Source organism: Saccostrea cucullata, unplaced genomic scaffold (genome assembly GCF_032062105.1).
Source record: "Saccostrea cucullata isolate Sc308-1 unplaced genomic scaffold, CSIRO_AGI_Scuc_v1 ctg95, whole genome shotgun sequence".
Lineage (NCBI taxonomy): Eukaryota > Metazoa > Mollusca > Bivalvia > Ostreida > Ostreidae > Saccostrea > Saccostrea cuccullata.
This window is the reverse complement of record NW_026928013.1, coordinates 94,830-239,008: the sequence shown is the minus strand read 5'-3', so window position 1 is coordinate 239,008 and position 144,179 is coordinate 94,830. Positions and strand designations below refer to the sequence as shown.

General features: G+C 33.8%; 3 protein-coding genes across 7 annotated transcripts in view; 2 read left to right on the top strand and 1 right to left on the bottom strand.

Annotated features, from left to right (window-relative positions):
• LOC134276169 (regulator of G-protein signaling loco-like) overlaps positions 1–7,580 on the bottom strand; it is a 22,935-nt gene extending 15,355 nt beyond the window's left edge. Inside the window, exon 1 of one of the 4 annotated variants that reach the window (XM_062758445.1) lies at positions 7,444–7,580. In XM_062758445.1, the coding sequence (XP_062614429.1) occupies positions 7,444–7,449 (6 nt within the window). In that variant the 5' untranslated portion in view covers positions 7,450–7,580. Of the gene's footprint in view, positions 1–311; positions 458–1,019; positions 1,045–1,767; positions 1,919–7,443 lie in introns of those variants that run through there. The other 3 variants (XM_062758444.1, XM_062758446.1, XM_062758442.1) reach the window with 3 other exon arrangements.
• Positions 7,581–54,037: 46,457 nt separating this feature from the next.
• Positions 54,038–61,223, top strand: LOC134276168 (serine O-succinyltransferase-like). 2 transcript variants are annotated; one of them, XM_062758440.1, is made up of 12 exons: positions 54,038–54,410; positions 55,158–55,371; positions 55,719–55,831; positions 56,711–56,744; positions 57,126–57,212; positions 57,339–57,418; positions 57,574–57,723; positions 57,995–58,178; positions 58,426–58,579; positions 58,825–58,916; positions 59,875–59,990; positions 60,370–61,223. In XM_062758440.1, the coding sequence occupies exons 1-11, from the start codon at positions 54,133–54,135 to the stop codon at positions 59,959–59,961; spliced, it is 1,473 nt and encodes a 490-aa protein (XP_062614424.1). In that variant the 5' UTR covers positions 54,038–54,132; the 3' UTR covers positions 59,962–59,990; positions 60,370–61,223. The 2 variants fall into 2 exon arrangements, with proteins under 2 accessions (XP_062614424.1, XP_062614425.1); XM_062758441.1 differs by lacking the exon at positions 59,875–59,990.
• Positions 61,224–69,046: 7,823 nt separating this feature from the next.
• On the top strand, positions 69,047–136,766 carry LOC134276167 (centrosome-associated protein 350-like). The gene is made up of 41 exons (XM_062758438.1): positions 69,047–69,088; positions 71,359–71,469; positions 79,104–79,147; positions 86,952–87,089; positions 89,668–89,746; positions 91,452–92,042; positions 102,710–102,772; positions 108,902–109,105; positions 109,363–109,497; positions 109,802–109,891; positions 110,363–110,452; positions 111,389–111,559; positions 111,825–111,920; positions 115,050–115,378; positions 115,829–115,959; positions 117,125–117,486; positions 120,173–120,289; positions 120,688–120,860; positions 123,067–123,147; positions 124,184–124,364; positions 124,564–124,825; positions 125,151–125,261; positions 125,488–125,620; positions 125,730–125,954; positions 126,210–126,428; positions 127,194–127,285; positions 127,416–127,690; positions 127,895–128,022; positions 128,288–128,455; positions 128,598–128,705; positions 128,797–128,865; positions 128,974–129,019; positions 129,162–129,270; positions 129,495–129,715; positions 129,897–130,170; positions 130,443–130,690; positions 130,979–131,157; positions 131,434–131,638; positions 131,757–133,414; positions 133,704–133,818; positions 133,902–136,766. Exons 1-41 carry the CDS (start codon positions 69,082–69,084, stop codon positions 134,546–134,548), a joined length of 8,685 nt encoding a protein of 2,894 aa, XP_062614422.1. The 5' UTR covers positions 69,047–69,081; the 3' UTR covers positions 134,549–136,766.
• The last annotated feature ends 7,413 nt before the right edge of the window (positions 136,767–144,179 follow it).

Here is a 144,179-nt window from a genome sequence, read left to right as displayed (position 1 = left end):
GTTCAACCTTTCTAACAGAGATAAATTATACTTTATACAACCCTGTAAATGCTCTGTCTTTATCATTTACTTAAAAACCTATATGATATATCACTGAATATTAAAATTGATAAATCATACATGAGAACAATCTATTAATTCATGTAAAATACATAATTTCTTCTCCCTTTCACTGAATTAAATTCTACAAATTTAATCATGCCTGTACGAGTATAAACATTGTTTATTGATGTATTATTTACCTTTTCTTCAAATCAACAACATTAATTTTATTTTCTGTACTCTGTAACCTTAAACCACTAATAGCTTACCATTGCTCGAGGACAAAGAAATTTGATTCTAAAATATCTGGAACACCTCTTCACCATTCTAACTGTATGTAGTACGTACTTCAAATTGAAATCAATAATGATAACAAAAAAAATCATGATCATATATACTGAATATTTCTTCCGTTTTAGCATCCGTCATTCTTCAAACAATGGTTACAATTTTTTAGCCTTTCCAATCAAAATTATAATTTTACCGACTACAATTCTAGAAAACCTAGTTTTATACAAAGCAACACTTGGAAACAATACGAGTTCACTTCCTCTGCAAAATACAAATCATTGACATTTTCCTGGGAATCGTTACACTTAATTCAGTTCAAGTGCAGGTTTGGCTATTTCTAAAACTGAGTCATTCAATTAATGGATCATATTCCACATATCAAGGACATGCCATGTTTATTGCTTGATATCAAACAAAGCAAAACCACAAACCATAATTACAAGAATGTGCAAAGTGGTAAAATTGTCATATTTTCAGCAAGAATTATAAATATATATAGTCACTCTACCATGAATTATTGTAAATGGCCTCAATATTTTAAAGTAGCTTCATTTTTTCATTGATAAGAAATGAAAATAGATGCTAATTTGATAAAGTAGTTGAACTTGGGAAGAAGAATTATTAAATGCTCTAAAATAAAAATCAAATTTCAGCAGACTTTTCTGAATAAGTTCTCATCCACTCACCATTAAACATTAGCTGAGCTTCTCTTATCTGGCTAATCTTCGTAGTAATGGGGGTAAAACCAGTTCTGAGAGGTTAATAAGTATATGTAGTAAAAATTCCTCTTGACCAAAACAACATAAGGTCTGACTAACATATGCCCATTCTCCATTAACAGTTGTTTACACTTATCACCAGAAGTCATTCGTCTGGATAAAACATGTTACAAATACAGTAACTCCAAAAAATCAGGGTTGTTGCCCAACTGCTTTGTTTGTTTGCTTCTTGAGTGAGTGGCTTTTCTCTCTTTGCTGATTATAGACATTATCATTAATATATGATTTATCTCTGAAGTATTTTTGGCTCCACTTGTAAAGTTGTGGTATAGTCTCAGGATAAGTGTGATAATAAAAGTATTATGAAAGTTTCCACAGTAATTCAACTATCCAAAACAAAAAATTCTGACGTAACTATAATAATGAAAGATTTTGAATTGGCATTGCTGGAGGTATATAGTGATAATATTGCTCAAGATGTAAGCCACAATGCTAATAACAAGTCAATCTCCTGAACTTTTCAGTACATTTCAATAATGACTGAAAGAATGTTTAATAATCTGCTAATATCTCTAATTCACTTCACACCTTATAGGTTATCATAAATGCCATCTCTAATCTATGTAAAATCAGATAGTATATATCTTTCCAGAATTTGACCCTTTCCATCACTCAAGAAGGATTTAATAAAATCTAGGGATATGCAAAGACCTACCTGCATAAGATACCATAAAAGTCACTTTATCATGAAAATCCTGAACAAAACCAAAACACAATAAGCATAATGAAAATCTGTCTATACATCTTTGAGAAGAAATCTGGAGTCAGGAATTACTTTTCGTAAATCTACGCCATCTCTCCAAGACTTTTACCACTAACTACGAAGATATGCAGATGAAATTAAGCCACTATTCTGTACTCTGTTCTGTCATCTGCCACAATAAATAGCTCAGAACACGTACATCAGGCAGTCAGATCTGCAGTGGTTAGGTGAAATACCTTTTCTGATTCTCAGGCTTTTGTCCAAGTTTCCCCCCACTCCATACTGTAAAGTCTACCCTGTTACTATAATATCTACTGACAATCGGATTGTACAATCAGCAGATTTTTTCCTCTTTTTTTTCAATTTTCCGAGTAAGTACAAATTACACATAAATTACACACAAACCCATAACTTCAAAATACAAACATAAAGTAAGAAATCCTAAATTAACACTTTGACAGGAAATTATATTCCATCTAAGACTTTCCATTTTTACCCTGATCTATTATTTTATACAAACAATTATACATGGGAATGATTACTGGCTCGGCAATGCTAGGTATTTTTGCCGTGCAGACAAAGCGGGAATTTGGCATAGTGTTAGAGTAAAGGTTGGTGTATTCTAGAATAATACGCTTTTTATTCCTCCATCCTGAGGAACAGAGGAGAAAAATCTCACCATATCTGCTTATTTATATACTTGTGTAAAATGGCAATATTCTCTCCAGCTACCCTAAATAGTTTCCTCCTATATCAAAATTCAAAATCAAAACAGCACCTAAATTAAAATTTAAATCAGAACAGTGTGTCTATACATTTACCACAGACAAAAAAAAATTTTTAAAAATCAGAAAAACTAAATACAATTCAATCCATCAATGATTATGAAACTCAGTCTTCACCATTGCAATTTTGGGTCACAATGCCATGATAAAAAGCTGTAGCAATTTTAATTATATTTTGTGAAAGGTTTAAAGATTGAATAAAAGTGTACATTTGTTCTTTTTCATACAAATTTTAATTCCTTTTCTTCTAGATTTGGTCAAATATACAAAATATTATAACCCCAAATACAGGCAAATACATAAAACATTAAAATTATTGAACTTTTTCCTAGCTTCCCTTTATGATCTACATCTCTCATGAAAAACAACCTACTTCAGTCACTCTCCAGAGACAAATTTATGCAACAAACTCTACAGTTTCTCAGTTATATATATATGGTTATCATACCTTAACTACTGGCTCAATAAATGTACCATTCTGCATGAGCATAATTCCTAGCTACAGCAAAACTCGTTTAGTACGAACACAGATATTGTGAATTCAAGGATATAGCGAAGTTATTTTGGATCTCCAGCTATATAAATTTAACACAAATTCCTTAGGCCATTGTAAATAAACTGCTAGATTCTCATTCGAATTTTTTTAAAAATCGAGGCGGGCGGGTGGCTTTTATTTTATATTTTTTATTTTTTCAATTTTGCAGATTTTTTATTGACCTGATCAATCGGTGTAATTTTATCTACAATACCCGAATAAAAGTCATAGTAAGGGTTCAATTATCTCTTACTTCACATCATCACCAATCTTTTTCAACCAATGACCCTTGTTTAAAATATATACACATGTATTACAGCAATTACCATCTTTTCAGCTGTCAAAATCATGTTGACTTTCGCTATATAAATAGAATGGTAGAACACGAAGAAAAACAGAAATAAAAAAAAATCGAGGCAGAGTTATATGGATATAACATAATATAACAAATTACGGATATAACAAAATAATTTCATAGGTCCCAGTGACTTCGTTATAACCGAGTTTTACTGTATATATCATTGAAAATACACTTTTAGTTACAGCAAGTATCTCACAGTAAATTCAGCTAAATAAAAGACAAACTCATGTGTTGATCACAATTATATAGCTTCATACAGACTTTTGTTCTATTGAGCACAGAATTTAGCTAAGAATTCTAAAAATATAAACCCCAATAAACTTACAGACTATATCAAGCATTAGTTTCAGATTACATCATGCTGACCTGAGTACTTAGAAACTTTACAATATTGAGCGTAAATTAGCTACAAAAATTAAAATGAGAACATCCAACTTCGCTACAGTCTATATCATATTGAGCAAACTTAGTTTAAAATACTGTATTGTTCAGCACATGCAACTTAATACCTAAAGACCAAAATATCTTATACAACTTTAATAGCTACATCCCATAGCATATTGCGAGCCAGCATAGCTACAGACTGCAATAGATTATAAAGCAAATTATTTTTTTTTCGGTTATATAAACTACAGTCTACTGTCACTGATTCATATTTCACATACTTCAGTTATAGGCTGTTTTTATTTTATTTACATCTTTTGAATTGTTATATTGGACAATCTCAATTTTTTTCAATAAAAGCAAACATTTTCTCAAGGACTTGTCTGAAAATGATACTGAGTAATTAGGCATTCAATATTGCCATTAACCCACTACAACCTAAGTGAATTTCAGCCCCTTCAAAGCATAATTTTTAATCATTTACAACATCAGGCAAGATACGAAAACATCGAATAAAAATTTAACATTATTTTATTTTTTTCTATGTTTAAACTGCAAACACTGAATACTGAAAAAAGCAGTGTATCGCGATTCCCCACAATGCCTCATTCTAAAACAGCTCGATACCTCAAACCACTCAATAGGGATACAAGTGCTAATTAGCTGCTTAAATATGTACATCAATATTTTCCCCAAATTAGATCTGTATATTGTTCCTAGGAACAAGTAGTGCTTGTGTTTGCGATATGACACTCTATCGACTACGATATACAAACACCTATCCTCCACTCACCAGCACAATAATTGATGGAGGGGACAAGAAATCAATGTATTGGATACTTTATAGGTCATTTATTATGTATAGCAAATCATGTTATAGGTCTTGTGAAATCCCCAAGTATTGTCATGATTTTTTTTATTTTCCGATCATTATTATATACTTAGTGATAAAACCTATATAGTTTAGAGAAGAATAACTGCAATATTACTGAGAAAAGAGATTAAATAGATATACATGTACTTCATTTGATTAATTGATTAGTTTTATTGATGAAATAATGAGAAAGATTTATTAACCATGTAGATTAATTTGCAGCATACATCTTTAAAGTATCATTTATGCTGACTACGTTATTGTCATAGACACATCAATAAAATTCCTTAATCATTGGCACTAGAAAATCTAAATCTATAAAAAGAATTCACACAAAGAGATTGTTTTTTCTTCCTTCTTCTATTCATGGTACATGTAATATAGACCTTCATTATTGCCTTTGATGTAGAAGTCTGAGGGAAATTATGAGCGAAATTTCCTTTCCTGTCTTGATACTTTAACTTAATGACTGCATGCTTGTATTTTATATCATCTCAGATTCCCTTAATTTGAAAGATATTAACTTAAAGCTCAAGGAAAAAAACAATAAGAAGGGTAGATGCAGACGATTATGAAAGATCAATTTTATAAAACATAGCTCAACAAATCTTATAAGAAAGCAATGTTTGTCACAGTCTCTGATTTTTTTTTTGGGGGGGGGGGGGATTTGTTTTTGATTTTTTTTTTCCCATAATGCTCTTTATCTTATTTCTTACACTAACACATTTTTTAAATAAACACACATCAAAAGATTCTAATGTGCACTTAAGCCTTATATAAAATGCAAATGGATGATTTTTTTTTGGGGGGGGGGGGTTAACAAAGTTTTTAAAAAATGCAAATTGACAAGAAATTGTTTTAAAAATGAGAGATACAGTTCACTACATAATAATATGATGGAATAACTATTTTTTAAAATAATGTAATAAGCAAAACTTAAGATACTTACACAGTAAATATTTTATTTGGAGAATTTACTCCTTGAAAATTTGCTGTCAAAAGAGAAACTCTTTCAAGGGGCATAACTCTCTTTGAAAAATATTGTTTCTTCATACCAAGTTATAATTTCTTTTATTGTAGATGATTCCTGTTCTGTCAAATGTTTTGAAGAGCCATATGCTTCATAATTAATACACAACTAATTATCCGGTAAAACAAAACTAGGTATACCTCTAATTTACATTTGTGACAGTCTCTGTGAGATCTTAACAATGCGACATGTGATATATGATATACGTATACAAAAGCACTCATTTTAGTTCATCCCTCCCCACTTCTCTACTGGCTATCAACATCCATCAAAAGCTCCTCATATAAAACCAAATATTGTCTGGTGAAACCCAGAGGGAACATCATCTAGGAAGATCTAAAAGCCTAGGGGGTCCTCAGGGACTTCGGCAATGTCATTCAGAAATGGTGGCTCCATTCCATTATTGTCAAAAACTCAATAACTCTATTACCAACTTCCAAATATGATGACAAAGAATTGATAAGGCATTGATAATGTTCTCATGAGGCTTCCTAATTAAATCTGGGTGCTAAATACAGCGTACTATCTCAGTAAACCTGTGCTCCTTTTACCTCAGTCAATAACAATTATGGTTGTTAAACGATTAATTTTTTATTTTCCATAGTAATTGTTGCTCCTGAATGTCTCTCTAATTTAAGAATGGATAATTCACCAAGTTATTAATAAGTCATTTTCCAAAGGAAAATAAAATTTCAACAACATAAAAATACTGTAAACTCGGCTACTTGATCGTCAGGTGTGTATCATACCATTTTTAAAACATTTGAGAAGTCTACATTTGTATACTGTAGCAACAGCACTTCAGAGCAAGTAGAAAAGTGAAAGTTAATTGGTACAGGTAAAATTGTTTTTTAAAAAATTAGACCTTAAAAACATACCTTAAATTCTTCATTTCTAAATAAATACACTTTGCAAATATATAATTATGAACATGCATATTATTAAGTAAAATAACATGCTTGTGCATTTAAAAAATATTATTTAAGAAATTTTGAAATTATTTTACATTACAAACCATCATGCTTAATGATCCTGCATCAAAAACAGAGGCCATGAATGTAAAGTACTAAGTCACACAGTATTACCATATAGCAATTACACCAATCACAAATATAGAGGCATAGAATTTCTTACAATCATGTACCCGATAAATATACAATTTCTTACTGCCAATTCTACTCTCAATATGATATATATTCTACTTTTTTTTTTACATTTACTTCTACATTTAGGATTTCAGACTGTCAGGAGTTCAGTTTCCTCTTGTCATTCATATATGTATCAATTTCTTTTTTCACTTCTAAATTAAAATTCTCACCTTTTTTTTTTTTTGAGAAGCTAAGTTTTAATACCATCAATATTTAGAACTGCATTTTTCCCTTTTCACTATTTCCAGCAGAAAGAGCAATATGTGAAAGGGTTTTTTTTTGCAACTTATTCATAAATGAAATTCTTCAGTTACCGGTACATGTGCACATGTGCATACACAGGCATTGAAAATTGCTTTTAAATTTATATGCCATGCACTTTCTTTATTTCAACAATTGAAATCTTAAAATTTAGATTTAACATTTCATTTCCATGCAGTGATTATTTGAATTTAAAATAAATATTTAAAACATCAAAGAAAAAAATCCTCTTCTTGTGTTAATTTCTTACCCTCATTGTAATATCAATTTTATCCACAATGGCAGAAAAAGAAATCCTTCTTTGTGTTTGACAACAAAATCTCTGTTGTTATGTTTCCTTTATACACATGCCATGTGCCCCTCTCTTTCTCACTTCATTCACAAAACTTGCAGTCCTGGGGCTAACTTCATTCAAATAAACCTAATGAAACAGATCCTGATTGGCTGACAGTCTCCCCTAGCATTGATTATTTCCCTTTTCAATAATGGCTTAATTATGAACCTGTAAAAGTCACCCAGGAGTAGTGACTGGTGCACGAGAGAGCCGGAATTAATATTGATGTAACATCAGGGGTTTTTACACAGTGACTGTCCACAATTATTGGGTACTCTCTTTGCAGACTCAGATAATGAGGTACTGTTGATACAACAGTAGCACTAGATGCCTTAAAAGATAGATTCAATACTTCAGACAGCTTACTCACTTTTACAAGTCTTTCTTGCTACTCAATCCCCGTTTTTTTTTCCCTGGTGCACTTTAATGTAGCCTCTTTCTTTCTATAACAATGTATTTGTACTTTATGCCATAATATCTTTATATATATATACATCTACATTGATGAAGCAGCTGAACTTTTTCTTTTTACCAAAGTTTTAAAATATCTTTAAATTATTGTATCAATAATTAAAAAGTAGTGGGTATACATGCACTTCCAGTTTTTAAAAGTAATAAATTTTAAATTTAATGTACTAGCTATTACAGTCTTCCTATAAAGCTGTATTAATAATTTTAACAACTGTTTTCCTGTTTTTAAAAAAAATCACCATTCTTTTCGACATCAATAGAGAGAGCTATTCACCTTAAAGTTTAACTTTATGAATTAATCTAAAATTACTTATGTAACACCAAGAGTGAGAAAAATCTTTAGTACATTTTAAATCATACTACAATTAATATAGAATCTGTTCAGCTATAGTTTAGTCCAACCTTTAAAGAGCAAAAAATAGAACTGGACCTTTGACAGTGCTGTACATGTGGCATTTAGATTCATTTGATGTTGAAATTTCTTTGAGCAGGGAGCTTGGAAAGAGACCCTAATAACCCCCCCCTCCCCTCCACATTGAGTCCATTGCAAGGGAAAATCAGAAGTTTGGGGGGGGGGGTTAAAAATTAAGCTAAGGGATTTTAGAAATTTATCAGCCATCTTAGACCTATGTTATTTCAGTTTGTAATGAAGTTTAATTATTTTACTGGCTCTATTATTTTCTTCCAATGATTTTTATATAAGAAATCTGAAAAATCCAAAAGTCAAATTATGGAGTGCAATTTTCTTGCTTCAAAAATTCATGTATCAAAGTTTATAGTGAATGAAAATCTTATAAAAAAATGTTGTTTGGATCTTTTGAATATCTTGTGCTCCCTTTTCCCCCTTCCTTTTTTAAAAACAAATGCGTGCTAAGACCAAACAAGACTATATGCCTAGCTACATTGTATGTCACCGATTATAATATTATATAACAGTGAAAATGAATTTAAAAAATGATTTTTCCGAGAAATCCAGTAATATGAGCGTCATACGTGAACATTATCCACATTATCCCCACCTTACAGGTGATTATCATGTCTCATTTATAAAAATAGAACGACAAAATATCCCCTCCTGAATGAAGAATCCCTCATCAGCAATTCTACTCTCACACCTCTTTCTAAAGAGAGAGAACGATACTTGTACTAATGATGTAATTTGTATATGAAAATCCCTCAAAAACAAGTAACAGCAACATTATTATTATTTTACAAACAGAAGGGTTTTAATTATCTCATTGCTTCTATTTCACATTAAGAGAGAAGGACACTACAAATTGAGAGAGGGAGACGAAATGAGATGTAAAAAAGTGTTTTACTACTGAGATAATTATCCGCTGGTGTTGATGAATTGGATTTCGGGGCTCATATTTTCTGTATCATTAATTTATCACTGTATGATCTTTATAGAAGGTTTGAATGTTAACTCCTTTGAATAGGAAACCAATTTTCCATCAATAACGGTAGACAGATGCAAATCAGTGGACGGCAATCAGTAAATTAGATTCCCCATGATCCCAGTGTCTGCCCCAGCTACCAGAGCCCTGGGTGGCAAATAAATTCCATTGCTAATCTATTGCAGCCATAGATCACCAGGGAAATTTGTTTGACTTGCCTCCTTCTAAAACAACCAAAATAACAAGAATGAAAATTAGCACCTGGATATCTCTTGGAAAAAACTGACATGTGCTTAAGTGAGGACTTAACTAGCCACGTTCCCCTTTGTTCTAAGTTTGTTCTTCTTCCATAGGCATATACAGGAATGTCTAAAGCTACAGAAAGACAGCTCCGTATGGTTAAATGTCAATACATTATATATATTTCTTGAAAATATTTATTTTATTTATACTTAAAATAAGTTGTCAAAGTCCTATAAATGGAAACTAGGGGCCTGGTACTGTTTAGCTCACCTGAGAGTCCCTTAGCTATATTTACAATACAGGGAACCCTTCCTTCTAGATCTAGTGTTCAGGTGAGTCGTGACATTGAATGACAATTTTTTTTCTGTGCAATATAGGCTTAATTTCCAAATCTTTATCACTGATTTATCTCAACATTCTCTAAGATCTGCTGAATTCATAATTCACAATTGATTAATCAAGGTATAGTGTCTATAGACTTCAATTTATCAGATTTTACAAAAAAAGAGAAAAATTTAAATTCAGTTAGAAATACATAATAATGAATGAAATGACATTTACATATATTAACACTGTCCAAAATTCCCCATCCTATTGATTTTTGTTGGAATCTACCCATTGATGATAAAGTTTATGTCCCCAATATATGTATATATTGTTTCCATGGTTCCATTTATTTTACCATTCCCTGGCCATCAACAATGCACTGTAATTATACCCACTGTTGGACCAAGAGTACAGGAAACAATGGCTGACAACAGAATTAGGCTAAAACCACAGGGACCAGACACCTATTATGATAAAGCTAATTACTTTATAGAAACACGGGAGTCATGGTATATTGTAGTCACAATGGACTTCTGTTCCTGAAACTATATACAATTATTAGAAAAAGTCACCCTTTTACATCTGCCGAATAAATGGATTGTCAGCAACTATGAATATTAATTTAAGGTACAAGTAAAATTGGGGGCTTCGTATACAGTTGAAGTACACCACTCAGGGACTTAGCAAGATTCCAGTTCCCCATACTGCAAGACCAGGACCATTTCCCAAGATGAATAGCCCTGGGAGGGGGGGGGGCAAGAATCATTTGAATTTCTTTGCCCAGTGGGATTTGGGTTGAGCATCATGCTCAACAAAAAACATCAGCCTATATGGTCCAGCATCCCTCCAACTCTTTTAACCAAATGAGCAATATATCAAGTGTATGTTTGTCAGGGATCAATGCATGCTTAAACAAAAAATGCAAATTAGCAAACATGAAAATGTAACAGTACAATGTAATCTTCCTGCGACAATTTTATGGAGCATCCAAGAAAAAGAACCTAAGTTATGACAGGTACGTACTATCTGGTTGTGGGGAATTCTGGGTTTTCAGTAAGAGATCCATATGATTGTGATTCTTCCCCACATATCAAATTATAAAAGGGTTAGAAAAGGAGGAACCTTGTTTTAATAATTCATTTGCCAAATAACTCATTCTTCAATACTGGTGAATTTTTAAGATATTTTCTTTCCTCATTATTTTCCAATAAACAATGTGTAAGCAGATAGATTGATATTGATATGATTTGATACTTGTGTAAGGATATAGTATAAATAGTTTTATGAATGTGAGTTGAGGAATAAAAAAAAATATTGGTCATTGTTGTATTGCATTTAGGGGATTTCAATCACAGAAAATGTGACATAATTTTTGAATAGGCATAAAGGTACAGTTTTATTTAAAAATAAAATCATTTGGCATGATATATGTGTTCATTGTCTTGCAGCATATAAATGAATTAATATATTTATTTTGTCAAACATGCTAAAATTATCCTAATTATTTTTTTCTGAACTTAAAAATATATGGTTTATGTTCGTAACACATTGTGTCCATATGCATTGAAGTTTTTGACACCTCTCTACAAACATTAAATAATTTGTCAAGTTCAATTTCTGTGTTTAATTAATGAGTATGTGTGATATATTATTTTTAACAATATGCTTCACGAACATATTTCAGTTACGTTCTTTTTGTGATTTTAAAATGATCTCTGATTGTAAAATGTTTGGTGTCTTGACCGTTACGAACATAATAGCTTTCAGTAATTGCTAAAATAACAGCCAATGAATCATAAGTTTGGCTCAGGAAGTCCGTAGCAGTGGTATAATTATAAATTGAAAACGAAAGTAGAAAGGTGGCGCAGCTGTCTGCTAGAAAACATGACGATGCTCATTGTGTCCATGTGGAAAAAAGAAGTTACGTACATAATAGATTCGGTAAGTATATTCATATTGTATCAATTTGAGTGAATGTTTAACACATAAATACAGTCATTGTATCTTTATACCATGTAGCTATTAATCAGAAACTAAAATATGTCGCTTATGACCATACAAAATGCATAAATTTGTCCGAGTCGAGTACTTTCTGTTTAACATTTGACTTTTGATTCGCGTCTTTTGTTACGAACATAAGTGTTTTTACATTATTTGTATAATCTATTAATGATAAGTTACATTGTACTATATTTTATTCTATATTTGTTAGTTTTGTTCTGTTCTTATCAAAGGATGAATACTTACTGAATATATTTTTTTAATATAACCATATCGTTTACGCAATTACGTTCGTAAAGAAGACACGCAAACTTGAAGTAGTGACATAATTTGTGTTTTAATTGCATTGTTTCTGGTTTTATCAGGGATATATAATAAATATAATTAAACAGTATTTGTACTGATTACATCATGGTGTAATTTGTTTTATATATTTTTTTCTTTCAGATTTACAAGAAATGACTGAATTATGTTTGTAACAATGACACAAAGATCCACAAGACCCAAACAGAAGACCTAAAATATTTAGCAATCCATCTGACAATTTACTTGTCTGCATTAATTCTAGATCTCTGAAAGCTAGTCTATTATTAAGCTTTGAAATGAAATATTAAAAGTATTAAAGACAAGTGTTTGATTATTTTTTTGTTCCTTTTTAAAGCCTGATTCGGAGTTAGGTGTCCATGTTACTTACATAATTTCTCCTTTTCTGAAACTAGAAATAAAAATTGTGACTTTTTAAATAAATTCCATTTAATATAACATTAAACATGATTTCATTAGACCTTATTGATTACATTATTTTCATATTTTAACAACTTGTTAAATTCTAGTATTATGTTACTTGTTTAGTGCTTATGTAAGTAACGGTGTCCATTGGTAATCTTATCTTGGATATATTTTCTATTATAATGGAATAAGTTTGAATTAAGTCATGCAATAAAACATGCAAACTAGTGTTTATATACTTCAAAAAGGATTCACCAGAAAAGAATAGCTTATTGATTTAAAAAACAGTCAATGTGGACACCAAGTTACGTACATAAAATTTCAGACATGCCTGTACATCTGGACATCTAACTCCTCTTTAAGACTTCAGATTATCTTCCCATCAATTTTTTTTCAGAAGCAGGAAGGGTACTGACTCAATTAATATACATAAATTATGAAATTGATTATTTTTAAAAAATAGCCCTTTCGTCACACATCTGAATTCAGTTCTGAAGAATGAGTTAAATATCAAGGCATTGCAGATTTTAAGAATTCAGTCTGGACAAGGGAGATTAATTTTTTTGGAATTGTCACACAATTATACCCCTTATACACCTTTCTCGTAAATTCTATTTACAATGGCTATAAACATTTCATCTTCTCTGTACAAAAGAATTCCATCTCCCATCTCCCCATCATAGTTATCTGTTGCTATTTACCTTGCTACAAAAAAGTTATTATTCGTGTGGCACATGACCAGAAAAAACCGCAACAGGTATTGTTTTCAGTAACCTCAGCCATGACATTTACTGCCAGAGAGACTTTAGATCATCAATAAGCAACAATAACCGTGTGCCATCCATGACTTCCTGCACGACAACCAAACATGCACACACACAAAAAAAAATCAGAAGTAAGAATTTTTACTGAAATAAAATTATCTTCAGTATGTTATTTTAAATCCCATTTTAAAAAGATTATAAATATGGATATATGAGACTTGTATATGAGACACATATCTATTACTTTAACTTAAATGCAAATTTTGATTTTTTGAAACGTAAATTGTTATATCAATACCAGTAACTTTAATTCATAATATATTGAAATTAAAACGCTTAGGTACTGCAAGGAATGAAGATATATTCTCCGAAAATGTCAGAATTCATTATATGCATTTTCCTTTAAACTATGTTTTACTGTATTGCTCTTTTTTTCTGCATTGCAAATTGCTCTATACTGAAGGCCCTTAAATCCTTTGATCTTTCCTATTTTTAATACCTAAGAGAAATAGATCTACTTCTCATTGATCAGAAATCACACCATCTCCTCCTTAATAGGATTAACTTGGATTAGATTCTCAATAAAAAGAACTCAATTTTCTAAAGAGAATTCCCAGCTGTTAAACCTGAGAAGTGATGAAGACAAGTAAATCTGATATCAAAGTAAAATTTATGAAGAAACTTCTTATTCTGTCAGGAAGTTAAAAACGCACTGTAAATCACTTTTTGTTATGCACTTATTATGTAATGTATTGTGCTCACAAAAATTTCATTTTCACAAAGATGAAACTGGACTTTACATAAGAATTAAGAGTTGGTTACCGTGATTTGTTCTTACAGCACTCTTAAGGTTCATTAACCAAATAAGAGAGATATCTCTTAGAGAATGCATGGATGAGATTCAAACTATCCCCCCCCAAAAAAAACGGTCACTTTAAAAGGCAGAACTTTCTGTCAAAATTTGTACCACTATAGTATGCTGATATTGTTTGCAATTCAAATACACATGTACTTCTCAGATTTCTTTTGACATGTCATGAAAAGCAAATTTCTTTTATTCGGTAACAAGAGGGTTGAAGAACCTGAAAGTAAGTGGGTTCAATCCCTTCCATCTGATAAATTGAACAAAAGAGGTCAAAAATTACAGAGCTCATCTCTTCAATGTTATCTTTAAGTGAGGCAAAGTCATGCCCAAACAATGGTTCTGGTAGTGTGCATCCCTCGAAGCAACTTTTCTGTAATTTTGGTTTAATAATGTTTATAAGGTTACTTGGGAATAAACTTTTTCTAAAAACTATAAAACCTAAAATATTTACTAATCCAGCAAATGCAACTAAAAACCAGTAAATCTGAGAGTATTCATAGTTATACACTGAAAAGAATCTGTTCCATATTACATAGGCTTCACCAGGCTCTGGAGCCATACAACTTAGATGAGTTCACTTTTGGGCTCAGTCTCACTTTTCTACTGTAAAAAGTTAATCATTTTGGTAAAAGTGAGACTGAGATCAAAGGTTAGCTCATTCAAGTTTTATGTCCCTGGAGCAAACAAGCAAATTTAGAGACCCCCCCCTTTTCAGTTTTTGGTGTCTTAGTGGTTTTAAGATGCAAGTATGTTTTGCATACTGTAATAGTCAAACCTAAAGGACAAGGCCATGGGGCAAAAAAACATGGTATATTTAAAAAAGATCCTGTCAGAGGTACAATATAATATCTGTGAAATATGAAAGCCCTATCATTTTTCATTTAAAATTTAGGTCTAAGATTAAATTTTAGAGACAGACTAAGAGTTGAATGAGATTTAATGTCCTATCACTTTTGCTAATGCAGGAAACCAAAATAAAGCAAAATCAAAACAGATGTTTTCTTTTAAAATAGATTAAAATTAGATTGAACTCACATGAAAAATGAGCCATTAGGTGCATTTTCACATTTCAAAGCTATCTGTAAATCTCTGAGTGCAGTTAAATCTTTGCCCTTTTACATGTTCAAATTTATAATGGGTTAAGATTATATAACACCCTATTGTCACATGGCAACTTTTTATTTCATCAAGAATGAGATCCTTGAAGGTTGAACAAGTCTTCAATCTTTACAATTTCCAATAACCTCACCTTATTCAATAGACTGGAGAAGTCTGCATAACTTTCTAAACATTTCTTTTCATTGACAAGTATGAGCATCTCTTATTTCTTCATTTAGAATTTATGGGCAAGGCAATAATTTCAGGGCAATGTCTTCTACTGTCCCTAATTGCATTACAATAAGTGAAAAACATAATTCATTTGCAAAACAAAACAAATATATAAATTTCTACTTTTGTAAGAAAATAAAATTATTTTATTCTTCCTTCTTTGGAACCTTCTACAGAAAAAAGTTATTGTTGACTCAGTGTGATAAATCACTTTGAATCAATTTGTATGTATTTTACAGAAAAGAACTGTATCATCCTTAACTCTAGTCATTCAATCTTCCCTGGTAAGTCATCTTTATTCCACAGCAGACTTTGTTACAATCTTACTTCATTAACCCCTGTATCTGTCCAATCTATGCAACAACTGTCAACTATCACCATCTTTGTTTGCTGAAAACCGACAGATTTTTGCATCATCTCCTTCTGAAAGTCATGACTTTCTACCTGGTGCATTAATCATCTATAAATCCTCAAACAAAGCCAAAATACTGCACCTTAAGAAAATGTTGAATCATTTAAGGACTAACTACGGTGGGGTAGGGGGAGGACTTTTTCGTCCTATGTTGAAAATTTACAGGTTAAATTAGTCAGGGGTAAATTTTATGGGCTCGTGACAACAATAAATACTAAATGTTTTAAACTTCCTTGAAGGGAGTAAAACCCATAAATTTCATCAAAACTGAACTCCTGCAGAAGGATATGATTCTATAGTAATCTAAATTGATAGTAATCTAAATTGACCATGTTAGAAATGATGTATGCCTTTCTTTTTTTCTAAGCATATTAGACTGTCCCCTTTCAGTTGATGGACCTTATCACCCCCATCCCCACCCCAAACCCCACCCTTTTTCTTCTTATTTTTAATTTTTTATAAAATTTTTGTTATATACATATTTCTTTTTCAAAATGTGATAAGTGTCTCCTTGACAAAATATGTTGGTGTACACTTTTAACACACTATGAAAAATTTCTCCAAAGTGCCTTAAGTTTGTCCCAAATTTAACGCATTTTGAAAAAATTTTCAAAGTGCATTGGTTTTGTTCCAATTTTAACACATTTTGACCAAATTTTTCAAAGTGTGTAATTTTCTCAAAGTGTGCTGCTGTAACAATGTGCAATACTTTGATATTTTATAAATTTTCATTTGTCGGCAGCATTTCTAGAAGGGGAAATAATTAAAGAGTGCAAATTTTAATTAAATCCCCAAATCTATATTTTTTTTAAATGTCAAAATTATTCAACTTCACAATTAAACCTATAATACATGTACTCAAATATGCAAGGAATTGTGAAAAACACAAATTTCTGGGAACATGCATGTAACACATAATTTCCTTGAAGATGCATGTGTAAATTTCTTCTGTTTCTTTTTCTAAATATTCTATAGTCCTTTAGGAAACCAGTCATGCACACACCCTCAAGATGGAAAAGTTTGAGCGATGAACTAGATAGACTTTTTCAAAAGTACATGTACCATATCAGTCATTCATCAATCCTTCTCTTATTGGGTGATAAAAATCTCTCTTCACATTTTACCTGGGGTAATTCTATGAGTTATATAAATGTTATTTGCCACCAGTCAGGGCCTACCAGAACCTGAAAATATTCCAAGGTTCCATGTGTCAGACAATACAATAAAAATCATTAACAACGGAGACATGTACTTTACTTTTTTTTTCAATTTTCTTAAAGAAAAAACCCTTATACATAACCTTGAAAACCATAATTAATGATTTTTCTCTGTTAGTCCAATAAAATATGAATCATTGTATCTTGGAAACTTATCGCAAATCTCGCTCGAAAGCATTACACTGCGGCCGAAATAGCATTGCCTTGAGTGTTGACACTATTGGATTTGACAATTGAACAATATTTGAATCACAGGTTTCATTCTATAAAACAAGCGATTTAATTGGTTGATTAGGACCCGCCCACTCTCGTGCAGTATCCTTTGCCTATTTAAGCATCCAACGGCCTTGTGATTGTCGAAAAATGATGGTGACTTTTTGAACAAAATACACAAACAAACAAACTACAAAATCACTTTTTAGCATGTGATATATTCCTTTCACAGACAATACATGTTTATAGCGTTCGATGACACACCTATTTTCATTTTATTGTACATGTAATTCTGCCGATTTTCTATTCACCGCATTTTCTATTTTCGGTGTTGCACAGCGTACTTACGTAGAAAGCATACCCAGCTAATACCGGAGCACCTGATGAAAAAATATATTTATTCATATGTGGTAAAACATCGGATTTACTCAAACTTTACTGTTTTGTTATGACTGTCAAAAATACCGTGTTTCAAATGTGACTGTGTGACTATGCTACTGCTATTTTAACGGTCGTCATGGCAATATCAAAACATGTGAACAGAAAAAAGTCGAAATCTTTGTGGGTTTTTTTTTTTTTCATGCAGTGCACTTTTTACTGTAATGGCGAATATTATCCATATGTTCACTATGAAATAATTAATATCACTGATTGTACACATTTTCCAAATTTAAATACATTTAATTTTATTGATGTACTGAAGAAAAAACAAGAAAACGGCCCCGTTTTTCAATCGTAAAAATATGTCCCAGGTGATGTGTATCATTTTAAGTCAATTTCTGCCAGTCCTGGATCGGATTTTATTAAGTTGAAGATCATTATACAGGTTACCCACCCACAATAATTTAATAAGGTATTACAAAGGTCCACTATATACTTCGCTCAGTAAGTAGAGGCCTACCACTTGTTTACAGCTGTTTCCATGAGAAAGTTGGGCGGGCCTATAGAAAAGCACCAATCAGACTCTTTGTTGGATATTGCAATTGTATTTCAGTCAGATTCAACAGTGTCGTCACTCAACGCATCGGTATATCGGTCCAAGTGTATACTTTGAAGCAAGATTTGCGATAAGAAGACAAAATTCTAAATGCTTTATACAAAAGATACTTTGAGGCTTATCACAACTACACCTTTGATATTGTCATAACCAATAATAATAGACATGGGCTTTGATCAAATGTTTCAAAAGACTGCGCTTTGGATGACACAAATACATGTACTAAACTTTTTGCCTGTTTCCTTCCCTAAGTAACCTTAGGTTAGGGTCAATACACCCTAAACAATGTACCCTTGGTTACCACTCACTTAGAGATTTATTCTAAACATTTTCTTTACAGTATAAGTCGCTATAAGGTGCCATGTTTTTGTGAGAAGGGTTTGTCTGCTTTTCCTAATTTCATTTAGGCTCAGTAACAATTTAAAGTAGCTGAAAATCTCAATTTTTCAAAATTGTTCGGTTGTTACCATGGCAACTGAGACACATAGCAACAAAAATTTATTTGATATATGTTTCTGGTGTCAAGTACTAAGAATGGGTGAAGTTTCATCAAAATCAGTGATCATGCGTGGCAACAAAGTTGTATAATTCATGGCTCTTTAACCGACAAGAGCACTGAGAAGAAGATTTTCAATGAAATAATGCATTTTCCCTACATAATTTATATAGCCCCATCCTAGCACTAGAACCCCTGACCCTGGGGCCATAAAATTTACAATTTTGGAAGAGGCAGTCTTATCCAACATAACTATGTACTTGGTAAGTTTGTTTAATACCCAGAAGCAGAGAAGAATTTCAAAGAAATAATGCATTTTCACTATATAATCTATTTAGCCCCACCCTAGCACTAGAACCCCTGACCCAGGGGCCATGAATTTCACAATTTTGGTAGAGGACTCAATGCTCATTACAATCATGCCAACATTTTGAAAGCTTGATGTCCAGAAGTAAAGAAGAAGATTTTTAAAGATTACATTAGTGGTTTTGGCCCCATCCCTCAGGCCCCAGGGGGGCAGGGACCATGAAATTCAGAATTTTTGTTTCCTTTAATCCATAGATGCTTTAGGCCAAAATTGATTGAAATTGGTTGAAAGGTTGCAGAGAAGAAGCCGAAAATGTTCAAATGTTAACGCACTACGCAGTATGGTGGACGAAATCATTTCATTGAAATTGTTAGTTTACAAACAACTTGTGATAGTGTCACATCACATGAAAATGGACATGAATAGTAAAAGGTCAACTGAGGAATTCAGGTGACATAAAAATAAAGCTAACAGACAGACAAACAGATTGATGGATAGTTTTAAAATCTTCATGCAAAAGCCTATCTGGATGATAACCAACAGAACTAACGAGTTTGATCACAGAGGTACGTGTATATATATATAAATGCACTCAGTAATTTTTATCAATTGCGGATAATAAATTTTCACAGCGACATCACAGTATGATGAAATATGAAATTACGCAGTACTTTTTAAAAGGAACTAGACGTTGGGGGTCTAAATCACCACAGGAAGATTAACAACTAAATTAGCTTAATAACTAAATTCAGATGACTGTGTCCTTTACTAACCTTAACTTTAAAAAACTTCCCTATCCAGCCTAAGTTATCAAATTGCTTGTGTTCATTGGTACTGTCAAAGAAGATTTGACTTATACCTGAACCCTATGGTTTCTAATGGAGGTCTGCGGTTATAATAATAACTAATTGCTATATCTCAGCATGGAAGCTTTTGTGCTACTTGAGATTGAATCAAATGGAATAGAGATGAGTTTTTTTCTACCGAGTGCACATTAAGGTAATTCACTAAATAACTCAGGAACCAATCAGGACTACTTCCATTATAGGTTAAAACAATGGAAGTGTAAAGAGAATTAAAACTGAATAATCCACACTTCAAGAATTCTAATGCATGTACCTGCTACTTCATAAACACCTTGTAATTCATGATACACTCATTTAAAGTCAACACCGTGAACTTAAATTCTGTATTTTGAGCAAGGAACCGTACATGGATATATCAAAGGGATTTTTACCCTTATAATTAAAACACAAGGAAATCTTTATGTTTTTTCTTGGTCTGATAAGTTTGAGATTAAGGGGAAAAAGGACCTTTAGGTAAAACTAGAAATATGTCCATAGGACATGAATGCCCCGCCGAGGATATATTAGTAAAGCAACATGAAAATTTGTATGTGAATAAAATTTGATCAATTTGGTTCAGGTAGGGCTTATAGTTAGTAGGGAATAAAAATGTAGGTCAGATCCAGCATCCGAAGCAAGTCTGGTAGTGTCCATCCCTAGATGCATCATCCATGAAAGTTTGGTTCAGGCAGGGTTTATAGTTACTTGGGAATGAAAATATAGGTTAGATCCAGCATCCGAAGCAAGTCTGGTAGTGTCCATCCCTAGATGCATCATCCATGCATGTTTGGTTCAGTTAGGGCTTATAGTTACTTGGGAATGAAAATATAGGTCAGATCCAGCATCCGAAGCAAGTCTGGTAGTGTCCATCCCTAACTGCATCATCGATGCAAGTTTGGTTCAGGAAGGGCTTACGGTTACTTTGGAATGAAAATATAGGTCAGATCCAGCATCCAAAGCAAGTCTGGTAGAGTCCATCCTTAGATCCATCATCCATGCAAGTTTGGTTCAGGTAGGACTTATAGTTACTTGGGAATGAAAATATGGGTCAGATCCAGCATCTGAAGCAAGTCTGGTATAAGTGTCCACCCCTAGATGCATCATCCATGAAAGTTTGGTTCAGGTAGGACTTATAGTTACTAGGGAATGAAAATGTAGGTCAGATCCAGCATCCGAAGCAAGTCTGGTAGTGTCCATCCCTAGATGCATCATGCGTGCAAGTTTGGTTTGGGTAGGGCTTATAGTTCCTTGGAAATGGACCTGCTCCAAAAACTTTAACCTGGTCACTCATCTGGAAAATGTAGGTAAGATCCAGCATCTGAAGCAAGTCTGGTAGTGTCCATCCTTAGATGCATCATCCATGCAAGTTTGGTCCAAGTAGGGCTTATAGTTCCTTAGGAATGAACCTGCTCCAAAAACTTTAACCTGGTCACTCATCAGGAAAATGTAGGTCAGATCCAGTATCTGAAGCAAGTCTTGTAGTGTTCATCCCTAGATGCATCATCCGTGCAAGTTTGTATCAACATGTGAAGTTTGATAACACCATCTTGAATGGTATGTTTAAAACTGAGCTAAACACTAATCTAAGAAAAGTCAGGTCAAGGTCAAAGGAAAGGTCAAGGTCAAAAAATGTTGATGCAGTTGCATAGCTCTCATCAATATCTATCAGCATATGAAGTTTGATAAAAATATCTTGCCAATGAATAGTTTCTTTGAAACTTAGCTTTGAACAGAGCTAAATGCAGAGTGTGACGGAAGGACAGACAGAAGGACGGAAGGACAGCTTGCAGAAGGATGGAAGATGGACATGACAAACACTATATGCCCCGGCCATATTCATGGCGGGGCATAAAAATAACCTGCCGTTCAAATTTTTCATATTTTGTATATCTCTAATTTAGTATGTCTCACATACCTTAAAGCAGATATATCAGTAGGTTTCTAGACTTATTTTTGAGATATTGAGTGACAAATACTATACCCCACAGTGTCTAAGTGGAGATTTGATTTCAATGTTTCTGGGCCCATTACATGGCCAATAATGGATTTTTTTTCAGCATAGATAAAAATGTGTCAGCAAACATGTGTCTTTTAAAATATTCAGGAGTATGAATAAGGTAAAAAAAATTCGAAAAAGTAAGATTCTTTTGTCACATTGCATCTGGAGACTGAAAATTGTGTATTTTTTAAGACAACTTAAATAGCAAAAAAATAACTTTCAAAAAATCCTATCATTTAATATTTGAAAATTTATATTTAACTGCAAGATTGTCATGTAATTAATTAACTGTAAAATTATTGACTGGTGAAGCTGAGCTCTATAATTGCACAGGGCATAGTTAAACAAGATATGAGCATGAGAAAAACGTATAATGTTTACATTTCTCGAGTACGGGAAAACCCAACTATGACGTCACACATTTGCGAAATAAGTGAAATAAGACATACCTACAAAATATTTCCGTCAACAACCATGTTCCCTAATTCACAAAATACCCCATCATGTACTAATCATGACCCGTTTTTATGATATTACAAGAGGCCCATGGGCCACATCGCTCACCTGAGCACTGTGGCTAGGAATAAGTAGAAATTGGTTTATTATTGAAAAGTTTAACTCCAAAAGTAGTCCCATCACCAATCATGGCTTTATTATTCTTGAGAAGATGACTTTTACAGAATTTTCCTATATATAATCTATGTAAAACTTTGATTGGCCATTGTGGCTCCGCCCTACCCTCAGGGGTCATGATTTGAACAAACTTGAATCTACACTACCTGAGGATGCTTCCATATAAATATGATCAATCATGGCTTTGTTATTCTTGAGAAGATTTTTTAAGAATTTTCCTATATATTTCTACGTAAAACTTTGGTCGGCCATTGTGGCCCCGCCCTACCCCCGGGGGTCATGATTTGAACAAACTTGAATCTACACTACCTGGGGATGCTTCCATATAAATATGATCAATTATGGCTTTGTTATTCTTGAGAAGAAGATTTTTACAGAATTTTCCTATATATTTCTATGTAAAACTTTGGTCGGCCATTGTGGCCCCGCCCTACCCCCGGGGGTCATGATTTGAACAAACTTGAATCTACACTACCTGAGGATGCTTCCATATAAATATGATCAATTATGGCTTTGTAATTTTTGAGAAGATGATTTTTAAAGAAGTTTCCTATATATTTCTATGTAAAACTTTGGTCAGCCATTGTGGCCCCGCCCTACCCCCTGGGGTCATGATTTGAACAAATTTGAATCTACTCTACCTGAGGATGTTTCCCTATAAGTTTCATCTTTCCTGTCACAGTGGTTCTTGAGAAGAAGATTTTAAAAACATACCACCAAATTTTCATTAATTCCCAACTACTCCCCTTGAATGAGGGTGTAGCCTTCATTTGAACAAACTTGAATCCCCTTCACCCAAGGATGCTTTGTGGAAAGTTTGGTTGAAATTGGCCCAGCGGTTCTTGAGAAGAAGTCGAAAATGTGAAAAGTTTACGGACAGACAGACAGACAGACGGACGCCGGACAAAATGTGATCAGAAAAGCTCACTTGAGCCTTCGGCTCAGGTGGGCTAATAATACTGTAGACATACTTTTTTCCGCGTGGGATTAATTTCCGCTATGTACGCGGACATAATTTTTCTGCGGAAATTTGTCACAGCATACTAAAGATTCATAAAGGACATATAATGACAATCCAAGATATCAGCGTTAAGTCATACTTGCGGATTGAATAGAAATTTCGTTTCCGCGGAATTATGACCCCGTGGAATTAAGTACTTCTACAGTATACGTTTTTTACTGTGTATAATCTTTCTGTATACTAAGAGATCTACTATGACATCAATGACTTGTCGGACGCGCAGTGTAGGAAAACAGAAGAGTGGATTAATCTATTCCGTAATTTGAAAATATTTGCAAGAAAGTTTGAATCTATTTAGATATTTTTGTACAAGATGGTGAACTAAAACAAACAGTCAAAAAATTATAAAAGTACTGTGGTTTCAATCTTATTTTGTACATATTTTATCAGAGATTATGACATAATTTAACCGAGTCATGTGACCATATATCCTTCGTCCCCTTAAATGAGGTTTGACTATATATTAATATGAATGCTTTTCTGTTACACACATTGTTTTACATCCTTTTTAAGATATTTTGGAACAATTACTCATTCCCAAGGAGATTTTAGACAATATCAGAGTTGAACAAGATTCAGATAATTCAAGTATATTTTACTCTGTCAGACCCAGTTTTATCACACATTCTTTAATTTTTCCCATTTCCTTATATGACATATTACTTTTTATTTATTTCGACATTTACCGTATAGCGGGTTATTTTAGCGGGGTACTAATTTTGGCATTTTCATACAAGCCCGCTAAAGTTTTAATCGCTAAAATATTGCATAATCTTCTTAGTGTTCACCTGAAAAGAGTTGAAGCCCTAGCTGTATGCACTAAAATAAATTATGCCAAAATTATAGGTATGTCTTTGAGCCGGCAAAACGCCAAATTTTCCACCCGTCAAGAAAACCGGCAATACGGTATTATGGCCTTATAGGCTTATCAACTGAAATGGCAGATACACCCGAACACTGGATCTGTCCTTCCCAATAAATGGCATGATTTGGCTTCCATACAAACACAAGAATGGAGGGGGACAGAAAGACAGATGGTGCTGATTGAGGCACACACTATAGGGTCAAAGCACCTGAGTTTGAGATTGTCAGAGCCATAGTAAGTTGATGAGAGCTCCTTTTCTCTTAATTTCAAACCACACTTCAGATGGATATACTCTTTTATTTAATATGACCTTAGCAACTGACACCTGCAAGCCATTTCTTAAAAAGTGTGGGGCCATAAAAATAAGTGCATGAGCTCATTTTTTATCTTTCCTGACTATATAATAATATACAATTATTTAATGCCTGAGCAGTCAATAGACCAGAATATTTTTCCAGAGGAGCAGGGAACAGATCAGTGTGTTCTATTGCCCAAGGCCAACTCATAGAACAGCTCAGTATGTTCTATTGCCCAAGGGCAACTCATACTCATTGACCTCGGGCAATAGAACACACTGAGCTGTTCCCTGCACCTCGGGAAAAATATTCTGGTCTATTGACTGCTCAGGCATTAAATAATTGTATACTGTAAGCGTTGGACTGAGATCAGAAGTGAGCTTCTTTAAGTTTTATGGCCCTGGACAAACAGAGAAAGGTCACACATAGATCTCTACTGGCTAGAGAGTTACAATTAAACCTTGTGAATCGAACTTCCTCTGGAGAATCCATCCATAAAAACCGACCAGAAAACAAAACAAATGACGCTGGCCTCTCATCAATCTTACTCACTCCTACAGATCAATGGAGACCGATTTACCAACTATTTATTTACTTTCCCAGATAATTCACTTTTCTTCAAAAGTAAGAGGTAAATGCCCCATCATTGCAGTGCCAAAATCAATACAGAGTACAGAAGGTGTAAATGGCAGCCGGCTTATTCCAATGATCACCTTTCTTATGTAAGAATCTACCAAATGATGATTGCCTTTGTGTAATACTTCAGGTGTCTGTTTAACATCTGGCTGATGAGCAGCATTTAATAACAATCATCATATACATGCAGGCATGATTATAATAATTATAAGGCTATAGATTTAAACTATATCTGTCAGTCGTTCTCATTGCTTACCAGGATTTCAGTATGCAAACTGAGACTTTTTTTTATTTTACCTATTAAATTAGTCTTATATTGAATACAGAAGATAATAAACTTTTGTTCACCTAACACCTCCATTAAATTTAATTACCCTACAAACAGACTTACAAAACAACCCACAGGAATGCTAACAACTATATCATGAACAATTCTCAAACTGTACCAGTTTTAAGATAGGGGGCATTAAACTTTGAATCAGCATGAATTATTATCTGAAACTTTCAATTTCGTCTATTAGAGGGGGTATTCTTTCTTGATCTCCTTCTTTCTCTCTTTGCTTTAATTGTTTGCAATTTTTTGAGTCACTTACCTAATAAATATCATGTGATTTCAATTTTTGTAATTTTGAATTCACCTTAAACTTTAGTGAAAATAAGACAATCACAGAGATGATGAACTGTCCAACTTTTTTTTCTGAAATATAGTTTAATTATTTTAATTTCTGACCTCTGAATATTATATTTCAATGATCAAATTGGATTAACTACTAACATCATTGTACTACATAATGATCTTGCTTTCAATCTTTTCATTGAGTTAAACATAAAAATAGAAAATGAGGCCAATGTCATTCAAAAGGTCATGGTAAGATAATTCTAATATTTGAAAGTAAAACTTTTTTCAGGTACCTTTTTTATAAGTAGTTTGATAAAAAAAAATACTCTGCCAATTTCCTTCAAGCTTTAAAAACAAATTACCTGGTAGGATGGACAGAATGATGGAATGAAAGATGAAACAATAAGTATTAAAGCTTAATATTCATACTGCCCTGGTCATACAGATTAAAGGGCAAAAAGTACTGAAAGATTTACGTAATGATCTAATCATCTTTAAATTTTTTATATATACATTTGTAAATTAATTGTATAATGCCTCTTATGATCTTCAATTGACCATGTATTTTTACTATAAGAAAGATGTTGCTGCATTTAAACCATGCTGGCAATATATTATAAAAGCTATAGCTCTTGAACAAGCAAAACATTAACTGTCTGAACTCCATGACCCAGTGGCTGCTAAGTTTTTTGTTAATCAGTTGTTTGTTTATCTTGGGGAGATGAAGCGCCACGCGAAAGTCTCCGCTGTCATTAGTTGTGGTTAACCTCACGGATCATCACCGAATGTAAACAAACAGCTTTACCCACTTGGTCATTTGTATGCATGGAAGACTAATGAAATCCCTGACAGACAAACAGAATAGATGAGAACAAATCTACTTAAGTGACACTATACCCCAAGTTTACTGCGGAAAGAAAATTTGTGCAAACTCATACTGATGTTAATATATTGGTTTTTCTCTGTTATGAAATTCTAGAGTAGACACTTTTTAACTGCTTCATTTCTCCAATCTTATTTTTTTACTGCTGGCATTATCAGGATAGAACCAGACAGAGTACATAAAAATATCTTTAATATACTTTCTCTTTTACGGATTGACTGTATTCACACTTAGTATTAATAAGAAAGAAGAAAAATCTACACCCCTGATTTTAGAAAAAGGGAAAATGATTTCTTAATTTTCAAATTCCAACATTGAATTGTATATATTTCAAAATGACAAATAAAAAAGTAAAAACAAAACACTACCAGTACTAACAGTAAAACCTGAAGAATCTAGCATACAAGTTCTCTAGACTAGTTCTCAATCATAATGGTGTTTGATTTGATTTAGAGTTTCAGGAAGAACCCCAATAAGACTTTAGGAATATAGTGCAATATTGTACTTAAACTACGTGCAAAAGAAGCAAGGTCCTTTTGGTTTACATCGTTTATTGCTTTGAAGAATAGTGAGTACAGTGTATTGACATAGGGAACGGACCTTCATTAAAACATCTTTGCCGCACTTTTACAAGTGGCTTGTTAATATATTTGTGTAAAATCAAGAAGTAATAAATTGCTCCAAAAAAATATTGTTATGAACTAGCTCACATCAAAATTTATGAACTCGTGAATGTTTTGTGATGGTCTTAATTTATTTGTATTGCAACTTCTTGAATGATTTTTCCATTAAGTCCACAAGCTGTACTTTGGAAGGAAACATTGTTTTATTTACAGCTCTAGCTGTTTTCCTTTAACATTGCAGTTACAATTACGGAAGGTCTCTGACTAGATCTTATATAGGAGTCTAACAAGACTGCTTGAAGTATCAGGTAGTGGGAGACCTTGAATATCATGCAGATCTTTATAATGAATTACAGTCCACACTGTTTACAGAGAACATTATTATCTTAGAACCTATTATATAATTGTACTTTGGCTCTATGAACTTTTTCTTGATTTATTGCATATGGTAGAGCAGTGGAACTGTACCCCACCACAATATATAAGAATGTATTACTTATTACAATAACACCCCAAGAGAATTTTTTTTTGGGGGGGGGGGGGGGAGGGGGGTCCATCATCCACAAGTTTTGTGACCCAAGACAGAAGTTCAGGTCAATTCAGTTTAATTTGTGATTTAATGGAATAAAAATGTAATAAAACATTCCCTTTAAATTTCACTTGCATGGGTGTGTGAATAGGCTTAGATGCATGAGCACTGTCCTTTTTCATGACATAATTACATATCAAAGAATGTCTCAATCATGAGATTAAAAAATAAAAAAAAAATTTAAACTGCTCTATGTTATGCTGGTTGGGTATATAGATACATATACTTGTCAATCTACATGAACCATATCCAAATTTGCATAAATACTCAATCACTAAGTACCCTACATGTATTGGAACAAAGTTTCTGTAGCATACTTGTGTTCTATTATGTACAGAAAAGCATAAAAAATTTTAAGTCATTTGCTGCAAAAGACATAAAAAGGAAGAAAGCAATTCATGGTTTGAAGGTTCTGGCTTCAGTGTTAAAGACATGGGATGCAAACATGTTTTGACTATGGATAGCTATGGCATTCTAAAATGAGGCCATAGTGACCTAATTTTGGGCTGCTGCTACACATTATCCACTGTTTGCATCATCCTATAGTTGCATCAAATCATCAACTGACAACATTTAATAGTCATAAGCCTTACATTGTGCAAGAAATGAACCAGACTCAGTTTGACAGTAATATAGCTATAAATCCAAAAATAGGAGCACAGTGACCTACTTTTCGATTTCTACGTCTTCCTCTGAGTTTGATGGCATGGTGCCTTTTGGTGCACAAGATATGATTATCATTTAGACATGATTGAGTAGGATTATAACCATAAAGTTTCAAGAATTTTGTACAGTTTTCTTGCTCAATAACTCAATAACTCTCAACAATTCCTGTTTTGGTTTCATTCATGAAATGTGATTTAAGTAAAAAGTTGGTCATTTTGTACTACAACTAACTGATCTCGGACCTTATCGGTCAAAATAGTTTATTTCTGTTAATTTGTACATTCAGGAAAGAGTTCATTTTTTGGTATTTAATTAAGGAGTGGTTATAATTATCAAGTTTGAATTCCAATCATGACCAAAACTGACAAGAACTGGTTGAAAACTATGATAAACAAAGTCAAAGTGTGGGCAAAGTGTGAATGACATCTAATGAAAAGTATTGGAAATTAGTTTAATTAAAACATCATTTTAGATCAAGTTTTCCATTTTCAGACATAGAAATTGCTGGGGAATGTTAGCAGTTTTTGACCTCAACTCTCCAATACAAAAAAACAATACAGAGTAACGTGAAAGTTCTCAAGTATATATACCCTAGTAAAAAAAATTAAAGACATTTATCCCATGTTTACCCTTTTATCCTTTGGATATCACTCACTGAATATATTTTTTTGGATATCCCACAGTTGTGACATCACAATACATTTTGCGTATCCAACCATAAATCACGGGAAATCCTATCTATATATATTTCATTAAATTCTGACATAGTGTAACAGAATATCATAAATTAGATAGCATTTCAACTTATGATTTATACAATATCAATCAAATATATTGAAAAATTTTCATGAACTTGAAATTGCACTGATTTGATATCAAACATAATGGAAATCTTCATCTTAAGAAGTTAGAGATAGTATTACCGTACTCAGATAAGGTGGTTGTATAATGTCTGTTATAGATATCTTGACCTTGTGTCTGAATAATTTATAGAAATATAATTTTCTTCATAGGAAATGCACAGCAATCCCAATATGAACCGACATCAGAGTCACGAAATGTCAGACCATAAAACTGGGACTATGCCATTGTGATATACAGCATCTATGTAAAAATTTACTGACACCATCTTTAATAATTCAAAGGCTAAAGGTATCTAATTAGTGGAAGTCCTTTCTTTGTTTCTCATTCCTTTATCCATAAAATAATCCCCTTAACTCTCAATGTTAATCTCTATATATTTACATTTCCAATGTCTTTGTCCGAGATAAAATTACAAATAGTTAATGTACTTTATTTCTCCATCAATGTATTGGTTCATCGATAGGCACAGTTAAAAAAAAAATTATGTGCAGGGCGGGACACATGTCAAAGCGATAGAGACAGAAGCGGGGCTTGTAGTACATGGATTAGCGTCCAGTCAAGAGGATGTAAATATAAGGAATACTATTGTTTGCAGCTAACTGTAAAGTTTCACATTACTTCACGATCTTTTTCGTCAGGTGCATCCAGCGTAAACAATTCACGTGATTGGTCGACTCAAATTATCAACATTGACACGGAAATAGTCTGTTGCACGAGCAACTAATCAGGGATAAGAAGAAAGTTCCAGTTGTAAAGCTTGCAGTTAGGAGGCGTGTACAATTTACCTTGAGAGTAGCTGTCAACTAGATCGTGACGCAACGTGAAACTTTACAGTTGACTGCAAACAATAGTAATTGTCAGATTTTTTGATTTCATGACGATGATCAATCGATTGGCTTGCGTGATAATTTTATGCATAAACGCCTTTGGCAAATAATGCAAATTATCACACAAGCCAATCAATTGATCACATCATGAAATAAAACTGATAAGCCATCCAACTATAACTGATCACCCAAGCATCTATTACTAAAAGGTCAGCCAACTATACCTTAAAGTCCAACGCTACATTTCCCAGCCAACTATAACCGATAGCCCAGCCAACTATAACTGATAGTCCAGCCAAAATTTACTCACAGTCCAGTTCATGATTATCCACAGTCCATCAATGATTAATGACATCCAAGCAATTGTTTACTGACAATTCAGCCAAAGTTATAGTCTAACTTATGTTTACTGACATTACTGGCAATATTTACTGATAGTTTAGCAAATGTTTACTGATAGTTTAGCCAATATTTACTGATGGTTTAGCCAATGTTAACAGATGGTTTAGCCCATGTTAACTGATAGATTAGCCAATGTTAAAAGGTATTAAAGCCAATATTTACTGATATTTAAGTCAATATTTAATAGTGAAGTTAAGCCAATGCTTACCAATAGTTTGGACAATCTTTACTGATTGTTTAGCCACTGATAACTAGCTACTGTTTACAGACAGAACAGGCAAAAATTAATATTGATTTAATTAAGTCAATGATTATGAGAGTCCAGCAAATGTGTACAACAATCCATTCAATGTTTAACTACAGTCCAGCTATGTTTGAGATATCTGTATTTGACTGTAAAACCATGTTTTGAGAACTGTGATATAGTCAAAGACAAAATGGAAGGAATAAATGGTTTCCTAAGTCCTTGAGTACTCATGAGAAGAGATTTTGCCACGAGGGATTCTCCATCCTTTAATATTGAACTCATTCTATTAATGACAATATGACTCTGATCTTAAACATTTTTTTCAACCAAAGATTTTGAAAACAGAAACTTTGGTCCTTGAGACTTAACAATAAAAGACTTAGCACAAAATAATATTCTTGGATTCCTGCAATTCAAGACTCAGTTGAATTTATTAAACCCATAGTTGTAAATACTTTGCATCATGGAGTTTTGATAGGTTATTATTCTATTTCTAGGGTCTTCAGATCTTGAGTATTTCTATATTTGGGAATACCTTGACTTAGAAAATGAAATTGACTTTGTCAATACATATTCTTGTAACTTCAAGGTATACAGAATACTTTCACAATGTTAATTTTCAATCTGATTAAAAAAGACTTGTTTTTCAATCATCATTATAATTTTAATTACTGCAACATTTGACAAGAAATATTCATTTTATATGCACAATTTTAACCAGCAAATCGCTGGCCTTTGTACATCTTAGAAAAAAATTATTTAATTTTATAATTTTTCTTCACATCAAAAAGAAATTAATGATGCTCAAAGAAACAATTGTAGAATTGTATTGTCAATTGAAATAAAATATAGACTTACCACAAAAAGGCACACTGTTGATGTAGTCGGGTGTAGGTATTCACCACAACATAACAAAGCTCATCTTACACTGTACACAATCTTCTGAATCTGCTGACATCACCAAAAATTAAAAAAAAAAACACAGATACAGCTTTAGTACATGTATTCATTAGTTAATTAAATAATCATGAAATATTATATGTATTTGAAATAGACTTTTTCGTCAGACTTTAAATTGTATTTTTGTACCTTTTTTAATATTTCATGGCTTCTAAATTCATAAACCTTTTAGAACATGAAAGAACCAAACAACCAACCAAGAAATATTTAATACTCATAGCTCCAAATACTATCCATAAAAAATGTTTTTTGGTTGGAATATAGCATTTTACATTTATATTTCTTACATCATATTTCTTATATTAAAACACATCGTAAAATAATAAAATATCAAAACAATTAAATATTATATGCCTTCATTCATTAAAATAAAAGTATTCTAAAAATAAAGATTATTCTCAACAAGCTTATTAATTAATCAAGAGACTTCATAGGGCTCTGGATCTGCATAATTATAGTATCAGAAAGAGCTAAAGCTGATAGAGGCAGTTTGTACCGCTTCCCTAAACAATAGCAGTGGTGGAGGCTGTATACATATGAGTCATTTACAATCTACATCTTCAAGTAGACGTAAATCTAAATTTATCTACAGACAACATTCACTGTCAAAATCAACCACATGTTGTCAATTATCTAGTTTGTATAAATAAACAAATTTACACATGGTGGGGAATGTACTATTCTTCTCTATGGGGCAAGCAACAATTTCCTGGAGTCTTCTAATTTTACCAGATCATGAAAATTTGACAACTGAAGGAAAGATTAAGCTGTACGAGTGTTTTGGTTTTTTTTTTACTCATGTTAATTGGGATATACCTCCTATCGCAGGTGGATCGAACACTAAGGACTTATAGCCATGTATCGAGCAGTTCGGGATCTTATCAAAGCCATCATCTTATCTGGATACCAAAGGACAGAGTCTCTACCACCCTAATTTGAACATACGATGTATAGATCAACAGGTTACCCTGTGTCTCTAGAATAAAGTGAGATCTTCACTCTAACCTCTGTGCCATACAGGAACATGTGTACTAGAGTATTTTGTATATATACATTAATATTCATGAGTTCCCTAAAATAAAATGAATTTACTTCAAGAAATGAATGAAACATATGAAACATTTCTTGCTGAAACGTACTTTCTATTGCTTTTATATAGGCTAGTGCTTTCACTCGTATTTGCAGGGGTGATAGGTGACTTCAGGAAAGTTAGTGTTGGTAGTGTTGGTGGTGGTGGTGGTGGTGGTGGTGGGGGGGGGGGGGGGGAGGCATGTCAAGTCCTTTTTCAATCTTAATGGACTAATTCTTGAACAAATGCTTGTCAGAGCCTCTGAATGTGCACAGTCCTAAGCAAACAAGTCTTATGGCAATTGAATGGTCATTCAGAAGGGTTTCATCTGAATTAATAATTGACGAGGCATTAAATATCTACACAAAGTATATGATATACAATAGTTTGATTTGACATGGTGCGGAGAGTAAATGCATAAAGACATCTGTAATTTTGTCTTGCAGTATGTGATAGACGATCCTAACTTTGTATTTTTTCTTCATATTTTTAAAAATCATTCTATAACGAATGAATTTTTTCAGCAACAGTCAAAATGGATAAAGATTTTAGTCTAAACAATCTTTTTAATGATTTTCTATTATCAAAGATTTTATAGCAATAGTGACATTACTTTTGGATCGACCCTCATAGTTTGGTTAAAAAAAGGTACTGCAGGCAATAGGAAATGTGAGCTTTCAGGAGTGACTTCAGCATGCCTGTAAAGTAATCACAATTTTTTATGAGGTTTTTTTCCCATTACCCCCTTGATCATCCCTTTGAAATGAAATTTTGACGATGTACTAATAAAATTTTCATTTCCAACTTGACTGTAAAGTTGGTCCCTAAGGAACAAAATTATCAAGGAGCTCATAATGGCCTAGAAAATTGTTCTATTTATAAGTAATAAACTGTAAAAACTGTTACATGAATGGGATTGGAGACAGAGCTGGTGTTTCTAGTGTTATTGTGAAGTGAAATAGGAGTCTACAAGGTGTCAATGAGTCTTATACAAACATCAATATTGGATGAGATTCTGTGGCCAAAAATGAAAAATTCAATAAGTATATATATTTTACACTTCTGTCAGTGTGAAAATAGTTTTTAAATGAATGAAGTAAATGAACTAGGGGCCTATGGGTCACAATGCTCACCTGAGTCACTATGGCCCTTCCATTCTTCATCATGTTGACTACCATTATATCCTCACTTTACAATCTACACTATCTGAGGATGCATCCATATAAATATGATCAAGTCATGCCTTTATTCAAGATTCTTCCTATGTATACCTATGTAACCTTTTGATCAGTCATTGTGGATCCATCCTACCCCAAGGATCAGGATTTGAACAAACATGGATCTACCTACCTGAGAATAATTGCAAAGAAATAAGACAAATCATTCCTTTGTTTTCTGGGTTTTTTTTTTGTTTTTTTTTTGTGGAAGATTTTCCAATATTTTACAATGTTATACTTTGATTGCTTATTTTACTGTAGCCTCACCTTTTTAGACCCCACCCAGTTTTCATTTTGTTTCTTTTTAAATTATCGCCCCTTGGAAGAAGTTGTGACCCTTTGCTTGAATAAACTCGAATTCCACCTTAAAAGGGATCCTCTGTGCCATTTTAGTTAAAATCAATCCTGTGGTTCTGGAGAAGAAGATGAAAATGTGCAAGCTCCAGCAATCATTAAATTCAAACAGAAAAAAATAAAATTTGATTTAAATCTATCATATGTCATGTCATTAATGTTTAATAAGAGGCCCATGGGCCACATCGCTCACCTGAGCACTAAGGGTAGGAAAAAGTAGAAAATGGCTTTTTATTGTAAAGTTTAAATCCAAAAGTAGTCCCATGACCAATCATGGATTTGCTATTTTTTAGAAAATGATTTTTAAAGAATTTTCCTATATATATCTTTAAAAACTTTGGTCGGCCATATTGGCCCCGCCCTACCCCTGGGGGTCATGATTTGAACAAATTTGAATCTACACTACTTGAGCATGCTTCCATATAAATATGATGAATTATGGCTTTGTCATTCTTGAGAAGAAGATGATTAAAGAATTTTCCTATATATTTCTATGTAAAACTTTGGTCGGCCATTTTGGCCCCGCCCTACCCCCGGGGGTCATGATTTGAACAAAATTTAATCTACACTACCTGAGCATGCTCCCATATAAATATGATGAATTATGGCTTTGTCATTCTTGAGAAGAAGATTTTTAAAGAATTATCCTATATATTTCTATGTAAAACTTTGGTCGGCCATTTTGGCCCCGCCCTACCCCTGGGGGTCATGATTTGAACAAACTTGAATCTACACTACCTGAGCATGCTTCCATTTATATATGATGAATTATGGCTTTGTCATTCTTGAGAAGAAGATTTTTAAAGAATTTTCCTATATATTTCTATGTAAAACTTTGGTCGGCCCCGCCCTACCCCCGGGGGTCATGATTTGAACAAATTTGAATCTACACTACCTGAGCATGCATGCTTCCATATAAATATGATGAGTTATGGCTTTGTCATTCTTGAGAAGATTTTTAAAGAATTTTCCTATATATTTCTATGTAAAACTTAGGTCGGCCATTTTGCCCCCCCCAGCCCTGGGGGTAATGATTTGAACAAACTTGAATCTACACTACCTGAGGATGTTTCCCCATAAGTTTCATCTTTCCTGGCACAGTGGTTCTTGAGAAGAAGATTTTTAAAATATGCCACCAAATTTTCATTAATTCCCAATTATCTCCCCTTGAATGAGGGTGTGGCCCTTCATTTGAACAAACTTGAATCCCCTTCACCCAAGGATACTTTGTGGCAAGTTTGGTTAAAATTGGCCCAGCGGTTCTTGAGAAGAAGTCGAAAATGTGAAAAGTTTACAGACAGACAGACGGACGCCGGACAAAATGTGATCAGAAAAGCTCACTTGAGCTTTCAACTCAGGTGAGCTAAAAAGTTTATTTCAAAAACTGGATATTTGAGCTCACTGATAGTTCAAATGAGTTATTTTTTTAGTAGAAATTAAGATAATTTGGTTTTGTTTTTTTTTTTGGTCCAGATTTATGATATGAAGTCATTTAAACAAGAGGCCCATGCGCCACATCGCTAACCTGAGCACCTTTGGTCGGCCAGTGTGGCCCCGCCCTACCCCCGGGAGTCATGATTTGAACAAACTTGAATCTACACTACCTGACGATGCTTCCATATAAATATAATCAATCATGGCTTGGCTGTTCTTGAGAACAAGATTTTTAAAGAATTTGCCTATATATTTCAATGTAAAACTTTGGTCGGCCATTACAGCCCCGCCCTACCCCCAGGGGTCATGATTTGAACAAACTTGAATCTACACTACCTGAGGATGCTTCCATATAAATATGATCAATCATGGCTTGGCTATTCTTGAGAAGAAGATTTTTAAAGAATTTTCCTATATATTTCTATGTAAAACTTTGGTCGGCCATTGTGGCCCCGCCCTACCCCCGGGGGTCATGATTTGAACAAACTTGAATCTACACTACCTGAGGATGCTTCCATATGAATATGATCAATCATGGCTTGACTGTTCTTGAGAAGAAGATTTTTAAAGAATTTTCCTATATATTTCTATGTAAAACTTTGGTTGGCCATTGTGGCTCCGCCCTACCCCCGGGGGTCATGATTTGAACAAACTTGAATCTACACTACCTGGGGATGCTTCCATATAAATATGATCAATTATGGCTAGGCTATTCTTGAGAAGAAGATTTTTAAAGAATTTTCCTATATATTTCTATGTAAAACTTTGGTCGGCCATTGTGGCCCCGCCCTACCCCCGGGGGTCATGATTTGAACAAACTTGAATCTACACTACCTGAGGATGTTTCCCCATAAGTTTCATCTTTCCTGGCTCAGTGGTTCTTGAGAAGAAAATTTTTAAAACATACCACCAAATTTTCATTAATTCCCAATTATCTCCCCTTGAATGAAGGCGTGGCCTTCATTTGAACAAACTTGAATCCCCTTCACCCAAGGATGCTTTGTGGCAAGTTTGGTTGAAATTGGCCCAGGCGTTCTTGAGAAGAAGTCGAAAATGTGAAAAGTTTACAGACAGACAGACGGACAGACAGCTAGACAGACAGACGGACGCCGGACAAAATGTGATCAGAAAAGCTCACTTGAGCTTTCAGCTCAGGTGAGCTAAAAACTATATTTAATCCTGCATAAATGTACGTAACTTATATAATCAAGTTCAAAAACTGTAACATATAATTAAGTTCAGAAACTGGTCCTAAAATATCTGGACAGCCTATTCTGTCAGTTACCTGACATTCATTGGACTATAGGAATAGTTCATTATAAGGAATTATTGAAGTTTAACCAGTAATTGGGGAGAGAAGGCAGCTTAGAGGTGACAATTATTTGCCCTCCGATGGACCATTAGTTTTATTTTAGAGTATTAACACATCCTCAGATCTATATAACACCCAATAAAACATATCTAATACAGATGATAGAGTTGTATGAGGTGCTTTCTATTAAAGTTATTGGGTTTTGTAGGTCGAGTTGTGTAGAGGAAATATGGGCCAAGTTGACAATAAGTTGGCATTTTTTCTCTATATAATCAGTGGGTGATTTATCATTAAGATGGGTCTGGGAGGGACCATAAATATCCCATAGCTGCTGAAATGGTAGTTTAAGCAGCTCCTGGTTTTTGGTTAACCAGCAGATTTGCAGATTGTCTGCTAAGGTTACAGAGAAGATTTCAATTTAATATCAGATTTTTAACTTGATGATTAATTACCACTAACTTAATTAACACTGAATCTATCTCTATCTCCCCAATACACTGATGATAATATTGATGAATCCAAAGGGTTCTGAGTATTATGTAATATGCAATAACTATTCCATATGAAGACTAATTAAACAAGGGGGAATTTTCTGTGCCTGTGATTAAAACTTTATCTGAATTAAGTACCATCTCCATAAGGTATATTAAACATGTTTTAATTTCTGGGATTAATAAGTACAGTGTACTATATCTTCAAACATTTTATCCAGGATTTACATCATTTGCAGGAGTAACTATTTCCCCAATTCATTTGTCTATTATAACTCTCTTAGACAATTAATTACATGTACTTCAAAACACTTTTGTTTCTAATTATTTAAACTAGGGATGTCAACGAGTACCCGGTTAACCGGGTACTCGATCGAACGTCCGAGTATCGAATACTAAAATGGGTACTCGATTACTCGGATGTATATTTTTGAATATTTCTAATCTTATTTATTAATGCATTAAACAATCCGTTTTAAAGCGTAAAATGCTCATTGCACTTGTACATACAGTAATTAGGGTTTACTACGACTCTAAATGACCGTTATCGCCTGTGGCAGTGTTTATACAGTAATTATCGTGACCAAGTACCTGGGGTGTCTTCTAGCTATTCCCACTTTTTAAAAATCTCAATTCCACCTATTCCCACTTGCAAATAACAATAGATGTTTAGATTTACCTGTATTTTGTACATTTTAAGACCGAAAATATTGAATAAATCTATGAGAAAATATGATTTATTTCGGATTTTTGAAATAATAAAAAGATCTTACAAGAAAAGCAGCTAAATACCTTAATTAAAGAACAAAGTTAATTATTTCTTTACACAAAATTCCACCTATTCCCACGTAAAATCTTACCTTTTTCTACATGATTTTCAAAAAGTGGGAATAGGTAGAATGAACCGTACCTGGGGTACCTGGCTTTTCTCACCTGCGGCTGCATTCTTCCCTTATTTTTTGTTTGGCTTTAATTATTTGTTTTCACTGAACATCGTTTAAGATCCATTATGTTTAAATAAATTAGATAATTTTGTCAATTCTCTGAGAAGCCGTAAATTCTCGGGAAAAGAGCGGATGATATTACACGTGCGATTGTTGATATGGTTGTGTTTGATTACATGCCAATACAACAGGCTGAAGGCAAAGGCTTTAAAAAAAACTGATGTCCATCGTTGCATCAAACTACAAAATACCGTCCCGTAATACTATATAAATCTCGGATCGAACAAGTGTACTAAAATCGTAAATCCGCTCTATTAGGAGAACTTGATCAAGTTCAAGTTGATACTGTACGTAGCTCTGACGACTGGTACCTGGTCGTCAAATGCGACAAGGAGTTACATTATACAATTACGCAACAGATTATTTTTTTAAACAAAAACACTGTGAACAACTTATGATTTTATTTCTTGTGTTTATCTGATAAATAAATTGAATTTAAAAATTGTTATATTAAATTTCATCGGGCACGAAGTGCTCATCATTATTACAACAGAAATACATTTACGGATAAGCTAACCTCCTATAAGTGCATCTGGTTTTATTTCTACAAGAGTTTACAATGTTTTACAGTCTTCAATTTACTTACACTTTTACCGATTTACATCATTTGTACCCGGGTACTCGATCGGAAAAACGTCCGAGTAAGCGAGTATCGAAAATTGACCGATTTGACATCCCTAATTTAAACTGAACCAAATTTGAACTTATGGTCAAGACTCCATTAAATTTTCATATATAATAGGATGTTAAACATGTTTAAAAACTCTGAGAATCTTCAGAGATATTTAAGAGGATCAACTACTTTTCAATACCCTTATTGTACTCAACTTACCAATTTTGACAAAATTATTTCTTGCATTCCAACAGGCTGTGTCTCTTCAGTGGAGTAAAGAGTAACCATTGGTCAGAGCTAAGAATGGAGCTCAGTCTGTAAGAGAGAAAGTCACCATCTTTGTTTGGTTGCCCTCTCCTGACTGGCTCAATAAAAATGGCCCAACTCGAAACTTTTTTAACCTAAAAAAAAACAATATTTGAGCATTCTGGGAAAAAAGAAAGATTTTGAAAATTCAGCATTGATTTGAACATTTTCTGTGATAAAAATTTTTCTCACATGTCTATGGTACCGATCGACCTATAAATTTTTCATCCGAGTTGGGAGAGGACAAACAAACATATTCAAGTTCATCTAATAAATGTATAGGAAAATGTTCCAATTAAGGCTCAGATTAATAGTGAAAGGTCTTGTATCATTATTTTAAAGACAATCATATTATTGACTTAATAGTATCAATATATACATGTAAATGCAAACGAGCCATATAAAGGGTAACTAAAAAGGTTTCATTTCAAAACAAATAATTTTTAAAAATTTAACAAAAAAGATCAATTTTCCTGTCTGACAAATTCACAAGGTTGTATTTTTGATTATAATAACAATTAATTTCTGGCAGGAATTTATAGGATAATTTTCAAATGCAAATACAGTTGACTTCAGTATCTCGAACACTAATCTCGAATACCATGGATATGTGATTGTCAAAGTGAATTGTGGTAGTCCCAACCACTTAGTCTTTAAGTATTTACCCCCGCATATCTTTAATCATTGGATAACTGGATGATTTTCCTCTATCCCATCTAGTTCCGAGATAATGAGATTTGACTGTATTTACTTCTTAAAACACCCAAATGACAGAACTGCTGGTCATTTTTGTGAAAATGTAGGATTTTTAACTTCTGTTTCTTCGCAGCTTTTCTAGGATTTTACAAAACTGTGAAGCTCAGATATAAGAAAGATTAGTCACTTTTCAAGAGGATATGTTTGTAATTCTTTATTTATGATATACTTTGTAGGTATTTGGAAGGAAATATTGATCTTTGTGCTTAAGATATTTCATATTAAAGATACTGTATTCCTGATTAATCTACACAAACATCATCTCTTTCAGTATCTATCTTTTTTCATTTTTGTCCCTCGCTTTTACAAAAGTGGTGGGACATTAACTCTGTCCATCTGTCACAAAAACTGATGAAAGAGGTGAAAGAATCAGTGAGTGAATGCTTATAATAAAAATCCACAATGATTATATAAATAAACTGTTATTTGAAAGTTGAAATGTGGAAATAAAAAAAAAACTCTGTCCATCTGTCACAAAAACTTTAACCCTGGCCAAAACTTTTGAATGAGAAGATATAGGACTTTCAAATTGCAGACCTATACTTTTCAAAAAAAAAATTTCCCTTATAACATTTGATAGAGAATAAATGCTCCAGGCTTTCATATTTATATGCCTGTAGAAAAATGTTTCCTAGTTTTCTATAAATTTTTACCTTGACCTTCATGTTTCACAAATTTTCAAAAAATTAAATTTGGTGATTAATTTTGCATATGAAAGGGCGTACATATTTGACACAATATGCCATAAATTATGTTCAATATTTTAAATAAAAATATATCATAATTGAAACAAAAACTTAAGGTCTAATCAACAAATACAGTAAAAGACACTTATAATGAAGTGCCAGGGATGGACAATTTTGCTTCATTATAAAAATATATTGTTAGTTATATCTGTTAAGTTTACAATATGTTTCAAACCCAGGTGAAATGAAAACCACTCTGCTGTAAGCTTCAATTCACTATAAGCATGTTTATAAGTTGTTGCTTGTACATGTGTTTCCATCCAGTTAATATTTTAAAATGTAGACTAATCGTACCTCCACTTGAAAAGTGGGAGGGTATATAGTGATTGGGTTGTCCATCTGTCTCAGTGTTTGTACATCCGTCTAGCTGTCCAGCTGTCTGTACGTCTGTCCATTACACTTTGGGGTACCCATCTTTTATCTGCAACTTCTCCTATACACCTATATGAAATTTAAACTTTCATAGATTCTTTGTTACATATTGACATTGTGCACCTCCTACTTTACTTTTTGATCTGACATTTATTTCGGGTTTCCCAGAGCAAAACATGCACTTTGCTGTTATATAATCATATGGGAGGCGGGGGGTATCATTTAGTGAGCTCAGTGCTCACAATACCTCTAGTTTTGTCATAAATTCAACTAAATTTTGATTAAAATCAGCTGTTCTGATATGCTTTTACATGTACTTGGATTATTACAAATGAATTTGTTCCCAAAATAGCATGTTGTTTGTACGTACAGGAAAAGCCATTTGTTAAGATCTTCTCCCCGAGTTTTGAGTCTATTCCACAAAGTCAATGAATTACAGGTAACACACCTCACCCCCTGCAAATAAATTGGAACAACATTTTATGGGGGAAAGAAATGTCATAATAATGTTTCAAAGAAGGAGATAGAAACTAATGATATTCACTGTAAATAAAAGCAATGGTTTCTCTACAGAAAATAAATGTAAGAATCATTCATCCTATGACCAAAGACAAGTGACCAAAATAAATACAAAATTTTAACATTCAGTAGAGAAAGTCTTGTCAACAAAATCAGATAATTTTATTTGAACAAGCTAATTCAGAGAATCTGTGTCCCCCACTTATGGAAAAAAGAAGAACATGCACGGATTGGGGGGGAGCACTTTTAGAAGGGTAGGTGGAGCCATAGGGAGTAATATCGTATATGCGAGTTTTTTTTTTTTTTTTTGAGATGATCTATTTGTTCGTAATTTGCAAAAAAAGTAAATTACGCAGAAATTATCTAGGTTACTGTGTTCCATAAAACATTACCATTTCCTTTTTAATTTGTTTTATATCATTAAAAATAACTCACACAAAATAAAAATTTTGCATGATACGAAAAAAAAAAAATAGGATGCACAGTAGTACATGATTTTATAAAATTTCATTGCAAAAGCTTGAAAGTTTCTAGAGATATTGCTTGGATCTGAAATTTTAACACTGCACACACACAAAATGAATGAATTTACAACCTTGACCTTTTGATCTAAAAATAATAAGAGTCTTCCTTAGGTCATAGGAAGTTTCACTACAAAAGCTTGAGAGCTTCTGGAGATATCTTGCAGAAATGGAAGTCTTTAGTTTTTAATGAGACAGAAATTACAACTTTATGACCTTGACCTTTTGACCTCAAAATCGGCATCTTCCTTAGGCCATAGAGAGTTGCTATGTAAATTCTCAATGAAAAGTTCAAAAGCTCCTAAAGATATTGTGCGAAAACAAAAGCATTACAAGCAGACAAAAATACGGACGAAGGGATGGACAGACAGAATGAAGTTAATAATCCCCTACTTTGTGAAAGTGATGCTTGAAGTAAACTAAATCAGGATGCTGACATTTGGAGTATTAGCTAATTTAAACTTTGTCAAGGTGAGCTAAAAATTTTTTGGGTTATGTTCATGGGAGACTAATGCTAGTGTATTTCACAGGTCAAACTTATCCTTATATTTACATCCCCATGAACAATTATTTTGTCAACATATTTCTTAACTGATTTATGTTTTTACGAGTTTCTCATAAAATTACTTTGCCTTAAACTAACCAAAATTTTGCTCACCTATGGACATTGACCCCCACCATGCAATTACAATGGTTCTGCAGTATTTAAAATACTGTTCAATTTGAATCCTTTATAAGACTTACTTGGCTCAATGTCTGATGTTTCAAACATGCTGTTCCCTGAAAGGAAAGTCAATTAAGAGGTTAGTGCTGCATATTCAATATCAATAATTACCTGCCAAATAAAATCCACATATTATAAAATTTCATAATTTTTGCAAATGCCATTACTATGATTGCATACGTCTAACATATCTATATTAGAAATGCTGCATTACCGATCAATGGTTTCTAAATACCGTATAAGTGGAAATTTTAGCGAGACGCAAATTTAGCGATTTCTACCTAAAATCTGGTGTTTCATTTTTAGCGAGAAGTTTTCTAACTAAAGAAGCTATTACAAATTTCACTATTTAATTTTAGCGATGTCAGCACCCTCGGCCAAAATTAAATCCTCGCTAAAAATTCTGGTTAGTGTTACATGTACTTTAGTTTTCCTGATCAAATTTCACTAATGGCCAGGCTTAAGAAACTGTTTTAGTACATTTATTGTTATTAGAAAGGTCTTTTTCACAGGCATTACACAGGTTTAATATGAAAGCCCTATCTAATCTCATTCAAAAGTTATGATGAAGGATAAAGTTTTTGAAAATTAGGTCAAACTTCAAGGTCATGATGTCAAAAATCATAGTGTATTTAGAAAGGTCTTGTCACAGACAATACACAGGTTTGATATGAAAGCCCTCTCTCTTCTCATTCAAACGTAATGGCCAATTCAAAGTAATGTTTCAATTTTTTAAAAGTAGGTTAAACTTCAAGGTCAGGTCACAGGGTCAAACATCAAAGTGTATTTAGAAAGGTCTTATCACAGGTAATACACACGTTTAATATAAAAGTCCTATTCTTCTCATTCATTAGTTATGACTAAAGTTAGAATTTTTTAAAAGTAGGTCAAACTTCAAGGTCAAAGTTATGAGGTCTAAATTCATAGTGTATTTAGAAAGGTCTTGTCACAGGTAATATACATGTTTAATATGAAAGCCCTATCTCTTCTCATTCAAAAGATATGACCAAGGTTAAAGTTTTTGTGACAGATGGACAGAACTACAGACTGACAGATAGACAGACGAATGAGATTCATTAAACTTTTAAAGAATGTTAATTTTTTCTCATAACCTTTGATTGAGAAGAGATAGGGTTTTAATATTTGACATGTGCATTTATTACCTTTGATAAGATATTTCCGAGCATGCTTTGATTTCTGACCTCTTGACCATAATGATTGACCTAATTTAAAAACCAGAAGTCTCTGTCAAGACTGTAGCTCTACTGGTTTGTACTTATAACAAAGGATGAGAAAAGAAGCCATTGTCATTAGACCAAAACTGTAGAAGGAGTAGCATTTTAAAGGAATTTCACAGACATTTCTACTTTTAGTAACAATGACAACACCATTCATCGAAATCAAAAACCAATGCACTATTTTAATATGTATATTAGTGTAGTCTACTTGTGTGCCAAGTAATATTGAAATAAGACCAAAACTGTAGACAAAAGTAGAAATAGTAGCGTTTAAAAGGAATTTCATAGAAAATTCTATTTTTAGTAACCATGGCAACACCGTTTATCGAAATAAAAAAACAATGCACTATTTTATGTATCTTATTGTAGTCTACTTGTGTGCCAAGTTATATTGAAATCAGATTAAAACTGTAGGAGGAGTAGCGTTTTAAAGGAATTTCACAGAAAATTCTATTTTTAGTTACCACAGCAACACCGTTCATTGAAATCAAAAACCGATTCATTATTTTATGCATCTTAGTGTAATCTACTTGTTTGCCAAGTTATATTGAAATCAGATCAAAACTTGAGGAAAAGTAGCATTTTAAAGGAATTTCTCAGAAAATTCTATTTTTAGTATCAATGGCAACACCGTTCATGGAATTCAAAAACCGATGCACTATTTTATTTATATTAGTGTAGTCTACTTGTTTGCCAAGTTATATTGAAATAAGACAAAAACTGTAGAAGGAGTAGCATTTTAAAGGAATTTCACAGAAAATTCTATTTTTAGTAACCATGGACACACCTTTCACCGAAATAAAAAACCGATGCACTATTTTCAGTATCTTAGTGTAGTCTACTTGTGTGCCAAGTTATACTGAAATCAGACCAAAACTGTAGAAGGAGTAGCGTTTTAAAGGAATTTCACAGAAAATTCTATTTTTAGTTACCACGGTAACACCGTTCATTGAAATCAAAATCCGATGCACTATTTTTTGTATATTAGTGTAGTCTACTTGTGTACCAAGTTATATTGAAATAAGACAAAAACTGTAGAAGGAGTAGCGTTTTAAAGGATTTTCACAGAAAATTCTATTTTTAGTAACCATGGCAACACCGTTCATCGAAATAAAAAACCTGTGCACTATTTTCTGTATCTTAGTGTAATCTACTTGTGTGCCAAGTTATATTGAAATCAGACCAAAACTGTAGGAGGAGTAGCGTTTTAAATGAATTTCACAGAAAATTCTATTTTTAGTAACCATGGCAACACCGTTCATCGAAATAAAAAACCAATGCACTATTTTCTGTATCTTAGTGTAGTCTACTTGTGTGCCAAGTTATATTGAAATCAGATCCAAACTGTAGGAGGAGTAGCGTTTTAAAGGAATTTCACAGAAAATTCTATTTTTAGTTACCACGGCAATACCGTTCATCGAAATCAAAATCCGATGCACTATTTTATGTATCTTAGTGTAGTCTACTTGTGTGCCAAGTTATACTGAAATCAGACCAAAACTGTAGAAGGAGTAGCGTTTTGAAAAATTGTTTACAGACAGACGGACAGACAGCTAGACAGACAGACAGACAGACAGACGGAGGGACGCCGGACGCATTACTATCGCATAAGCTCTTCTGGTCTCTGACCAGTAGAGCTAAAAAATTAACTTTGGTGATAACTTCTGAATGACATATGATTTTATGGTATTTTTATGCAGTTAGAGTGATCTGCTCTTAGATCTAAATTCTAGAAAATAGAAATTTGTAGTATATTTCTCATTGTAATCAATTCAAGTATTCTTTAACATTTGAAAAAGCCAAGATAAATTAATTGAACATGCTATGTACATGTATTTTCTCTATAGATGTTAAACAAAAGTGATTTCTATTCACTGATACTATGTTTCGTGTGAACATTTTTCCTTGGGGTAAATGTTAGGTACCATCTAGTGAAAATCAAATAAATAGGCTCAATATTAACACCTTTATACAATATATTTTCCTCAATGTCCGAAAAACATTTTGCACTGGTGTAGAGAGGGTCCTTAAAGATATGTATGCCGTGTTAAACAGTATTTTTGCACAGGTGAAACCGAACAAAAATTTCTGGAGTATGATAAGCTACCAACCAGAAGTCTCTGTCGAGACTGTAGCTCTACTGGTTTATACTTAAAACAAAGGAAGAGAAAAGTAGCAGTTGTGACTTGAGACTTCAAAACAGCAATCAATAGAAAAATGATCCTTGCCACCCATCAAAATAAAAACAGATGCACAGAATTATGTTTCTTAGTGTAGTCTACCTGTGTGCCGAGTTATATTGAAATCGGACCAAAACTGTTGGAGGAGTAGCATTTTGAAAGAATTTCACAGAAATTTCAATTTTTAGTAACCATGGCAACACCGTAACGGTTCATCAGAATCAAATACCAATGCACAGAATTATGTATCTTAGTGTAGTCTACTTGTGTGCCAAGTTATATTGAAATCAGACCAGATCTGTATGAGGAGTAGTATTTTGAAAGAATTTCACAGAAATTTCTATTTTTAGTAACCATGGCAACACTGTTCATCGAAATCAAAAACTGATGCACAAAGTTATGTAGCTTAGTATAGTCTACTTGTGTGCCAAGTTATACTGAAATCAGAGCAAAACTGTTGGAGGAGTAGCATTTTGAAAGAATTTCACAGAAAATTCTATTTTTAGTAACCTTGGCAACACCGTTCATCGAAATCAAAAACCGATGCACAGAATTATGTATCTTAGTGTAGTCTACTTGTCAGCCAAGTTATATTGAAATCAGACCAAAGATGTAGGAGGAGTAGCATTTTCAAAGAATTTCACAGAAATTTCTATTTTTAGTAACCATGGCAACACTGTTCATCAAAATCAAAATCGATGCACAGAATTATGTATCTTAGTATAGTCTACCTGTGTGCCAAGTTATATTGAAATCGGACCAAAACTGTAGGAGTAGTAGCATTTTGAAAAATTGTTTACAGACAGACAGACAGACAGACGGACAGACAGACGGACCGACGACGGACGCATTACTATCGCATAAGCTCTTCTGGTCTCTGACCAGTAGAGCTAAAAATGAAGCATTCTTGCAAATTCGACGAAATTTTATTCGGTATTAACAAAGTACTTGTCAGGAAAAGAGCACGATATTCTCATGCATATTTATAAAGGACTGACGTTTATCCTGGATCTGCGCATGTGCGCGGGAAAAGCATCGCGAGAATCATCAGGTCTAGGAAAATATTTTTGTGACGTCTGTTCAGTAAGGGACACAAATAGACCAATCAGCTCAATGAGTTGCATTTAATGCATTTATGGGTTACTACATAAAATACTACATCTGTTTTTTTCAAAAAGGCTAGTTTTTTAAATCGCTCTCAGAAAGACTTGATAGATTATGTACATTATTATCTACTAATCCCATGCTCATATTTGCATACAAATGATTAACAATGATGAAAATTTAAGTTTTCCCCACTCCATTGTACAGGTCCGTTTGTTTAGAGATTCCCCGTGCTGTACTGCTAGTGGACATTTTCGGTTGGGTGAACATTTACGGATCTTCAGTATGGAGCGCATTATGCGCAAAAAATATTTTATGTCAAGTACAATGTATGGAAAGTAATTTAAACTGCTATGTTTACACCCTGAATGGGATATCGTCAAATATTTCCATTTCTTATTTTTGTCTCTGTGATAACTCTTTGAAACTTAGCGGAGATAATTTTTTGATAAACCTGCCGGAATGTAAATTAGGCAGGTCGAAAGGTCGGGAGCTAGGGAGGCCTAACATGCATGCAAATCTCGTGCGCATCTGTCTCTGTGTCTGACGCTAAGGATGCCAAATATGCATGAAAATCTCGTGCGGCTGCCTTTGTGGTTAATGTCAGTGAGAGAGGGCTATGGAAATTGGCATGGAAGTCCTCGTGTAATTTAAAACTATTAGTCTACATTAATCTAAATCTACAATTTTATTTCACAATGAAATGGAAATATAAGGAATATAAATATAAGGAACCGCTGTCTAGTTATGAGAGTATGCCAGGGACATCAACAATAGTGGGAAACATGGGATAATTTTAGCATAACGGGCTTTGCCCGTTATGCAAATTATCCCATGTTTCCCACTATTGTTGATGCCCTGGCATACTCTCAAAACTAGACAGTGATTCCTTAATTATCCCTTTGGGTTTTTTTAATATGAACTACATAACATATTTAGATGAAACTTACATACCATACATCTTGCCTTCTTAGAAATATAGTTGGGCTAATAAAATAAAATTGGTCAAGGAATTTCAGGCCTCTAAAAACTATTCCAGTTTGAGGGCACAACCAAGCATTTCGATGAACACCATTAAGAAAAATTAATTCAGGTAGGTAGCATCATTTTTTTTAAAGTGGGTGGGGGGGGGGATAGAACAGTTAGAATAAAGATCAACTAGCTCGAAGTAAAATAGGTTCCAATATCTTTCACTGCTAAATTTTATTCATTCACTACAATTTACTGCCAAACTCCAAATTTCACTTTCGAATTAGCCCGAGCCAATGCTGATAACCTTAGTACTTGCAAGATTTTTTATATTATTTTCAAGGGATCAGAAATACTGTGGTTCATATGTAAAGAATATAATTATATTATTTAGTAGTATTCTGGTTTTGGCATTCGGTATATTGTGCAGATTTATACATGTTATTCTGTGGAATACTTTTTGTTGTTTTGAACCATTAAGAAATGCAGAATCGAATGTATCTAATAACCATTTTGATTGATCAAATTATATCATTTGTTTTGTATTAGCTATTTCATTTTGGCACAACATGGTTTCCACACTTCTGAGGTGCTCTCAATATTGACAATCCCTAACTCACGTTTTTGTAGTAAAAACGTAGTAGACCATCATGCTTTTCGGTTCATTCACGAGATTGGACCATTGTTTGCTGTAAACATGCGAGACAACGTGATCATGAATATTTCAATAAGAGGCGGTTTTTTATCCGACACGGAGAGAAAATAATTTTTACCAAATAATATTTCATAACTTTTAAAAGTGATGGAGTGGAATTGTCTTATTTGCAGAAAGTATATAACTTATATAACTTGATGAGACACCACATATATTTATTACTTTTAAAATAAAACACTAATACGGCATGTATAGCTTTAAAATGTAAAATTGTATAAGGATCGAGGGTTCCATGCAGGGGCTGCCTATGCCCCGGCCACAGGATACAGTATTTTAAAATTTTGTTTACTTAGATGATTTAGACAGATAATAAGCATAGAAATGGACAGTGACAATACAAGCAAGCACTGTTATGAATATGAATATTAAAACAATTAATTACTGTACTAAGTGTAAACTGAAGGTTGACAGCTGTAACATTACTAGTACATGTTGTATGTCAAACTTTTACACAGAGAAAGCATAAATGGATAAATTGTGGGGCATATTTCAGAACTTTAAGCTAAAATCGGGAGGGTTTTTAGCTATTGAACTTTACCTGGCTTTCTTTAGAATAAAGAGAAGCAACTCTTGTTTCCACGTCATTCTCACCTGGCTTTTTGTGCAATAATTGGTGCATGAACTGCCTACAACAAAACAGACACATGATAAGACTGGTACTTGCGGAATATAAACATTTAAGTAACAAACAAAACAAAAGGCCCGTGGGCCTGACATCGCTCACCTGAACACTGTGGCTATAAAAATAAAAGCAGAAATCAGTTGTATTCATAAGTGGTCCCAACGTACTCCTCCAAGTAAGAGCCTCGGTTAACGTCCCTACCCTCCTTATATACCCCGTTACGCGGCACCAAGTCAAAAGTATCTCGCCGTGAACCTCTAGCATGCTGGAGTTGTCCCAACCTTAAGCTACTCTTAGAAGGAAGGGGGCTATGATTTGAACAAACCTGAATATTTTAATCACACTGTTAAGGATGCTTGCACATTTCTTTGACTAACTTTGGCTTTCCCCTTTTAATTTGAACTAACACTGTGACCACACACTACACCTCTGCCCCCACCTACCCCCGGGGATCATCATTTGAACAAATTTATATCTACACTACATGAGGATGCTTCCATATAAATAAGACCAAACCTGGCTTTGCTGTTCTTGAAAAGAAGACTTTTTAAAGTCTTTTCCTATATATTCCTATGTAAAACTTTGATCATCCCTTCTGGCCCCGCCCTACCCCTGGTGGTCATGATTTGAAGAAACTTGAATCTTCACTGCCTGAAAATGATTCCACATGAGTTTCATCTTTCATGACCCATTGGTTCTTGAGAAGAAGATATTCAAAAGATGCCATTATTTTTTTTTACTAGTTTGTTATTATCTCCCCTTGGAAGAGGGTGTGGCCCTTCATTTTAACAAACTTGAATCCCCTTCACCCTAGGATGCTTTGTAGCAAGATTGGTTGAAATTGGCCTAGCGGTTGAAGGGTTCTGGAGAAGAAGTGGAAAATGTCAAAAGTTAACAGACAGATGGACAGACTACAGACAAAATGTGATCAGAAAAGCTCATTTGAGCTTTCAGCTCACCTCAGTCGAGCTAAAAATGTTTATCAATAAACTAATTAATAAATCAATATTTTTTCAACAGTGAATACATACATTTTGACTACAATCATTAAAATTAGATGTTAGATCTGCTCACACATCGCTACTCTAATGTTAGCGCAGCAAGTGTGCAAGCGGATCTAACATCTAATTTTAATTAGATTGTTTCAACTATTATAACCATCAATTGTCCTAATACATATTGAGCTCTTGTTCTACATGAAGCTTCAACATTGGAAATCACCAAATATATATTCTGTATATAAATCTTTGTCCTGATATTCTATTCAATTGGTCAACGAGTTAGAGTACACGTGATGTTGCAGACTAAGCGTAAGAATATGTGAACTATACTTTCTAGGGACAAATGTCTCTGACAGAAGTTTTTTCAGGGAAGTTGTATTTTTTTCCTCGGGTTGCCCCCCCCCCTTTCAAAATCAATGCTACGTCACTTAGTAGACTGATGTTTTTCATACTAAATTATAGGGCTGAAACGATACGCCCCCTCCACGATACGATACGTATTGCAATACTTGTGTCACAATTCAATTTTTTCAATACGATACAATTTAAGAACGAAACAAAAAAAAAAGAGTAAAAGGTGAAGTTACAATAGAAATATACTAACAGGGGTATGCAATTTAAAAATTAGAGTACTAGCCCATGGGCTAGTGGCAGCAATAAAGTTACTAGCCCCAAGTAAAAAGTTACTAGCCCAAATATAGGAACAAAAATTAAAATAAAACTAATGTTGAAAAAAAAAATCATTGAAAAAGTCAGGGTACTAAGGTTATTCTTTTGAAAATTAAAATTTTATTCTCACTATTAAAATCAAATCATATAAAATTAATGATTATGACAGAAAATAAAAATGAATTTAAAAAAATTATCTGAAGATCTTTCCTTTTCTGATTATTTTGCACTAGCTCATTTAGAATGAAAAAAAATTCATTTTGTTTTCATATTAAATAATTAAATACACTAGAAATATATTTCATGTGAATCACACTGATCTTTCAGTTGATTAAGTGATCGTAAATAATTTAATAAGATATCTGCATGTATTTACAATAAACGGAGGAATGGATGAAATTCGGATTAGGAAAAAAAACTATCGTTCTTGGAAGTAAATAAGTCAGGAAGTACTGCAAAATGGAGAAAATTATGGAGATTTATTGACAGTAGGAGCATGCTGCCTGGAAAATATTCACTGGTTGGGAATTTGATAGCAAAAAATGAGTAAAATACCGGTTATACTTTTCATGTATTACATGCGTAGTCATAATTTTTACTAGCCCGAATTATTTTTTTAATTGCACATCTCTGATACTTGTGGTTCTGTTGATTAAGAACACTGTCTTTATTCGTAGAAATAATAGCAGAGGCAGCCTACTCTGAAACTTTACCGTCCCATTTCTCCCTCGTGTGTGTCAAACTGTTAAAATAAGGTCGAACCCGATCTATTTCAAAGAGTTAACCAAACCCGATTATAAAAATCGTATCGAACCGAAAATCGAGATGGTGAATCGAACATTGAACCGAGCACTTATATCGAACAATATCGATATTTCGGTGAATCGTTTCAGCCCTACTAAATTAATTTAATTGTTATATTCCGATATTTATACACTGAATTGACTACAAATTTTTCCGTTGATTTCCCGATCATGACAAGGAGCACACAGTGGGTGTGACCGGTCGACAGGGAATGTTCACTCCTCAATGGCACCTGATCCCACCTCTGATGTTTTGGAGGATCCGTGTTTGCTCTGCTCCAATCTATATGTATTGTTTTTTGGACTTTTGATCTTGAATACTGTTTGTTATCTCCATATGTTTCATAGATATCTTGAAGTTTTTTCCTCCATCCCTTTGACTTTGAGATGATGAGGTTTTACTGTGCAAGAAATTTTGTTCCTTGGACTTTGCGCAATAAAAATGGGGTATTCATTAAATCATTGGGTTTAGGAAATAAATTTTAATTTGCAAAAGTATTTTTTTTTATTTTGTGTTTCATATAGTTTACATGGATTAGAAAACAGACCCAAATCTACAAAGCCTAAAGCTTGAATCTTACTGGAGGTAAGCAGTCGTTACCATGTACGCGTCAACACTTGACTTTCTACATCGCATGCTAAATTTAGACTGATCACCTGTGTAGCATGTTGTAGTGTTGTATTTAATTCTTGCATTGTCATCACAGTATTTATCATTTTAATGGAAAAATCATAATCATATACTCTAAAATATTCCTTTGGATTGTTGTCCTTTGAACGAGAAAGTATGTGAGCACCTCCAGGCATGCATCTCTCACGTGTTAGAAAACTTTGACCGAATTAAATTTATTTTGGGATTCATTGAGACAAAACGAAATTTATTGTTAAGTTGATTATTCAATTCAATAGAAAAAAGGCTAGTTTGAAATATGAAAATTTGTTGAGATGTTTTTATTAATTTTTAAAGTGAAGTTTATATTTAAAATGATTGAAAACAAGAACTTATCCTTTTTACATAAATACGATTTTCGTTTTGTGTAAGAAAGTGTCAAACCCGAAATTGTTCTATTTCTTACTCCAGGTGCGTAGATATTTGTAGCATTGGATTGATGGAAAAGAAATCATGAAGAAAAGAAGTTTTTCGATTTTATGTAGTACTTTGTTGAAAAATTTTTCGCAAGAAGAGCTTCAAAATGGTTGTCGTCGCATTGTTGCTCCAGATTTTGTAAAAAGAGGCACCAATTCATTTCACACACAGGCCTCACCATGCAGCCAGCCAGCTGTTTTGTACCAGAAAGAACAGCGATCCCAGGTTTGCCAGCTTCCCCAACTGGAAGTTCCTGATAATCCGGAGGAATTGTTCAGAGGAATGTCCACAGATTTTCCATGTTTAACAAAGAAGTATAAGTTATTTCATTTTTTTGTGTTTATTAACTTAATCTAGCTCCATACATTAAGGCAAAATTTAAAGCTGTGTATGGATACATATACTATGCATAACCTCTGTAATCATGCAGCTGTAGTTGCATATCTTGTCTTAACAGATTCAGTATATTTTAAGTACTGTAAACCAAGTTTTATATATTAACGATGACTTTATTTCGCGAATTACCGGGGGTAAATTAGTTCGCAATGATTTATTTTCACGACCCAGTCTTTTTTTGGATCTGTTGTTAATAGACACAGAGACTTTAAGGACCAGTTCGCAGCGAGAAATATTTGCAGTGATGAGTTGAAAGTCTCGTACAATAATTTATTTATTTTATAATTTGGCTCAGATGAACTCACCGAAGCTCTCCTGTAACTCGCAAAAATTTCTCACACGCCAATTAATTGTTGGTTTACAGTAGCTTAATTTATAGAGCATCCATGTGAGACAGTGAGTTGAATTATAGCATTAAATTATCAGTAATTTATAACAGGTCTCCTAGCTAGCTTTGTTATTTCATTCAAGAAGTAACTGTCTGGTCACTAATTAACTGTTGTAGCCCCAAAACTTTTAAGCACTTGATTGAAATTGCAGTGAAGGAGAAACGGCTTTTATTTTTTTAATGGATTGTTTTCTGATCTGTTCTTAGTTGAAAATTATCACTGGGTGCATCAAAGTCATGTTTTGTACATGCTCTATTCTTTCTCTTGCTCTTTCAGTAAGATGAATGGCCCTGAACCAGAGTATGACAAGATTATTTCTGGGTATAAAATCTTCCATTACCAACATCCATTTGAAATGAAGTACAACAAAGCTAGACTACCAGGGATAGATGTGGCATATGAGACGTGGGGAAAATTAAATGAGAGCAAAAGCAATGCTGTGATGATCCAGGCTGGTTTGTCTGCAAGCTCTCATGCTAAAAGTCACAGGGTACTTAAAAACTACTTATGCTTTGTTGTACCATTTATAATAGGATCGAAGTATACATTACTTTATTAGGTGTCTAGCAAATTTTTTTATGGAGAAAAAAATTATCTAACATGTAGAAATATTGTATGAATTTTCTTTGGGCAGTAGTTTACGTTACAAAAGGATACATTATTCTAAAAGATGCTTATTTGACTGTACCATGGTTTGATTACCATGTGAATTTCTCCAAAAATGTCAAAACTAACTTTTAATCTTTTAGTATTAGAAAATAATGAATAAATATTTAGTTGTGTTAATTCCTTCTTGCAGAGAAAAAAATATATACAGCTTTCATTTTTTATTTGAAGAAAAACTTGAGGCCTGGGTGGTGGGAGAAATTTGTTGGACCGGGATGTGCGGTGGATACAAATGAGTTTTTTGTGATCTGCCCAAACAACCTAGGGAGCTGTTATGGCACCACGTAAGTTACACATTTTCAGCTGATTTCATGTGCTTTCAAATGTGATGGAATCTGCTTATATATGTCTGTTTGTAGAAAACTGATTATTTTTTCGATAATCAGTTGTGATGCCACATGTTGTATACTTTGAATTTAAAATTAACTTGAAAAGCATTTTCACGCAGCTGGAAATATGCATTGTTTCTCTTTATATTCATTTATATGAAGAAAAATTTTGTCAATTTCCTATGGCAGCTAATAAATTTGTACATATATTTCAGATAAAAATACTAGTATTAATATAATCTTGTTGTTTATAGACTTTTACCTGAACTAGCCAGAACTACTTCTATATAGGGAAAAAAACCTCTGTTTGCATTATTCAGTTTTAAGTTTAAATGTAACTAGGTCATAAATTTAAGAGAAAGTAAATAAGTCATAAAGACAAATATATAGGCTGGAAGAGTTAAAAATATACCAAGCAAGGAATTAAAATTGTGCAGGTGCTTAAAAAGTGCATGATGCTCAGAATTAAACATTTACAGTGAATTTCAAGAGTATCTTAAGTTTTTAGGACTTAATTCAAACAAATTTTATGACCGAATAAAACAACAATATATTGCTTATTCACTGTACAGAAAAAGAATCACGATATACCATGCAGTCCATTATTCAAAGCTGTTTGCAAGTTTTATGTATATATATATATATTGCATTAAAAATTTATAATGATACAGCTAGACGATTTATATTGCATTAAAAATTTATAATAATACAGCAAGACGATTTGAAAATTTGTCTTGGTATATGTCATGTGCATGTACAAATTCAGGTGAACTTGTTAGTGTGCATATTAATTTGTACCAAGTGAGCCAGACATCACCATTATTTTTCTTTCAGGGGTCCATCGTCTATCAATCCCCTCACCGGCAAGGTAGGAGAAAAATGGCATAGTTTAGGATTCAGCTTATACTGAATATATTTTATTCAGAGCCCTTGATTCAATATTTAAAACAGCTGTTGACATTTTTCTTGCCATATCTATTATGAAGATGCTTCAGCTATTACACAATTATATATATGTTATAAAGAAAGAACATCAGTTACATTTTATCAGAACAATTATAATGCACATATATCTCAATACATTGTTGTAAAGGATGCAAGGAGATTTCCCATAAAATCTAACCATCAGAATAATCTTGTAACATTTCATTATTATATAGTGATATCAAAAATGTATATGTATTAAATATGTTGAATATTTCCACATGCTCTTGAAGTTGATTGACTGACAGTGAATTTTTCTTTGTAGCAATACGCCACCACCTTCCCATTGATCAGTGTGGATGATATGGTAAAGGCCAACTTCCTCTTGCTGGATGAGCTAGGAATTGATAAGGTTTTATTTTTAGAATTTACATATTATTTTTGGGTTCCTCAATTTCTTGATATTCTATTAGACTAGGCTAGAAGTCTGTAGGACTGTTAGAGGACCTCTGTTACAATAAGTTTGGTGTATTTGTAGCTCCATGCCTGTGTGGGGTCCTCTCTGGGAGGGATGCTGTCCTTAATGGCTACTGCGGAGTATCCAGAAAGAGTGGGCAGGTCAGTCTAAGTCATTATGTACAATTATTTTTCTATAAAATGAAAAGACTGTACAGGCTATGGCAAATAGACAAAGGCTGCACTGTCTACTTCAAATGGACAAAAGGTTGTACTGTCTTTTGTAAAATGTTAGAGAACTTCATCATCTTTTTCAGAATTATCTCCATTTCTTCCTGTGCTCAGTCACACCCCTCTTCCATTGCCATGAGGTATCTGCAGAGGAAAACTATTATGAGTGATCCAAATTGGAACAAGGGACACTACTATGATGGAACTTATCCTAAAATGGGAATGAAATTAGCCAGGTATGTCAACAAACTTCTCACTTAATGAGCTTTAGAGGTTAATTCATAGAAACTCAAATGACTATACATGTAGTGTAGTCAGAGCATATATATTCAAATTATATCTATTTCAAAAAATTGTTTTTGGTATCATAAAAGGAAATATAGTACAATTTGAATAATAGTTTAAAATGCATGGAATTGTATGCAGATAATACTCTTTGAGTATAGGTTAAATGGCCCTCTACCTATTGTTCCAAGTAACTTTATGTAAATCTTTTTTTATCCACAGAGAGATAGCTACATTGACCTACAGGAGTGGTCCGGAGTGGGACGAGAGGTTCAGTAGACAGAGGATTGACCCGAAGAGTCCTAACACCCTCTGTCCCACCTTTACTATAGAGAGCTACCTCGAGTACCAGGGCGAGAGCTTCAGCACCAAATACGACCCCAACTCACTGCTTTACATCTCAAAGGTAAGTATTGGTTTGGTGGGGAAGGGGTAATGGATTTGTTAATACATGTGTACAAGAAACATACTACTCAAGGTTTTTTCCCCCATTTTTTCTTTAAATTCAAAATCAAATCTATTGGATAAAGAACTTTGTACGCGTACAGCTATCACTCATAAGACTTGAAGGATTTGTCAAAAATATTTATTTTTAACAAAACATGTAATAGATGTATTGCTGATTGCTAACTGGTTACACATTTCTTTTGTAGGCTATGGATCTGTTTGATATGGGGGAAGGCTATAGCTCCCTGAAGGAGGGACTGTCACGTGTCAAATGTCCGGTGATGGTGATCGGTGTACAGACAGACATACTGTTCCCAATCTGGCAACAGCGGACACTGGCTAAACTTCTACAGGAGTCAGGTAATAAGGGGTTCAGAATACATGTACTTTGCTTACATAATTCAGTTTTCACTGTAAATATTTAACGGCCATAAGTTAGGCTTCATAGAATTTCCATGGGATCTTTCAAATATGACCTTAGCTCGATAGGTAGTTATATACTGTAGAAGCACAAATTTTCTTTTGGATAAAATTTTGTTGATTTATCATCAAAAATAGTTTCCTGGGCATTTACTTGCTTTTTTATACGTTGTACTTTTCTTTAGGAAACAATGGAGTGACATTTTATGAGCTGAATTCTCTTTACGGACATGACACATTCCTATTGGACATTAATGGAGTGGGGGCAGCAGTAAAGGTGAGTATTTAATTTATAATTGACAAAGTGGCTTCAAACAGGTTTGCAGCTAGCATTTTTGTTGAAAAATGATAAAGAATAGCATAATCATTTGGTGATTAAAGCTAACTTAAAGTGCTGGCTTAGCAAAAGTTTCGGGTTTCAGCATTTGTTTTTCTAATGCTTTATAATTTAAGTTCAATTTTTTACTTACAACTACTAACAACTTTCCTCTGCATTGTGATGCATTACTAGCTAGTTTTTGATATTGGTTTATGGAATAATACTGAAATATATTGCTGTATTTTCGATCAAAATAGTGGAATGCTGAATGGATAAAGTTAAGAGTTATCGTTCTTTTATTATCTTTAAGTTTTTTTTTTCACTCGTCAAGAAATGAATATTGACATCTACATATACTGTCATTATGCACCTGCATACATCTGCTTTTTCATGATGCACATGCATACAATTTATCTCAATATGCATGTAAATAAAAGCAAGAAGTACTGCAAATATAAACTTCATTCTTCAGTTATTCCAAGGTTATATTAAATCCTATGTTAGATATCTTGTAATTGTATGTATTTATGCAGGATTCATATTTTACTCTTTGCACACATGTTTTTTGCTGATTGTGCTAATTCATGACTTTTGTCAAAACATGATTTAATGTTACATGTACCAAACACGGAAAAGAAGAAATTCTGGTAGAACTAATTCTTGATTGTGCTAAATTCTGAAAATGCAGAAATATGTTCACATAGAGTTGATTTCTTTGAGAACTTTAAAACAAGCATCAATACATGTATTTTGATTGTCAGTGCTTAAAAAAAGAAATAATTGTCAGCAGGATGAACTAGAGAAAAATTTAAGTACAAACGCCTTCCAAAAGACCACCTGTTAACTTGACAAAATTATGGTGGTTGATGCTTGCCCTTATTTTTGAGTTTGTGTTTTTTATGCACTTTTTTTACAGGGTTTTCTGGAGACAAACTTGAAGTCGCTGGGGATAGATTTAGTTAATCGAGGCAATTTTCACGACAAAGAGAGAGTCTTATTTTAAATGCATAAAATTTATGCTTTAATTCTCAGGTATAGTGTGATGAGCACCTGTTCCAAGTCTTTATGTTATTTTTGTAAAAAATAATTAAATACTGATTCTTTTCTATTGCTAAGATATAAATTATGAGTGTTAAATATAAGTACGTGTCACTTTTTGTGTTACATTACTTGTCATGGTTTTCAGAGCAAATACATTTCTGTTCTGCAACCAATGCTTGACAACTAATTCTCCATTTTGGCTGCTTAATTAATTAATAACAAGCAAAAACACATAAGCCTGTAAATATACCTCTGTCTGCTGCTTATATTACAAAAAATTGCTTTATATGACAATAATTTTTAGCAGATAAAATAATCACCAACTTCAGATGATCAGTTCTTTTTACTTATTTTTTCCATTCCTATACAGGGATACCTGGAGATCAACAAGGGTTTCTGTCACCACCAATACCATGAAGATGACTAGAAATGGTGTATACAACGACACTGCATACAGGTCAACTTTTTAAAAAAGAAATTGGTAAATGGACGTAACATCGAAGAAAAATTTCACCCTGAGATTAACCTGGCATTGCCTTAAATTTTTCATGTCTTTTTTTACATTTGATTGGGAGAAAGTATTTTACAAATTTTAATATTAATTAAAATGTACACATGAACATGTTTGTATATCTGATAAACTGTTTCACGACAACTACTGTATTGCTCTTTAACAGTGCAAAATGTGGTTTTTTAATAATTGATGTGAAAGCATCATTAATTAATTGCCAACAAAACTTTGTCTAAATGTTATAGCAGCATTGCAGTTATCATGAAAGGGCTTAGAATAGTACCACATATCTTACACAATGTCTACATAACTTACACATTTGTATGTATGGCATTAATTTAAAACTCTCTCATCAAATATTCTAAACATCATTAATTGTGCAAATTTTTATGGAGGATTTGTAAAATTTATGGAAATCAAAATTTATATTTATGTTATAGGTTGTTTGTATGAAATTTGACTATTCTTATTGAAATCATAAAATTAACAATTAATGTAGTAATTAATCATAAATCTTGATCAAATTTTTGGATGGAATCTTAATATTTATTGAACTTATGTGATTTTATATATATATATGGATCCCTTTGACCTGTTTGATAATACAGTTGAACGTTGATATCTCGGACACTGATATCTCAAATACCACGGATATTTCAAAGTTGTTTTGGAGGTGCGTACCTCTTCTTCTTTACATATTTTACCCTCTCCAATCTCCAGTAATCCAAATTGTCAAATTTGCGAACTATGCATAACTCACTCGCTATATTTTATTTTGGCAAAGGCAGAAAGGTTTAACATTTGGTGAATATCTCCAAGTTGTTTTTTTGCCTTGTCAAATCCGAGATATTGAGGTTTGTCTGTACATTTAGGAGTGCCTTCTTGTTAAATGGCAATTAATTGTTGATTTTTGTGATAATTGTTGATTTTCTTATGAATGTATCACTACTTATGTATTTGTAGTTGTTGATTAGCCGCATAATGCAATGATAGGTTATTTACTTCAATACCGGTAATCATTACACTTTGTTTCAATGAAGAAAATAATTACAAGTTTTTGTTGTTCTGTTTACTTATTATATGTTTACTTTTACAATTCAGTGTACATGGATCATGGTAAAATGAAGATCACTTTTACTTAATTAGGTCATTTTATCAAAGGTCAGATTTATTAGACTATTCATTTATATGATGCAGTTTTGAAACTACAGACTTAATATTTACTAAACAGGTGAACTACAGATTTTATATTAACTGCACAGATGATATGATATACATGTATGTAGTCGTACTAAACTTAGCTTTGCTGTTCCGGAGAAGATTTTTTTCCTATATATTCCTATGGAAAATTTTGATACCCCATTCTGACCCCACCCTAACATCAGGGGTAATGATTTGAACAAACTTGAATCTACGCTACCTGAGGATGCTTCTTTGTCTATATTTGCTGCTCTTGAGAAGATTTTTAACAGATTTTTCCTAGGCCTATGTATTATATATTTTAAAAAAACTTTGATCATTCATTTTGGCCCCACCTTGACCCTGGGGGTCATCATTTAGAACAAACTTAAATTAATCTTCAATATGTAAAAAAAGATTTCATTTAACTTTTAACTTTTTTAGCCCAGTGGATTTTGAGAAGATTTTTTAATCATGCCATCAAATTTTCAATACATGTATTTCTTAATTATCTCCCCTTGAATGAGAGCATGGTCCTTCATTTGAAAAAAAAAAACTTGATCCCCTTCATCTAATGATGCTTTATGTAAGCTTTGTTGAAATTAGTCCAATGGTTCCGGAGTAGTCAAAAATGTGAAAAGTTTATACCCACAGAGAGACGGACTAGAGTCAAAATGTTATCTGAAAAGCTCACTTGAGCTTTCACTACAGGTGAGCTAAAAACGACAACGGCAGCAGAACAACCAACGAAATTTTATTAGAAAAGCTCACTTGAATATTCAGTTCAGGTGGGGATAAAAAGACCAGATTCAAATTGAAAATGTTTGATAAAATATTGAACGAAATGGATTAACATTAAAAGTTGCAGCCAGTTGGAATCAGACCTGCTGTCCATACTCAGGTACTGTAAAAAGTAATTCCACAGGCGCGGATCCAGAAATTTTTTCCAGGGGGGGGGGGTCCACCCTATTTCGAAAAACCTATTTCGTGGGTGGGGGGGTGTAGTCTATGACCTCTATTGCCTCAAATCTTTCAATTTTCATACCCATTTCACACATATTCATGTTCACCAGGGGGGTCAGCGTTTTCCAAGGGGGGTCCAAGGTAACTTTTTTCTTGCTATAGTATATACATTTTTAACCGTGTAAATTTCAGGGGGGGGGGTCCTGACCCCGACCCCCCCCCCCCCCCTTCTAGATCCGCGCATGTTCCATATACGACTCGTAAGCTACAAATAAAAAAAAATGAAACTTGTGTTGCTGTCTTTGAGGTTTTACATGAAATATATGGAGATAACAAACGGTATTCAAGTTTAAAAAGTCCATAAAGCAAAAAAAAAATAGGAATAGATCGAACACGGACCTCCAGAATATCAGAGGTGGGATCAGGTACCATGGAGGAGTAAGCATCCCCTGCCAACCGGTCACACCCGCCGCGTGCTCCTTGTCATGATTGGGAAATAATGGAAAATCTGTCGAAATTAGTCTCAGAGGAACATATATCTACGCGTAGATGAATATAATCATGATTGCTGATGAAGCATCAATACACTTGTTTCTACTTAATGTGATATAATGCGGAGTGCATCCTAAAAAAATAAAAAAAAATAAAAATAGATTAGAAATAAACAGAAAAAGGAAACCAACCAAACATTACATTATAATCAAATTAATGAATCAAATGGGATGGGAGCTCAGGGAGAGAGGGAAAAATACCGCACTTAACGTTCTCTCTCTCTCTCTCTCTCTCTCTCTCTCTCTCTCTCTCTCTCTCTCGTGAAAGTTTAATTTGTTCACAACATTAACTCGCTGATTTTACTCCATTTACTCCAAAGGGAGCATAGGGTCGTCTATTTGCTTACAAGACCATTGTAACTCCCTATGTTTTCTTTAAATCTTTTGTGCACGCATATTGTTAATAGTCAAATTATGCAATTTTTCGAATGTTTAGAATTTTAATTGACTTCACACAAGGAATATTATACAATATTTCGAATGTTTAGAATTTTAATTGACTTCACACAAGGAATAGAAATTGTCTCACAAATAATGACAATTAATTCTTGTTAGCAACCAGTAATTATATGTTACATGTGGTAGATATATCTAGTTTACAGCAGAAATTACTGAAAATGTGAATCAAGTTTCATCAAAATCGTCAACTGGGTAAAGTCGATATCTTGTCTATCCAATGTCAGCTTTAGATCAGGTAATGAACGAATTTGAGGGGATACGCAAAACTTGAGAGGACTGATATGTGACAGGCATGTCATGACTACGTCAGAAAATACTTCTTTTTTATGGAAAAAGTTGGTGGTTTCTCTTTATCAAAAACTTCAAGTAAGTAAATAACACACATCAAACTCACAAAAATAAGTTATTATTTGTAATCTGCAGAGCTACGCATATAACAAGTTAGGATAGTTTACAAGCATGAAAGCTTAAAAACTGTAAAATTATTATTAGGTATAACTTGCCAGTAACGTAGCATTATTTTTGAAGGGGGAGGAGGCAGTCGGAGAAAAAAATCCTACTGAAAAAATGACAAGCCCACCACAACACCCCACCCACCCACCCCCTAAAAAGGGGGGGGTGTTCAAACTCAAACTCGAAAATTCTAGTTCATGGGTAGGGGGACGGATTCCAATTTCTTTCAAACCCCCCCTTTTTTTTTTAAGTAAAAAGGGGTTCTGAAATAAGTTGGAAGCTTGAAACTAACTACAGTACCCTTTTATAAAACTATATTGCAACAAAGGGGCGGGGAGGAGACCGGACTTTCAGTAAACATTTTATGTTAAGTGGGTGTGGGGTAGGGTTCCCTTCAGGCTTGCCCTCCCCTTATACTACGTGCATATTTGCCAAGCCATGCAAGTTTTATCATTTTACTTTTTTTTAGTTCATCTCTTGTGTCTCATGAATATATAGATACCGAACAGTTATAAAACTCAAAAATTCATTTGAACGATACAAAATGTGAGTAAAGAAAAAAAAAATCAGATTTGGGATCAGATGCTATATATGCATGCTTTGTCAACCTGTTACACCCGGTGTATGTTCGCTATGGGAAACGGGAAAATCCGCCATAGACAATGAATCGGTGTTAAAATAATGGCCTAAATATCGATAGATTATAATTCATAACAGGGATTATGTTGTCCATATAATTTGCGAAATATAAATGAGTCATATATTATGAACGAGAATGCTGGCTGGTGTCCTTGCATCTTCAATTCATTTGTCAATAGCTAGCTTTGTTTGTTTTGGAAATTGAATTGTTCATACGTTGAACTTATTCCTGCGCTTTTCGAATCAACCGGGGAAACATGAACTTCATATATGCAGGTAACAATGTCTATGAAAAGATGTTGCTACAGATGCTGAAATAGAAAACGTTTTTCATAAACATTATCATTGGTTTGTCGTCTAAATATCAAGTAAATACATGTATATGTAAAATAAATAGGCTACACAAACATGAAAAAGATGTTAGACCCCATGGTTACTTTTATTTCAGGCTCACATGAATCCACTTTAATAGGTCTATGTTTAAACCCAGTAGATCTATCCATACAGTGGCGGATTCAGGGGGGGTTGGGGGGGGGGGGGTGGTTTTTTTTTTACAAGTGTCATTTTATCATTTTGTTGCGTTGATAAGACTCTAATAAAAACTAGAGGTACTGTGAGCAATGAGCTCACTAAATGATACCCCCCGCCTCCCATAATGTCCATGTGTTGCTATATATATTGTTTTACGGTAATGTGTAAAGAGGAATAACTCGTCCTATCAAATGTTATCCAGAAGCTTCTATACATATGACGTCATAGGTAAAGATATAATGGCAATGTCCAAGTTTTTGCTATGGGAAACCTAAAATACGTGTGGAATAAAAAAGTAAAATAGGAGGTGCACAATTGCAATATGTAATAAAGATTCTGTGAAAGTTTCATTAAATTTCACTCAGTAGTATAAGAGGAGTTGCGGATAAGAGATAAAGCGTAACAGACGGACGGACAGACGGACGGACGTACAGACGGACGGACGGACGGACGGACAGACGGAAATCCCGATTACTATATACCCCCACTTTTCAAGCGGGGGGTATAATGAACTCTTTGTTTGTACAACTGTGAAATATACATCAACTACGTAACAGGAAATCACTTTCCGCTTGAACGCACACAATACACAGGTAATCAACAGAGAGAGTGCCTCAGAGATCGGGTAGTCCGTGCATCTAGTGAAGTCACAAGATCACAGTACAAAGTAGTCAGGTACCACACTGCTCAACGCGTTATCGGCTACTCGGTTGTTATCGGACACTCGGTGCAAAAAAAGCAATGTTTAGAAAATGTGGGTAATTTTAAATTTCATATTTCAACGATAAATTTGTATTTCAGCAAACAAACTTTGTGATCTATGACAGATAATTGATTATACTTTCAGCAGCAGAAAGCACAAACCAAATCACTCTCTTTCAAAAGATCTACAGCTCTTTCAAATGATATAGTTTACAAAAAATTCGGACTGTGTCGTCACATTTTAACTTCTGTAGCATTCAAAATTAGTTAATTCTATCAAACAAACTGATCTATTTATTCTATAGACAATCAGATACCTTAATATCCGCAAACTGAGATTAAAAATCCAAATTAAGGGTTAGTAAACAGTCTTTTAAAATGTCTCGTTAGTTGAAAACGTGTTATCGTCAACTCGGTTGATGTTGCCGGATACTTCGGTTTTTGACGGGTGTACGTTATCGGAAACTCAGGTTAAAAAGTTTCCTACAGCTTCATAAATAGATTGAAAAAATCCAATATAATCTGCCAATCTTTGGAAATAGCTAACGTAAAAGTTTGTTTTGATATAAATGTATATAGATAAGATTAATAATTATAAATTTATAATAGAACTACTCATCTGTTCAACCATTTTACTTGTTTTCCATTCAAGATAACCTCTTGGAGACCACTTCAGGCAGTTTCAAACGTAAATATATCATGTTTAATTAATCATAACAATTTTGCTTTAGTTTTCCAATATAGTTTACATGTACATGTATTACGTTATTTTTTTAAAAAATGTTTAATTTCCCCCATGATCCCCGGGGAACTATTTTTTTGGTCCAGTAATGTCAATCGTATTATAACGTCACAGTTACACATATATAGCAAGTGTGGCTTAAGAAGGGATGCCCTGTATGAAACAAGTGCCTGTGGTTGTGACGTCAGGACTTATGTTGCTCCGCAGAAGAACGTCAACATATCATTAGAAGCTTAAAATAGAATCACCCAGTTTATACAACTTTTTTTATACTTGATCATGTGATCTTGTGTCAATAAGATAGCTGTCAACAATAAAGAAAAATAATAATTCTTAATTCTTTTTTATACAATGTAATTTGGATATGTAGTAGATTAAAGAGACTATCCTTTAACAAAAAGCATGGTCCAGAAAAAAAAATTAAAGAAATATACATGTATAAATAAAGTTAAGGGAGCCGACTGGAATGTTAGAAACGGCTTGATTAAAAAAAAAACAACTAATGCATAACTTATTTTCCAACCTATAAAAATACCTATTTAGGAGGAGGGGTGCTGGTTGATTCACTTCAGTTCCTCGTATGTTTAATTTTTTCTACAAACAGGTATTTGCGTTTTCAATTTGGGGGGGGGGGCAGAAATTTTTTTATTCAATATAAACACCCAATAGCAATGCAAAATCCATGTCAGCCCCCCCCCATCCATCCGAGCATTAGCGCTATCTACACATTGAATTTGAGCACACTGCGGGATGTGACCGTTCATCAGGGGGTTCTTATTCCTTCTTGGTACGTTAAACAACCTCCGATGTTTTAGAGATCCGTATTTACGATTTTGTAAATTTTTTTTAAGTCAAAATATTTTGAATTTTATGTCATATATTTTGGTCTAACTACCTAAATTTGTATTTAGAAATTCATCTAACCACCCTTGAGTTTAAATTGTTTTGCATGTGTATATGTATACCAAACTGATAAATGTATTCGCATTCTAAAAGTTGTGAGTTTGAAACTCAGCGGCGACTGACAAGTCGATAAAAATGGGTAGCGACTGTTCCTTCGCCATGCGTTTAGCAACTTGAATGTATGTTGTTTAACGCCCTCCTGAGAATTTTCAAGTCTTATGGAGAGGCCATCACTTGTTTGCGGAGAGCTTCAAAATTTGTCATATACTCAGCATCTAGGGCCATTGAGCAGTGAGGGATCTTTTTTGTGCTAGCACCTACTGTGGGATACGAGCCCGCGACGTAAGGATCGACTCTAGAGCAGACACTCTAACCACTGCACCACCAGGCGACCTCGGTACCTTGAAATGAAATTTAAAACTTGTATCATATTTTCAAACAGGTCAAGATCATGCAGAATTCAGTGAGAAATGCCAAAAAACACTCATTTTTTAAAAGTTACATATTCTTAAAAGAGGCAAATTATAGCCCAAAATTAGATTTTCGTGCAAGCCACTTTATATATTTAGATTTCTGACGGATTTTTGTCGTTTCTTTGCGTTTTTCCCTAATTTATGACAACCTTTGTTTCCGATAACCAAAACCGAGTTATCCGATAACAAAGTGCATTATTCAACCGTATTTCCGATAACATACTGAAAGTTAAACTCGGGCACTTTTTTGCCCTTTAATAACATATTCGCAAGATTCTGAACAAGTCTTCTTGTGGACAATCATTAACGCAAGGTAAACATAAGGATTTTGAAGAAAAAAGTTATTTACAGCAATGCCAATCGGAGAAAAACTTGCAAAATATAACGAATTTGACTTTTAAAGCCTTCCAAAGACTAACAAATGCTATACCAGTACGTATCGAGGTTTTATTTTGTATCCGTATTCATTTCTGTTTACAAAAAGCACAATGAATATTCTCTGTTTCTATTTTAACAGAGTTTATCTAAAATAATTTACTAATCTGTCAAAAATTGTTATCAACCGAGTGTCCGATAACAACCGAGTAGCCGATAACGCGTTGAGCAGTGTGGGTACCAACAACAGAAAACTGCATAGTTACGGTGCTGCTCAGTAATATTCTTTTGCTGATAAAATGCATGTTTTTTAAACCATGAATAAACTATTATTCATTTTTTTTTACCGTTTTAAAAATTAATATAATTTTTTTTTACAAAACCAGGTTGGTTTAGCAAACCCCTCTAGTTCTGACAAATTCTCCAGTTTATATTTACTAATTTTTTCTTCAATTTTAAATTTCATTAATTGTACATGGCATATTTTTTTTCTTGCCCGGAATTTCTATTTCGAACGTCGCGGTTTTTTTCACTACCGTAAAATTTCTCCCGTCATGCAACCCAGCATCAAAATGGCGGCGAGTTCAGTGTTAGTCGAGGCATGTCTGGTTTGTAAACATTAGTTTGGTATGTAAATAGATTAAGAAAGAAATTTTCCAGAAGTTATTGTGAAGTATATTCAATTTCTCTATCAATCATCCCCTTTGCCTTGATTCACTTGGTCCTGTCCGTTTTATGCAACTCAAGCAAAACATTCCGATGTAAACAAACTTTGCAAATACAATATTTCATTTATCTCCTCTCATTCCGCTCGAAATGCATGCAAACTCTTAAAAGAAACACGGGTGCTGTCACGTGGCTTTAAACAGTTAAGATTTATGATTAAATATGTGTCAACCTTGCCAAATTACTGCCCTCAACTTGCTTGGCAACGTTTCAAATTCAGTGGGAATATTGTTTTATTCCAAGATTAAAAGGGGCGTTTGAGGATTTTGGGCATTTAGTCCATAATTATTAAATACTTTGAATAAATTAAGGAAGTTTTTCAACTCAACAACAGACAATATGTAATGAATTATAAACGATGGTGAAAAAATTGGTCTGTTACACATTCAAAGACAAAAAAAGACCCTCATTAATATAAAACACTTTAAGACTACACTTCATGCACTCAAATGTAGTTCAATCAGATCTGCTTCTACATGAGAATATTGATAAAGTTGCATCGAAAATATTCTCCAAATCAATCATCAACCTATTTGAGCATTTAACCCCAGTCACATCTCCAAAAATGATTGACAGCAAACGTTTTTAAGGCATAAACAGGGTTCTTTGTGTGTCAGTCCGCAGTTTTTCAGCTGTTGTCTGATGCGATTTTTACCTCTTTTTTTGTTGGCCATTCAATTTTGTGTTGGTCAGCTAACATTACAATTTTTTCTGCTTCGGTGGCTGATTCCCTCAATTGAAGCAGTTGTTGAATGTCTTTGATCAACCTCCAATCATTGTCCAACCAATGGCAGACAGTCTGTCAGTTGACATTTGTTAATTGTTAATTGGGTTTTCAAAAAATGTTGTCCAAACTTTGTAAATTAAACTGCAGCCAAGCAAACAGTGATTTGGAGATGGTTGACATAAATATTAAAACATTTAAAGACATCAATGTTCCCAGGAATAAATGTGACAACTCTGCGAAGCCCCATAGTAGTGCAGTTTACGCAAAAGACATCGGACTGTCAGTCCTGACCGATGTGCATTGCCTCTTGAACAATGCATCATTTTTACACTCAATACACTGGACCATTATGTCCGATGTCTCAGTGTCCTGTTTTGAGATTTACTATTAATTTGCGGAGTCATTTAAACGTTAAATGTTTGTTTTACACAAAAAAATATTGCACAAATTCAACTACATAAATGAATCTGTGGACCATCTACAGTTATAAGCAGGAGCGACCCATGGTAAAAGAAAAGCTGTAAGGCCTACTTCTCTGTATTTTCAAGTGTTTCACTTTTTTGCATGTGGATATTTGGTCAGATGAAATTTGATTCGGTCCTGTGTGTTCATTGATTACACAAGACTCAATGTCCTGTTTGGTCCAAAAAACTTTTGCATAGACTGCTAGTGTCAGCCGATCATGCTTTTTCAGCAGCTCATGATGATACAAAAATATTTGGTCAACTAACCATCGGCTAAAGTGTGACCTAGGCATTTATGTTCCTCCCTAGAACTATAGAAATAAGTAATCCCTGTTCAGGGAAAATATAACACATCTTTTTCGTTTAAGATTTTTCTGCATTTGTGGCATTGCACACATTTTAATGGTATGTTCTGTCAGGTTATAACGTGTTAAAATTTGTAATATGGCATTATCGTGACCTTGAATTGCATGCCCCCAACTTTAATGGCAGAAAGCAAGCATTCTACAGGTGTATGCATAAGCCAATGCATATAAGCCATTTAATGCTAGAAACATGGTATGATCATGAATTTTAACATTAAAGATTTATTTCTTCTTTATCTCTTCTTTGCTAATGGGGCACTTGTGTTTTTAAGTTTTCCATGAATTGAAAGAATTTTATGATTGAATAATTTGGACCATAGAAGAAAAAGAAGTAAAACTGTTTGTAAGAGAAACTGCACCTAGTGAACATAAGATTTCTTGCAAAATTTAAATTTTATTTGTTCATGTAAACAGATCATTGACATTGATGCTAATGATGTTCAGAGAGATAGAAAATAACTAATGAAAATTCAACTTAAAAAATTCATGCATTTAAGTCAAATATTTTGAATTTAGATGAGGAAATTTTACATTCAGAAGCTTTCTAGTTAAGATTTTACCTGGCATTGTTAATCAATGTTTGTTAATATTTGTAGATGTGAGAAGAAAATGGAACGAGAACAGCTGTGATATGTTGAGGGGAAGAAAAGTGACCAATCCCTCGGTGTCAGCGGGGGGTGGATCCAACAGGCATGACAGCAACAAAGGTATGTAAATATACCTATGTGTGGGAGACATTTTTTTGTGTGATAAAAAATTGATTGGTGTTCAAATTCTGTAGTTTGTTAATAATTAACATAATATAACAAGCATTTACTTGTAGGTTGGCTTTGTAAATGTGCAAGTTAATTTAAAAAGTATGCACTTAAGATTTATATTTAAATATTCTGATACATACATATGTCTTCAAGAATATTGAAAAAAAAAGGCATTTAGGCCTTGAGCAAATCTTTATGGAAATGATAAAGTTCAATTTAAATCTAGTACCATAAAGTATGTACCATCTGAATTTTGAGATATGCCTTAGGTTTATATTTTTAAAATTTTCCTGAGTACGCTGTAGTGTCTTTGACAAATTTCCGGGGTCGGAAAATTTGTGACGGATTTCGTACATGCCTTAGGTTTATATTGCGTAAATTAATACCACGCTGAAAAAAGTACTTCTGCAGTATTCAAAATAAGGGAACTGATCATGTACATAAACAGGCATAAAAATCAATTTCAACAAGATGTTATCGCATAAAAATACAATTATACATTTAATGTCATTTCAGTCTTTTATTTTGATATATTTAACGTCATTTAAGTCCTTTATTTTGGTGCTGTTTCAATGATTCTAGTGTCAGGTTTAATTCGAAAATTTGATTCAGCAGTTTTTGAAGTGTCCCATGTATGGAAATTAATAATTAAATGACGAAATAAATGTACAAAATCATCATGATTAAGATTCACAGAGTGAGTGGGTGGATTTTTAGACCAAGTTTTCAACTTTCTGACAAGTGGTTCTTTAGTGGAATCAATAACCATTTAATCATAGTAATTATTTTTGATCTTCATGCATTACGTTTGGATGTTTTAAGCCAAGGGATCTCTAATTTTTATGTCAGTGCAACAATACATACACATAATAATATATATATAAGTACAATGATGTAAAATTATTAAAATCCCACATCTATAGAATGTACATTTAAAATTTCTCCACCTTGGACATTTAAATTGAGGTGAAAAACTCATCTTTGTTCCGTCCAGCTGGGTAAAAGTTCTAAAGAATGTATTGATTGGTCCTGACTCGTCAATACTGCATTTCAGCAGATAAGCAATATGTTAAAAGAAAATGTCAATATGAATTTATTTGTAAAACAAAGCCTTGATTTATGAGATTCTAATACAGGTGCTTGTCCCATATCTGCTAAGAGCCTATAAAGTCTTAATGTGTCGGTCTTTACACACTTTAAAACATTCTTTCAAGTAATCATATTTTTCTGTGCCGATATGTTTTATTGATTTATGAATGAAGAAATCCGGAATTCAAATAATTTAAATCGAAGATCTGCCAACTTACATTTATTAATGTCCCTTATTACGAATATGGCAAAAGTAAAATGCACTTGGCATGATTTTAAACAAATTTATCAAATGGAGAAATATTTATATATCATATTTGTAAAGATTCTTTTCAAAGTGTAAAAAGCAGCACTTAGATAGATTATTTTCCTTAGCAGGGCTAATACCATTTACCAATTGCGACCCTTACAAAACAAGGTAAATGCGGAGTTTCTCTCTCATTGAAATGCTTTAACATAAGATAATGTTCATATCTCCTGAGGATATTGATATATAGCTCGGCAGAGTTGGACAGTAAAACCTGATTTTTCTTCCTCCCCTCAGAAGTGAACACAATGCCAGATGAGCTGTAAAAATCTTATTTCCTTTTATGAAGTTTTCCTTTTGATAAAAAAAGGAGTTTTGTTGGGTACCAGTATGACGTCTTTAATCGTTTGGCAATGTATTGCAAGATTTTGGACCATTTCCAAGTGTTTACAACCTTTGTAAAGTTAAATACAGATATCTTCGAGTTTTGTATATTTTCAAGGTTTTTTTATCCATAACACTAGAATAATTTTTATAAATTCCTGGGATCAAAAATTCGTAAATGATTGACATGTTTGATTTCTTTCATGCTTGAAATTTCTAGATAAAAGAAGCATAAAATTTATCTTTCATCCAGTCATCAATTTACCTTGAAATGAATATGAAGACCTTTTTTGAATAAATTTTAATCAAATATGGCCGCTAATGTGAATTCTTTGCCCTTCATTTTGTCTTGACTTGACACCCTTTTGTTTGCAATGTTCAATTTATTTTAAATCAAACTTGTCCATTTGAGATCAAAAGAGAAAGATAGGAGGTGTAGACTCAAGTTTCCTCTTCAGGTGTTTTTTGTAATATAATGTATAATTAACAGGATAATTATTTTCAAACCCCCTCATTAACTAGATTGCATCACAGTGAATATTCATTTGATGCCTTTTGTGCACCAAAGAACTTGCTTTGTCTGATGGAACTTATTGCCTATATTTGATTGTATTTTATTTGCAGACTTAAGTAGTTCTTATTTTTAAGTGTTCTTCTAAGTAAGGAGCTCAAAGCCTGTGATTTTTAATGATTTTTCTTCCCCATTCTTCTTGAAAAAAGTTACCAACATTACTCTGCATCTACGGGTTCCAACATCTTGAGAACATTTTGCTCATAAACAACAAGCATCAAAGTTTATGCTCAGGAAAGCTATGGCAAGTGGATGACCTCTATTGATTTTTGGATCAAGAGGTCAAAGGTCACGCATCAATAAATCCCAGCCAATATCTCGAGGACCTTATATGCCCGATCATCTAATATGTTGACCATGACTGAGCTCATGATCCTCATGCATTTCAAACATCTCCTTGTTCTCTGCTATAGCATAATCTTATTGTTCCCAACCAATACTGTAAACCAACTTTTATTCGCGTGCGAGAAATTTTCGCGAGGTTCGCGAGAGCCTCGTCATCGCGAATATTTCTCGCCGCGAAAAGTCTCTTTTTCTATTTAAACAGTTCCAAAAAACGACTTGATCGCGAAAATTAATCGTCGCAAACTAGTTTACACACGGTAAATCGCGAAATAAACTCGTCGCGAATAAAAGTTGGTTTACAGTATCCTAGAAAATCCTTTGGTGTTTTTTTTTATCGACATTAACTACTGGCCAAGTGCTTCTGATATCCTTCTCCCCTCATAAACCCTGGCCTATTGTGCCAGTAAAAAATTCAAAATCATTATATCACATATTCTCCAGGCCTGCTTATAGACTAGCTTTATATGAAAGGTTGAGCTAAGGGTGAAAAAATCACAGCATTAAAAAAAATACAGTTTTATGTCTTAATGATAAATGTCAACGCTGTACAATACTTCCAGCATATGACAAGAATTGTAAACTAGGATTTGATGTTATTTTAGACTAGATGCTAAAGTATGCTTGACTAGATCTTCAGTCTAGAAATATCTTCAAATAAAAAAAAAAGTTCTAGTAAAATGTATAATTAAAATAAATTGACATTTTCTTGACTATAAACTTTGTACAGATAAAATGTTTTAATCCAGCTTTAGATTATATGATGCAGACCAGGAATGCAAATGCTTTAAACTTTCTGAGAACTTGTTGAAAATCAGACCTTTTAACAATGAAAAAAATGAAAGTGCAAGTCCAAGAAGATGAAGTAAACATGGTTGCATTAGAACAAAAAAGCAAAGTGAAACTTCTCTGTCAACTTTCTGGACTGAAAAAAAGAGGGAGGTGGTGCATTTAGGGTGATTTTGAGAAGAGACTTGGAGTCACAGCAGAAAAACTTTAGAAGTACTGGGGTACATTTGAGCTGTCCAAATTTCACTTAGTCATTTTTCAACCTGATTTCATTTTTATTACCCAGTCACCACTGACAATTGAGATCTACAAGTAATCACAGAAGCCTGTGTGTAAACAATCGGGATCTCGTATAGATCACCAGAGAGTGAATTTAATGCATGGAGGACTTTTTACGCAACTATTTTCATTTCATCTTCTAGAGGAAATATCAACAGCTGGGGTGTGAAAATCATTTTATTACATGAGTTTTCAGAAAAAAATTAATCAATTATCAGGTTTAAATTTCATTTAAATTTTATATATTCATCATTACTACAAATCGCAGAATTAAAATTTCATGCCAAAATTATATGCAAATGAGCTGCGCTGTGTTAGAGGAACCATGTGATAGGCATGTGATCAGTCATTTACACCCTGCATCTGATATTGGCATTCTATCATTTTAGACTTCCATTCAGTGCCTTTGAACAGAATTTGATTAAGCCATGAGTAAATTAATAAGGTCCGTTCCCCATGATTAGACTCTCCAGTCTCTTTACAGCCCGCTTATTGAAGTTCACCCCTGGCATGGCATTAACTCCAAACAGACTATTACAAACATAAGTACATGTGTATATATATTTAAAGGTAGCCCAAAAATTTTTAAATGTAAAGGGTAGTGTTTGCTTTGAAAAATATCCAATAGTTTTGAAGCCTGCCCAGACAAGCAGAGATAAGGTATTGGCAATTTTATAAGTACCGGTATATAACATTATTGGATCAGGCTTTGAGAGTTGGACAGAAATGAATTGACATTGGCCGAGGCTCTGTGCTATTGCACTGTGGTTCTGGTGGGATTCTAAATTTTAGTGCTTGTGAAAAATGGATCCTTGAAATTATATTTTTCATTCCCTTTTTTGTTTTTATGAATCGGAAGGATTTATTTTTTGGTGTGTGTGTGTGATCAATTGATAACAGAATTAAATGAATTTTGTGTTCTCCATCGATTAAAGGATTAGAACAGTGTATTGTCCACTGTATAAGGTATTGTCATTTTATTTTTTCTATGCCAAATACACAATTCTATTTATAATGAGTATTTGTTTAGCTCAGAATGGTACAACATTGTGTATATTTTAGAAGGCATGGTACAAGTATACTGCAAAGAAAAAAACCTATTAAAAAGTGCATGAAAGACGATAGGCATTAATTTAAATCAATGATTTTTTTAACGTATAGTTTAAATCAATGATTTTTTTTTTAATAAATAAGAGGTTTTGAGGTTGATCACAGGGCTTGTGGGAGCTGGGTTCGTGTTTTGATGTATGGGAGTATGATCCAGAAATGATTATGGCCATAAACTAGATAGGTACACCTTTATGGTACACCTAGATTTATGGAGGCAAAAGTTAATTAAATCCACCAAACTGGGGCTAGATAAAGTCCAGTTAAGGCTGCTGATTTCTTTAATGAATGAAAGTGACAACATTTTTAATCCCCTGTCTCTAAAATTAGTCCAGTTGTAATTACGCTGGACAGGTATGGCCATAAAGTCAACATGTTGAACATGTTTAGGATTTATCTCTTGGGAATGTTACTAGGACCATAAAATGAAAGTGTGTCTCTGAAATATGGCCCAGCTCTAAGTGGGACAAGCTTACTACGTATATTCCCTGGCGGTAGATATTTTGTTATGTCAATTAAATACAGACCTGATCAATATATTTATGAAAGATGAATGATTGTCATGTTCCATTGTAATTATTATTTAGCTGTGCAAGAGGGGACTTTGAATATGAATTAGGAAAAATTGACAGTGTCCATTGATTTTGTGGCAAAGTCTTTACAACATGCTTTTGAAAAAATTCAGTTTGCATGTTGATAATATGTAATTTTCACTTTCATTTTTAGTGTATTCAGTGAAATGATTTTCTGTTACAAACTGATTTGCATAAAAATTTAAATTTTGGGTTTCTATATGGCAATTAATGTTCTGCTTGCTACCATGAAATGCATTAACACTGTTATTTGATTTTAAGGATAATGTAATGGTGTTAATGTTGTAATTTTAAAGAACATGCAATAAGAATTATATTGCATGTAAATTTTAAAAATGCATTAAGTTCTTAAGAGTTTTAGCTTATTAAGTGCAAGTTAAAAATTCCTCTGAAATGCACTAGGTGTTGGTTTAAAAAAATTGTGTACCAGCTTGAAAATGAGGATGACATTTCTCAAAAATATACCAAGTCATAAAAAACAAATTTGATTTAAGTCATAAAACCAAAAAATAGAAAGCATAATGACAATTTTTGCAGTTTATCTATGTCAAAGAATTCATTTGCAAATTTCTTGTACACAAATGTTTACTGCAACAAGTTTACAAAAAAAAATGTAAATTTTGAACACTTGTCAAATTCAAAGTCTACGTAAAGGATTAATAGAGGTTATAAAGTGATTATTGGAACACAACACTCTGAAAATCCCTCTTCTGCTCTGTAGAGCGGTTCAGGCTAAAATGGCAGATGTGAAAGACCTGAAAATGAGGGGATTTAGGCCAGCGAAGACAGGGAAAAGTTGTTTTGATCCATTTGACTTTTAAAATTCAGCGTTTTAAATGGTGAGGCTAATTGCCCTGTGTGAATGGTGTTCGTAGGGTATGTTGTCACCCCAAACAATAGGAGGACCAAAATATGTGATATTTTGGGGACAAGAATAGTAACAATTCAAAATGACACTGTAGATTCCTGAATATACACAAGGAATTTATTATTGTGTTAATTCTTCGGAAGTATCACTCATGGAATAAAATAACTCACTTATGTATTTTTATAGCTTAAATGGATGTAAAATATTTAGACCAACAGTCCAATCGCAATTGACATGTTCATATTCTATCCATTCGACGTCCACGAGTTGTTTCATATATTAGGTGCCTGCATAAAGTAAGGAATCTACAATTATAAAAAATAACTCTTAAAACATGCTTATGAAAAAAGTTACCAAACGTAAAAACTAAGGCTCAAATTTAGCTTTTGACTTGGCTCCTCTAAAAGTATTAGGAATCTTGTTCAAATATAGATAAAATAAACAAATGCATATTATTTGCATGGCTGTGGCTTATTTAGTACTGTTAGTATAAAAGGGATTAGAGACAAAATCGCTTTAATTCTTAGCATTAAATATTGCATAGAGATTAAAATTCTGTTGGTAAATGCATGAATATCAGTTCACATGGTTCAACTTCCTCCAGATGTTTGCACCTGTGTCTTTCTAAAGTGTAGATAGAAATGCATTAATTAATGAAATATAAAAACAAAATACAGGTTGAAAACTTTACTAATTTTCTAGAAAATATTTAACAATTGTCTTTGAGTTTGGAAACATGATTTTTCAAAACTGTTGATATCTTCAAAAATAATTAAGCTTTTGATGCTTTCAGCAGAGGACTGTTATGATATTTACATCTAATTCACCCATTATTAATTAATTTGACTTCTGCCCTTGCTGTGAAAATATTTTTTCACTTAGGATATTTCAAAATTTAAAACACATATCTCAGAAAGTACAATAGAGTAGAATTATTTGCACTAAAGCATGCATAAAGCATACATTTCCCCCATTGATTTAGATGCCCCAGCCAGCAAAATCAAACAAAGTCTGCCAGTTTTGAAGAACTGCTCTTTCAAGCCATGAATAGTGTTTTATTTTACTAGTTTTTTTCCCCTTTCAAACATTTGATCTTCTACATTAATGTTTGTTTTTGGTTTCCTCCCCATTGTTACCTATCTCTGTTGGGTAAATTTGACCCTTCAGTAAGTGCATATTGGGTAGATATTGTGCTTTTATGAGTGTCCATATGTAAATTATTGCACAGTAGTTTATTTGAATTGAATTTTTGTTTCTGTGAAGTTTTTATTTGTCTTAGGTGTTAAACTGATTAAACTTCCTGCTTTTTTGTAGATTTCAATCGAGCCTGGAGCAACATCCACAAAGTCAAAACAGAGGTAAGACTAAAACAGCCCCCATCTCTCTTCCCCCTCCCTTTGCCCTATGCTAATAGTTATAAAGAATACCAGGGATGGATGATTTTGGGTCATTTTAACGAGGCCCGATCTACTTAATCTGTGCATATGTTTTAACGCAGCGTCGACTCAGGCACGTCACGATACCCTTGACTGCCGTCACAATTGAACACAATAACGTCACAATTATAATGACGTCAAATTGCGCTAAAATGTTTCGCTGATCTTGCTTACCTGGTAGCTCTATAGACTATGCATTGAAATTTGGCATTTCTATTATTTTTTTTTTAATATTTAAATTAATAAAACAACTTTGGAACCTAATTAATTTTGAGGGATTAATTTTTTGGTACAGATTCATTAATTTTATCCTGTTTTATTTCAATTTGTGAGTTTAAAAAAACAAACACTGCAACTAAAAGTAAACGATTTTACTCGTTCTCTTTGAACATGTTGAAGTGTTTATACACACTCATTTTATTGCGGACTTAAATATGCATGGATTATCTTCAGTTTTAAAAAGTAAAATAAGTCTATAAACCATTTAAATTGAACCGCCGAAATATTTTATTTTTCTATATATTACATGATATTAGTAAAAATTGCAATTTTGTCGCATTAACCCCCCCCCCCCCCCCCCCCTCCTCCCTCTACCCCTTTTTTCCATGTAGAACAACGTCGCGTGTTAAAAGAAAAATAAAGCATGGCGAGAAAATTATTTCATAATGTAAGAATTATTTATTTTTTTAGAAACTAATACATTATTGTAATCGTTTGTATGTAAACCCATTGCGACCCATAAAATACGAAGTTGGATAGAATAAATCCAAATTTTGTGTTTTGACATGCCCCCTTTTCACTGCAATAAAGGCTACCTCCAATTTTCTTTTCATTTTTTATAAGTGAAAATTCATGATATATGTGAAAAACAAAGAATTTCATCATATTTTTTTTTTAAGTAAATTTCTTTGTTTATTGAATAGTTTTAGTATGTAATTGTGTATAAAAACACGAAAAATGGTCCATATCTTGACAGTGCCCGCATTTCACTACAATAAAGGCAAGGTAACAAAATTTCATTCTAATTTTTCTAAGCATAAAACATACAAGTATATTTCCAAGAATTAAAAAATTTTATCATTCCGTTTTCGTAATTTTCAACTAGATTGGGCCTCGTTAAGCGTAATTTGTTATATCCATTAAGTTTACAATGTATTCTAAAGAGAAAGGGAATGAAAATCACTTTGCTGTAAACATCAATGCATTTATGATGTGTGTTCACTATTAATTAATAATGATGTATAAGTGATGATTGGTATAATAAGTTCAGAAGACGAGTCCCATTATACCTAGATCGATGTTTGCAAAGTCCAACCAAATTTCAAAGGAATTCTATCTGTGAACAACAATGGTGCAGCACAGAACCATTGGCTCAGTAGCATTTAACTATTTCTCCTATGAATTGCAGCATTTCCCTTATTTACAAAAGTCTTCATCAGACTGCATTGCATTGGTCTAAACATCAGATAATAACCAATGATATCACTTTCATGTTTCCTTATTACTACTTAAAAAGGGAAATTAAAAAAGTTCTACCTACAATTCAAAATTTATGAATCTATTCTTTCAGGTTAAAACCATTATATATAAAACTTTCATTTTTAAAATAGATGTGTCCCTTGTGATGTACATATTGCATGCCTTCGCTTCTTGAACACAAGATATGCATAGAATATACAGAACAGTCATTGACAAAGAGAAAAACTATTGGTCCAAATTTTTTAGATAAAAGTTCATATTTGTTTGAGTACATTATCTGTACATTAAGTGGTGAAGGGTTTGGTCGTTAAACTTTATGCAATGGTGCATTCAGTTAAAAACAATTTCAATTGATAATTTTTCATTAAATATCAGATATTGGTACATTGTGTTGTTTTTGACACAATCCGTGACATCACTTTGGATAGATGTTAAGTGGCAAGTCTGTTAGAGCAAATACATGTATCAAATGGCAGCTCCGCCAAACTCGCTTTAATGTTTCATCGCCATTTGATGACAATCAGCTAGTATTTACTCAGGTAATGAATGGAAAAAGGGAAATTGGCATTAAAACAAGAATATAGACCAAGAAGATCAATATTTGATTCCACTACTGCTATTTTATCAGTGTTCTTGGCAAACATTGAATTTTTGATCAAGACTTTCCAGCAAATCACCCAAAGGGTGGTATTGGACCTTAGGTGCTGGGGCATTCCTTTTGCAGATTTCACTTGCTAGAAGATTACAAAACTTTGTCCGACAATTAGAAAGTGAATTTGTCACCCACAATTCTGATCTCTTTAGAAATTTAATCAGTCTTTATTTTTCTTGCCCTGTCATAGATTTAGAGGAAACTGTTTTTAGACCTGAAGTGCAGGATAAGCTTAAGTTAGTAGATAGACAGGACAAAGAGAGTGTATTTCTGGTATCTGCAGTTGGATTGATTTTGTGTTATTTAATATCCCATTCGGAATTTTTCGCTCATAAAGAGACATCCAAATATGAATTAAGTCTTTAACAATATTGTGATTTTTCATGTATGTATATATTACAAACAAGCTCAGTGTTCTTGCACATGTTTTCCACATATTGTTGCCAATCAGCATGATCAGCTCCTAAAGATACTTAAATCCTACATGTATAGAAAAGGAAATTTATAAAGTTGTATCTGTTGTACTTTGTCTATTCTTGTTTTTTGCAATTTGCGATCCAACCTTTATCAGTGCTGTCAGTCTTTTTGACAACAGCATGATTGCTTGTACCCTCAGCTGCGCAAAACTTCATAAATTGCTCTCGTGTTTGCCGATAACTTGGGAAGTTAAAATAAATCACACCAAGTAATATACTCCCTACTGGCTTTATTTTAATAACAAGCATTATTTGTGTTGTAAGGTACTTTATTTGTTGACATTTTTCAAACATCTATGGAGGGTGCAACGAGAAAAAGGGAAAATGCCACGCAGGAATTTATTTAATACTTGTAGATCTTTGAGAAGTTAATAGGGAAATTATTACCTCAAAGGCAAGCTTTATTAGAGATTTATAGTACATTATAATGTCGTTGTGTTCTTTTGACTCGTAGCAACTGGGTCGTAATTGTTTTTACCTGTCTGCGAGTGACACCTTCATTGCATTACAAACGCACACACCTTGCATTTATGAACATTTATTGATGATAAATTGAATAGGTATACCTATAGACATAGATTGTATATCAAGACTTTGCATATAAATTAAAAATCTAGGCATTAAAAGAGAAATGAGAAAATTTTGTTATACATGGATTTTGTTTTTCCAACTGCATCTTGGTAAATAGAAGAAACCAAGAGTTTAAAGATTCTCTTTCATGCACCCCATTACCCTTTTATTTTGGTTTATTTGACAGGCTAAAAAGGTTGTAATGACTTATATTAATATTCTAGAGCATATCAAACAGATTAAGCAGTATTTAGAAGGTAAAGTGCAGTTTGACTGCAAGACATGAACAGAATTCTGCTGATTAAACGTCTTGGACTCCAGGGGATTCATGTTATACATGGAGGCTATTGTTCACTAAATTTCAGAAAAAATGTCTAGGCTTCAAAGTTTAACAAGTAGCCGTAGTACTTTGGGTGCATTTTGAATGAGAATGTATCCCAAACCTTAAATATACCTTGAATAAATCTAAAGAGAGCATGAATCCTGAATGCCTCCCATGCAATCCAGTATGAGAAATAAAAGTTTCACGGCTTTGATTTACGTAATATGAATATTTCTCAACACAAACCATTCATTTATTTGATCTTATGTTAGGTAAAAGTATGTTTCCTCACTTTTGAAGATAAATAATTGCAGGTAAATTTGAAACTGACAAATGGCAATGAAATTTTTGTTTGCAAATAAATGATTGGCATAGTTATTATGTTTTGCACTTCATTGGCCCATCGTTTTAGGTTAAAGATCAATGTACAGGATTCAAGAGAAATTTTAAAAATACTTATTTAAGAAAAGATTGACTTCCTGGTCAACAAAAAGTGATTGCAATTTAGAAGACATTGATTCTGAGCATATTTGGAATGGGGTTGGTTTGCAAGGTGTTAGAATTCCCCCAATACTCTTGATTGGAGCTGCTTAGGTGGGGTTGGTTTCCTGAACCTTGAGGGATACTTGTCAAGTTGTCCACCATACACTTGATTGGAAATATTGAGGTGGAATTGGGACTGCTTAGCCTGGAGGAAAGGGTGACAGAATGTCACCATACACTTGATTGAAAATACTGAGGTGGGGTAAGATTGCTTAACCTTGAGGAAAGGTGCATGGATCTTGAACCAAGCAGAACTGTAGAGGTGTGGTTAGATTGCGTAGCCTCAGCAAAAGGTGTCTGGCCCCCAAACATTCTTGATTAGACTCCTTTCAGTTTGTAAAGAGGTTCTCACTTGGTAAGCAGGTACTCATTTGAAGGAGTGAGAGAAAGTGAGATTTGTGTATATATGTATGTATGAAATTAAGAGAAGTCTCATGGAATTAGATAAATAGCTTTATAGAAATGCTGATCTACATGATTAGAAACACCTTTATTAAAAGGAAATCATTTCTTACTAAAAGAACATTTACTTACATATAATGAGCCTGATATTAATTCTGCGCAGAAGTGTTTTTGCATGAGCTGAATGGAAAACTCATAGTTCCTTTACATAGATAATTGATCTCAAATATATTTGGTAAATATCAAAGGGTTAAATATAAATTAAATATGGAGAAAGCAGAACTGCTTTTCACAGTGGGGACACTTACTTTCAAAAGACCTGGCACCCAGAAATTTTGTTGTATGCAGGGCACAGACAAATAAGTATTGTGTGGTTTTATTGGCTTCCATTAAAATCTCATATGCTTCTACTGAAAGGGAACAAATTAATAGAATAGACAAAAATATCTCCGTATAACACCCCATGCTAGGAATTACTTTCCATACTTTCACTGTTGAGGAATTTTAATAAGGACGGCAAGGGATATTTATTGCATGTAGAAAATGCATTTAGTTCAGAGCGAATGTAAAAAAATAAACAAGAATATTAAAAATTTCAAGAGAATAGAATTTATATTGGTTTACGTAAACATAATATATATAAGGTAATGAAATTTTAAATTTGTTTTAAGATTATATAGATCTATTAAAACTACCTGTATATTGATGGTTAGACATTAAAATATCAGTTAGCCAATAAGTTTAATTGTTATTCAGTCACATTCAAATTCACATTCAAATTATTGTCAATGAAAAAGAAGCCCATTTGATCAAAACATCAATTTCTTGATAACACGTCATGGATTTATTATTTAGTACATGTACTTGCATTTACAAATGTGTAAAATGAAATAATTTTAAACCCATTTAAGCAGTATATTTGAAGATCCAATTTTACAAGTTTTTTAGGCAAAGTTGCGAGGAGAAAAAGGGGGGGGGTTATTGTTTTTTTATCTCAATCTATTTAGCAGTACAATGTATTGCTGAAGTTAATCATTCATTAACAACTTGGAAGTAGATTTGGTTTCTCAGTTCATATTTCTTTCCTTTCAGTAAGGTATAAAGTCAGTGAGACAAATACTAGAAAGTTTTAACTTTTTGTTTAGCCCATTGTTCTTTTAAAATTAACAAGGTCACATGTTTAAAAGTCAAGACCAACAGGCTTAAATATGGCCCTTCTTGCATAATCTTTGACTTTAAAGTCCCATAATATCAGGTGTTCTTGGCCAAAGTTCAGAATCTTTTTTTTCTTCATTGCACTTTTATTTGAGAATGAGATATTCAGCTGTTGTTTTTATTTCTATTTTTGATTGAAATCAGGTTTAAAAAAATGATAAGTTTAAAAAAAAAGAGAAGTTTCACCAAAATTGAAAATTAATTTGTGTGCAATATAGTTAACTTCAAACATTGCTCAGTAATGCCCGTGGGTGCAAATCATTACCGCTACATTTTCGAAATGTTCATTACTGCTACATAATCATTACCGCTACAAAAAACGTTACATTACCGCTACATATAAAAGTTTACATTACCGTTTGCCTCTTTCGTTACATTACCGCTTGGTTCTCACATATAGCCGCATTGCCGATTTTAGTATTTTTAAAAAATAAAAAGTGGGTATTGCATTACCGCCCTACATTGCCCTTCCGGTAGCCATTTACAATGAGATTTTGGCTACTTCGTTTGAGCCAGCCGCTTATATGTGTAAAGTACAACATATTATACAAGTATATAAGTCTGGTTTCCTCTGCTCTGGGAGGTAAAAATAGGACTTTGAGCAGGTTGTTTTATTTTCTTTTATTTTAAAAATCTATTTTATTTCATAAATTTTTAAAAATAAAGCACTGCTCGTAGATAAAACCCACAATCTTCACATTCTTCTGATTGGAATTCAAATCGAAATTGTACTCTACTATATAGTGAGTGAATTCTGTTGATTGGAAATCATATTCTGTACCATATTACCTGGCTTGTTCAATATGTAGCAGTAATGAGTTGTTTTCGGCCAAAAAAATGTAGCGGTAATGATCGGTCAAAAATTTGAAAAAATGTAGCGGTAATGAGTTGAAATTTTTAGCGATGTAGCGGTAATGTTGACCTCCCATGCCCGTGAATTACGCATGTATCTGAGTTCTGTAGCTGGATTTGAATCAAAACATAATTACGTATCTCCAAGTACATGTGCCTGTATTAGAACTAGAGTAGTATTTGTTTCTATTCTAAGGTTGGCTGACATTAACAATGACAAAATTTTGAAGGTCAAGGTAGTTTAACCTTGATTGAACTTGAAAGATTCTATTAGGTCCAGTGTTTGAACATGTTTAATCTCTTAAAGCTATTGTTTGATATGAATTATTAATGAGAACTGCATGAGCAAGGAATTTTAAGCAAAGTTATGCAGCATTACACCAAAACTGATTTTTTGAATCGTAGATAATTTCTCAAAGATCTTATGCTTGGTAGAAACTAAAATGATGTTTTTTTTCTTCAATTTTTTTATTACATCAATTACAGATGCAACTCAGCAAATGCATTGTTTAGACCTGTTGATCTCTCTTTAAGTATTAGAAATTATTGGACAATAAGAGATAAAAAGACATTTTCCATTTGGAGAGAGAGAGAAACAACAACACCAAAATAAGAAATATTGTTCCTAATTACATTTTGCTCATAAATTAAACTTAGAAGCTAATATTTAGGCATCAGAGAGAGAGAGAGAGAGAGAGAGAGAGTTTTCCTTCAGTCAGAGATGCACTGTTAGTGTACATGTAATAATTGCATTAATTATTGTTAAGCATTGTTCAGTAAGTTTTGAAGAGATGAATATTTCTTCCATCTGCATGGTTCAGTTAGTCTTGAAGAGATGAATATTTATTCCATCTGGCTGAAATTTACGTCATTTGATTCCTTTGCTAAATGTTTTCTGTTAATTAGCATCAAATGAAGATAAAATATCTGATGTAACAATGCAGTTGAACAATTGTACATGTTTTGAGGCAAACAATATAAATATTTGACAGCAAGAAAAATGTCAACCTGAAAAATTCTCAATAGTCAGGGTTCTAGGAACTCCCTAAGGAAATGCAGTGAAATTTTCATTCGCTGAAACCCCGAAAAACAGTAATTCCAATCCTGCATCTGATACAAATTATTGATGAGCATGGAATTAAGTTAACAAAATATGAATATTTTACAAACTGTTCTGTGAATTAGAGAATTATTTTAATTTTTTTTTCGTTTCAGTTAAGGAAGATCGAACACAGACTAGGGGAGAGTGAGCATCGAACTGTTCTGAATGAAATCTACGAAACCAGCATCACCGATTATTCACCACGGACCGATCTGAATGTAACTTATGATGCAACAGAGGCAGGAAGAGCTGTACGTAAACCTTAATTTAAAAAAATTGTCAGTATAAACATGAAAAAACTACTAATTATACATATTCACATATGAATTTTTATTATTAATTTGTAATATTCATGCCAAAACAATTAAGTTAAAGTTTCCTAATGCATTTTCGCTGAAAATAATTTACAAATACCGTATAAGTGGAAATTTTAGCGAGACGCAAATTTAGCGATTTCTACCCAAAATCTGTTATTTTATTTTTTAGCGAGAAGTAATTTTAGCAATTTTAAAATGCTTACTAAAGTAGCTATTACAAATAATACGCAATTAATTTTTAGCGATATTCAATTTTAGCGATGTCAGCACCCTTGCTAATAATGCAAAAATTAAATCCTTGCTAAAAATTCTACTTATATGGTGTATAGCCCTTTATCTAGGTCAATCTATTGACTTCAAAGAAAAAAAAACATCTCCACCAAGCAAGAATTATGAGGTTGATATGTTTTTTCTGTGAAGTCAATAAACATATGGATTGACCTCAAGTAAGGGCTACATTTGCTACATTTGTTATATACATTTCATTACCTAGATCTCTTTTTGAAAATGGGAAAATGTGATTACAAATTGGAGGTTTCGGTTAAATTTTCAAATTATACAATTCTGCATAGCATTTAGTTACCCATGCTAAGATTTGGTAATGTCAAGATAGCAGAGATTAGGATAGGATCAGTAAAGATTGGAGTAAGTTAAATGAATTCTGACAGGTTTTGTGCAAGATCTCAAGAACTGAGCCACTTGCTTTACCATTTCAGTAAAATAGTAAAAATTGCCAAAGTCGTTGCATGGATATTGAAGACTCTATTTCTAGGTGCTTAGCTCTGGTGGATTTTTTCTGATCTCTGGGATTCCTTAGGTTAATTTATGTGCAGGCTTACTTTATATTCTGTGGTGTATTTAAATCTACTGACTGATGTATTTGCAAAAAATCAGTAGGAGATTTTTTTTTTGCCTATTAAATGCAGAAAAAAAGTTTGACCAAATGACAGAGGTGAATGAAAAGATATACCGGGTAATACTAAATGAATGCAAACTGTAGAAGTGTGGCAAAAGTCTTGACTAAATATGTTTTTGTGGTGTCTTATTGTTGACTTTTGTTAAAGGTCTAGGATACCACTGAATTCAATCCCCCCAAAATATCTGAATGTAAAAAGAGCAATGATTATATTTGTTCAGTGGTATTTTGTTTAAAGCTCTAGCTGCAAAGAAATTGTTCTGAAAAACTTTTACACATTCCTAATCATTTACTTTCGTGATTATTGATACGTAGTATTTAAATCAATGTTTTTGCGACAGATAGAATGATATTAACTTCTAAAGTTTCATCCTCTTAATTTCTCCCCCAGCTGTTTTGCTGGAATGACATAATTATTTCTTTGTGGAGCAACAGTAAGGTTGATCTGTGTCATGAAGAGTGATATTAGATTTTTCCTTAACCTGCCTTTGAAGCAAATAAAAAAAATTCCATAGATTGGTTTTCCTGATTTCAGCTCCCCCTACTTGATAGTTGTAAGATCAATGTATACCTATGGTTTGCTCAAGGCACTGCCTTTAATTGGGATTTCAGAAACACCCATTTTCCTTACCATAGATAATTAGAAGATATCGATGACAGATTAGATTAGGGACTATGGTGTAAGCTGATCCAAGCTTGCAGCCACAAATGTCAACCAAAACTGGATGATCTGCTTTAAAAGCGTGGTAGAAGATGCTGATACATTTTATCGTCAGGCGTCTGCTCAGACTGATCAATAAGTCCGGTGTGGAATCTCTCATCTCTCCTTTTCCCTTTTGTTGAACTTGAAACAGTGTATCAGTCCCATCCATCCACTGTAGAGATGGGTTTATCCAGGAATGTGGTCCGTTACATTGTGTGAATGATCACACAATCCATTGAAATGTAGGAACTGCTTGCATAGTGCAGTCAGTTTGTTTTTTAGATCATTTAAAAATGTGCATTTATTTATTCATTTATTGAATTCTTGTTTGAGTTAGTTTAGTGGGTAAAACAATACCTGAATAACTTTATTTTTAAATGAAAGCCTTGGATAGAGGCTACATAAAAGATATTGATATTATAGAGAACTGGATAATGAACTGCAAAACAATATTTGTAAGACCAAACAGCAACATGCAAAAAATTCATCAGGTTTAGGTAGCTTGACTCTACTATGTGTATTTACAATGAAATATTAAATTTAATGCATCAAATATGACCCAATAATGATTGAAGTTAAGGACATCGTATTTGAAAATGAAATGGTATATTGCCCATTTTTTACAAGATAACCTTGGTTAAAAAAAAACTAAACTTTGTTCCTCACAAGTTCATTTTATTTGACGTAAAGTTCATTTCATTACAAGATGTGCAGTATTTTGTCTTCTGTGTGGAGTTTGTCATTGGTTTTACTCTCACTGATTCACTGGAGATACTTTGCTATTTATCCCCCAATGTCTTGATGTTGTCTATAACTCTGCTGTATACTGAGTGATAATTTTTCCTGCTTTCTATGAAATTTATAATGAATTACTGTTTTTTATGTCTTTGCAGGCATTTGTTGACAGATATGGCTGGACTTCAAATGCAAGAAATAAACCTTACCACAGCAGCAGGAAAGTTGTTAGAATAGGTAAGAGGAAGAATTATAGTTTTAAATAACAGTAGGGTTTATGGGTATTACAGTGAAACCTGTTTAATGCGACATCCAGTAGAAGACGAATTTTGTGTCAGACTGGGTGTCTGGTTACACTGTAAAAAAAAATATTGAAAATAGTAAAAAAATGATAAAGTTTAATGTCAGAATTCACAGTGTGATGGATTGCACAGGTTTCGGATTAGTCAGTTTTCACTGTATTTTTATTAATGGGATTTTTGGGTACTGTGCTTGCTTTTTTGTTATGCCCCTTGGACTTAGAAAAATTTCATTATTTGCAGTGTCCGTTCATTTTCTTTACAACCGTTGCACATACTTAGATAAATTATTAATTTTTCATGACTATTTTTGAAGGAAAATTTGGATGGCATCATGGCTGATTTAACAATATTATGCCATCCAATACAGACAAAAAATTTTTGATAGCATTATGTTCACTTTTAAAAGAAACCACTAAGTTTACACTTGTCCCTTTTTGTGCAACGCTGCAATCACTAGATTAAGTCCATGGAAGGTTACACTTTACCTTGTCCTCCATTGGTCCTAAAAAATCAAAAGACATATTAGGTTTGTTACCGATTGTCCACAGAAATATGAACGGTGGATCAAGTCCTTGGAAGGCACGATTCTGCCTTGCCATCCATGAACTTGAACAGCCAATTCAGAAAAATTAAAATTATTGATTGAAAAAATGAAATGTGCCTAAATGCATCTAATTGCATGTATATGAAGTGAATTCCAGTTTAAAGTAAAGATGGAGGGACAGGCTTTTTTCTTGGAGTTTGAAAGGTGACATCACAAACAAGGATCTATTGCTTATCTAAGGTATTATATAATTAACTGGATGGTTAAGTGGTGTAATGGGAGAAGAAAGGAAGAATCATCTATTTGATTTCATGTCTGGATGCTCAGACTTCCTATTGTGTTATAATTTTTTGTGATCGTGAATCATTATCAACAGCCATTTACCCCGATATGTGCAGGAATTAAACAACCTTGCAGCTAATAGACCAAGGACATGCAAATTGCAGGGTTGTGCAAGGCAATCATTAATCGGAAATGAATGATCCCATTCTCAGACAGATATAGAGATTGACTTAATGCAGAAATATGGCTTTTCTCCGAGATTAAATGCATCTGTTACGTTATCAAGGAAATCACATTTTCAATGTCTCAGAGGAGACGATTTATGGAACTTTCTCACAAAAGTTGTTTTATTTGTTGTAAGCATGGGTAGATATTTTCAAGTGTGTTCAACACTTTGAACAATAATTTAGAAACAGTCCAAATTTGATTGTTCAGGAGTAATAATTTAGAACTGTATGGTCCATATTGGATTGTTCAAGGGTATTGTCGGAGTTTAACTTATGTCCTTGCTGCATCGTTACATATGTCAGATATATATGTGGAATCTCCATTAACACATCTGATCATTAGCTGCAGTCACCTGCTTCATCGAGCAGATATATATCATATGAAGTGATAAAATAAAATAGATATTTGAAACCTGTAAACATTATTGAAAAAGGCATTAAAAAGTGTATACATGGTTTGCCTTTTTTAAAGTCTATGGTAAAGATTCTTTTTTATATGTTATAGTTTGCTTTTAAATGAAGGAATGCTTTTTTCACAGTCCTTTAAACATCTCCATCTGAAAGGCATTGAAATTTCTTTTTTTCAGAAGACAGATACCAGGAGATGGATGGGATCGGTGCCAGGAGTCGGACGGAGAAAAATGACGGCAAAGGGACCACCCACGGAAAGCCGGGAAAGTCTGGCCCAGAAACCATGGCTAATGGAGGACGGGATCGGAAATATAAAGCCAGCGAACAGCCAAGAGACACCGGGCCCATGTATTCAGAAAATCCAGGTGAAATGTATGGCGACTTAATCGGGGCAACAGGAGTGACCAATGATTTAGGTTCTTTGGATCGTGATCCTTCGGATATTAATCAGGATACTTTAACGGACTCTAGAGCAATAAGAGAGACAGACATTAGGTTTTTAAATAACGATTTATCCTCGTACAATGATGTTAGGTGGGGTAGGCCAGTAAATTCGTCCAATCAGAATCATTTAGCCCATGTCAGTGTGACCGTCCCAAGGGCCCGTAACTCTTACCAGCACGAGCCATACCCAGTCAGAGCTACGCATTCAAATGAAACAGAGAGGGAGAGAAAGTGGGAAGTGGGCTCCACGGACTCAGCAGCATCAGACACCAGCTCTCAGATCGGCAGAAAGTTAAAGAAGACGCTGAAAGATCTAGATTTCGGTAAGTTCATGAATGAATTATCATAGTGATTATATCTGTATATTTTTTTTCTGATATCTGATAGATCATGCAGTCCATAGATACACTGTTCATTTAACAAGATGGTAGCAAATCAAGATTTAACCCCCCCTTCCCCCATTCCAAGGCAACAGACCCCATCTCTGTCCCTTCTGTGATTTTCTTTGCCTGAGTATATTGGCTTCTGACGTACACACTGACAGTTCTACGAAGCCATTATGTCAGGATATACATTATACGTTATGAGTCTAAATTGATGATGATCAGTTCTGATTATAATAAGACTGTGTGATAGTTAGATTATCTGCTAAATAGGATTTGATTCGGTGTGGGACTGCATTTTCACCTAATTAGGCTGTTTTCTTTAATGGTTAACCCAAGGCATAGCAAGGACAAAGCTGGTCACTGAATCTTAAACATGCTGATACTCTGTATTGTGATTGTGATTATCGACTACAAATTTGGAAGTTCAGCCACCTTTTTAAAAGTGTTGTTTTGCCCTTTCCAAACCTTAGGTTTAAACTTAGGTGCTAATATTTTTAGGATAGGGTTCATTTTGTGACTAACACAATTTGAACCCCCTTCCAATGAGCATTTTATTCAAGATGTGTAATAGTTAACAGCCCCCCCCCCCTCCCCCTTCCAATCCCAAAAAATAAAAAATGGAGGATTAGTAATTTTTATAATGTGAAAAAATTGAGTCAGTAATGTGCTATAACATAATTATTTTATGCTGTATATTGAACCCTGAAGGTTTAATATTTCTCTGTATCAAACTACCGTATAATCCCTATTAACCGCCCCGGGCGCTTAGAAAATTGCGGGAAGGGGGCGGTTATTTTGATATTCTTGCCAAAATTTTGAATGTCATATTTTAACCTCAAGAAATCTTTTGGAAAAATTAACAAATAACAGAAAACCACTAAAAATTGTCTAACCTTCCTTTAAATTACAATAATCCACCAAAATTATGCTATATGACTCATTTTCCCACTTGGAAAATAGGGAATAGACACGGAGAACAGATTTTGTACTTGTGTGTATAACTTTCACTTTCAGAAATACATGATTAGGTCGTTCATAAAACTTTAACTTTCAAGAATATTTTATGTATGAGTTACCTAATAACAAACTTTCATTTTCACTTTCTTCATTATGGCGGACTTTTGATACGATTCTGGATGATTTCGATCACTGTAAAGGGGGCCCTTATTTCCTGACAATTGAAAAAGACCCAGGGGGGCGCTAATAGGGGTAGGGGCGGTTAATAGGGATTATACCGTATTATGCTCTAAATTGGATTTTTGCACTGTCACCAAATTGGGCTCATTTTTTAGCTCTACTGGTCACAGACCAGAAGAGCTTCTGCGATAGTAATGCGTCCGTCGTCCGTCCGTCCGTCTGTCTGTCTGTCCGTCTGTAAACAATTTTTCAAAATGCTACTCCTCCTACAGTTTTGGTCTGATTTCAATATAACTTGGCACACAAGTAGACTACACTAAGATACATAATTCTGTGTATCGGTTTTTGATTTCCATGAACGGTGTTGCCGTGGTTACTAAAAATAGAAATTTCTGTGAAATTCTTTCAAAATGCTACTTCTCCTACAGTTTTGGTCTGATTTCAATATAACTTGGCACACAAGTAGACTACACTAAGGTACATAATTCTGTATATCGGTTTTTGATTTCATTTTATTCAAGATGAACGGTGTTGCCGTGGTTACTAAAAATAGAAATTTCTGTGAAATTCTTTCAAAATGCTACTCCTCCTACAGTTTTGGTCTGATTTCAATATAACTTGACACACAAGTAGAACACACTAAGGTACATAAATCTCTCTATCAGTTTTTGATTTCGATGAACTGTGTTGACGTGGTTCTAAAATAGAAATTTCTGTGAAATTCTTTCAAAATGCTACTCCTCCTACAGTTTTGGTCTGATTTCAATGTAACATGGCTCACAAGTAGACTACACTAAGATACATAATTCTGTATATCGGTTTTTGATTTCAGTGAACGGTGTTGCCGTGGTTACTAAAAATAGAAATTTCTGTGAAATTATTTCAAAATGCTACACCTCCTACAGTTTTGGTCTGATTTCAATATAACTTGGCACACAAGTAGACTACACTAAGGTACATAATTCTGTGTATAGTTTTTCACTTCAATGAACGGTGTTGCCACGGTTACTAAAAATAGAAATTTCTGTTTAATACTCTCAAAATGCTACTCCAAATACAGTTTTAGTCTGATTATAATGTAATGTGGCATGCAAGTAGACTACACTAAAACATAAAGAGACTTAATCAAGGATCATTTTTCTATTAATTGCTGTTGAAAAGTTTCAATTCCCAACTGCCTAAGTACTTTTCTCTTCTTTTGCTATAAGTACAAACCAGTAGAGCTTCAGTCTCGACAGAGACTTCTGGTTATTTATTAAGTAGAACCTTGTAGTGTTCAAATTAAAGGATTTATTCATGTAGAAGATTTAGTTTTGTTTTCTGGCTATAAGTACTGAGTTAAAATTTAAATCAATTTAAGTATACGAGGCGTACATTCAGCCTTGTAAATCAGACGTGTTAATTTGCAGTATAGTTCTACATAGTAAAGGAAAATATTGATGTGGAGATTTTAATTTAAAATAATAAGCTCTAATGAATAGTTGATCAATTTTTCAAATTGCATTTCCATGTTTGAGTACCCTGTATATAGGTTTTAGTTTTTATGATTCAAAAATAACTGTGACGAATATGAAATTACAGAAGATATTTTAAAAATCTTAATTTTGTAACAGTCTGCAATAAAATAGTTCAGATGCAATTTTAAGTAGCATGTTCATTTCAGTTATTTATTTTATTTTCCCCTTCAGAATATTGTTCTATCTGCCAATCGCTAAGTTTGCAAAGCATTCCATTTTCAAAATATGTCAAGTCGGTAAAAAGGGGGTAGATTTTGAGGAGTCAGGTTTGACAAGCTTTCGATAGCACATTCCTTCAGCACCCATAGTTTTCTTCTTACAATGGGATTGTGTAATGATTTTGCAGTTTTTCCCCCAAATTTTGAAGTGGAGTTTTAATTCCATAGAATCATGTCTTTAGTATATATCTTAGTTGGGACACCCACATGGAGTGGTCATGAGGTTCAAACAATTTCTGCCCCATGGTATAAACATGTAATGCCATTAACTAAATTTTCTGCAGTTTTATACAATTTTGATAAGCTAGTAAGCGTTAATGTATGGAGGCAACCTTCAAGATTTTTGTCATCTGTTGATTTGGGGGCACAAGTGAGGATATTTATCTCTTAAGTTCTCTCAGAGAAACCGGGAAACATTTTGGACTTTTGTTCTTAATGCTTACACTAAAACACATTTATTTTCTAAAAGTGTCTTTTCTGGTTTTGCTGAAAGATTTATATGGGATAGAATTGTCATTTATAACATTGGTAAATAGATAAATATAGATTACTCGGAACAGGTCACCCAACTTTTGGGTTTCATTTGAAAGAATTCAATAGATTTCATTTAGTGTCAGTGTCATCCAAAGATTTTTAGTTGATTTTTGTTTTGAAATTGGAATATTGGCAGAAAAAATTGAGAGCAATTTCCAATATCCAAGGTGCATGATTGATTGCAGAAAATGCACAGTGCCAAATTCAGGATTATTCTTTGCTTGCTTTAAAATATTTTCCAACAAAGCCTTTCAGAGGTAGAATTATGGTGCAGCTGAGTCACTTGTCTTGCAAATTGGAATCCCACTGGTTTAGGAATTGACTTCATCTTTGATCAAGAAACCCTATTTAAATGGATAGGTATTAATTGTAGTGAAATGCATAACAAATGGCATCAAGTCATTATGTAGGAATATATCTCCTGGGGACCTGCAGGTGTAAATTTGAATTTATTTGCAGTTTGCCTCTTGTGTAAAACGTTTTAGGGGGACTTTGCTTTAATCTACCAGACCTGCATTCCACAACGATATTGAAGTATTGAAGCAGGATTTGGTGATAATTACTGCGAGATTGATAACAATTTCTATGGTGGTTTTATCATTCAGGTGAATTTGTTTTGGACCCTATAGCCACCAGAAATAGTCCCAATTCTTTTGACCTTCTGATAACTAATTTGCCAAGTTTGGATTAAATTGTCAGAAAAAAATTAACGTCAAAATGTAAGGTTTTGAATTCATTTCAAACTGGACTTTTAGCTTGGTGTCTTGAGAAAAGAATTGTGAAGGTATAGTTTTAGACGCTGCATTTCATTTCCGGAAATCTGCATAGCATTTCCGACATTTTTTTATTTCATTTCCGACATTTTTTGTTTTCATTTCCGACATAATTTTGTTTTCATTTCCGGAATTTACCTGTGCGACAATTTAATGTTTTACTAGTCAGCGAAAATGAAATTTTAAAAGTATTTATTGCAAAATATTGATTAAAAATATTTTTCTTTTATAAACTTATTTATTATATACATATGTACATACATGTAGCACTAAGTCTAGGTTAAAGAGTTTAATGAACATACAAAATAAATGCCAGTGACAGCACCAAACTTATATCCAAGACACTTGATATTCAGTTTTTACTCCGGTTGATAAGCATTTATTACACTATTTATTTTTACTGCTTTACATCTGCGCAGAGTAATTCAGTAAACATTGAAAAAATCTCTCAAACTTTAATTTATGTAGTTGCCTACTTTTTCCATTTCCACAGTCGTTTCATTGATAAATTTACAAAAACTCAGATTTCCAATGATTTATTTATTATATAAATTCCTTTAAATTTCTCATAGGTAAAGTCTTCACATCTGTTACTTTAGGTAATATCTGAAAAATGTCGGAAATGAAAACAAAAAAATGTCGGAAATGAAAACTAGAAAATGTCGGAAATGAAAAGTTGATAATTACTAAAAATTCCGGAAATGAAATGCAGCCAGTTTTAGATTTTAAAAATATGCCAAGAACAGATTTGTTATCGAGTTATAAATGCTATTTTTTTTCAAATTCACCTTGTCTGAAAATTGCCTACTTGCGATGAGGGCAAAAGTGAGCACAAATAGTTATGTAGGTAATATCAATGAAGTTATTTTAATGGCCAAAATTAAGTCCTTATATATAAAATTTCAAAATGCACGAGTTAATATATTGCATAAACATTGCAGGTTTGGAAAATGGTGTTACTTTTCTTTTTATTTATGGCCAATATTGCATACAGATAGGTTTTTGAAGAGCCAAATCTAATATTTTCTTACTTGAAGATGTTCTTTTATTGGAATAAACCAACACAGTTGGATACTAACAGAAGAGGCCAAATGTAGGAGAGAATGCACTCTGTCTTCATAAACAGTCAAGATGACAAGCTGAATAACTCAATTTACTTACACAACTTTTGAAAGTTTACTAAATTGAGACCAAAGAATATCTGAAAAGTTTCAATTTGACAGGCCACAATGTTTGCACAAGGTTTCCACTGCACCTTCGGAGTGGGGAATCTAACATAAACTGTTGACAGAAATCTCTAAAAATTGGAAAATCTGCCAGTTTCTTAATATGTTATGCACAAGGCTGAAAGCTTTATGGGGAAAATATAAATTACTTGATGTTTGAATTATTTCATGCATCTTGAGGGTTTATAATCAGGGAATCAAGATTTGAGGAATTGAAAAGGAGTATTTGCCTTTGGAGCCATACAAGTGCATGTACTTGATCAATTGCAATAGGTCTAAGGAAATCGAATTTCTTTTGGAAAAAATTTATGCAATTAAAAGTAGACTGGTCCGTCATATCAATTTTGATTCAGTATTGATAATAGAAATCATACAAAATGCCTTTGTATTTGGAGGTTCTACTATTTTGTCTGAAAATCATGTGGTGAACTTGAAGAAAAGGGTTTGGTTCCCCTTTATATCCAAATCTCAAGTGGTCATTTTCACTTGATGTTAGAACTGACTTCAAGAGTTCTTTGATAGAAAAAAAAAATTTTAATTCAAGTGAATGTAAAGAATTTCTATTTGTTATAGTGTAGTTAGAGTACAGAAGAACCAGAAATTTGTACATTGAAATATGGAGATAGGCTCAAAAGTCCATCGAAACAATAGAAATAAGGGAGCAGAGCAAACACACTAGACCTCTAAAACATCAGAGGTGGGATACAAGCCACAGGCAATTCTACAGTGCCATCAAATGGAAACACATTTCTTTCTTCAGGTTCCTTAATTCCATCCTACCATGTTAAATCTCCTTCAAGAGCCCTCAAAGGCTGACTTTCTGACTTGTTTTAAAGTTTTATACAGGAATATATTGATCTTATCTGTAAATCCCCTTGATTCTATTGTTGTCGTAGAAAAATGGACAAGGTCTAAGAATGTGTCCCCAAGCCAAGGGGAAACAGTGCCTATGGTATTAACCTGTGACACGAAAAAGAAAAAAAACATACCACAATCAATCCAGATATTTAGTCCAATTTTTTAGTACAATATTGACTCAATGGAACTGTAAAGATGATACCAGTATATAGACTTGCCAAGCTAAATTTGAAAGATAGCACAATCAGTATTTTCAGTAGAAATACTTTGAAAATTTATAGTATTAGTGGGTCTTTTTCTCTGATGAATGCATTTTGGTATAGGATTGCTAATGAAATAAAATTTTTGTCTTAAAAGACAAAGATTCTGTGAATTTTATTACAACTTAAAATGGTTCTTGTAAGTGTCCATGTACTAGTATAATTTTCTATCCTGACCTAATGTCCTTGACATTTGTAGAAATGAACCTTTTCTTTGAAATCAATACAACAATACTTGAATGTGAAGGTCATATAAACTTGTGGAAGAAGCCATATTGAAATCTTTGATGAAAGTTAAACCAAAAGTCAACAATATTTCTGTTAACTGAGGACTTGAAAAGTTCGATAACATGGGCCTCTCCTACAAACAAATGTTGTGTGAAACTGTGAGGCTTAAGAGGGTTGATGATTCCTGTCAATAAACTCCTTAGGGAGTTAACCAAATTTTGTATTCTTTGTATGAGTGCTAAGAATTAAACAGGTCTTCACAAACAAATGTAAAATCATTGATTTATTAACCTATCCATTGTTCTTCTATAACCAGTATGCCTACCAAATGAGCAGGCTCAGTTTTTGTAGCCAGGCTTTGATAAATGCTTTAACTTCTGCAGTCCACATCAAGAACTTTTTTACAGCAATAATGAAAACAAGGGGACAGTAAAAACTAACATTTCCATACAATCCTGATAAAAATGATTATTTGCAAAACTTCCATTACAAATGCACTCACCCATGCATCCAACTTTGTTGCAGAAAGATAACAAATCCAAACTCCTCATCTCTTCCAATGTAAAATTTAATTATTCCATTTTAGTAACTTTGGGAGGGGGGGGGGGGTCAGCAGAGTCTCCTGCAATTAGACCAATTACATGTAATTCCTAAAAAGAAGGGTGAAGACAAAATCATTCTTTGTGAATTTAAGCTCTTTTTTTATGGAAGAATCAAAATGATATCATCAATACTTCTGAGTATTTGTATTCATCAAAACTCATGTGAGTAAGACAACAGATTTGTCAGTATTTGTTTTCATAAGATTGACTTTGTCAGGGGATAATCAGTGGGAAAGCTTGAAAAATGGAACTTAATTTTGGGACAAAGGAAATCAAAGTTCAAGTAGAGATGTGCTGAAATCCTGACTAATGGCTGTCTAAGTTTAATGAATCAAGATGTTTGGGTAGATGTATTATACAGTCAAACCTGTTTTAAGAGGCCACTTGTGGGAGAATGACAAATTGGCCACATAAGACAGGTGGCCACTTATTCCAGGTTTCAAACCAAGGAATAAAAAATTGCGATCACAATTGTATATTAATTTACTTTCAAACGTATCCAAATCCACAATTTCAACACATAAAAAATTAGGAAGCTTAAAGTCACAAGAGATCCCTTTTGTTACAGTTCATTTTACATGAATTTAGGAAAGAAATCTATTAAAATTGTTTTTTATTGTTGTTTTGTGATGGTAATTTTAAAAGTTTCACAGCAATAGAATTTACATCACACGAAATCATGAAATGTCTCAACAAAATTTCCTGATGCTGTGTAAAGCTTTTTAGTTTTTCTGAATATATATTATATAGCATAGTAGGGCTATAACCCGAGACTGGCCACTTGGCTTGATAACCTCGGGCGAAATTGTAGTATATTTTAATGTATTGATAACCGTAATCAACAGCTGTGTAACAACTTACTTTCGTATATAAAGAACAAAAAAGAAAAAAAAAATTTGTAAAAAGTAAATTATTTAATCATATTAATTAAATCATTAAATCTTGAATGAATTCAAATTACACCCGCAATTATCAGTAATTACTCATTATCAGCTGTTCATGTTTGGCTTCTCGAGGATACAAGGTCATGTGGCCAGACGGAAGTCATGTGACTAAACAGACAAAATGGCCACTTAAAACAGGCATGTTGAGCGCATGGGACCTAAAAACACTGGCCACTGGCCACGTTAGACAGGTGGCCGCTTAAATGAGTTAAAATATAGTGAAAAAATGAACAGGCGGGATTGAAACTGGCCGTTCATGACGAGTGGCCGCTGATTAAGGGTGGCCGTAACAGCAGGTGCGACTGTACTTGCAGTCCCTCGTGTATCTTAAGTACTTTTTGAAATTTTTAATCTCTCCATTATTTAATTATATCCCTTTGATATATATGTTGCTGCCCTTTAATGATATGTGTCAAACTGTCTTGACTAATAAACCCAGGTTTGTGTTTATTTTTAATATCGGAACTACTCAAATATGAAATTAAGAAATTATGATCTAGCTTTTTTCTGAAGAATTTTGTACTTTTTCATCAGTACTTAAAATCTGCCTTACTTTAAATATGTTCACATCCATTTCAATTCAGCTTAAAATCCTTACTATCAACAAAACCCTTAAATCATGAGTGATTGCATGTAGACCATAGTGGTCCATTTAATGGTGTTTGTCTTTATGGTAAATAGGTTGTGGAATATAAATGTCCTTCCTAAGAAATTTTGTCTTTTTTATAACACCATTAAGTTTGATTTCATTTGAAAATATGGTCTGAGTCAGGGGGTTGTAAACAGGAGAGAAGTAGTGAGTTGTGCTTGTGAGGGTGTGTGTGTGTGTGAGGGTGTGTTTGAGTATGTATGCTGATTCTGACACTGTTGCTAAGCAATAAAGAATCCACAATACCTTCCATTGACTTTGAACTCCTTGTTATACCCCCCGCTTGAAAAGCGGGAGGGTATATAGTAATCGGTATTTCCGTCCGTCTGTACGTCTGTCCGTCCGTCCGTCTGTTACGCTTTGGGGTACCCATCTCTTATCCGCAACTCCTCTCATACCACTGAAGGAAATTTAATGAAACTTTCACAGAATCTTTATTACATATTGCCATTGTGCACCTCCTATTTTACTTTTTGATCTGACATATATTTTGGATTTTCCAGAGCAAAACATGGATACTGCCAATATATTCATATGGGAGGCGGGGGGTATCATTTAGTGAGCTCATTGCTCACAGTACCTCTAGTTTTAATTACTAGTAGTATATGACATACTAGTGTCTCATTATATTGCAGTACATAATTCTTTTGCATAAAAAGTCTAACTATGACCTAACTTTTCTGTGTCAAATTATTTTCCAAGCTTGCATCGTTTAATTTGTAGTCTATTTTTAAAAGAGGAAGTCTTATATACCTCCAAAATTGGAGAGTCTCATTGTATCACGGTATGGGAAAACATGGAAACTTGTAGATGACATGTACCTAAATTTTTATTTTTGAATTTACGATGTAATTCTACATGAAAAATAAATAATTGTACTAACTAAAGACTTTTTAAAGATGAACTTCATTATGATTTTTATTAGGTTATAAATCTAATGCTCTAAATATAATAAAAACGGGACTGGAAATCTGTAAATTTATGTTTTATTTGAATTATTTTTTTTTCAAACGGATGTTCCATACTTCTAAATCATTAAAAAAGTAAACATCCAGACAACATACAGTTTGTCCATCAATAAAAAGAATATAGGCTATGTATTCACATTATTGCAATATAGCGCAATACAATGAAACCCGCAATATAATGAGAATCGAGTGTATAAGTATGTTTATTTCTCGAAATTTCAATTACCAAAGTTGTCTGCAAAACATGCAGGTATCTTATTATACCCCCCGCTTGAAAAGCGGGAGGGTATATAGTAATCGGTATTTCCGTCCGTCCGTCTGTTACGCTTTGGGGTACCCATCTCTTATCCACAACTCCTCCCATACCACTGAAGGAAATTTAATGAAACTTTAACAGAATCTTTATTACATATTGCCATTGTGCACCTCCTATTTTACTTTTTGATCTGACATATATTTTGGATTTTTCAGAGCAAAACATGGACACTGCCATTATATTCATATGGGAGGCGGGGGGTATCATTTAGTGAGCTCATTGCTCACAGTACCTCTAGTTTCTATTTTATGACAGTGTTAGTCCTCATAGATTGACTGTCAGATCACACATGAAATGATCCCCACGAATCTAGCAGGTGCCCTGGAGCCACTGCAGTGGACAGTTTTAATTAAATGACACTATTTTCCTTGTAGATGCATTGTCCAAAATAAAAGAGAAAATTCGGAAACAGCAGCAGCGCTCAGCATCTCCCAAAGGTTTGTCTTTATTTTGATGTGTTCAGATACTGTGAAATCACTAATTTTCGTGGGGGGTTAATTTTCATTGAGGTATGGAGACACCCTCGAATTCATGACACCTCGATATGTAAAAATTTCATATGCATTATAACTGAACACTTCTCCAATGAAATCAAATCCCCACAAACCAATATTTTTCTCTCAAAGCTTGAAAATTTGACCCTATGAAAATATGTGATTTTACAGTAGATCACAAAGATGTTTTTTTGAAAAATAGCAATGGTATCATGAGTATGTTTAGATTGCTTCACTTATTATAACAAAATACTGTAAAATCACATATTTTCGTGGGGAATTTTGAGGTATGAGAAAAAATTATTGAATGTAGGGATTTGATTTCATGGTTGGAAAAGTGTTGAGTTGTAATGCCTATGAAATTTGAAATTTTGTGATGGTTATGACAAATCGTAGGGTCTTCCCATACTTCGATAACAACAAAAAATTAAAACCCCCACGAAAATTAATGATTTCTTTGTATCAAAATTGTTTGCATTCTTCTGGAGAGATTTATGTTTAGATGGAATGAAACTCAAATATTTTCTATTTTGGTGGTTTCATGAATGTCCTTTGCATAATGGATGTCAACATAAGACAGCACCCATTCAGTTCTATGTTAACTTCTTTTATTAATATCTGATTCTTGATCTGCTCTATTTATGCTTAAAGTAGCAGAAATTAGATTGCTTTGAAAAGTAACTTGTATTTTCTCTGTAAAGAAAACTACTAGACATTATTTTACATTTTTAATTAGCATGCAAGATTCTGATTGCATTGCTGAAATTGATTATTTCTCTGTAAATAAAGTGAGAGTTCATATGGCTCCAAGTCCTTGATTTATTTGTTTGCATGATTTGAAATGGAATGGTTTGAAATCCTGAAATATCAGTACAGCTGATATTGAAAGAAAGGCCTGAAAGCTTTGGGCATGGGGCCAAGAGTTTTGTGTACAGACTTTTCAATCATTTTTATGCTATATTTATCTGTCTTAATTGAAAAATATCCAACTTTTTCCACCTAAGTACACTTCTTTTACATACTTATACATAATTTATGAAGATTTATAAATTTTTAAATTTTTTTTGGAAAGAACATTTATAAAAGGGTGAAGTTTGGACAGCTTTTTTTGAATAGTGTAAAGGAATGACTGTTATAAAGAAATAATGTCGATCAAAGTGACATATTTTTAGTTAAATTTATACATTGAAAATCTTGACAAATTTCAATTCATATCTTTATGAAAGCATTACAATGGGTTTAAAAACCAGGACAAAGCTGACCAATTAAGTTCACTGCAGGCTCTTGATTGTACTACAATACACATTTTAGCATTGTTAACTTTTCTAATCTAGCAGTGAAAGGCATAGTTAAGTTGGATGTATGGCGTGACTAGAATTTCGTAAGGTTTGATCAGGCATCGATTCTGAGATGTATTCTATCCAAACAGATGTTCTGAGTACAGCGAATTCATTTTTCAATATTTACCCAATTCTTTTTTCTGATTTTCATTATTCGGAAATAATTCAAACTGTAACCATACATGTTCTCCTGACAGTACGAGCATTATACACTGTTTTGAGTTAATGGCTCCCATTCATGGAGGCCTTTCATTCCGGATGTGAAGGTTCCATTGCATACCTCTCTGTGAGCAGAATCCAGGCTCTCCTCTGAATTGTTAATTATAAATGCAAGTATGACATGATTTATTACTTTGCCCTTTATGAATAAATTCAAAATTTTAGGATTGAGATTTTTAATTGGAATTGGTTTACACTTTAAGACTAAGTCTGCTCATTAAAATATGGAAAAGGGAAAAGCATTATTGTAAACATCATCAATTTGATGACTATGCAGGCTTAGTATTTGATTATATTACAGGCAAACAACTAACACCCCCCTCCCCACAACCTCCATTTTTTTTTTTTACTAAAAAGGTAAAACAGTCAAATGCTTTAAATGTGAACATCTCAAAAAGGAACATCTTTTTTTTCTGGACCATTAATTCATTTTCACAGCACTTTCTGCTGAAACTCTTTCTATATTTTTTCCTTGGACCATTTATTTATTTTCAAAGTACTTTAAAGTCAAATTGACAAGTTTTCCTGATTTTCAGTCTTTAATTCATGACAGTAAACAGCATTAAGTGATAAGTAAAGACATTACCTATTCAGAAGAATAAAGTTTGCTTCAGAAGTTGTTTGAGCAGGCTATGTAAAGTTGACTTTTACCAACATTTAAGAACAAATTTACCAAACCCAAAATTAGAAAGTAGTAGTAGGTTTAAGGTTTAAATCACTCAATGCCTCCACTTTCAGCTGCAAAATGGAAGGTACTTATCCTAGATATTTATCTTTGAAAAGTAGAATTATATTGTTTTAAGGCTTATTTGATTAGTATACAGTTTACTTTAAAAAAGGTTTCTTAATTGTTGCACCAGAAATTTATCTTGAGGAGTACTGTTGTTTTGATCAGCTGATTTTAAACATTCTAAGACTAACTCAGTCCAAAGGTTTGTTCAGATGAACTGTAGGTAATTTTTGGGAGTGACATCCATTGTGGCTTCCATTGTAAGGCCATAGCTGTGTAGTTTACAAAATGTTAAGTGTACTTGATGATGTTCCTTTGTGTTTTTTCTTTAGTTGATATACAGAAGGTCATTCTGAGCCAGCAATGTCTCCATTTGAACTTGGTTCACACCGCATCAGTAATAGATGGTTCATATTACCAGGAATTGTTTGCGGATATATATCACAATAAACAATCGATACATATTGTCCTTACCACATTATTGTTAATATAAGAACGTAGCTGATATTCAACCTCGAAGGCTATATTTGTGAATGTTTAATTAAAGACTGTGTCATATGATAGGAGGATTTACCAAAATCTGTAAATAATCATTAAATGTTGAGCTTTATTACAGAATTAATGACGAAAGCTTAGGGTTAAAGCATGGAGTACTGGAGTAATGTTTGAAATTTTTTAGAACTGTCAGTAAATGGACATTTAATGAAGCTTGTTGGAAGGGCAATTAGGATGAAGTCAAGAGTCCAAATGTCTCTGCTTTGCTTTCAGCAGGATTACATGTAATCAAAATTAAAAAATAAGAAAGAGCAAGATCCTTTCATGTTTCAAATAAACAGATGTTAATGAATCGTGACAGCGGTCACCAGATTGTAAGCGAAGAACACTATAAGTTATAAAATTGATTTTATAATATGTTAAAGATTGTATTTTTTTAATTAATGAGGCATTTCTTATGAATTGTTTCTTGCTTTTTATTATAAACCTTATAACAAGCAAACCTAATAAAATATGAATGTTGCTGTTTGAAGTAAACGTCAAAAAGTATTTTACGGCAAAAACGACTGTATTTTGAGGCTTATTAAAAATGCATTGGGTTTCATAAAGTGCGTCTGAGATTTTACACATGTCTGATGTATTTACCTGTCAACAAAGTGCCGTTTTATTTGGGGATCGAGTTCTTGAACTAATAACCGTCACACCCATCTTTAAGAGAAACTGGCTCTCAGCTTTTTACGCAGGATGTCCTCACCCTAGTGTAAACTGTTTAAATTGATGTCGTAAAATGTTTATATTTTATAAACATGCCACTTGACCTGTATGCTCAACTTTTGACTTCTTAAATATTATTCCATGGTGATGATGTATGATGACTCTAACGTAGTCCCTCCTTCTTACTGACATGCTTTAAATGCATATTTCAAAGGATTGCCATGCTGTAGATATGCAATGTCATACTTTCCATCATTTTTTTTCCTTAGCTATGAATCATTTAACATAAGTAAAGAAAAACAATTTTTTTCCTTTAAAATTATTTTTCTAATTCATCTTCAAATAAATCTAAAGCATTTTCCCAGACAAATTGTAATAAAATTTGTAAATTAGACCAAGGTAAAAAAAAAAATGCTAAAAATTGCAAGTATTATGTAATAATTGTAAGGATGATGTAAGAATGGTAATGATGGAGTCAAGTTTCTCTTGGTTTAGGTGATATATGCAATATCAGAGGGCCATGTTTTCTTTCTTTAGGACAGAAAATTTACCATTATGATCATGTATATATATATAATTATATAGAAAAATAATCCAGAATTTGGAAAAGATGATCACATTTTATTCCAAAGCGCTTTCGCCATTCGGCTCTTCAGTGGAATTTGAATAACAATAGCAACATGACATGATAACGTCGTTATTATGACGTCATAATTAAAGGACAACGTTAAAATTTGGCGCAAAAAATGTCCGTAGAAAGCGCCAAATTCAATAGACTTGACACTGTAAATGATACATATTTACACAATAATAATCAATAATTGATAAATTTTAAAGATTTTAAAAACAATATTTACAGTCATTGATTAAATCAGAGCATTTATCTGTTTAGTTTAGGCTTAAATTTATCAATGAAATGTTGTTCTTTGGCCCGCCGTAACTGTTCATTTTCCTCAGTAACTTTATAAAACGGAAAGATACTAAAACGTCCTTTACCGCATTGTTCAAAATGTTCGCTGCACGGAGTATTTCTTACGGAAGGGTCCCTTATCTGCTGTTTGTGTACTCTAACACGGTCGGATATTTTATTTCCTGTTTGACCAATGTAATTTTCTCCGCAACCACGGCAAGTCATGCAATATATGACGTTCTTGGTTTTGCATTTCATATTATGTTGAACTTTAAAATCTATTCCTGTTTTGAATGTGAATGATTCTCCGAAAAACGTCGGACAAAAAGACTAGAAGAATTGAGTGTTTTTCTACGCCGCCAAAAATATCCAAAAAACCTTATAGCCGAAGCGACAAGAAAAGCCGAAGCAATCCCAATTACAGAACTTCGGAAAGTAAACAGAAAGAATGAATCCGATAATATGCACACAGAAATTCCATTCGTTGTCACTTATAATCCAAAAAATCTCAACATCTTCAACACAACGAAACAGTGCCTGCCCATACTTCAACAATCAAAAAATCTGAACGACCTTATTGCGGAGAAGAATTTGATTTACAGTAGAAGACAACCGCCAAATTTGAAAAAAATCCTCACCAAAGCCAAATTCACCTCTACAAAGGAAATATTTACAGTTTCCAAATGTGATGATCCACGCTGTGGAACTTGCGATTTTATACAAATCGGAGAATCATTCACATTCAAAACAGGAATAGATTTTAAAGTTCAACATAATATGAACTGCAAAACCAAGAACGTCATATATTGCATGACTTGCCGTGGTTGCGGAGAAAATTACATTGGTCAAACAGGAAATAAAATATCCGACCGTGTTAGAGTACACAAACAGCAGATAAGGGACCCTTCCGTAAGAAATACTCCGTGCAGCGAACATTTTGAACAATGCGGTAAAGGACGTTTTAGTATCTTTCCGTTTTATAAAGTTACTGAGGAAAATGAACAGTTACGGCGGGCCAAAGAACAACATTTCATTGATAAATTTAAGCCTAAACTAAACAGATAAATGTTCTGATTTAATCAATGACTGTAAATATTGTTTTTAAAATCTTTAAAATTTATCAATTATTGATTATTATTGTGTAAATATGTATCATTTACAGTGTCAAGTCTATTCAATTTGAATTTGGCGCTTTCTACGGACATTTTTTGCGCCAAATTTTAACGTTGTCCTTTAATTATGACGTCATAATAACGACGTTATCATGTCATGTTGCTATTGTTATTCAAAATCCACTGAAGAGCCGAATGGCGAAAGCGCTTTGGAATAAAATGTGATCATCTTTTCCAAATTCTGGATTATTTTTCTATATGTTCATACCTATACCAAGGACATCTTGAATTTTAATATATATAATTATATATATGATTCTTAGTTTCATTCACTTGCAGTCTCTCTGCTTTAGGATTGGGTTATGAACTGATGATGTAGTTGCCTCAATGTCACACCTGGAGTTTGTATTGTGTGAATTATTGATCACTGCATGAAAAGTCAATAGAAATTTTAAGTTCTCATAGTGAACTGCAGATAGGGATGCTAGATTTTTTTATACACATTATTCTAGAATTAAGTACTTTATAATTACCAGACCTCTTCTTCTACAGTTGATAACCTAGATAGGAATGGGGATGATGATGAGATGGGGGAGGCGGATATGAACCCTATGAATGGTCCACATCACTACCATCACAATGAATATGAGCCTGTACTCAGTCGAGCTTCCTACGACCTACCACCACCAGATGGCGCCGACAGTCAGAGGCGAGTTCGCAAGGTGGCCCCCGCCCCTACTGTCCCAACGTACAAAGGTAGGACACAGGGGAGATAGGTGTTATAACATTTAAAAAAGAAATACTGTGAAAATGTAAGAGATGCAGGAATGTAAATGATGAAACATGAAAAATTAATGAATGTAAATAGAAATAAAAGGTGATGAAATAGTTGTACTATGAATATCCATAAAATTCTGAACATCATGAAGTGAAATTTGATATTTAACATTCCAGCGAATTGTTCTTTAATTTTTCATTTGCACTAAAACTAAAAAAAAAAAAATTATTTGTAGGTTTCAGTGAAGCAGAGGTGAGGTATAAATATGCAGACTTCAAACCCCCCAAAGTAATGGACTGGAGAAAGAGGGAAAAGAAAAAGAAAGCTGCCCTCAAACTGCAGGAAAAGAAAATGGAACAGGCCACCAAAGGTAAGTAGGTCAAGGTCAAAATCCAAAGGATACACATATATGAAAAATACTATTTTTGGAGTAGAAGATTAAAGGAGAATGGGGGGCTTATATCAATGGTTTTATGGTATAATGGAAACCAATTGAACCTGTCTGAATGATTTTTAATAGGTTACATTTGTCAATAACGTGAAAAACTAGTGAAGAGATAATTGGAAATGTATTCCACTGTCAACGAGTGCTGATTAGTGAGCATAGGTAGAATTATTTGTATTCACTTTTGAAGTATATAAGACCGTGTATAGATGATAATCTTTTATTGTAGAATCCGTCCCAGAGGAAACCAAACCAAAAAAGAAAATGACAAGGATCGTTGCCACTAGCAACAAAAAACCTGAAAAGCAATCAAAGAAAGGTATTGTCCACATGAAAATAAAAAAATCAATGGAAATAGTAATGAGGGACGGATGGTAATGAAAGTGAGTGCAGAAGAGCAAGATATTAGAGGGCGAGATAAATGAGTCTGATGACATTTGTTAAAGTAACAAATATGCCTCAGGATAATTTGGTGGTTTTGAGCTCCGTGACTTAGTGCAAATTATTGTCTTTTGCCATTATGCATATTTTATTACCTTTACTATTTTTCCCAAGTAACAAACTTGTGCATTTTTGCCATGAGTGACTCACTGTTAAAAAGTGTATTTTTTCTATAAGTGCAATTTTATGCACTTTGATAAAATATGCTTCCTGCACTTTTAGTCGTATGGAATGTGAACAAATGTTTTATTTCTTTTGATAAGTAAATTATATTCCATTAATTTTGTTCCAAAATTTAAAAATCAATTTAACGGCTGTCACCTGAGACGTCATCTGTACTTGTTTGTAGATATTATAACAACATCATCATGGCGGGCAGGACAAGAGCTGATTCTACGAGAACTTGGACCAGCGAAAACTCGAAGGACGTCACAGACTAGTAAGTGTCGAGAATCGCAGGCTAATAAGTGCCGAGAATTGCGAACTACAGAGGATAGATTCAAAAGTGTATTTACCCAGCACCATAAAAACATGATAGTTGCAATTAGAAAGAAATTGACAAATATAATATTCTTATAGATGAGATATAAAACTAGCCTAAAATGCTATTGAATGAAGTCTGCACTCAATTCAAAAACAGCTTTGTAAATGTAACAGGCATGTACCCATTTTCCCAATCTTGTCAAGTGGATCTGGACCAATTACTTCCATATGAATAATAAAAATATGGGTTGTTATTCAAAATGTGTTGCATAGGGCAGTGTAAATGCATTGTATTCTGTACAAAATTCATTCTCCACCCCGTGCATAGGACGAAAAAAGTTGACCCCCTTAGATTTGATGAAGAAAGGCAAAGACTGATTTATTTTGAGGGAGTGGGTGTGGGCCAGACAGTTTAATCCAGGCTCTGAGTGTCTCTTTTCATCACATTTATTTGACAAGATTCGGCAAGTGCAGATCTGCATGTAATGATGCCGGTAAATTGCTATGCATTATTTGAAGCTGTGTGTGGGGTATTTGGAACACTGTCAGCCAGGTTTCACCTCTCGCATGGAACTGAATGAATTGATTTTACATCTGATATTTGATTCTATGATTGAAGTAATATAATACACACAATGGCCTACCTATGAAAGGGGGTGGTGAAACTTTAGCATGTAATATCAAATGAAAGTTAAAAAGACAGAGATATGAATTTCTATTGCTGATAACTAGATCTTTAATTTATTTTTAAAAAGGCAAATTATGGGTATTTTTCTCCCCATTTTTTGTGTAAAACAAGAAAGTGGTATTGAAAGCAAAAGTTATCAAATACATCTCTCTCACATGGAAAGACATTTTAGAATTTTTTTTTAACTTTTGAAAATATTTTTAGGTGAGGCCTCTGTTGATATCAGACCACCAGCCACTGGGGCCAGTAACAATGACAACGAAAAAGATAAACGAGAGGAAGTGGCTGAGCCGAAAACTGCAACAACGGTGGAACTGGAACGAGCCAAGGCCTTGTCTGAAGAGGCCAGAAAAGTGCTGTCTGATCTCAATATGGGTAAATGGAGAACTAGATATCTAGACCAGTATCTAATTTATTTGTTAAATGAAATATATGGGTAAGCATTAAATATCTAGGTCAATATTCACTTTAATTGTGTTTGTCTTCATTAAACTAATGAATAGAAGAATCAATATACAATATTTGAAGAAATGTGTGTATGCTTTTTGCAAATATTCTTCCTTGGTTAAGAGTTATTTTATAATTTTCTTATTTAAAAAGCAGTAATACATTAGTCAATAAAATTATGTCCTCTAAATAGGTTCAGAAAATGAGGAGGATGACAAGCCTGGGAAGGAGAATGAGGACAATATCAAACGGAGGAGATCAGCCAAGAGGAAGGCCAGTAAAACAACAGGTGAGTATCGAGGACCATGAGAGGACCAATATACTCAATAAAATGATAAGTTAGTTTTAAACAGAGGGAATCAGACAAGAGGAAGGCCAGTAAAACAACAGGTGAGTATCGAGGACCATGAGAGGACCAATATACTTAGTAAGATGACTAGTTAGTATTAAACAGAGGAGATCAGCCAAGAGGAAAGCCAGTAAAACAACAGGTGAGGAGGACCATGAGAGGACAATATACTCAGTAAGATGACTAGTTAGTATTAAACAGAGGAGATCAGCCAAGAGGAAAGCCAGTAAAACAACAGGTGAGTATCGAGGACCATGAGAGGACCAATATACTCAGTAAGATGACTAGTTAGTATTAAACAGAGGAGATCAGCCAAGAGGAAAGCCAGTAAAACAACAGGTGAGTATCGAGGACCATGAGAGGACCAATATACTCAGTAAGATGACTAGTTAGTATTAAACAGAGGAGATCAGCCAAGAGGAAAGCCAGTAAAACAACAGGTGAGTATCGAGGACCATCAGAGGACCAATATACTCAGTAAAATGACAAGTTAGTATTAAACAGAGGAGATCAGCCAAGAGGAAGGCCAGTAAAACAACAGGTGAGTATCGAGGACCAAAAAGGGAACCAGTATGTTGTAAACCTACCAGTTATCCCTATAACTTTTATTGTGCAACAATGAATTTTCATGATAGAGGAAAATCCTTCACAAATATACAATTGGGAATGGTTTGCTGTAAGAAATAAGGTAATCACCAGAGAAATGTCTGAAACTTGTGCACTGATAAAGAAGCAAAAAGTCTGAAACAAAATAATAAAGTTTGGTGTACTGATGGGAAGGAATTGTTATAGAGCTGTATCTTGTTTTGAAGGTGTTTCCAATTTTTAAGTGTTTTTTTTTTTCTCAGAAGAATTTAAATGATTTGGTAGTCATGTTTTAAGAGCAGGATATCTAAATAAGGTGCATTGCTTCGAATTCTTTGAAATTGTTGACCAATTCCCTGTATGGTGTCATGCAGTGTGTACTGTGGGGATGACATAAAAAGGTGGATGAACCTTTCAATCAGAATAAATCTTTTCATGTGTTTATGCCGAAGTTTGTTGAATTTTCTTGAACTTTATTCAAGCAAGAATCTCAATTTTTGTTTTTGTTTTTTTTCTTTTGCACAGAAGTGCCTAATTTTGAATTGAGCCAAAGTTTATGATTTTTAAAAAAAAAGTAACATTAGTAAGCCATGAATTTGTTATGCAAAATTTTATACATATCACAAAAAGACTATTGCAGGATACAGTGTTTTGTTATAAAGCAGATCTAAGAAAATATGTTTCAAATGATGCAGAACATGATAATATAATTCACATCAACATGACATTATTTTGTGAAAAATTTAATAAGTTTTAGAATACCAAAATGGTATACGGAAGGGTCTTTTTAGGATAGGAAATCAAAATTTCTACAGCATTTTCAGAATTTGATTATAGGCTTGTTGAATCTTTAAGATAAATTTTTTTTGTGATAGTACAGGGAATGCTCTATTTAAGGCGTGTTTAAATACCCCAATATTGAATACCACAGTGTGTAGACTCAAGCCTTAATCACAGTGATCAAGCCTGTATTTCATTGTTTCTGTGCACTGAAAATTTAAACATGCCAGTTTTTTTCTTTCTAAATTGGCTTGTGTATACCAGAAATTGGATACCGGATTTAATCTAGATCGAATGACATGACAATAGGGTTTAGAGCTGGCGTTTAATGGAATGGCGGTCCAGCTGATTCTAATAACGGGATACCCCAGCGTGATCCCGTCGATAAGAACGCGAAACACGACGACAAGAAATTTAATACAAATATTTGTTATGTAATCAATAACTTAACAATTCAATTAAATTCAATTTTCATTTCTTTTAAACAAGAAATATTTGGCATGTTATAAGTGAGGCCAGTTAAATATTTGAATTCTGATCATTAAGTTTGGAAAGGTCCTCTGGTACTTAAGTTTTCTATCTCAATCTTGTAACACCTAGCAAAGGAAGTAATGGCGGGGAATGTTTTCTATCATTATGTAATTATTCTTTACTTAAAGACAGCATTCTACGTAACAGATTAAAGTAATTGTCAATGAAGGGGGTAGGTTTAATTACTGGAATGGCTAAAAGGTCAAAATATTTACGTAATGTGCCCCAAAGTCTGTTTGGTTATGGGTGTATATTGCCAATATTCACGTAGTAGATATTTATCTGATTGTCTTGCAGGTATTGTCCTGGAGCCAAAAATTTGTAGCCTTGACCCCCATTGAATCATAACTGAGAAATATTAATGAGATATAATTTGTTTTACAACCCCTGACATTTTATCTCGCTCTCATAGATGTTAGAATTTAAGTACTCTTCTCTGCATAGAAAATATAAAATGTCAAAACAAAACTATAGTGTTAGTATTGTAAAAATAGTGGGGGAAAATGTCCAGATGACTCAACCTAGTTTTATTTTGTATATTTGGTAAACACCAGTCATATTGTTGTTGTTTTTTTCAATTTTAACAGTTTGGAAAAATTTACGTATTTTTAAAAGTTCTACCTATTGTTTGCCAAAAAAAAAAAAAAACAGATCCATTGATTTTTGATTTGATTAAAAATGTTTGCTGGTGACTTAGACTGTATCCCTTGATGTATTAGTCGTAGAAAAAGGGGCCAAGGTAGGCATGCTGTTCCAACTTACCTGGTAAATAGACTTTTTTCAAAAACAGCCTTATCTTGTAACACCACTGAAAGTACAGAAAAGTGTTTAATATTGATTAGTGTGTTTATGTAGGGCTTCAAATACTTATCAACAGAGAAAGAATGACACAATTATTTCCTAAAATTCCATAAAGTGTTTTAAAAATTCGATTTGCCATAAATGTGCAAATAAATCTATCTAGAAAACATCTGGAATTTGAAGGAGTACATCTGTTTTTTATGAAAAGGTCTTTAGGGACAACTTAAAAGAATTAAATTTGAAGAAAAAAATATAGCTATTGATGTTGTTCAAGTAACATTTAAGACACAATATTAAAATATTAAATCAAATTATATTTTATGTATGTAGTAAATTTGTTCAGGAGAAACAAACACTTTCTTTTTTATTCAGAACCTGAAAAACAATCGAATGCCAAACAACGACACTACGACCAAGAAGAAGTCCGCCGCTTCATCCAGAAGCAGAAGGCGGACAGGCTGAGACAGCAACGTGAGGAGGAGAAGAGGAAACAGCGGGCCCAGGAGATGAGGAGTCAGCAACTCGAGGAGCTGAGGAGCAAGCAGAAACAGAGCGCCCACAGCTCCAAGAGGCCCACCAAGTCGGCAGGTGCCCGGAGTAAGGGTAAAGCCCACGATGAGACATTTACCCACGCTCCAATGTCCTACATGGAACTACCCAGACACCATCCATTTCATGAGGATCTTCAGTCTGGATCAATGGTATGGAATTAACTACCATGATAAATAAGGCAATGCACTGAATTCACTGAAAGTCGTCAACATAAATTTTGTCCTGTTTTTAGATTACATTTATATATGTACATATATTAACTGAATTTGGTCGGTATGGGTGTAAAGTCCCAGGAATTTCTTAGAACTTCTGGCTAAGTGCAGATAAGAACTGATTTAATGCTTCTTCTAAATAACTCTGTACAGGGATATATGGAAACCCAGCACCAAAATCACATAGAGACAGTATTTTTAGCTTGGGAGGATTACATTGTCATTGTTAAAAGTTAGTAATAAGAAAAAAATCAATCCCATAAAGTACAGATGTACAGGAAGGCACTGACTATTAAGTCAACTGGTGACTGTATGTTAAAGATCAAAGCCAAAAGTTTCAGTGATTTACAGGTAAATAAATGCATCTTGGTTTATTTTACTATGCAGGCTACCACAGAGTCGGAGAGAGAGAGGCATGCTGGGATACCGCCGAGAGAAGAGGAAATGGAAATGTCCGATGACAGCTCCACGTTGACAGGGGAATCTCTAGAAGCTGTCACTCCCACCATTACTCCTAGGTACCTGATAATGTTGACTGCTAAATGTACCTACATTACTTTCCGATAGCCTACTGGGTAATAAGAACATCCTCCCACCCCCCCTTTCACCACCCCCCACCCCCACCCCACCTTCAATATCCAAAAGCTTTTGAATAAAAAATGCTACTTTCCCAAGGCCTTTGTTTTGCTGTCAGTAGAAAGTGCTGAGAAATATTGACCATTAAGGCTTGAAAATGTTAATCTTCCATGGACAGCAGAAGCAGCAAGAAGTTTCTGTCAGATTGATTAAGAAGTTTAGTTTGTTTGCTTGTGTTTACATTATACTGTGAAAACCAGTTTTTGTGCTATCCAATTATTTTATTCAAAAATTAAATCTAGAAAGTTCACATGAACAGGAAGACAAAATATGTGGTCTTAAATGACTGAGATCTGGTAACCTAAGACAGTGATTTGGTCCTGATTTAAAGGTTTTAAAGATAAGGAGTCAATTAGAGTTATACCTTGTTATTTACAAATCAGAGAAAAAAATTACGTTTTAAATTATTTTGAATTCTCTCAGGTTGAATATTCTTCCTGTACTTAGCACCAAGTCCTTAAGGTATGGGATCAAGAATTCTGCTCTGTTTGAGCTTTTAAAAAAAGATTCTTAACATGAATGTGAATTTTGCACAGCATTGACTTGTTAAAGTAAGGGTCCAAGGTCATTATGTGTTGGAGTTGTTGGAATTCCCCATTGAAATTCATTCAGTAGAATGGAGTTTTTCTGGGGCTCATCAAATATTTAGTTTTGAAATTTAATACTTTGTCTAAATTTTGGTCCATTTAATGTGTGTTTTTGGAATGTTTGCAAAGTGAAAACAACCTTTCTTAAGTTAAACTATTGCTATCTAAGTGCTCATTGCCAGGTTATTGATACAAGCAAGAATAAAATAAATGATCAAGGATGTGACCCTTTATATATTTTATCAAGCAGCATATGTAATAAAAAAGAAAAGTTAGTGTACTTTTCCGAAAACTTTGTTTTGACCTCTTGGAGCCAGACTTAATAGAAATGTTAAATGGTATACATACCAGTATTCATAGTCATATTTCTTCATACCAGTAACCTTGTACAAATAATAAAATAAAATAAAAGATTGATGAATTTTATTATTATTATTATTTATTTTGTTGGTATATTTAGGGTTGAGTTTGAAGATGCCAAATCTAAACCAAAGAGTGATGCCCACGAAAGAAATAGTGTTCAAGATGGAAACTTAAATAGTGCTAATGTGAAAAACCTAGGTGGATTAACGTTCAATGTGGATGGTGTACTAAGCAAATTTTCGGAGGCTTTACACAGCCGTGGTAATGATATTAATTCTGGATACGGAGGTTCCGGGTCGTCCACAGGAAGTCAGGATCGGCCGCACGTTTACGGGAGTGAGGACCCGGGCAGTGGCCGGAGCAAGGCAGACAGGATACAGGCCATAATGAACACAGCTGCCACGCTACAGCAGAAAATTCAGGCCGAAACCTCCAAATTCACTGGGGACAACCATGAATGTAAGCTCTTGTTCTATCATCCAGGCACATATCTAGGGTGCATTGTGGGTTATCTGTTGCTGTGTTACTCTCACATTTGTGCCACAGAAAATTTCATTGCAGCCAGTGATACTAATTGTTTGCAGTCTTGTGACGGCAATGATATAAAATTTAGAAAGAAACCCCCCTACCCAAACCCTTCCCTTTTTTCAAAAATAAAATTGAGCTGGTTTTCTTTAGATTTTTCCTATGGCATGTGTTTTATATGTTTGATTACCTATGATTTTTTTATCTCTCTATATGAAACTAGGTCATAAAGTGCTGTTCTATAATGGTCCAGAAAGCAGTGTATCCTGAAATAATTACACATTGTTGATGTATTTTATTGGCATATATGGCTTTTTTTCTTTTGGAGGTCCTAGCATTATGCCTTTAACAATTGGATCGTGAACAATGGATTAAAGAATAAAGAGAAATGTTTACCTAATACCTGCATTCAAAACACCTGAGTAGATTATTTTCTATTATATTCATGTTCAACATTTTTACTGTGAAGAAAAACTAGTTCAGCACATTTTGAAAGAAATGTCTGTGTAAACTAAAAACACTTGTGTATTTACGAAAAGTAAATGAAGTAGTTTTCAATCCTTTTGTCCATTGAAATGAATCATTTTTTAAATTATTTATGCCTTAAGATAATTTTCAAAAAAATTTCACAAATGTAGTTGCTTTGAAGGATGATAAATACGCCTATATGCAAGAAAAATAAATGTGCTTGTTTGGATAGTCATCAGAAGTAGTTTGCAATATTCCACCCAAAAAGCACCCCTCACAACATGCAGAATTACTTTTCATTCTGAAAGCACAAGTACCTCTCGCTTATATGTATGACTCAATTGTATGAGATCAGCGGTGTGAGATTTTGGGTAGGGAAAATTGTGTTAGTTGTAAGCTCTTTTATAAGTGAATGAGTATATTCAGTATATAAATTATGGCTATAGATTATCTGGTAGGTTTTTTTTTTCAAGTGTGGTTTTAAGAATTTCATGTTAACCTACTTTTACTAAGTAGAATTTGATTGTTTTACAACAATTGAGTAAAAAAAATTTAAAAACATTTTGATCTTAAAACTGCAGCATTTTCCATGTTAATTGGTGTAGGGCTCTTATAGGGATAAATAAGGTAATAGTTTTGATAAACAGCATTGAAATTGAAAAATTCCATTGATCCAACTTCATTTTGAAGTGTATAACCATTTCTCATGAAGTAAACAACCCCCAGTGTTTCATTCTTATTATTTGCTAATTAACAGGGTACACAATTAAAATTATTTCAATTGGTCTTCTATTTCCAGTTCAACAAACTTCACACTCAAGATTATAGCTCTAATTACAGTTTTCTATTTTCAAATGACTAGTTTAAATGGGGGTGTCTTTATGTGTTTTTGCATTGTATTCTGGATATTTAATTTCAAGTTGTAAATTGGGAAAGTACACAAAAATTCTGAATGAGCTTAAAACGTTGGTTAAAATCTTATACATTATATTTTGTTTTGCATATTAAAAATCTAAAAAGTAGGCCTACCTTAAATTTAAACAAAAATGCTATAATAAAGAGGGTAAGAATATGTAGGGATATAAATTTCACCCTCTTTCCATTATGTAGGTCTGTTTTCCCACTTTATTTTCTACAATATGTCAGACATCAGATAAGGTTTTTATTGCTGCTTTCTGAGTGAGCTTACCAATAAAGCAAGAGAAATTTAGGGGGAAAAAATAGAAAGGTGACATGTTTGGTTTTCAATTTGATTATTTGCTGAGAGGGCCCAAACAAGCTATCATTTTGTTTACCCTAGCATTTATTTTTATGATGGAAAAGGAATATTCCTTTTTATATGAGGATCACATTATTTACACAAACTCAGTTTTCGTATATTATGTAAACAGATGACTCGTCAGTATCGTTTATTGCATGCCAACTATCACGGCCCTCGTAAATAGAGTCAGACCAGCCCACAATATGCATGTAAATTATTTGGGGATATTATATTTAAAGACTCTGTTGTGGCACATTTTACCTACTGTAGGAATCTCTAGGAATCATAATTAATACAAGTCTGCAATCACCTCATATGATGATGCATACTGCATTTGCACCTCTCTGCATAGTAGATTTCTGTGTTTGATTGACATGTGTTTTAAGCGGGTCGTTTAAGGTCCACTGGAGGTTTTGATTGGCTCTGCTTGTCCTGCAGAGGTGCTGAATGGGAAATAACCACAATCTATTGATGAGCAAGAGATAGATCTAATGCTTAGCTCATTATAGTCATGTAATTAACTTAACCAAGCCTGAGAATATAGATAAGTTGCCTTATCTGTGTGGAACTGTTCCAAGAAATTGTGCAAAATTTTGACTACTAAATACTGATAAACTACACTTGTCGCTTATAAAAGTTCTTTTCACCCTTAATGAGAGCTTGTTCTTTGAATCTTGAGCTTATATATTTGAGCTCAAAAGCTCTCTGAGCTTATATTCATATCACACAATATTGTAAAACATGAAATAATTCTAGAATTAATTAACTGTAGGGAAAATACACTGGGTAAAAAAATAAAATACTTGTTATAAAATTAATACATACAATTTAAGAATACCAAGAATGAACATTTTATTTTGAAGTTTTACAATATCAATGATATATTTATAGTGTACAAGAAAAGGGCATTACCTCAGTCAAATGAAGAGGAAGATTTTGTATTAACACGTTACGAGAGATTAACCGGTGCTCAACAAGACTTCTCCGTTTTTTCATCCAATTTACCAGGTATGAGTTCTTTCATTTTCATGGGCTATTTGAGACATAAAGTTATGAAGTTTAAGATTTCTTTCCCAATCAATTTATATATACAGTCAAACTTCATTATCTCAGACCCATTGGAACTGAAAGAAAACTTTCAAGATATTCAATGTTTCAAGATTCAAGCTTTAAGGACCGGTTTGCGGCTAGAAATATTCGCGATGATAAGGTTCGCGAATATTTCTAGCATGCGAATAAAAGTCGGATTACAATAAGTTAAAATACATACAGAAAGCCCATGCATGGTATTTAAGATGTTGTTGAAATACCAAGGTTCAACTATATTTTAATGGGAGAAAAATTAATGTAAGAAAAACTAGTTAAAATGTTAACAAACCTTCAATGTTGGGAATAACTTTTTATAGGTCAACAGAGGATTACGCGAGACTCTGGGCCGACGGACGAGAATCCAGTAGAAACGGCAGCCATCCGTATCCAGGCGGCGTATCGTGGTCACACGGTGCGACAAAGCATGAACTGGAAACTACCCTCGGGAAACTCCGTCAAAACTAGTCACAGGAAGGAACTTCACGAGGAGGTACGGAAAATTGGGAGAAATTTACTGAACGTTACTTGATACACAGAAATGCCCCCCCCCCCACCACCACTGCCACCACCACTACTGGATTTTTTTTAGCTCACCTGAGCCGAAGGCTCAAGTGAGCTTTTCTGATCAAAATTTGTCCGTCGTCTGTCGTTGTCGTAAACTTTTCACATTTTCATCTTCTTCTCAAGAACCACGGGGTCAATTTCAACCAAACTTGGCACAAAGTATCCTTGGGTGAAGGGGATTCAAGATTGTTCAAATGAAGGGCCACGCCCTCTTCCAAGGGGAGATAATTATGAATTAGTGAAAAATTAATAGCATTTTTAAAAAATCTTCTTCTCAAGAACCACTGGGCCAGGAAAGATGAAACTCATGTGGAATCATCCTCAGGTAGTGTAGATTCAAGTTTGTTCAAGTCATGACCCCCGGGGTTAGGGTGGGGCCAAAATGGCCGATCAAAGTTTTACATAGGAGTATATAGGAAAAAATCTTTAAAAATCTTCTTCTTAAGAACCACTGGGCCAGGAAAGATGAAACTCATGTGGAATCATCCTCAGGTAGTGTGGATTCAAGTTTGTTCAAATCATGACCCCGGGGCTAGGGTGGGGCCAAAATAGCCAACCAAAGTTTTACATAGGAATCTTTTAAAAATCTTCTTCTTAAAAATCATTGAGAAAGGAAAGATGAAACTTAAATGAAATTATCCTCAGGTAGTGTAGATTCAAGTTTGTTTAAGTCATGACCCCAGGGGCTAGGGTGGGGCCAAAATGGCTGACCAAAGTTTTACATAGGAATATATAGGAAAAACTTTAAAAATCTTCTTCTCAAGAACCACTGGGCCAGGAAAGACGAAATTTATGTGGAATCATCCTCATTTAGTGAAGATTCAAGCTTGTTCAAATCATTACCTCTGGGGCTAGTTTTGGGCCCAAAATGGCTGACCAAAGTTGTACATATTAAGGATATATAGGGAAACCCTTTAAAATCTTCTTTTCAAGTACTTCAAAGCCATCATTAGTGATATTTTTCTATTTATATGGAATCATCCTCAGGTAGTGTAGATTCTGCATTGTTCAAATCATGACACCCAGGAGGGTTAAAATTCAAGCCCCCCCGTAAACTTTCAGTTTTGATCTGATATGTGCTTTTTCCTAGTAGATGTGCTCAGGTGAGCGATGTGGCCCTTGGGCCTCTTGTTTTCATTCCTTTTGCAATCATTAGGTGGATACTCAATGTGTAAATTAAAAAGACACCGAGTTATTTCTCTTTCAACACAATTGTGTGTTATGGGAAAGGTGTAATGGGACAAGATTATTTGTAAGTGTGGCAGGAGTAAATAATTCTATACAGAATACAGTACTATAATAGATCTATTAAGGATTGTGTAAGGGTAAATGCAAATTTAAAACTAAAGCAAACCATCCCTAAAGTCGTGAAAGAAGGAGGTCAAATGGATCATGTTTTAAAACCTGTTCAAAATAATAGTGAAATAATGTTTATGTTAGTGCATATATATGGGTAAAAAAAGCATACAAGTGTAAGAAATATTCCCAAAATCAATCCATCAAAAGAACTCTCAGAAAATAAGCTATGAAAATTTCATACAATTTAATTCTTCACAAACCAGGTGAAAAGTTGAAGTCTTTATGAAATACACCATGTAGGCATAAAAAATTCAGATAGACTGTAGGTGAAAAGGTCAAGGCTCAAGTGTTGAATAGTTTAACTAAAGGTCCAAACAAATGTTTCAGTGGTCAGTTCTGGAGTGACAATTGCAAGGTACAAGAATCTGTAAAATTTGTAAATAAAACCACACAGAAAACTTTATGTTTCATTTCTTAAACATCAAATAAAGATGTAAAAAAAAAAAAACAAAGCTTTTATAGCTATTTAAAAGTAAAACCAGAATTCACTTTGACCATTAAAAATTCTATTTGACTTTAAAGATTTTTTTTAGGGGGTCAGAATGACCACTTAGGTTTCTCTAAGTTAGCATAAATAGGTGTCATGTATGTGTGAATTATGTCGTATACAGGTCAATAAATTTCACAGCAGTTTCCATACTTCTGTATTGTATATCTGCATGTTTATAAGAATGACATAGCTTGTAAATAACATTTAACATGAAGGTTTTATTTTAAACATCTGTCAACCTTGAAGAGTTCTATAATATGTATACAAATATGTATGATTTTAGGATGACACGATATCGGAGACAGACACAATCTCTGTGACGGTGACTGAAGAGTCCGAAGAAGATTCACTCACCCACCGCAAGGTAACTGATTCAAACAAAAGTTACAGTATATGTACATCATTACTACTGTAAATCTGGAAATTTTACGTCGATTTATTTTTGCGAATTTGGGTCAAAAAAGCTGTTGATTAATTTTTACGTTTCAAGATTTTGCGAATTGTCACTGGCGCTAAAAATAAAATCACTTAAGATTTTCATATCAGTTTATGTTTCAAATTAGTATGCACAGTTAGAATACCACCAATATACTTGCAACATGGCAAGAAATTGCAGAATCACTTGGAAAAAAAATTTGAAGATAAAAATACAAAAGGATTTGCACTGAAAATAACTTCTAAATTAATTATAACAAACCTTTTAGAGGTTGTTTATGCCTTTTAACCTAGGGTAAAATATAATCCAAATGAAAACAAAAATATAACTAATTTTCTCAACATTTGGTTTATTCTCACCTACAGTTTACACGCCGTGTTTACTCTGTAGTAAATGCACTGAGTTCGAGTTATCGCCGGTGTTGATACATGGTTAGATAAAATAACTGGTCTCTCTTTCTTGGCAAAATAATTAAAAAGGGACACACCATCTCAGTGCTTTTCAAACCATCGGACGGTATTGCATATAATGAGGACAATTTACACGGACTGGTAAATAGCTTGTAGTTACAGTAGTATAAACATGTTTCTTTTTTAAAATGACCAGTGCTTACCGAAGCCTACCAGTATTCACTGATTTAAAAATAGACACCAGCTTTCAGGAAAAAAATTTCTTTACATGTTGATTTATTTTTAAGAAAAATATTTTTGCGAATGCAATGCATGCACAAATTTGCTAAAAATTTATCTACAGTAAAAATTTCCAGATTTACGGAATCATAATTCTTATAGGTACTTGTCTGTAACAGTTTTCATTATCTCAGGGAATGTTAGAATGCAGGAAATAACCCAAACATTGCTCCTTCTGTATAATAGATGGAATTTTGTGTTTGTGTTTAATTTTTAAAAATAGAAATTGGCTTTATTAGAATGAAATATTTAATTATTTGAATTTTTACCTGTAGGTTGGAACTGGCCTGAAGCAGAGAGAATTCCACGCTGGCAGCAGAAGTCGGCCCCCAGCTGAGGAATTTGTGATACCCCGTCCAAGTCACCCCTCCCAACCCAACAGATACTCCTGGGAAAGTCCCTCCCCAGATCCTTATAATGTACTCAGTATATTTGCCAGAAAACAGAAAAATCAAGGTAGAATGATATTGAAATCAGTTTGACAAAAATTAAATTCTATTAAAATTGTGTGTGAGTGGCAATTAAGTAACAGAAAAATCCTGTTAGTACTCAGAAATTTAAATTCAGCAAATGATTACAAAGACAATGATTGCATGTACTTAATTTTTAGTTTTTTTTCTTAAAACCACAGTGCATGTCTCTCTTTATTTTACAGCAGGAAGACCTCGCTCGTCTGCCAGCGAAGTACAAGTCCAACAACAACGAACGTCTGTGAAAGAAGACTTCCGAGCAGATCCTACTCATTCCCAGCATTCCATTGTTTACAAATCGACCAAAGTGACCTCAAACCTCCGAACTCAGAGTCCCTCAGGTGCACACAACTCCACAGGTGTCAAGGGTCAGAGTGCAGCGGGGTCAATCCGTAGTGAAACTTCTCATCCAGTCTCAGGGAGCCAAAGAAATGTCTACAAGTCCAGGTACAAATTGCAGAATTGTGTTTTTTTTTGAAAATCTGAGTTTTAAATGCATTGGTATTTTCTAAAAATAATTCAGAGAAAATAAAATCTTTTGATTTTTCTTTGGTGGTTTTTTGTCAACACTTCATGTCATGCCTAAAATGTTTTCATAATTTTGAATTATTCAATAATTCATGCAAATAATTTTAAAGCAGTTTGATACCATTAGATTTCTCTATTTTGAATAAAGAGTGCATCATTTAATTTGGATCAATAAGAATTTTTTTCACCTTTACTAAATAAATTTTTACTTGATATTTATAAGTGTTCTATTTCTGTTTGTAAGGAGTGATGCCACACACCCCAAGGTCTCGGGCTATAGTGCGACTACAGCAGAGTCACATGACAGTGATGAGGACACCATAGAGGGAGAGTCCTACTCACAGTCTTTAGAAAGGTACAATAACGAGGAAAAAATTGTCTTAGAAAAGCATAAGGCTCCTTACTTGATGAAAAAAAAATTATTTTAACAAGTTAACAGTGAACATTCTGATAAATACTGATTTTTGCACCAAAATGTACTAGTTTTATATATTTAACTATAGTATTGGTTTTGCCAATTGAGGCAATTTTGAGCATTTCACAGCTATGCCTTATTATAACTTGATGTCTTGATCTTTTAGTGATGAAGAGAAACACTCGGGAAAAGTCAGTAAGCGTGTGTCGGAAAAATCTTCCATCAAGTCAGGGTACAGACCTCTGGGCAGTAAACCTACCAGTCTGGGTCCTGATGGGGAACTCTCTAATGAGGAGGAGGTAGGAAATGTGTAATTCAGTCTGTACAATGGATAACAAATTAACTAATGGGAATTTCTTTTAATTTTGAATCTGATGATCATACTTAGATAACAATTTTCGTTTGCAGAGCCAAAGTATGTCGCTAGACAGAGTTTCTCCTCCTGGGGAAGAATCCGAGTCCAGACAGTTCCCTCCACGATTGTCCCCGAACTCGCTCGAGCGTAAGTTTTACCTTGAGCTTAACCAGCTGGAGAGTATGGAGGAGTCTATGAGACAGCTGACAGGAATGGAGAGGACTCGAGCCGTGTCCATGGCTCAGCAGGAAACCGTCTCACTGGCTCAGATGCTAAAGGTACGAGTATATAAAAGCTAGACTGACTGTAGTATTCTTGTTTTCTTTGCTACTTAGAAAATGTGCAAGAAATAAATTTGTCTTTGTTTTGTTCATGAAATTCAGGTGCACATATCTGAATTATATTTATTCATATCACTTCATTATTTTACCACATGCTACTTTTTAAGAATGTTTCATAATGTTAATGAAGCTAGTATTTTCTTGGTGTTAAAGTTGGCTACATGTTGTGTTTATGGTGATATGTTTATATAGGCTAGACAACAAGCTCATGAAAAAGACATGAAGCTACTCGAGGGCAAAGCCCAACAAGAGGCCATGGAAGCTACGTCAGAATTACAGAATGCTAGACTGCGTGGCAGTGCGGCTTCTGATGGAGCAGAGGAAATTCTGTCTAGGCTCAGTAGTCATCGGACCAGTGCTCGGCCAATAGAGAGCAGTGATAATATCAGGCCTAGGAAGGCCGGTAAACAGGTATACAGACTGGTTTATAGATGGATCACAATAAGGTTTATGTTTAAGAATGTTAAGCTTCCAGGTATAATATTTTTAGCCGGGCTTATTGCTCAAAGAGCAATTGCCGGCTTATGTGATCCTGTTCAAGGCAGGATGTTGACCCCATTTTAAAGTTACGTGCAAAAATATAGTTCTTACTCTCAACCGCTTTTGAGATAATACAAACGCTAAATAAAGCAACAAAACTAAAACGAAGTTTTATCTATATAAAGTAAGCATTAGTAGTAATGACTTTGAATACCTCGTAAGTCAAAGAACATAGTTCATTAGCTGGATTTTTGTGTGTTACCGTAGTTCTGTACGAGGAAAAGCAGGAGAGGGAACCAGACTGGCCTGTTTGTTTACATTCAGCTGGGTACCAGATTAATTCTGATTCTGAATTCAGTGTCTTATCATTTATATTGATAGTTTTAAAATAGTTTTTTCATCAGAATATAAACGTGATTCATGTAAGAAATCCATTCTACTCTGTAAATGAGCCCGGCTCTCTGTACTTTTGAGTACTTTGATTTTATTGTTCTCTGTTGTGTGTTTGTCACGTGGTGAATATCTAGGCTAATTTTAGTAAAGCTAGTTTTAGCAAAAAAGTTAAGTTCATCTTGAATCAAAATACAATGTTTACATGAGTGCTTTAAGTAGAATAGAGAATATTGTTTGATTGAATCAGATTTGTGCAAAAGTAAGATGTTTGTAATGTAACAGTTACATTGATCTTGTTTTCAGAGTGTTTCTCATGCACCCGAGTCTGCTCGCACAGCAACTCAGTCCTACACTCGGCCCACAACCTACTCCGACACATCAACCAGAACTCAAAGGTCAGTATAGGATCCTGAACAAACAAGATGGCTACAGATTCTATTGCACCCAAAGCAATAAAAAATTTTGTTAGAAAACCTAGTATTTTTTTCCTAATTAGGAAACTGTACTTGTCTTTATTTTCTGTAGCGCTGATGAGAATGTGAGGACGGCCAGTGATTCCCAGCGAGGGGCTGACAGTGACTCCTCTATCCGGTCCCTCAGTAAGGCCGAGGGTAAGGACGACAGTCTGAAGGAGGACAGCATCAGCGAGGAGCTGGAGGACTACACGCTGGACGAGACGATGACTGAGGATGAGATGGACCGCAGCTTCAGGTCCATACTGCCCTCAGAGAGTCACCGCAAACGTGCCAAAAAACAACTGGATAATGTGTCTGTCACCTCAGACGAAGGCAGTGGGTCAGGTAAAAGTGAAAAATTTATTTAATATTGAGTTTTGCTGTATTCTTTCCATTCAATTAAAGACTAATCCAGTTTTTGTTTTAAAAAGGATGATGAAATGATGTCCATTTAATATGATAATTCTTATTATCTCTGAGAGTGTGACTTTGTAGATTTTAGAACACTTTCTTCACTGCATTTTGAATTGGTTCTATTTATCTTGACAGCTCCTGCTACTCCTCGCTACTCCATGGATGATCTGGGTTCATTTATTGGTGAGGACTCCTTCAACAAGTTCACTGAAGAGATGGTCAAACAGTTCATGAGAGAAGAGGAACTAAGGGCCCAGCATCAGGTCAGAGTTCAAGTCATAGGTTCAAATGGTTAACTAGGACAAAGAAATTATTTTAAGTTGAGTATACTATCAAATTAATCCAATTATTCTGTTTTGTTTTTTTTTATTTTTAATATCAATTTGCAAATGCTAAATTTTTTACATTAAATTGCTCATGCTTATTGCATCAAATAGAAATAGTTATTTTTTATCTTCCATGGATGGAATTTGTCTTTACATAGAAAATTTGTATTCAATACAAATATTTTTAATTCTGAATATCTAGGCATCTTTGCTTCAACTTCGAGAGAAAGCTCTAATGGAGAAAACAAAAGCTGAGTTATCTTGGCTAGAACAACAGAAACAACGAATCAGAAACAAAGGAGCAGACGACACCTTCCCACAAATCATCAAAAAACAACGAGGTCTGAAAATGAGGCTCCAGGAACAACAGGTACGTATTCAGTGAAAAGACTTCAACAGCCATGGAAAAAAATTGTAGATAAGCAGTTAACAAAATTTCAAGATTATTTTGAAATGAGGACTGGTAATTCATAGGCACTATGAGGATAAATATTTTCATTTATTTGTCACAGGCTGAGATAAAACGTCTTCAGGAACAGAACAAGGCAGCATCTCGAGAGAGACAGTTAATTCTTCAACAACACGAAGAAATCAGTCGCATGCGACAACAGACGGAAAAGGTCAGGGTTCAATACATCAATAAATTCTGATGCTTGTTGTAGGTTTTATCTTGAACATGCATAATTGTTTTTATCTAAATATTTATTTTAGACCAAGAATAAAATGGGTGGGAGACTGAGTCGACCATCAGAAGTCCACACAGAGGATGAAGTCAGTGCTGTAAGTGTCTTTTCTAACTCTAATTGAAAGCATAGTTTAGCAATGTATTGGGAAGGTGATTCTATTTAAAGTATAATTAATATATATTTTTATTCCCCCTATATCTAGTTCGATGACCATTCTGATGCAGGAACAAGGACCCATCCAAAGAAAGGTATGTTGTGTCAGGTTTTCTGGACTGATACTTTGTTTGGTATACATCCTTAGAGTAAGATGTTCAGCTGTAAATAGGGTATTGTATTCATGCAGTTCTCTAGATCTCAAATAAATGTGATTATTGCTTTCATCTTCCACAGATTACAAGTCTGATTCTGAGATCTACACAGAACCAAAGTCCATCAACAAGAAAGGCAAGGGTGACAGCAAGACAATGGAAAAGATGAAAAAGATACACCTGGATGAAAAGTAAGTCTCAGGAATAAACCACAAAAAAGGGTATCTTCTTGTGAGTTAGAGATGGATGACAGATTAAAAAAAAATTGTTTTGAATTGTACCATTTGCATGCAGACAACTGAGTTTTCATTAGGTCATTAAGTTTATATAGTATCTCAATTTAAAGTTCAACATTTTCTATTTGTAAATTTTTAAACAGAATTTTAAAAAGCACATCTTAATTGTACTTTCTAAGGTACCTGACAGTGCGTGAACACAGACTCCATGACAGAAGGAAGAACGTGGAAGATCTGCTGAAGTGGAAGAAGAGGCTGGATGAGGAGGAGGAGAAGATTTATAAGATGGAGCAGACGGCGCTGAAGATCTGGGACGGCGACAAAAAGGAGGTCAAGGCCAAAGGAGGAGAGGCGGCACAGAAAGAGAAACCCAAGACGGCAGGCAGGAAGGACAAAAAGGGTTAGTGTCCTTAAAGTTGTTCTTTTTTTCCATGGACTATACAAGAAAAAAAATTGATGCAATTTGTAGACATAAATGCGAGACATAAAATAACAGTAAAAATAGTAAATTATTAAAATTTTAATGTTTTTGTTTTGAACAAAAGAATTGCAACCAGGAATTTTTTTTACATCTATTTCAGAGTCACAAACCTATTCTTCAGTACAAGATGACAGCTTTGTATCAGAAGCCATTACCACGGCTAAGGACGACTCAATCAAGAAATCTGTGACTGAGACTCCAAAGACAGAGACAGTCATCAGTGAGGAGAGTTCACCAGAGGTCAAGCGTGTCTCATCAGAACAGGGGGCTAAGTATAAGACAAGCCTGGGGAGAAGTGCGAGTGAGAGCTCTATTCCAGAGGAAGTCCTATCTCAGTCCAGTGTGGAGGAAACTCCAGTCACCCCCACCAGGAGGTAGGGAAGAGGATATATTAATGTATTGAGTTTTTGAGGAATTTTATTAAAATTCAGTTTGGAATGTCCAAATAATTTTGAAATTTAGTTGAGGCACTTTACTTTCAACAGATTGGCACTAATAAAAGTAGGGTAGAGGATAGTTTTATGGTGTTTTGAACTTTTGAGAAATCATATTAGAATTCAGGTTGGAAATGTCCAAATACTTTTGACTGGTGTTTTACTTTCAACCAATTGACACTTTTATAAATGTGGAATTTTTTGGATTACAGAGTGAAATCCTCAGTTGCGGAGTCCACCGCACTGAATGACAGTTATGGTGACAACACATTTGTTGATGAGTCAACAATGGCCACAAGCCGAGACAAACTGAGCAGGAAGTCCCCTAGGTCTCCCTTAGATCAGCTCAGTAAACAGAAAATTAATATCCCCCTCGCTGGAAGGGACCTCAAACCTCGTCGTCATGGCAACAGGGGCAGAAGTTCAGAAAGTGAATCAGAGGAATCAATATCTCATACTGGTAGAGATTTATTTTACTTAGAAAATTAACTTGATATCAAACTGCAGCAAGGATATATTCTGTGATTTAAAACTTGTTACAAGAGTGTTATGAATTCTTTCTTGGGTTTCATTGCACTTTATTTTTATCTTTTTCACATGAACAAGAAGTATTGGTCCAGGATATTTTATCATTTTTTTTTCAATATTGAAATTTAAAATACAAAATACCGGATTACAGATATAACCTATAATATACATGTATTTACTGATGCTTATGTAGAGATTTAAATGCTTCAAATGTTTTCAGATGTGTCCACATACACAGAGACCCAGTCTGATCTCAGTGATTTTGAAGGACGAGTCAGGGCCTTGACAGAAGATCTGAAACGAAGGAAGATCCAGGCAGATAAACTGAAGAAAGAGAGAAAGAAAAGAAGGAAAGACATCCTGAAAAATAAAGAGGAGGCTCTCAAGAAGCAAATTGAGGTAAAAATTCAGGCATTGTGATGTCTGAATTTAGAAATAATTCATAGATTTCCCCAAAAGAATACCAGAAATGTTACAATTAATAGTTATTTTGTTTCATTACATGAAGTGTGGTTCGAATTTTGAACTTTACATACATTGTTCTTTAATTTTTGCATCAATATATTTTCTGTAAATATTGGTGAGGTTTGAATTTTGAGGTTTCATACATTGCTCTTTTATATTTGATTCAAATCAAAGGATTTTATATAATTTTTGGTGTGGTTTAAATTTTAGGCTTTGGATAATCAGATAGATCAACTGAAGTCTGAGATCCACAACACAACTGACCGAGAACCAGCCAAGGTCAAACCTCAGATCCTTAAGCCAAGGGTCAGCCCGGTCAAAAAGTCACCAGAGGTCACATCACCAAAGGTCGTCAATACTGATGACAGCAGTACAGAGTCTACACATAGCTCTCCCTCTGTTGTAGAGGATAAAGGTAATGCTAAAAAATGTTGTCAATGCAGCAGGCAGAATGTGAGTTATTTGGATGTGCCAATTATATGTAAATATTTTACCCTAAGAAAGTATTTATCAAAGCTTTGCTTCTGTTGTAGATTCCAAACCAAGCTCTCCTGTGTCAAAATCAACACCTGTGTCAAGTCGCATCCCAGCCTCTCTGGACAGGATTTCTGAAGGCAGTGAATCTTCCAGGTCAAGGTCGCTCAGGAACAAAGAAGACAGTTCAGTGACAGAAGACATAGAGACGGCAGCAGACGACAGCAGTGTGTCGGGCTATGTGAAAATCCCCAAATCTCCTGTCAGTGAGAAGCAGCCTACGTATAAAGAGGATGACTCCTACTCCATGGACTTTGAGAAAACTGCAAGCCTGGCTGGGCCACCCTCAGAAAAGCCACCTGTTAGTGCAAGGAGCACCGAGATCAGCTTAAGCAAACCAGCATTTAATGAGCAGATATCTGAAGCTATCTCAGCAGTGTGTAGTGAACACATCGATGATTCTGTGAGAACAGAAAGTTTTGTGAAACCACTGGATTTGAAGAAAGACCAAGAGGAACCTTATTCTCCCAGATCAAGTGTGACTGTTTCAAGGCCCTCTAGTGGAAAGAGTGAGAGATCTTATGGAAGTCGATCTACAGATTTCGAGTCAGCGTCAGAATCAGAACCAACATCCGTGGCTCCCTCTGAGCAACCAGAGCAGCAGATGAAGGAGGAGAGTGTGATAGACAGTATCATTGATATAGCTCAGAATACAGAGGATGAATCGGAACAGTACCCTGTATTCAATACCACAACCAAGGCTCAGGAAGAGGAAGATGAAACACCCATTAATTCTCCTAGAGAAAGTTCTGATTTCTCACAGATTGACGATGTTATGGCAGACTTCAATATTGGGGATTATGTGTCTGTTACAACTAGTGATAGAAATCGCAGGAAAGGACAACTTTTGTTCAAAGGAAAGGTGCACTTTGCTCCAGGAATTTGGGCTGGGGTTGAGTTAGAAAAACCAGATGGAAAAACTGATGGCATGGAAGATGGGAAGAGGTATTTCAGTTGTAAACCAGGACATGGTATATTTGTGCCCGGTAATGACCTCATGCCTCCTCCAACTCCCACCCCCAGGAGTATGGGTCAGGGCAGTGCCAACAGTATAACCGACGAATCTGAGGAAGAATCGGAGGTTGCGGGAGAACCAGACCTGAGCAAGCTGATCAGTGAAGCTGACCTCAATGTCAGGGAGTTTGAGAAAAAGAAAGAAGACCAGGACAAACTAACGGACTTGATCACTGATCAGATCCTGGAGAAGGTAGTCAGTGATGAGTGTAATGTGATGGCTGACATCTCAGACAAAAAGACCCCACCTCCTGTGGCCCCCAAACCCAGGAGGACCCCAGAACCAGCCCCAGAGAACAAAGAGGACCAGGGACATGCCCTGATGAACGGGCACCTGTCACCTCCAGAATCAGACAGCGGACAGAACTCTCCCCTCCAGAAGAAGATAGAAATGTCCAACAAGGTGGTGGATAGCCTGCTGGATGATGCTCTGACCAAGATGTTGAAGATCAGCAAGAAGAAGAGAAACGAGAATAACAACTTGAAGGTGACTCAGAACTTACTGGATCTTCCCATCTCTCCTACTAAGGAACTGATGGAGGTGCTTAGTCGGGAGGAGGAGGAGGATGAAGAGGAGGACCTCAGTAATGTCCCTCCCCGGCCAAGTTCTCCAATGCCAGGCAGCACCCCACAAAATAGTCAGGTACTATTTACTGCTACGATAGTGTAATATTGACTACTATTGATCATAAAATTTTTAGTGACATCTTATTTTTTGTAAAATAATTATTTTGAATTGATGAGCTAGACAAAATTTTTTGGTATTTATAATGTATTTGAAAAGGAAATTAGCAGGGGTTTACGATCTCCCATAATTATGTTAGAATGAAGTTTATGCCAAAAAATTTGATTACAGTACAAAAATCTTGATGCTAAAGCTAGGAAGACCAAGTTTATAACGATTAAGGGACATATTTGTTTTTGTTTTATAGCGTAAGATGCTGGACAATGACATCAATGCCTTGTTTGGTAATGAACTGGATGATGATGAGATGTTTAGTGGACTGACCCCAGCCAAGGCCCCTCCCCCCTATCCTGGCACCCCAGGTATGGATTTTCTCAAGAATTTTAATGTCTTGCATCTTCACCACATTCTTGAACTTTAATGATGATGTATGTATGTTTTTTAGATCCCAAGCTGGAGATGCAGAAGTTGGCTGAGGAAGTGAAGATAGCAGTGCCTCACACCAGTGAACAGGTCAGGAGGATAGTGGCCAGTGCTGTGGAGATTCACTTTGAGCATCTTACGAACGAGGAGTCGATTAACGGCCAGGAACCGCCCGACTCATATTTCACAGAAGAGGAGTTGAAGGATGAGGGACTAGAAAGTAGCAGCCGACGTGTTTATAAAAAGTTATTGTTTGACCTGACAGGTGAATTAATGAAGGAAATTTACAAAGACGAACAAAAAGAGGAGCCACCTCCATGGCGGAAGCCCAAACAGCGACGACAGAAATATTTCCGTGGTGCTTCTCCACCCCGAGAGGTGGACTCGTTAACGCCTATTGTTCAGGAGGCGGTTATTGACATGTTAGGTTTGAACGGTTCACGCAAACTAGATCGGAATAAGTGGAACATCCGCAAGAAAAAGGACCACGTGGATAATATTCTGGTTCAGGAGTTACGAGAGGAGGAACCAGAGTGGGTAAATTATGACGACGATGAAGTGGCAGTGAAAATGCAGCTGACAGATAATATTTTTGAGACCTTGTTAACAGACACAGTGCAAGTCATGAGCAAGATTTACCAGAAAAGGCGAGCAACTGTGCATAACTGACTATATGGCTCCAAAAGTGTTTAAGTCTAGAATTTTATTAGGCATTTAGGAATATCTATATAACCATTCCGGAAGTATAAAATGGCAGGATTCAATGGAGTGATATCTACTGGTCAGAACTTTTTCCCTCCGTTTAGGAGACGAATGTTTGAAATGCAAGTCCATGTTATTTATATCTAATGTATATATACATGTAGATAATTATTTATTTTCATGACCGTATGGGTTGTGCCATGTCTTGTTAGTGACTGAGAGAATCATGTGTGTGTTTGAGAGAGGGGACATTTTGCATGTTATAAACCTAATGGAGTGTATTGAATCATTACATATGTTGATAATACCCTTCTGTCAACAAAACCATCATACTTCAAATTACCGCAGAAATGAATCCTATAGTTTCTGTGAAAACATCCTTCTTTCTTCTGAAATGGAGATCAGATGTGCTTTGTGAATTCCAAATCATACATAACTGTATCTACCTTTTTTCTCATATTTCATCATATTTTGTACATTTTTATTGATGTTTTATCAGTTGATAATTGATTTACATACTCAGGATAATTTATCTTGAATCCGTCCATTTGTTTTTTGTTGAACTGGTTGAATATAAATTCAATCAAATGTCAAATATCCACAAAGTAGGGGCATAGATTGTAATTCCATATTTCCTTGTAGAACAGTTGTATACACTGCCAGGTAATCAAAGCATAGAGAAAAAAAAATACAGTAGATACACATGTAGGGGTGACCTTTGAAGTGATTAATTTTCTGATAAATAATTAAATGATTTTGTTTCAATGCTAATATCATACTAACCCTTGCATTTACTTTGTTATCGAGATTTGTAGGTGAATATTTTTTTTTATTTCACTTAAACACTCATTCTCTGTGTCAGATAGCTGTACTTTATATTTCATCTGATTGGTTCATTTTTTGGCATCAACATTTGATTGGTTCTTTTTTTTTTGATGTCAGGATTTGATTGGGTTATTTTTCCAAGATTTTAAATTAATTCATTTCTTCATTTAACCATCTGTGTCTTACTTGGAATTGGTGCTTTGGAATTTTTTTTACTAGTTAGAATTTTTTTCATCCTCATTACTAGAACGATTAATTTGTCGGAGTGAGAATTATCCCTCAGAACTTGTTCAATTTAGCTTCTTTTCCATTAAACTTAATTGATACAGGTTCACTTTGATTTTGAAGATTGGGTAGAGAGTTCTTCAATTAATTTTTGTTTTTATGTGTCATATTCATTTATGAGTGCATGATTCTGAGGGAAAACTAATCATAGTTGATGAAACCTGTCAAACATAAAACTGTTGAATGAGAAAGCAGCCGAGAATGAGAACAAGTGCTAATTTTTTGGAGTTGTTTTGTGTGTATTTTATTTTAATTTTTTTTTTATTTGAATGAGACTATTTTGTGATATTACACACCTTTACACAGAGTTGTTGAATTTTACCAGTTTAAAAAGAATACTGAGAGATTCATAGGATGTGATATACTACAGATTAAAAGCTACATAACACTAGTTTTCAGAATAGAGATCTGGATATTTTTAGAATTCTCATCATTTCTATAAATAACATTTAGATCTACTGTAGCTGTGTATACATATGTAGAAATAGATCTTGTTCATTTCCAAAGTCTTTTTTTTTTTTGAAAAGGGAAACAAGTCATCAGTTATTTATTTTTTTATGCATTCAGTTTTTTTATATGAAAAAATCTTTTGTTTTTGTGTGTCAATTTGTTCAGTTATCAAAATCCTAAAATTTATGTTGTCTGGAGAAAGAAAAAATGGGAAATGAACAAGAATTAATTGTACATAAGTAGCTACCTAAACCATATTTTTCTTCTTTATTTATTTTGTTATTTATATTCAGTAATTTTTTTTTATTTATTTGTATAGCTATAGATAATTCTTCCAAATTAGAACCAAAATATGATGCACACTTCCCCCATAATTTTTAGAAAAGATAGCAATAAAATCTAATAAATTCAACAAATCTCCAATTTTCATACAGCTGTCATATTTATTTTTCTAATTTTTTACAACATGATTTTCATACTATTTTGTGCTGGAATTTAACAAGTATAGTTGAACTATTTTTACATGTGAGTAGTCATTGTTAAGAGACATCTTTTGTAAACTATGCAAAACACTGTGTCAAGCTTCTCAGTGATAGAGGCAGAAAATAAATTATAAACCAAGAAAGGCTTTATTTCTGTTTATATCTCACATGGGGAGGAGTTAATATCCCCTGGCAATGGAGTTGGAGAAGATACAGTAACACCCTTGTGTACGTGTGTTAGTTTGTCCCTGTGCGAAACAGAAGTGACATAATTTGCATTAGGATCAGTCAAATACTGTCTTTATTTATAGATATGCTCTTTTCGCAGTGCCCTTGTTTTAACATCATAGTTACAGTTGAACTGTATCTCATACTATCAGAGATATGCTGAAGTGTGTTGGAAGTCCCAATCACTATTTTTGTCCCCTGCTGGAAGTGGGGGATATTAATTTTAGCCAGTCCGTCTGTCTGTACGTGTATTTCTGCTTATCTGTAATACTTCCATTTCCACGCGATAACTGAAGAGGCCTTTCAGCTTATGCATTGAAATTTTACACATCAACTCCCATTGACCTAAAGGATGACCCCTATTAATTTGAGGTCCAAAGGTCAAGGTCATGAATTGAAAAATTCTATGTGTTTAAACTCTTTTTTTCCGCGCGATATCTCGAGAAACCTTTGAGCTTTTGCCATGCCATTTTATACAACTCCTTTTGGCCTTAGGAAGATTCCTTTTTATTTTGAGGTCAAAGGTCAAGGACAAAAATTCATACAACTTTCACATAAAACTTGAATCTCCAAGCGATATCTGGAGAAGCTTTTGAGTTGTTTTTGCAACTACATTGTAAACCATAACTTCCTATGGTCACGTCCACCCTTAAAGTGTCCCTCTCGCCCTCTTTCCTTGAGCTGGAGACACAGATTCTTTGAGTTAGCTTGATTATTTTTAAATACAATAAACTGAGAAGAATCCCTACTTAACGTTGATAAGTCTGATATTTCAGACTATTTTCCCGCCAACATGGAGTTCAAGTTACAGTTTGACTGCAACTCTAACGAACTGGGATTAACCGAATTGTACTTAAATATTTTATCCTATCATTTTAAAATCTGGAGGTACTGTGAACAATAAATTAACCGACCCACCCTTTTACTGCAATAACTGTTTAGTAAAATAACAGTATCCATGTTTTGCAAACACTAAATACCTGCTCAATCGAAATATACATGTACATAATTTCTTGGTAAGACATTTACCACAACCCTGAATTTAATATAGATGATGGGGAACTACAGTTTTATCAGTCTTGAATCTGCATAATATAGACGCTCCTTTTTTACAGTTTTTTCCCTGTCCGTGCGTCTGCCTGATGTCCGCAAATACTTTAACCTTTTACAAATTTATAACTTTTGAATGGATGGGGCCATGACATGTATATTTCACAGTCAAAAACTTATTCAGAAAAGATAACTCCATTCTAAATGTTATTTCTACAATTTCAACAGCAGAACAGTATTGTTGTTTCCATTTATGTATTTTAAGCCAGATTTTGGAACGATGTTGATGTCTGGATTTCGAGTAAAATATGTACATGTACATGCAAAATACAGATGAGCGGTAAACAATCTCTCTTTTAAAATTGCAATGTTGGGGTTCGACAAGGAGAACCATTATCACCTTCCTTGTATCTCTCGTAAAGAATATCGAAGGACTGATTAGTATTACTACAGTTGTAGAAATACACATGTATCTGTTTTTATGCGCCTGGATCGATAGATCGGGGGTGCATATTGTTTTTGTCCTGTCTGTTTGTATGTCTTTCTGTTGTCAACTTTAACCTTCGCCATAACTTTTGAATCATGATAGACAGAGACTTCATATTTGGTACGCTTACTCCACTAATTAAGCTCTTTCAAATGACACCAAGGTCAATGACCTTGTGATCTTGACTGTGACCTATATGCTAAAAATATCCTTTTAAACCTTCGCCATAACTTAAAGAGATAATAGAGACTTCATATTTGGTATGCCTACTTCAATAATTAAGCTGTTTCAAATGACACCAAGGTCAATGACCTTGTGACCTTGACCTATATGCTAAAAATAGTTTTTCGAACTTTGTTGCCGTCGGGTGCATAGTGTTTCACAAACACATCTTGTCATACATGAAGTTGTTTATCTTCACTTACGCCGATGATATGTAATTTCTTGCAGAAACTGCAAATAGTCCCCCAAGAGCGTCAAATGAGTTGTTGAAAAAATTGACTTTTGTTATTTCTTCGAAAAGTTAGGCAATAAAAAACTTTTACATTTTTTATTTATACATAATTTTATTGACAGAGAGTAAATAATTTTAGTCATCTACTTACAACATGATCAACTTGAATATACATTTAAAGTATAAGAGAAATAATGAAGATTACAGAGAAGTATACAAGTTTGGATTGACAAGTTGACAATAAGACATAAGACCGCATTGCCTTACAGATTGGATGAGATTTATTTTTTCAATAGATCAGACATAATCAACTCTCCAAATGTTAAGAAATAATTATATCTTTGAGCTATTGATATTTGACAACCGTAAGCAACAGATGTCACGAGTAATTCGTTTCACCTGCAGAGCTAATGATTATATTTTGAAATGAACAATAATTAAGTCACGCATGGCTAATTAACATAATTATCTATGTTTTGTAATCGTAAGATCTGGCAGATTTCTATGTAAAAAGAATATGTGTTCATTAATTACATTTGTTTTAATTATGGATTATTTAAATAAATAATCGGTAAAAAAGCAATATTTTGGGTGTAAAATGAAATATAAAGTAATATGTAAATACAGGTATTATCATTGGCCAAAAAATTCATTGACATGGTCTGAGAAAATGCTAAGTGGGTTTATTTTTTTTCTTCAAATTTTATATTTACATACTTTAGTATTAGCTTCAGTCTTTTTTAAAAATCATTTTGTACAGTATTTCAACAATTTTGGGGAAATAAAATCAGGACAAGGTTGTTTACTATTATCAATAATACTTAATTTCTCATAAATTTCATTTTCGGTGATAAGTATTTCAGATAAAATGTCATTATTCCCTGGGTGGCCCAGGGCAACTTGAATGTCTGGTTTATGAATAATAAATGAAACTTTATAGAAGAATATTTATTTAGTACGGTAGCACTCTCAAATGGTTAAAAATTAATTTAGCCTGTAATGTTAGCAGTGGTAATGGTTCATACTTTAATGTTTTGATATTGGCTTAAACGCCCTACACCATTTTTCATAGGGATTTAATTATCGGGGTTATAAAATCAAAAAAGGGTGAATTAAGATACTGAACAGTTAAAAAACTACAAACGGTACCAATATGTGAATAGTGTATAAAACACGGTTCCAAAGATGGGATAAGTGGCAAGAAGAAGTAGACACCCCCCTTAGACCAGTCACACGCGGCCGTGAGTCCTACATATATTGATCAGGGGCCTGTTTCACAAACGTTTCCTAAGATATATCGTAAGACACAACTTAAGATATGCCTAAGTTATAACTTAGGAAGTTCCTAAGATTTGTCACAGCTGTTTCACGAAACAATCTTATCTTAAATTTTTCCTAAGTAATTTCTTAAGTTGTGCCTCTATATTGACTTATGAAATAATTTCACCGCTCCATCTACAACTCTCAGTATGTCAGTATGGTTTATATTTTAAGCTTCAAAAAAGGAGGGGCGGGAGGATTGGGAATTGCGCGTACTTTCAAAGGGCTTGGACAGAAGTTTTAACTTAATGAAGTTTGATACTAGAACTAAGCATTCACATACAAACCCTTTCAAGCCCTCTTCCCTTCCGGGCACATATTTCTACTTGTAATTTAATGCAATTCAAAAATGATTGCTTCGCAATTTTAAAAATTAAAGAAAAAATCTTTGCCAATGACTACTCCACGTTAGCTGTCTGTACTGGGTAAAACTTTCTCACACATAATACACAAAATGTATTATACATCAAAATATTATATAACAAGAAAACATTGATGTAACCATCAATTGTCGCCCGGGAAATATATAAAGTAAACAATGGAAATTTTGATCATCAAATCGCTTAATATGTGTGAAAAGTCATCCGTCTAATTGATGGAGACGATAGTGGCGAATATTTTGAAAACTCACAGTCGGATAAAAAATCTAACAAAAACGGTACCATTTTAAACTTGATCAATTCCTCAAGTAAATGTTGGCTGCATAAAATATAAATTGAAGTTAGACACATGCATCAACTATATTCAAAAATGTATTTTAATTTTCAATTTTCGAATATAAAACACGAACTGTGCAGAGTACGTTTTTATGCGAGAAGTAAAATTCGATGTTCTAAAAAAAGGGACCTGTCATTTTTCCCACAGTAAATGATAAGCAAATTTATATATTAAATATGAAAAAAACATATATTTTTTACAGATTCACTTTATGGAAGTAAATATATTATGTATCTCCTAATTTATAAAGGAAAGAACAATCTGATTAACAATCTTTCCAATATTTAGAAAACCTTTAATTATGAATAACTTCGCCCACCTCGATCCCCATACACCAACACTTAAACTTCTAGTGAATAGAGCAGTCCGGTCCTCCGCGCTGCAATTAGGATGCCATGCCAGAAAAAATCACAAAATTCGCGACTACAGGTATGAAAATACTAAAAGAGGAAGTTAAAAAAAGGAAATTTATTGAAATCTCATCCATAGCTATAAATTGTATTAAGCGAAGAGGAAAACTGGTTGTAATCTTATGGCCGTAGGAATTGGAGGAGCACGGGAGGGGGATAAAAATAATTTTACCGATGTATTGAATACTATAGAAAACAAAACTGCGGTATGCGCATGTCCCCTCAATAATAACGTTCTAAAGGAGATTAGATGCAACCATTCTTTGGAGAAACATCTACTGATATCCGGAGCTTGGTTGGGGATTCATCAAGAATCACGTACTTTTCGAAAGTGAACAAGTGTTTCCATATATCTAAAATATCATTTTTCAAATTCGAATTTATATCAATTAAAATAATAGTAAAAGATATATAAAAAATTTCATTCAGTTGTATGAGAGGAGTTGCGGATAAGAGATGGGTACTCCAAAGCGTAACAGGCAGACGGACGGACGTACCGATTACTATATACCCTCCCGCTTTTCAAGCGGGAGTATAATAAATATACATTTACATGTAGATAAAAACATAATGTATGTATGTATAATAATGGATATTTTGTTTACAAAGGCGTGCTCTTCAAATGATGGGGGATTATTCCAGCATGTGAACCATCTAATTCGCCAGCTCCAGTGGACCAAATGAACGGACATTTTTAAATACCTTGGACAAATTTTGACATATGTTTGCCATTAAAAATTATTATTGAAATCCTAGTAATTCCATGCAAAGTAAAACAGTTTTAACCTTGAGATAAAACAATCATCCATATACTAGTAGTCCATTGGATTTTCACTCCCCAATCTCTTCATAAGAAATCTTGGATATGCAGCCACAATATTTAGTTTCTTCCTAAGTCATCGATTTACCTGTCCTAAAGTTATGACATAACTTAGGAATATCCTAAGATAAGACGAGGTTGGTGAAACGGATAAGTAATGAACTTAGGAAAAAGTCCTTTCCTAAGATATAACTTAGTCCTAAGTAAGCTTTGTGAAACGGGCCCCAGGTATACATTGTACACCAGATAATTCATACTCAATTTTATTATTAAAATAAGATCTAACAATACGTATGAAACAATTCTGCCGAAAACAAAGTCGAGCCGGCTGAAGGCAACGGCAAATGTTTTCTTCTTATGTAATTTTTTTTAAAAAATATCTGCTTCGTAGAAATGTAAAGGATCACAAGTTAACTCTAAATAAATTAAGAGAAAAATGTTTCCAACACGGCTTATCTCTCTTAGAATGAATTTTAGCATGATGCCGATGATTCCTGGACACACGGCATATCCGTTTAAGATATATACTACACACAATGTAAAAAATACCAAATGAACACAAAACAATCTATGACTAAATAAAATTAGAGCCCCCCCCCCTACTTGGCATTAGTATGTTTTCCAATAAAAAAAAAATTAATGGTCTAAATGTCTGTGTTTATTATTATTTTTTTCCAGTCGTGACCTGGGGTACATTTAATTTGACGCAATGTTATTTATTTACGTAATTATGTCTTCAGGGTTTATTATCTAAATGGAAAATTTATGTAGGCCTAATTTTAACATGTCAAGTCAAGTCTTTGCCTTGTTCACATTTCATTTGCATAATAAATTACTTTATTGTTTATGAATGGAAAATTTTATACTGACTCCAAAAGTAGTAGCATTTAAAAATTTCACCTCTAAAAAAAAAAAAAAATGTGCTTCTTTCATTAAAATGCAGATCACAGGCACCCGACGAATGGATTATGTAATTACCCCCCCCCCCCCCCCAGCTTCTGAAAATTTTTATTAGACACAAAAAAACTACTCAGAAATACACGACGTCCTAGTCTATCATTCTTCTATTTCGATATCTGATATCAATTTCCGCTTTTGTTAAGATTTAGAGATTGGCCCTATACGGTATATAAAAATACTACTTTTTATATACCGTACATAGGGCCTATCTCTAAATCTTTACAAAAGCGAAAAATGATATCAGATATCGAAATAGAAGAATGATAGAATAGGAAATTATGTATTTTTTTGAGTAGTTTTTGTGTCTGAGGCTGAGGGGGGGGGGGTGTACACCATCCATTCGTCACGTGCATGTGATGCAGATCTGTATGTAGCTGGTCTGAGAAAAATGGGGATGGACGACCGGTCATTCAACCCAATAAGCTAAAGATCTGCAGCTACTCTTCTGTGTAACAGTAATGTACACTTGACTCCAAACTTTTAAAGCACATGCAACCTTAAGCCTTTTTATATGGTCCCGTAATCAAAGATTAAAGGGGGGGGGTACATTTATATAGTTTTTGCTCTGTCTGTCTGTTTGTCCGCAAAACCTTTAACCTTGAACATAACTTTTGAGTGGGGTGGTGCTATTGCTCTCATATTTCACAAATTTATTCCATGTGACAAGACATTTCCTCGGGTATCACTAAATTTAACTTTGTGACCTTGGAGTTTAACCCACCTTTACAAAAATTTCCGAGCTTTTAGCTTAGCCATTACTTTTGAATAGCTCATGCTAGGCACTGTGACAAGACCTTTCAATGGGTATGAAAATATTTAACCTTGACCTGAGAGTTTGATCCATTTCTAAAAAAAAAAACTTGAACCTTGACCATAACTTTTGAACCATTAGTACTAGGGTTTTTATATTTTGAGGAGGCTCATTACACCACTTTTTGATGACGTACTACACAGAAAAATAAACCTCCATTGTTTCGACCGATTTGCTTTGGGGTCGAATCGTATGGGTACCTCAATAATATGACCATGACCTTTAAAACGCTTTAAAAATAGATGAGCCATGCGGTGTTATAAACAGTAGTAACGGATTCATTTTACATACACCAAGAA

Coding starts and splice junctions, on each gene's coding strand:
- LOC134276167 (XM_062758438.1), top strand. Junction 115,960..117,124: donor ACTCCCACCATTACTCCTAG/GTACCTGATAAT, acceptor TGGTATATTTAG/GGTTGAGTTTGAAGATGCCA. Junction 124,826..125,150: donor AGAAATGTCTACAAGTCCAG/GTACAAATTGCA, acceptor TCTGTTTGTAAG/GAGTGATGCCACACACCCCA.
- LOC134276168 (XM_062758440.1), top strand. CDS start 54,133: ATGAAGAAAAGAAGTTTTTCGATTTTATGTAGTACTTTGTTGAAAAAT. Junction 56,745..57,125: donor TCAATCCCCTCACCGGCAAG/GTAGGAGAAAAA, acceptor TTTTCTTTGTAG/CAATACGCCACCACCTTCCC. Junction 58,917..59,874: donor GAGTGGGGGCAGCAGTAAAG/GTGAGTATTTAA, acceptor CTTTTTTTACAG/GGTTTTCTGGAGACAAACTT.